This window comes from Culex quinquefasciatus, chromosome 2 (genome assembly GCF_015732765.1).
Source record: "Culex quinquefasciatus strain JHB chromosome 2, VPISU_Cqui_1.0_pri_paternal, whole genome shotgun sequence".
Classification (NCBI taxonomy): Eukaryota; Metazoa; Arthropoda; class Insecta; order Diptera; family Culicidae; genus Culex; species Culex quinquefasciatus.
Genome location: NC_051862.1, coordinates 114,127,770 through 114,271,948, shown reverse-complemented (window position 1 = coordinate 114,271,948; position 144,179 = coordinate 114,127,770). Strand labels below are relative to the sequence as shown.

Sequence of the window (144,179 nt, the reverse complement as noted above, 5' to 3'; positions counted from 1 at the left end):
TTTCGTGATTGCAAGGTTAGTATGAATCGTGAAAATTTGTAAACATGAAGTAAAAATGTTTCGGTTCCAGCTTTCTTCTCCCGGTCACCAAGAACGAGCTCCTGGAGTAACATCCTCGGCAGGACCAAGCAGGCACATCTTATACGTCCCAGGTCGAACTTGTGAATTTGTGACACCCGTCCGGTGTGGTACAAGGATGCACCGGTGACGCGACGCAGTTTCTACTAGACTATTCGGGACACCGCCGAGGCCCTCCTCCTCCTCCTCCTCCTCCTCCTCCTCCTCCTCCTCCTCCTCCTCCTCCTCCTCCTCCTCTTCCTCCTCCTCCTCCTCCTCCTCCTCCTCCTCCTCCTCCTCCTCCTCCTCCTCCTCCTCCTCCTCCTCCTCCACCTCTTCCTCCTCCTCCTCCTCCTCCTCCTCCTCCTCCTCCTCCTCCTCCTCCTCCTCCTCCTCCTCCTCCTCCTCCTCCTCCCTCCTCCTCCTCCTCCTCCTCCTCCTCCTCCTCCTCCTCCTCCTCCTCCTCCTCCTCCTCCTCCTCCTCCTCCTCCTCCTCCTCCTCCTCCTCCTCCTCCTCCTCCTCCTCCTCCTCCTCCTCCTCCTCCTCCTCCTCCTCCTCCTCCTCCTCCTCCTCTCCTGTCACCAAAAAAATACAAAAAATCAAAAATAAAAAAATTCAAAAATACAAAAATACAAAACAAAATAAAAATAAAAAAATAAATCAAAATACAAAAATACAACAATACAAAATACAACCGTACAAAAATACAAAAAACAAAATACAAAAACAAAAACAAAATACAAAAAACAAAATACAAAATCAAAACAAGTACAAAATACAAGTACAAAAATACAAAAAATACAAAAAACAAAAATAATACAAATACAAAAATACAAAATACAAAAATACAAAATACAAAAATACAAAAATACAAAAATACAAAAAAACAAATACAAAAATACAAAAATACAAATATAAAATACAAAATACAAAAATACAAAAATGCAAAAATAAAACTGAAAATACAAAATACAAAAATACTGAAATACAAAAATGAAAATACAAAAAAATACAAAAATAAAAATACAAAATATGAAAATACAAATACAAAAATACAAAAGAAAATACAAAAATATGAAATGCAAATACAAAAATGCAAAAATAAATGCAAAAATACAAATATAAAAATGCAATACAAAAATATAAAAATACAAAAAATAATACAAAAATACAAAATACAAATACAAATACAAAAATAAAAATATGAAATACAAAAATATGAAATACAAATACAAAATACTGAAATACAAAAATACAAAAATACAAATAAATACAAAATAAAAAAATGAAATATAAAATGCAAAAATATGAAACAAAAATGTAAAAATATAAAAAGTATAAAAAAATGCAAAATGCAAAAAATAAATACAAATAAACAAAAATACAAAATAAAAATATAAAATACAAAAAAACAAAAATACAAAAATACCAAAATACCAAAATACAAAAATACAAAAAAAAAAAAAAAACAAAAATACAAAAATACAAAAATACAAAAATACAAAAATACAAAAATACTAAAATACTAAAATACAAAAATACAAAAATACAAAAATACAAAAAATTTTGAATTTTTGAATTTTTGAATTTTTGAATGTTTGAATTTTTGAATTTTTGAATTTTTGAATTTTTGAATTTTTGAATTTTTGAATTTTTGAATTTTTGAATTTTTGAATTTTTGAATTTTTGAATTTTTGAATTTTTGAATTTTTGAATTTTTGAATTTTTGAATTTTGAATTTTTGAATTTTGAATTTTTGAATTTTTGAATTTTAATTTTGAATTTTTGAATTTTTGAATTTTTGAATTTTGAATTTTGAATTTTGAATTTTGAATTTTTGAATTTTTGAATTTTGAATTTTGAATTTTAAATTTTTGAATTTTTGAATTTTTGAATTTTTGAATTTTGAATTTTGAATTTTGAATTTTTGAATTTTGAATTTTGAATTTTTGAATTTTGAATTTTTGAATTTTGAATTTTTGAATTTTGAATTTTGAATTTTGAATTTTTGAATTTTGAATTTTGAATTTTGAATTTTTGAATTTTGAATTTTGAATTTTTGAATTTTGAATTTTGAATTTTGAATTTTTGAATTTTGAATTTTGAATTTTGAATTTTTGAATTTTTGAATTTTGAATTTTGAATTTTGAATTTTGAATTTTGAATTTTTGAATTTTGAATTTTGAATTTTTGAATTTTTGAATTTTGAATTTTGAATTTTGAATTTTTGAATTTTTGAATTTTTGAATTTTGAATTTTTAATTTTGAATTTTTGAATTTTTGAATTTTTGAATTTTTGAATTTTTGAATTTTTGAATTTTTGAATTTTTGAATTTTTGAATTTTTGAATTTTTGAATTTTTGAATTTTTGAATTTTTGAATTTTTGAATTTTTGAATTTTTGAATTTTTGAATTTTTGAATTTTTGAATTTTTGAATTTTTGAATTTTTGAATTTTTGAATTTTGAATTTTTGATTTTGAATTTTGAATTTTGAATTTTGAATTTTTGAATTTTTGAATTTTTGAATTTTGAATTTTGAATTTTTGAATTTTGAATTTTTGAATTTTGAATTTTGAATTTTGAATTTTTGAATTTTTGAATTTTTGAATTTTGAATTTTGAATTTTTGAATTTTGAATTTTTGAATTTTGAATTTTTGAATTTTTGAATTTTGAATTTTGAATTTTGAATTTTTGAATTTTGAATTTTGATTTTTGAATTTTGAATTTTGAATTTTGAATTTTGGAATTTTGAATTTTGAATTTTGAATTTTGAATTTTGAAATTTTGAATTTTTGAATTTTTGAATTTTGAATTTTTGAATTTTTGAATTTTTGAATTTTTGAATTTTGAATTTTTGAATTTTGAATTTTGAATTTTGAATTTTTGAATTTTTGAATTTTTGAATTTTTTTTTGAATTTTGAATTTTGAATTTTGAATTTTGAATTTTTGAATTTTTGAATTTTTGAATTTTTGAATTTTTGAATTTTTGAATTTTTGAATTTTTGAATTTTTGAATTTTTGAATTTTTGAATTTTTGAATTTTTGAATTTTTGAATTTTTGAATTTTTGAATTTTTGAATTTTTGAATTTTTGAATTTTTGAATTTTTGAATTTTTGAATTTTTGAATTTTTGAATTTTTGAATTTTTGAATTTTGAATTTTGAATTTTGAATTTTTGAATTTTGAATTTTGAATTTTGAATTTTGAATTTTGAATTTTGAATTTTGAATTTTTGAATTTTTGAATTTTGAATTTTGAATTTTTGAAATTTTGAATTTTTTTTGAATTTTGAATTTTTGAATTTTTGAATTTTTGAATTTTGAATTTTGAATTTTTGAATTTTTGAATTTTGAATTTTGAATTTTGAATTTTTGAATTTTGAATTTTGAATTTTGAATTTTTGAATTTTTGAATTTTGAATTTTTGAATTTTGAATTTTTGAATTTTTGAATTTTTGAATTTTTGAATTTTTGAATTTTTGAATTTTTGAATTTTTGAATTTTTGAATTTTTGAATTTTTGAATTTTTGAATTTTTGAATTTTTGAATTTTTGAATTTTTGAATTTTTGAATTTTTGAATTTTTGAATTTTTGATTTTTTGAATTTTTGAATTTTTGAATTTTTGAATTTTTGAATTTTTGAATTTTTGAATTTTTGAATTTTTGAATTTTTGAATTTTTGAATTTTGAATTTTGAATTTTGAATTTTGAAATTTGAATTTTGAATTTTGAATTTTTGAATTTTGAATTTTGAATTTTTGAATTTTGAATTTTGAATTTTGAATTTTGAATTTTGAATTTTGAATTTTGAATTTTGAATTTTTGATTTTGAATTTTTGAATTTTGAATTTTTGAATTTTGAATTTTGAATTTTTGAATTTTGAATTTTGAATTTTTGAATTTTGAATTTTGAATTTTTGAATTTTGAATTTTGAATTTTGAATTTTGAATTTTGAATTTTGAATTTTGAATTTTGAATTTTGAATTTTGAATTTTGAAATTTTGAATTTTGAATTTTGAATTTTGAATTTTTGAATTTTGAATTTTTGAATTTTGAATTTTTGAATTTTTGAATTTTGAATTTTTGAATTTTGAATTTTGAATTTTTGAATTTTGAATTTTGAATTTTGAATTTTGAATTTTTGAATTTTGAATTTTGAATTTTGAATTTTGAATTTTGAATTTTGAATTTTTGAATTTTGAATTTTGAATTTTTGAATTTTGAATTTTTGAATTTTTGAATTTTGAATTTTGAATTTTTGAATTTTTGAATTTTGAATTTTGAATTTTGAATTTTGAATTTTGAATTTTGAATTTTGAATTTTGAATTTTGAATTTTGAATTTTTGAATTTTTGAATTTTGAATTTTTGAATTTTGAATTTTTGAATTTTGAATTTTGAATTTTCGAATTTTGGAATTTTGAAATTTTGATTTTTGAATTTTTGAATTTTTGAATTTTTGAATTTTTGAATTTTTGAATTTTTGAATTTTTATAATTTTATCTTGTGTTCTCTTTCACTGCCTCACGATTCTAATGCTGGTGGAGATCGTGCCCGTCATAGGGCGTCCAAAGTGGGGACTCGTGGCAGGCGGACGGTTTCCTCGCGATCAAGTCAACCCTTGAGGTGACCCGCCGCTGACATCACCGAGTAAGCTGCCAACCGGAACTCGCATACCCTGCTGCACAAAATGAAAAACGCCGACATCATCATCAAAACATCCGCGCCTCGATCACGGCGCCAGCCACAAAGACACGCCTCCTGCTACTGCTAGCACCGGAACTCACATCACGGAAGCAACGTGCCAACGACGGCGACGGCGCCCAGCAGTACCCACCTGCACCACGGTCATCGAGGCCGTTTTGTTCTGCCAGATAAGACAAATCGACGTTTGGAACCGTTGCCAGTCAGTGGCGGCCGTTTTTCTACCTAGCTTTCAAAAGCAACACACAACCCAGCGACCACCTCATTATTTTTTTTTATTTGAGATGAATAAATAAATAAAAACATAAAACAAAATAAAAACCTCTTCTTCTTCTTATTTCCATCCAAAACATGAAAAGCAACGGTCAATTCAAAACAGTAAATATTGTAGTGGCTGCGTGCTGCGTGCTTTTGGCAGGCATGCGTTACGGCGTTACGTTTGCGATATTGAAAATCACCGTTTGCGATATTGGAAGCAATGCTTCCTGCTGACGGGTGTAAACGGAGGTTTGCGATTGGTAGAGCAAATCGGAAGCAAAGTTTGCGATTCCGCAAACCGGATTTTGTTCCGTGTAGTCTCGGGGTGGGCCTCCCCCTATTCCTGGATGTAATTTTTGAACGCACCCTTAGCCAGACCAGACCATCAATCCAAAGGTGTGAGTTCGGATCTCACCTGATTCTTTAATGCTTTTTGTCCATATTTCAAGGACCGGGATTTTAATCCCTCAACCTTCTGTTTTCGAGGTAGAAGCCGCAACCATTAAGCTACGAATCCGGTCCATACATTTTGACGAAATTTTCTATATAAACCTTAGAGGCTTACATTTTCTATATAAACCCGTAGTTAGAATGTGTATGTGTGTGTATTTGTGTGTGTGTTTTTTTACATGGTCAAAATCTGCTAACAGACACCTGAGAATTCATTTCTCAGGTAGTGTGGGGTTGGGAAAACAAAAAAAAAATCCCGACCCACTAAACCAGTCCTTGAACGCCGTGCCCTTTTCCCCCCGGGACCACCTTTCGGTATAACTTCGGGGGGGGAGGCGTTGCATTTTCTGCTCTAGTCTACTTACAGTATCCATGCCGGGTACTAGAACCATTTCCTGTGCTACATACATATGAGTCCATGCGAGGGTTTAACCGCGCCCAAGAATCGCGTTGCTTTTGATCGGCTAGTCATATGCAGCCCTCTCCTTGGACCATCGAGACGTGTAGCGATTTGGTAGAGCCAACCGTCAAAACGTGCTCTCCTTCACAGCCACACTCGTGGGTTCTCGACTCCTGTGACCATCGGGACGTGTTCTGATTTGATAGAGCCGACCATCATAACTTGCTCTCCTTCACTGCCACACTCGTGGGTTTTCGACTAGGCTCCTAGTCGTTCCTCCTCTGATCGTCTCTCCATTCCACTTGGCGATGTCGCTGCACATTCTTCGCACCACATTATCCAGGCTGGTGTCTGCTCCGATAATGGCCAGCATTTCGCTTCGCGCTGCCTCGAAGCGAGGGCAGCCGAACACCACGTGCTCCGGTGTTTCCTCGCAATCGACGCAGTCCGGACAGAGAGGAGACTCTGCATGTCCGAACCTGTGCAGGTACTTCCTGAAGCAGCCATGGCCCGACAGGAACTGTGTGAGGTGGAAGGTGACCTCTTCGTGCCTTCTGTTCACCCACGCGGATGCAGACAGGATCAGCCGATGCGTCCATCTGCCTTTCTCCGTAGTGTCCCACTCGCGTTTCCACCTTGTCAGCGATTCGGCTCTCGCGTCTTCCGGGATACCTCTCGTGCCTCTTCGGGTATAGCACACGGTGTCCTTCTTCAGTGTGATTCCGATGGAGATCATTCCGACTATGAAACCAACTGCTTCCGACAGGATGGTCCTGTACGCGCTTGCCACCCGCATGGCCATCAGTCTCTGCGTTCTGTCACGGGTATGAATGTTCAAGCAATTTCAATATGCCGACTTGTATCAGAAGAAAGTGTGGCATTTTCGCTCGTTCTCACTGTTCTGTGTTCTGCGTGCACGTCCGCAAATATCGACCACACACATACTAACACAAAGCGCCACCAAGAGGCAAAAGGTTGTTACGAATATTTTTGGCACTTTTGTTAAAAAAACATGCGGTTTTGCAAAAACAAATAACAAAAACAACTTTTAAGTGTAGTTCGACTCTCAAACTTGTAATTCGTTGCTGATTTGTTGGGATTTTTTTTTTTAAATAAAAAGTTTTTTTGCAGCACCCCTTTTGGGCGGACATTTCTGTTGTCACCTTTTGGTTCCTTGGATTTTCCATGGATAATTTCACAGTGTAATAAACAGGGCAGCTACCACCACGCGGCGCCACCGTTTTGATTGAGAAAATGATATAGGTTTTTCAGACGAGTTTCAATCCCGTGGTTCTGTTGAGCAGCGCCCGATTTCGCTTCGTCCCCAGCGCCGTCCACCATACCGGTCCGCCGTACCTAAGTATGGACGTCGCGACACTTGCCCAGAGACGGCACCTACTGCTTCTGGGTCCAGCGTTGTTCGGCATAATCCTCGATACACTCAACCCCCGGTGGTTGGTCACTTTTTCGTTTGACACTTTATTAGTTTGTACCCCGTTGGTTGGTCAAAGTCAAACTAAAAAGTGACGAACTGTCACTTTTTACACGGCGCTCACGCACACTATTGAAACAAACGTTTAGTAATGTGTGTGAACTCCGTGTAAGAAGGGTGTCAAACTAAAAAGTGACCCCGTTCGTTTGACAACAGTTGGTGTCAAACCAACGGGGTTTGAGTGTAGTACCATGATCGCCTTCGCCGCCTTCATACATACCATACATACCAAACAGCTTAGAACACCATAGGTGGTGCCCGTGCTGTATCAAGAAGGTTGTTCCATGTTGCTCGGTTCTGGGCTGCAGCTCGCCAGTCTCCTAGGTTGCAGATCTTTCTTAGGTCCGCCTCGATCTGATTACCCCATCGTGCACGCTGCGCTCTTGCTCTTCGGCCAGTGCCGCCATCCGGTCGCGCGCGGTCAAAGAGCATCCTGACAGGATGGTCTTCGTCCATCCTCGCGACATGGCCGGCCCACCTGAGCCTCCCGATTCTCGCCAGGGTGACTATGGTCGGTTCTCCCAGCAGCGCGTGCAGTTCGTGGTTCATGCGCCTTCGCCACTCGTTCTGAGCTGTACGTACTCCACCGTAGATCGTTCGCAGCACCTTCCGTTCGAAAACTCCAAGGGCTCTTGCCGCAGCGTCCAGGTCTCGTGGCCATAGAGGGCAACCGGTCTAATCAGTGTCTTGTACAGGGTCAGCTTCGTGGCGCGTTGCACTCGATCAGATGTCAAGGTTTTCCGTAATCCAAAGTAGGCGCGATTCGCGGAGTGGATACGAGTCCGGATCTCTAAGCTGGTGTCGTTGTCGGCCGTTACCAGCGATCCCAAGTACACGAATTCGCTCACCTCCTCCAGCACATCGCCATCCACAGCTAGAGGGGTGAGTCTTGGGGGGTCAACGTCCTTTGAGCCCCTCCCTTTCATGTACTTTGTTTTTGTCGTATTCATGGCCAATCCAATTCGTCCTGCTTGCGTCTTTAAGGCGGTGTAAACCCTTTTCACCGTCTCTAGGTCTCTCGCTATAATATCAATGTCGTCCGCATAAGCAAGAAGTTGGACTGTCCTGTTGCAAATCGTGCCTCTCGTGTCTATACCCGCTCTTCGCACAACTCCCTCAAGTCCGATGTTGAACAGCGCATTGGATAAGCCGTCACCTTGTCGTAACCCTTGATGCGATTGGTAGGGGTCCGCTAGCTCCCCTGCCACTCGCACGTGACACATCACACGATCCAAGGTAGCCTTGATCAGCCGAGTCAGTTTGTCCGGAAATCCGTTCGCGTGCATGATCTGCCATAGCTGTTCGCGGTCGACTGTATCGTACGCTGCCTTGAAATCGATGAAGATGTGATGTGTGGGCACGTTGTACTCACGGCATTTCTCGAGGATCTGCCGGAGCGAGAAAATTTGGTCCGTGGTGGCCCGAGCGTCAGTAAACCCCGCTTGATAGGGGCCCACGAACCTCCGTGAGTACAGTGTCAGCAGACGGCAGAGGATCTGGGAGAGGATTTTATAGGCCGCGTTGATAAGCGTGATGCCGCGGTAGTTGCCGCAGTCCAGCTTATCGCCCTTTTTGTAGATGAGGAACACGACACCATCCATCCATTCTGCTGGTAGTTTCTCCTCCCTCCAGATCTTAGAAATCACCAAGTGGATCGCCCTCGCCAACTGCTCTCCTCCATATTTGAAGAGCTCACCGGGTAACCGATCTTTTCCGGCGGCCCTGTTGTTCTTCAGCTGCCTGATCTCCTTCTTCACCGTCTCCAGATCAGGTGCCGGGAACTGTTGGTCAGCAGCGGGGGGTCCAAGTTGGGCTTCAAAGCCGTCTCCATGCGCTACATCGCCGTTGAGGTGCTCGTTGAAGAACTGCTGCCACCTGTTCAACACCTCGCCTTTGTGTTGGCTTGCGGCGCATAGCCTTTGCGGGACCGGTTAACTTTCTCGTAGAACTTACGCGTCTCGTTCTGCCGGAACAGCTGCTCCATTTCGGCGCGATCGCGATCTTCCAGCTGGCGCTTCTTGAGCTTGAAGACCGTTCTCTGCCGTTTCAGCGCTTGTTTGTATCTGGCCACGTTCTCATCAGTTGCAGCTCTCAGCTTCACCGCATAAGCTGCTTTCTTCTCGTCAGTAGCCGCTGGCACTCCTCGTCGAACCAGCGCTGCTTTCCAACTCGGACCGTACTACCTAGCGCGGCTTCAGCGGCACTGCCGATGGCCGAGCATATTCTGCTCCATCCATCGTTGAGCGAGGCAGCGCCGAGTTCCTCCTCCGTTGGCAGGCTCGCTTCCAGCTGCTGCACGTAGTGCTGAGCCGCAGCCGTGTCCTGCAGCCGCTCGGTGTTGAACGGCGGTGGGAGCCGGCTCCGTCGTCGGTGATACGTCGTCGACAGTTTTGAGTGCATGCTTGCACCCACCAGGTAGTGGTCCGAGTGGATGTCCGCACCGCGGTACGTGCGGATGTTCCGTATGTCCGAGAAGAATCGGCCGTCGATGAGGACGTGGTCGATTTGTGTTTTTGTTCGTTGGTTAGGCGATGTCCAGGTGACTTTGTGGATGTCTTTCCGGGGGAAGAATGTGCTCCGTACTACCATACCGCGGGAGGCTGCGAAGTTGATGCACCGCTGGCCGTTGTCGTTCGTGACGGTGTGCAGGCTGTTCGGCCCGATCACCGGCTTGTACATCTCCACCCTTCCTATGCGGGCGTTCATATCTCCGATGACGATCTTGACGTCCCTCTGCGGGCAGCTGTCGAACTTCTGCTCCAGCTTCGCGTAGAACGCTTCCTTCTCGGCATCGGATGATTCCTCGTGTGGGCAATGTACGTTGAAGATGTGATAGTTGAAGAAACGGCCTTTAATCCTCAATCTACACATCCGGTCGTCGATTGGCTCCCAATCTATCACACGACTCCGCATCTTGCCCAACACTATAAAGCTGGTTCCCAGCTTGTTTTCGGCTCCACCGCTCTGGTACATGGTGAGCTCCAAAGCATCATCCTCCCACATCTTCGCTCCCTTCCAGCACATCTCTTGCAGCGCTACAACATCGAAGTTGCGGGGTTTGAGCTCGTTCAACAGAGCGTACTCATACCCATCGAAACGTAGCGATCTGCAGATCCATGTTCCGAGTTTCCAATCGGTGTCCTTTTCGTGCCTAGGTCTATGCCGTTTGTTCCGGATCCTTATTCCTTCTTGATTGTTCGTAATACTTGAATTTTCGGTATGCAGCCGGATTGGGGCTGCGATACCTAGTCTCGGGGTGGGGCTGCCACCTTGAAGCTACCGAGACCCAGCTCGCCGCCTTCTCGCAGGTGTAATCGACGTGGCTGTTGAAGTTCAGTCGGTCATCCACCATCACCCCGAGGTACTTGAGCGCTCTCTTCGAGTGCACTACGTGTCCCCAAACGTTTATCTGGGCCTGCTGCACCTTTTTGTGATTACTAACCAGTATCATCTCCGTCTTGTGGTTAGCGATCCGCAACTTCACCTCGAGCATCCACTTCTCGATCATTGCGATTGCCTCCATAGCCAGCATTTCGACCTCCTCGACATTTAAATATAAAAAAATAAAAAAAAAATAAAATAAATATTTTCCAAATTATAATTGTGGATAGGCCCTTTGGTTTATCAAACCGAGTTTTTGTAAGTGTGCGTGTTGCCGCCGCACGCCGCAATTCGAGTTGTCTAAATTTCAACCAATCAGAGTGTGGGTCCAAAATAGGTTCAGCGATGTCTCCAAAATACATTCAGTAAGTCCAAAAAGCATCCAAAAAATGTTTTACTTGAAATGCCTATTACAAGGAAATGGTTAAATTACTTTCAATTTTCAATAGTACACTTTGGTAAGCATAAATTAAGGCACAAAACAATCCTGAAAAGAGCCAAATTAGTTAGACCGTTCCTGAGAACCATGCAAAATATGTTGACGCTTTGCATAGTAGGTCCAAAATTGGGCCATATACCCTATTTATCCATTTCCAAAGGCTTTCTAAAACTTGTGAAAACATTTGAACATTTGAATTAACAAATCTAGAGTTTTTTTAAAGGTCCTTTAACCTGTTGTGTTACACATGTTATAGAACCTTTTCAATAAAAAAAAACTCTGGAAAAGTCTTCGTGAAAACACTAAGAACGATATTATTCGTAAAAACAAACTTGACATTTTGTAAACTTTAAAACGTTTAACAAAAAACATTGAAGAACATAATTCAATTTCAATTCGGTTTTATTGGTGAATAATCAAGATAGGGTATATGTCCCTATTTTGGGCCTAGCACCTATTTTAGGTCTATCAAACTTAATGCAACGAAATTGTGCCTTTCTCAAATCTGGCAGGAATCTGCCACTTGAGAATGATTCGTGCTGTCATTATCTTCATTTTGGTGGGCAAGAATAATACATGTTTTCCTCGTAAATTAGAAATAATGCAATAAATATATCACTCTTCACTTTTTTCTTGGCAAATTTCTACTTCCCCAGTAGATCCAAAATTTTCACCACTTTTGCTTACCGCTTGTTGACACTCAGCGTCACGGTTTTCATCGCTCAGCACCAGGGATGCCACATTTGAAGATTTTCGAGCACAGGCTCAATGCTCAAACGTATTGTTTTCCATTTTATTCGATGATTTTCAATTAAATGAATGACTCACGAAAAAGATAACAATGTTTTGCCTCTTTTGCCAAAAACAGATTTGTAAAATATTATTTTGCCATCAAGTTAAACTCATTTGCGTTTTTGTGATGTGCCCGAAAATCTTCAAAATCTGGCATGCCTGCTCAGCACATGAATGAGAGCCAGGAATGCCAGATGGTTTTTTAAAATGTCTATAAAAAGTCTGTACATGTCTGTCCACTTGTCTAAAATTCAAATATATCAATTGGCAGTCATTGAAATCCATCAGAAATTGCGTTTTTAAGCATTTGAGAACTAACTAAATAAGTTTCGGTTAAAAAAATTGCAAAATATTAATTTAATTAAGTTTTTCAAAAGTCTGTGTACCTCAAAAAATGTCTGACACAAGCTCAAATGTTTGTGAAACACAGACAAATCTGTGCATCTGGCATCCTTGATGAGAGCCGTCCCCCGAATCTCCAACTACCGGCAATGGGTTTTTATTGGTGGGTTGCACAATCCCATTGCAAAAACAATCACTAAACTGCCACCAAATCAATAAAATAACTGATTAAAGTTGCTTCGTCCATATCGGAAAGAAATGGATATATTTTCGGTACATTTGACAATTCAACAAACAGTGCCAGTGTGTGTGCGCTTCTCGAATGTTACAGTGTTTCTTGCATATTACGGGCTTGTTGTTTGGCTACGCAATAAATGTTTAATAATGTTTAAACTCTTAAATGAATGATAAAAAAGGTGCTCATGCTTATTATGCACGTAATGCAGGTGAAATCAATGATTTTAATGTTGATTTGTGGCTTAAAATATCACAATTATTTAGCATTTTTGTTGACCGAACTTGTGCGGCTGTACTGTACGAGCTGGGGCTGGGCGTACGTCCAAAATTCTCGCCACGTGCTTCGAGATTTCAACCAATCAGAAGGTAGGCCGAAAATATGCACAAAGAAGGTCGTATGTTAGGAGCAATATCCCTTAAATAGGGACAAAAAATGTTTTTGTTTTTTGGGCTTAAACAGCGATAAATGAGATTTGTATCAAATATGTGATTAAGTACGAGCATTAGCATTAACCAACCAACTTATTCATATAGTATAAGCTAGGTTGTCTACAGCAGCCTTTGAGCATACATCAAATTAAAAGTACGCTCTGCTTAGTAGGCCCAAAATAGGGACAAATACCCTACAATCAGTTCTTTTCAAGAATGTGCTGTGTCCTATCCCTCGCCTAGACCAGACCAAAATCCATGATAAAGCTGTCAGACCAAATCTGTCAGACCAAGACTGTGTGTAAGCTTGTGTAAGCTTAGTCTCTAATATCAGTGGGATTTCTTTCATTTTTATTCCTTTAGCACAGAACGACACCATTTTCACTTAAACTCCAAAATATGTATTCTTAGATTTTTCTTAAGCTTATGGCAACATTTCACTATGCTTCTAAGATATGCCCCGTGGCATTTTGGTTGAATCTGTGCATCGTAGCACTTACACCGATTTCTCAACTCCAACTCCCAACTGCAACTCTCAACTCCCACTCTTAACTCTTTCCTAATTTCAACTACCTCGATTCTAAATCTAACTTAGGCTTTTATACTCCGAAGCGTTTTTAGTCAAGACGCATGCGCAATATTCTTCTCTACGGGAGTAGCTCAGCCACGTGCGTTTTGACTACACCGCGTTGATCTTGAAATCTTTCTGCTCGAAAATTCTCAGCAGGGATCCTGGCAGAGTTCATGACCCTTCTATTTTCGTTTTGTGCTTTTCCTTCCATCCTCCTACTGTGTATATTTATGTCTTAACCAGGGATGCCAGATACACAGATTTGTCTGTGTTTCACAGACATTTGAGCTCGTGTCAGACATTTTATGAGGTACACAGACTTTTTAAAAACTTCATTAAATTGTTATTTTGTTAAAATATCAATCGAAACTTATTTCGTTAGTCTTCAAATGCTTAAAAACACAATTTTTGATAGATTTCTATGACTGTAAATTGATTTATTTGAATTTTAGACAAAGGCACAGACATACACAGACTTTTTCACAGACATTTTTAAAAATCATGTGGCATCCCTGGTCTTAACCTACGTGCTCCTAGAAATATAACACTTGACTCGTGTCAACATGTGCTAATGAGTGCATCTGAAGATGTTGCACTTCGTCTGATTGTAAAGACCAATGTACTTCTGACAAATTCTTCCCTGTTGGTCGAACTAAAAATCTAAATTTATATTCTGATTAACTGAGGGTCGCTACAACTGTCAGAACAAAGAGCAAAAAGTAAACAATCTTGGTCTTCGACGTAGGTGCACACAAATCAAAAGAAGAAATTTGAAAAAAAAAAATATTTTTCCAATTCAATAACTGGTTTTGGGCTGAAAAATTGAATGTACGCCAGAAAATGATAAAACAGTGCGGTGTCCTGTACATCGACAATTAAATAAGCAGTTAAAAGCCTTATACTTCCACTTTAATTTTTGATCGCATTTTCGGATCACACCTGAACAATCTTGAAATTATTTATGCGGATTTGTAATTCCTCTTATTCCATCATTCCCTTGGTTCTATTGCAATTCATAACAGAGTTTTGGAGTTCCTTTCAGCTGTATGTTGCATCACAATCCATTTTGGAACAATTATTTCTATAACTAAGGCACTAACAAGAGCAAGAAAAATAAAACAAACTTGCTAAAATTACAAAGGAAAGGGGAAAGAAAGAGAAAAAGCTTATAACTAAATTACAGTATTTTATCCTTTGTAGATGTGCTTAATCATCAGCTCCCCAAGGGCTAGAAATCTGCCTTGTTTTTATTTATATAATTTATATTTATTCAGATTTTTTTTCTTCCATGTACATTCATTCAGTTAAAATATTATTGAGTGTCTAATCACAATTGATGACTTTTCACCTCAATTTTAAATACTAGCAACTTTCATTTATTCATGAAATATTGTAGCTTTCGCTATTCACTGATTTCAAATGTAGGATATCTTACATGTACAAAAGGGAAAAGGGATACCTTAAAACTAACTTATAAACTATATAAAGAGCGGATCAATGCAGCTGAAGGCTGCAATGATTTATGTCGAAAAGCATCAATTATCTTATTGGACATAACATCCAAAGTTTATTGTTTATTCGTCAAGCTTATGTAGACTACTTACAATTTTCTTACATACTAGATATTATTTCTATTGTACAGATTTTTTCGTAGTTCTGGTTTAGACATGTCGAAATGTATATACTGTGAATTTTCATTATAAAAGCGAATCATTTGATTTAATGGCGAATTTTTTAAATAATTTGTCCTGTATGCAGTTATTCTAAAAAGTGGTGAATGTCTAAGAGTACGGCTTGGTTCATGAATTCTATTGAGTATTTCTGAAAACAATGCTGCTGACTGTACTGCCGTTCTACGCATAATTGTCCCATGTTCAAAAAAGTGCAACTGAGAAAAACGCGATTGAAATTTTTCGACCGATTTCTGTGTTTCTACGCATAATTGTCCCGTGGATTCCTATTCACCCTATGTGGCCCTAATCGCCCCAGTTAGCAGTTTATCACCCTTATTTGTGATCCTCTTGCTATACAACAAGTAAACAAGGCATAATGCTTAGTAAAACTAATGATTCCGTGTAAGAAAATTCTTGGTGGGACAATTATGCGTAGAAGCTCAACGATGGGACAAACAGACTTGGTGTTGTTTTTGATGAGTTTCCAAACAAAGTATCAGATTTTATGTGTTTTTCTTAAAGTACACATCAGACTAAACTTAAAAATGGCATAAAGTCAAAATCGTCAAAAACTGACATGGGACAGTTATGCGTAGAACGGCAGTGTATGCGTTGAGAAATAATGTCGTTGATGAAAGAGAGCATGGCAAATTTACGACATTCTTGTAATGATTGTATGTTTATGAGCATGCAGCGTGCTTCATACGATGGGAGAGGAAATGCAGTCCAGTTAAGTTTCGTAGTGCGTACAGTAAGAATTGTTTTTGGACAGATTCAATACGTAATTGGTGTACGGCATAGTATGGATTCCAGACGATACTACAGTATTCCAAGAGTGGCCTGACATACGTTATATAGAATAATTTAATAGTATACGGGTCCTGGAAGTTGAATGCAAAGCGCTTTATAAAGCCTAATGTACTTTTTGCCTTGTTCATTATTGTGTTATAGTTTTCTACAAAAGTTAGTTGTGTGTCTAGGATGGCACCTAGATCACGTACTACTTTGCATTTTCTACTGGTTGGTTTCCTAATAATACACCCAAAGGAAAAATATATCTCAAAATCTGCAACAGTCGATTTGCTGCAGAAAATGTCATATTTTATAACATTTTTTGCAGCAAGCCCCTAGATCATTTTTGCCCGCGTGTAAACATTTCAGCGATCTGCAGTTCTCACCAACACATATAACGCTGGCCCGTCCCCGAGCAACACTCCAAAAAGAAGCATATGTTGGTGCTCTTTCACATACTTTTCATCAAGCGTCCATGGCGCGGTGGTAGCGTGTCGGAGCAATAATCAAGAAGTTGGTGGTTCAATCCTCGTTCTGATAAGCGTTTTTTTTTGTGAAATACAACCAAAAAGCCGTCGGTAATGTCGATAATTGTCGGTAACGGGCAAAAATGTCATACCCCTATATCGCAAAAAATGCATGAGGACAGTTTTCATGCAGATTCTGATATACTTTCATGCCGCCATGCATCAAAATCATGCGACCGCCGTTTGGGTGTACTGTTATGTTTGGTGTTGTATGTTTTCTGCTGAAGGCAATGGAATTACATTTCTTTACATTCAATTGGAGTAGGCTTTTACTACACCATGTGTAGACAAGATTAATTTCGTTTTGGAATACATGACTGTCATTGGCATTTCCTATTTCCATTTACAATTTCATGTCGTCTGCATATACAAGTACGTTAATTGTTTTAAGAATGAAGGAAATGTCGTTTACATACAAGATGGAAAGACGAGGTCCTAAATGGGATCCTTGCGGAACCCCAGAGGTGACGTGAATTGATTCCGATAGTACATTTTGGAAGCGAACAATTTGATCGCGCTTAGTCAAATATGACTTAAGCCATTCCAAAAGATTCGGTTTAATTGGAATTTTCCAATTTTTTGTCCCGGCATGCGCCCGGAATTCCAGCTGCGAGCAGCTTGATCACATCCTGGAGTACAGATTCTCTAGCAATTCTTGATGAGATACTGCGACTTCAGCGCAGCATCCACCATTTTCGACCGACCTCACCCGATCGTGACCTTAGTGTAGTTTTGCAACACCTCCTCCAGTAGTAGTTAAAACTGCTTGAGCGCAGCTTTTATGTTTAATCACTTCCAAAAACACTCCGTTGCACACTACTTTTGTTTTCTTTCGCACTATTTGATTTTTGTTAGAAAAAAAAAAACAGGTTGAATACCACCCTTAGAGCAAGCTAGCTCACATCCCTCTAATCATAGACTAAATATATATAGATACGCCACTCCGCTGTTGGGGCTGGCGACACTACCGCCACGCCAAAATTGCACCTGGTGGCAATTCACAGGTACTAATTTTACCCTTAGGGAATGTTTGAAAAAGTTGACTTCACCAATTTAAGTTCAGCGATCAGTGAAATCAAAGCAACTCGGTGGCAGCTGATTTTTTCACGAAACGTCAAAACACTGGAGTGCCGGTTCGCGAAAAGTTAGAAAATTTCTGAAAATGCTAAAACATGCAGATTCTGGTGCAATGCAACGGAAATTGTGTGCTCTTGTTTAAGAAGCAGGTGAGAAAAAGGTTCAACCGAAAAATCCTTTATAATTCAGCTTGTTTTGTTTTTCACAGTCACGTGAGTTTGCGGAAAACTATGGCCATGCTCTGGTGAAAGCGATGAAACGGAAGTTGACTTTTGTATCCACAGTGAATTGAAAGTCATTGCTTTCAGCATGCCGATGGACAAGATTCAGTTCTACGTTGACGCTACCAAGTAATTTGGCCTCCAGTCACGACCACTTCCACTTTTCCGGCCATCACGACCCCGATTACTGAGCAAGCATCGGCACAAATGCTGACCTCCGCATAAGAATCTTCTCTGATTTGTGGCTCTACACGGAACAAAACATTCCGCACATGCAGTTCCGACCTCGTTTATGCCGGAAAAGCTCATCTTTGGCCTCTGATCATCACACGAGACGTACCTTGGAACCAAATTTTGAAACAGTTTAAAACAAATGCAACGCGGCCTTATATCCCATTACTGAGAAATGTCGTAGATTTAGAACGCATCAAATCTCAACCGAGCAAAAGTCTTTTGTTGTTCCAAGATCCCACCACCCACCACTTAAAACAACACCGCTCGCTTTAACACTAAACACCAGACTCAAGACCTCTCTCCGAATTGCGATGCACGAATCTACTCTCCCGATACCAACGACCCGAAGCGCACAAACACACACAGAACTCTCTCATTACTATCTCACGCGCCGCGCGTCTCCAGCACGACACTCAACAGAATCGCGCCGAATACACACAACCCCATCGACGCACCAATACAGTCGCACCCGCGCTGTTGGTCTATTTCATAGCACACCGACGTCGTCTCCTTCGTGTGCGTCGACGCTCGTTCGAAATTCGACACTAATAATTCAAATGGTCATAAATGGTTTCTCTCAAATACCTCGCACTAATTCCGATATTCCAAGCCATTTCTACGGAATAACATAACGTACACGCTCTATCTGCGACAAGAAACAATCAGTTTTAATGTAGGTATTTTTTTTTTTTGGTATATTTCCCTATATTTTGAAATAAAAGACTCCTTGTTATAAAAAAACGAACTCAATTTATTTTTATTAATCGCGTCGCTCACATTTTTCACATTACCAGAATTAAACTTGATAATAGGTCTAAATGGGTCTGAAGTACTTTGCCAGGGAGGTTTCGTTCAAAAACTACGTCAATGAAAAGGGGAAGGGTTTGGGGGGTACTCTGGAATCTCTGGACGTTATTTGAACAACCCACGGAACAACTGCGAATGGAACTGCATTCAATCAGGTTGTTGACATCACGACAAAGCGGCTGTGGATTTCTGCGAAGGCCTTATCAACCAGCGAATCGCAGGACTCACGTAATCGCCTTCCGGGCCTTTATATCGAGAATCAAATATTCGACGATTGGTCCAACCAGCTGCTGCAGATTGCGGTTATGCATTTTCTGATTTTACTGCTGTTGTCCTGGTCAACCTGAAAAAGGAAAATGAATTAATTGTTTTATCAGAAGAGAAGCGTTTTGGTGCTTGCTTCTATCGATAAGAGATGTTTTTTCTTACACTTGGCGTGACATTTTTTCATACGCTGACAGTCTAATCTTTTCGGTCCATCGGTGCCCTGTAGCATAGATTATTAATCAAGTAGATGTCCCACTTGGAAGTTGCTCCATATACCAAGTTGGCGACACCCCTTTAGCGATCTGCGCGCCGCCATCGTCAATTTACAGGTACTAAATGGGAAAACAAAATCATAGTACTCTGTGCATTTGCCTGTTGAAAAATTGTTTTGTTTTTGACAAAGTGTCACCAAATTGGGTTCAACACGTCCTTGAACAAACTTTTTTTTTGTAATTTACCTTTTTAAATTCCAAAACACGTAAAAAATCGGCCACCAGGTGTGTTCTTCAGCAGGACAAGTAGCAGTGGCAGCAGCAGTAAAGAATCTGACTAGAATAATAGAACCGGAAACGGGAGGAGATGACTCTCTTCAAGCCGAACATGGGCAGTTCCTAACTATGGCGAAACCTCTGCGGATTTGCACCACTCCCCCGGCCAGGTGGAAAAGTCTCGAGTGATGGCACGAAGGTTAGGGGGGCTACAGTCTGCTCTTCAAAGAGATGCTTCTTTGTATATGGTTGTTTAGAATCCTTTACCATGTGTAGATGCTTCATTTTATTATTATTTTTTTCAGACATGAAGAACTGTATGTAAAACTTTTGCCAAAATGCAGCGCAAGAATAGACAAACAAACTCAACGCTGATTCCTCCGTTCATGTGCATCAGATTCAAAGAGGCCACTTATGCTAAACTACCCGGTTGACATTGAACCGCAAGAAGAATCTTCAGTTTTGGGAATAGTTCTGGAGCTGCTCCAAAATCTAAGACCAGTGTTTCCCAAAGTGGGTACTGGGCCCCGCTAGTAGGGTCTGACAAGCTCCTGGAGTGGCCGTGGGGGTGGGGCCTAGGATAATAGTTTGCGAATCAGTGATCTAGAGAAATTAAATTTAATCAGCATGTAGTTGTATGATATTCGTTTTATTGGGTCAACGTTTTATTATCAAATAACAAATAAAACATGAACCAGTTGTAACAAAAATCGAGGCATTTCATCATGGTGCCCAGCATGTGTTTAGATTAGAATTATGTTTCAGCTCGCATCCGCTATTCCGGCAACGATGGATTGTCGCACGCCGTGGTTCTTGTGGAACCGGGCCCGGGAAAAGCTTTGCTTGAGTTCTGTTCACACGAGAAAGCTGTGTCCGCTAGTAGCACCGACAGTTACGGTCAGATTCCAGAACGCTGCGCAGTTTCCATTTGCTGTGGTGGAATGGTTGGCAGCTAGGGGTCGGACAGATCGGTCAATACATTATCAACGCATTAAAATAATTGGTCAGTATATCGACATTTCGTCATTATATTAACGAAATCCCACCATGCCTTTAGGAACCTTGGTGAGTTGAAATGTCATATTCAAATCAAAACAAAACAAATTTCACCGGTTTCGGTTACAGTCCTGACGTCGTTCCAGAAAACCAAACGGAACCCATGAAAAAGTGGCCTGGGCGCCGTTTCGGCGCTGTTCTACATGGAAAGTGACGACCTGCTTTCACCCCAAATCGGTTCGAAATCATAGGACATAGTGTCGTTACGGTGAACCAGATCAACCAACTGCCGGATGCGGATGCGGAGTCGAGCTGATGGACGTGTTTGAACGGGTTCGAGTGAGCGGATGCCAGTGGAAGTTGGACGTGCCGATTTCGGTCCGGTCCGATCGAATTTTGTTGAAGAAGCGGGACAAGAGCGAGGAAGAGTTGAAGTGAAGCGATTGAGGAGGTTAGTATGCTGGATGGTTTAACATAAAAAAATCCAATCGACTTCCTCCCTCAGATTCTTTTCCGGTTCTAAACAACCTCGGCGAGCTTTGCTCGTTCAAACGCATCCGGTACGATCGCCATTACCAGATTCAATCCGGCGGCGGCGGTCGGAAGATTCCGGGAACCAACAACACGATTTACATTGTTTCGGCACTTGTACGGTGGTTGCGGAAGTTCTAAGCGGAACGTGGAGGTGCTAAATCGTTTCGTCCCAGTTGCTGCACTTTTTCAACCAGACCTACAAACGGTTCGCGGGATACATGCCATCGAAGAACTCAAACTCTTTGTTTTTATTTTTTTTTATAATTCTTTAGTTTGCGGGTTTTTTGTTGTAAATATAGTTGTGTTTCCGCTTTTTATTGATAAACCACCGAAAAAGGGAGAGGAGGGCAAGGAGGAGGGTTTCGTTTCGTCCTGTAGCAGGCCCTGGACACCCTATCAAGAACGCTCACGATGAAGGGCCTCAACTCGTCCGCCGTAGTCACGCAGGAAGTCGTGATGGATGAACTTCCCGGGTTTTTGTTTTCTCCAACGATCTTCTTGATGGTATTCTTCTCGATTGTTGACTTAGGAGGGATGACCTTCTACAGATTGTGAGCCTTTTAATGTGTTGTTCTGTGCAACCGCCGTGCTGTGGACGGTTCCGCAGAAGCCACAGAAAAAGTCCTGAGATGCTGAAAAAACACCTTGTGCTCCAACGGCAAATGATGGCCTCCTTCAGAGGAGCAAACGGGCACAAATCATCTGAAAGCTAGTTAGCAAGAAAGTGGGTTTTAGCTTCCGTGGACATTGCCGTGAACGTCCTTGGGCACCACACCGTTCCGGATGGTCCAAGTCCCTGTCCCCGTTTTTCCTAGTCGGGCGGCTCAGGCAGAAGGGTCATACGAAGGAATCGTCGATTCTGGATACGAACCGTGATAAACTCCGTTTTGCGCAAACTTTTTCGAAAATGATGTTGTGATGATGTTTATAAGATGTCAAATTCAACCGAGATTGATAATATACGATGGGAACGCTAGCTCAACTATTCGTTGATCTATTGACAAAAATATCAAAACCGCCGTCAATAGATTAACGAATAATAAAACCATCGACTCTGTCCAGCCCCTAGGTTGGCAGGGTCTTCTTTATCAGGTTTAGAGTGCAGCCAGAGCGCCTGTAAAAATAAATTTTCACATAAGCAATTTTTCTGTTAAACTTTTTTCTACTCACTTGCTAACACGTCTCCAAGATGAACGGATGGCACCCTCGGAAAAATCGGCTCCGTGCGTAGGATTTTCGGTGGTCAGTTGACAGAAAATAAACAAAGTTTGAAAAGCAGCTGTTGCTACGATGCAACCGTACCACTTGAACTGAAACTGGGGAAAAATAATTTTCCCTTTGGAAACATCGAAAAGTAGTACCTGTGAATTTCCACCAGGTGCAATTTTGGCGTGGCGGTAGTGTCGCCAGCCCCAACAGGGGAGTGGCGTATCTATATATATTTAGTCTATGCCTGTAGTGTACACTGGAATTCATTCACAGCCGTCAACATCACCGTTTTTATTCCGTGAAAATTTATTTATCACAAACCAGCAATCAAAACTAAATAAGTGACACTTTTTGATGTCATCCAACTTTTTGATGTCATCCAACTTTTGGTCGAAAGTGCAAGAGTGCTACGATTTTGTTTAAAAATTTAGTACCTGTAACTTGACTATGGTGGCGCTCGGAGCGCTAAAGGGGTGTCGCCAACTGGATGTATGGAAAAATCTCGAAGTGAGACATCTAGGTAATTAATAATCTATGCTCTAATACAACTGCAAGACCGAAGCCACCGCGACGATTTGCTTGAACTGTCAAACTCGTCAAACCAGGCGTCGTAGAAATAAAAATCGCGAAAAACTGTTCAAATTCATAAAACTAAAGGAAATCTTCTCTTTCCACAAGCAAATCCACACATTTTACAAGCTTTTTACTACTTTTCAAGCCCATTACTATAAAACAAACATTAAAATAATTGAAATTCCGCGGACCGCACAGCTTCTGCTCTCGATGGCAGGGCTGCCAACCCCCAGGTGGTCCCGTAGTCAGAATGAGCTCAAATTTGGAATTAAGTCTATAGGGCCAGGGGTGCTCAATGTTTTTAAGGGGCGGGCCAAATTTGAAGCTCACATAAGCTTGTGGGCCAAATGTGAAAAATTGTTCATTTAATACAAAATAACGTTATTTCAAACTATAAAACTGTAAAATACATCATACAGCAATCAAACAGCATTTCTGTAAAAAAAATACATTTCACGGTCTGATGTAGGTTGATCCCGGGCAGGGGTAAATAGTCATTTTAGCGCAAAATTAAGTATCTTGTCAAAGTTGATAATTTTTTTCCCATAGTTTCAGAGGAATTTGAAAAAAAAAACGAACGATGAACGTTTATGAACGTTTCATAACTCATTTCCAAAAAATGTTTGGTGAAGTTTCTGACGAAATTTACTGTTTTCAAGCTCACACAGCTATAAAAGTAGTAATCCAGCTGCGTGTAAATGGCCTGGGTGCAAAATAAATATTGCTTTATTCAATGCAATTTTATGTGATTTTACACCCTGAAATATGTAGCTAATCAGTATGGGAAACCTACTGACCGACTTGCACCTTTTTTGTGTTTGCAAAAAATGTACATGCAGTGTGTAATATTAAATATTAAAAAATATTAAATTTAAAAATTTCAATCAATTTCAATGAAATATCGAAATAAATTAATAAACAAAACTGGCAACACCTTGTTATGCATGTGTTGGTGATAGCCTTGAACCGACGGCAAAGTAGGTCCAAAAACTGATCCAACGCGGCTGATTTGAAAAAATATTTTGAAATGTGTTTTTTTCGATAATCGAATAGTTATTTCAATGGTTTAGTGACGGAAAACAAGAAAGAATTAAATAAACAACAGTTACATTGCTCGGAAACCAGACGAAATTGCTTGGTGTCAGTGCAAAACAGAAAAAATCATCAAGGTGTCGCGAGCCAAATCTGATAAGCAACGAGGCCGGAATATTTGGACCTAATCGATGTGCTAGAAAAATGAAAGGAAGTTCGAATGGCGTTGGAAAAAGTGGCTGAAAAAGCGGAAATAATAAAAAATGTTAACATTTTTGGAAGAGGTAAGATACAAAACGATCCTGCCTACACTTTCTGTTGGTTGAATTCAGTGAATTCGTACTTTAAAAGCCTGAAATACCTCGATTAATAAAAATAGGTCCAAAATAGGTAGTAGGTCCAAAATAGGGTCATATACCCTATTAAGTGTTTATTTTGACAAAGGTGATGTGCACGTTTTTGCATGCGATTTTACCAACGGATTTTTTGCTGCGTGGTAAAATATTTTCTGCAACTTGAACGTCAATAAAAACAATGTGTACAATTAAAAAACGGACATGACGAAGAGTAAAGAAAAGCAAACATGACGGACAGTTATTGAATCATTTGAGAAAATGTTTTAACAAGTATTCAGAAACACACATTGAAAATATGTTGATTGAAAAAACACACAATCTCGAGAAGGTAACTGGAATTCCGATTGTTATCCGAGCATTCGTTGGTGAAGGTTGTCTGAATCAACATGACTCGTTGCGTCCCGGCGCAAAACGCCGGCAATATTGCCCTACCTGCGGCTCAAGCAGGCAAAAAAGTGGGAATTTCCAAAAGGAAGGTTGAGGCCTCAACTGATGGCCAAAAACCAGGAATTTCCAAAAGGAAGGTGCTTTTGGAAGTGACATCGAACAGCAAAAAGACGAAAAAGAGCGACGGTACTGTACCGATGGATGAGGAGGAGGAGAACTCTTCGTCGCACGAGGAGCAGCTTTTGAAGAACAACAAGTTCGCTGGACTGCCTGACGAGGACCAGGTAGCGGAAGCAAAGGAGAATGAAGTGAAACAGCGAAAGGAGAAACTGCCTCCTTTTTATGTGCGGCAATCAGCAGCAACGATCGACTTTCGAGCGGGGCTGGTTGAACTCATCAAGTCTGGGAAAGTCCAAGGCAACATTCGTCTGTGTCAGGACGGATTTAAGGTGCTGGTGCAATCCAGGCAGCACTATCAACTGGTCAAGGATTACTTGACCGAAAACGAGGCGGAGTACTTTACCCATGATGTCGTCATGGATAAGCCGTTCAAAATCGTCGTCAGAGGTCTGTACGACATGCCAGTGGAGGAATTAGCTGCCGAGCTAAAAGTTTTGAAACTGGATGTGTTGGCCGTGCACAAAATGAGCCGACGCAACAAAGACATCAAGTACCGTGACCAGCTCTACCTGCTGCATTTGGCTAAGGGATCGACGACGCTTCCTGAGCTGAAGGCAATCCGAGCGGTTTTCAACATTATCGTGTCGTGGGAGCGATACCGACCAGTGCATCGTGACGTCACACAATGCTTCAACTGCCTGGGCTTCGGGCACGGAGGTAAGAACTGCCACCTAAAGCGTCGTTGCGCCAAATGTGGTACCGATGCGCACATCACATCCCAGTGCATCCAAGATTCGCTGGTGAAGTGCCTCAACTGCAACGGTGAGCACTCGTCAACCGACCGAAAGTGCCCCAAGAGAGCTGAGTTCGTGAAAATTCGGCAGCAAGCATCGACGAAGAATCAGCCTCAGCGTCGTAGAACTCCTCCAGCCCTGGTGGAGCAAAATTTTCCACCTCTTCAACCGCGACGCCAGGTCCCGAACTTGGCACCGTTGCCGTTGGATCCCAGGAAGAGAGCTGAGATGAATCATCCACGGCCGGGTTCCAGCCAGGAGCCGAGACCGCCACCACCGGGCTTCAGCCAGGAGCCAAGACCAACCCAAGAACCAGCAGTTGAGGAAAATGGTAATGATCTTTACACCTCAACCGAACTCCTCAATATTTTCAAACAGATGTCCGCTGCACTGCGTGGATGCAAAACCAAGACCCAGCAGATTGAAGTGCTGACCTCGTTCGTCATCCAGTATGGATCGTAGGTCCCTCAAGCTGCTGAATTGGAACGCTTGCTCCATTAGGAGGAAGAATTTAGAGCTGGTGGATTTTCTTCGCGAGAAGGAGATCGACGTAGCTGCCATCACGGAAACTCATCTGAAGCCCGGTGAAAAAGTTTATCTGCAAAACTACAAGATCGCGACGCAGCTCGATAGGACCACCTCTGGAGGAGGAGGTGTGCTTGTCGCTGTTCATCGTGATCTCAAGCCACGCCGGCTGCCACACTTCAAGCTGGACATCATCGAGGCCGTTGGAGTGGAAATTCCCACTTCGGTTGGCCCAGTACTCTTCATTGCTGCATACTGCCCACGTCAGGTGAATGCCAGAGATGGTTCAGCAGCAAAACTGAAGAGCGATATCCAGAAGCTGACACGGCGGAGCGCAAAGTACATCATCGCTGGTGACCTCAACGCGAAGCATGAAGTTTGGGGCAACAGCAGGAGGAATCGGAACGGAGTGATTCTGCACAACGATCTGCAAAACGGATACTACAACGTTGTGAGTCCGGATCGTCCAACGAGGGTGGCTCGGTCTGGGAATCACTCAATCATCGACTTCTTCATTACCAATATGGCTGAGAACGTGGCTCATCCTGAGGTGTTTGAAGAGTTGAGTTCTGATCACTATCCGGTGGTTGTGGAGGTTGGAGCTTCCGTTACTCCGCAGCGGCAACCAACCCGGAAAGATTACCACAACGTTGACTGGCAGCAGTTTCAGCAAGTGGTCGACAGCAACATCGACTATGATCAACACCCGGAAACTTCTGCCGATATTGATCGTTCGCTGGAGGTGATCCAGCAGGCTATCAACCAAGCAGAGGCTGCCAACGTTCGGGAGGTTCCTGTTAATTTTAAGGTAACTGATATTGACGTAGATACTAAACACTTGATTAGACTTAGGAATGTTTATAGGAGACAATATCAACGGACTGGGGACTATGACAAAAGATTTCAGTGAACAATTTGAACAAAATCATACAAGACCGACTTGACAATATCAGAAATCAAGAATTTTCAAAACATGTAAGCCAGCTTGGGAATTATTCAAAACCATTTTGGAAACTTTCAAAAGTTCTTAAAAACAAACCAAAGCCTATTCCTCCTCTTATTGTTGAGGATTCTCCTTTGATTACATCCGAGGAAAAGGCAAATGCACTTGGGCTTCATTTTGTTAGTTCACATAATCTTGGCGCTTCCATGACCAGCCGTAAAGAAACATCAGTTGCCAATAGTATTTCAACAATCAATGACTCTACCTTTGAATTTCCTGCAGATTCCCATGTTTCTGGTGAGGAAGTCAAAGTTGCAGTTAAACAAATGAAAAATATGAAAGCTCCAGGCTTTGATAACATTTTAATCTAGTGTTGAAAAAACAGAGTGATCAGTTCTTTCAACATCTAGCCAATATTTTCAATAAATGTTTGCAACTTGGTTACTTCCCCACCAATTGGAAGCTGGGCAAAGTCATACCAATTTTGAAGCCTCAAAAGATCCAACATCGCCAACAAGTTATCGTCCCATTAGTCTTTTGAGTAGTCTGTCCAAACTCTTTGAGAAGGTCATCTATTCAAGGCTTTTGGATTTTACCAACGATAATAATATAATTTTGAATGAGCAGTTTGGCTTCCGAAAGGGACATAATACTGCTCATCAGCTTACGAGAGTAACTAAAATCATCAAGCAGAACAAGCTTGAGTCTAAATCAACTGCTATGGCTTTGTTGGATGTTGAGAAGGCTTTTGACAATGTTTGGCATGATGGTTTGATACATAAACTGTATTTATACGGTTTTCCAATGTATCTTATCAAAATTATCCAGCACTATCTTTCGGAGAGATCGTTCAGGTTTTTCTGAATGGGATTGCTTCTGGATTATTCAACATTGATGCTGGGGTTCCCAAGGAAGTATTCTTGGCCCACTTCTGTACAATATTTTTACATCTGATTTGCCTACTCTTCCTGGTAATGGTGTGTTGTCACTTTTGCTGATGACACTGCCGTTATTTATAAGGGTAAAATAACCAGATATTTAGTTGGCCGTCTTCAGAAGGGTCTTGACGTTCTTTCCGAATACTTTGGCGACTGGAAAATTCGCATAAATGCAGCCAAAACTCAAACCATCATTTTTCCACTTTCCAAATCGGCCAGATTTGTCCCAAAGGATGATGTTTTGATAAAATGAATGATGTTTCGATACCCTGGTCAAAGGAAGTTGTCTATTTAGGTCTCATACTTGACTCGAAACTATTGTTTCGGCAGCATGTAGATAAAATATTGAACAAGTGCAGCATTCTCATCAGGTGTTTGTATCCTTTAATTAACAGAAAATCAAAGCTATCTTTGAAAAATAAGTTAGCAGTTTACAAACAAATAATTTACCCCGTTATTGAGTATGCAGTACCTGTTTGGGAGTGTTGCGCTAGAACTCATAAATTGAAGCTCCAGCGTGTCCAAAACAAGGTACTCAAAATGGTTTTGAATGTTCCTGGCTGGACAAGATCAAGTGAGGTTCATGAATTAGCAGAAGTAAAAATGTTGGATCAGAAGATTCAAGAAAAATGTTTGAAATTCAGGGAAAAATGTGCTATATCTGAATACCCCTTGATTCAAGGATTGGTTTAGTTTATGGTAAGATTAAGTTAGTTTTAGGTTAGGTTATGTTTTCTTAATTTTTTTCCTCATTGTACCTAGTGTTACAAAAATGATAAATCATATACTTTTAAAGTTAAGAAAATGAACAGTGTTTAAATCACGAAAAGCAAACTAAAGCTGAAGAGCCACAGCTGACCACTTATTATGTAAACCAAATGTAATTATTATAAGAAAGATTCAATAAAGTATATTTAATTGAAAAAAAAAAATTAACTTGAATTCCAACAGATCATTTCTTAATACCAGTAAAGAGCGATTTGGGTTCCCCGGACTCTAATATATGTTGGAAAAAGTTATATTCGGCAATTTAAGCGTCAGTGATTTTGCAATCCCATGTCAACATCTGGAATTTCGCTTATCTGAGATGACTACAAGCAATAATGTGTTAGCCCTTGTCTGTAGGCGCTGTGTAGAAAAGTAAAAAAAGACGGTAACAAGTTTGCATTTTATAGCAAAGATTGGTGAAAATAAATGGAATATATGTATAGAGTTTTTGGTTGCATCTTTATTTTAAAATTAGTATAAAAATTAGTCTTTAAAAAAATTGTGGATGAATAATTCTGATCGCTTTGTAAAATTTTCATAAAGTATAAAACAAAAAAATATTTTGTTATAAAAACACAAATATAGTTAATTAATTAAATAACAACATATTTTTTTTAAACTATAATAGCAACCTTAGTAATGGTCCATTTGACGTAAAAATAAAACTTGAACACTTTAAATCTGATTTTTAATAGGAAAACTATGTCATCAAAGTCACTTCAGAATTCAAATAAAAATTTCCAACGCAACTATTTTTTTTCAACACTACTGAAAAAAACTGGATGGACCTTGTGTGGCTTGTTCCAGTACATGTTTTAGGAACAATAATATTGAAACAAACCCTACCAGTTGGAAAACATTCCAAAAATAAATTGAAATCCTGTCAATGTCACTTCGGTTTATTGTACTTTTTCAACAGTTTGAGACAACCTAGAGATGCTAAATTACACCGACCAACAAAATTTCTGCGCAGGCTCAACTCGAGGGAAAGCATACAGTTTGGGGTCCCTAGAAACAAGTACACTTTTAATTATTCAAGGTCCGTTTTGTGATATCTCGTGACGAAGGGGCGTTACGACCCCTTAAATTTTTGAACATGCGAAAAAAGAGGTGTTTTTCAATAATTTGCAGCCTGAAACGGTGATGAGACTTTATGTAAAATTAGACGCCCGATTTGATGGCGTACTCAGAATTCCAGAAAAACGTATTTTTCATCGAAAAAACACTGAAAAGTTTAAAAAACTCTGCCATTTTCCGTTACTCAGCTGTAAAAAAATTTGGAGCATTTCATTTAATGGGAAATTGAATGTACTTTTCGAATCTAGATTGACCCAAAGGGGTCATTTTTTCATTTAGAATAAAAATTTTCACTTTAAAATTTTGTGTTTTTTTCTAACTTTGCAGGGTTATTTTTTAGAGTGTAACTATGTTCTACAAAGTTTTAGAGCTGACAATGACAAAACAACGAAAAAGTGCAAATTTGAAAATTACCCTCTCCGATTCTGCTCAAATTTGGCAGAGCTGTTGATACTATCAAAACATTCAAGAATCCCGAATTTCATCCAAATCGGACCACCCCCTCCATTTTTGTACCTCCCCAAAAAAATCGACTTTTAGGCGATTTTTGAGCAAACCTCCTAGTTTCAAACGACGATAACTCAGGAATCACAAATCTTAGAGGATCGGTCTTAGACTCAATTTTGAAGGAAATTGGGCGTAGAATCCATTTCCGTGATCAAAATGTTGATTAATTTATTGTTTCTACCTGTATTGCGCAATTGAAAACTTTAAACGGCCGTATCTCAAAACACCCCAACTTATTTTTTTTATTTGAACTCACCATCGTGTTTCCCGGCCAATTTTACATAAGAATCACTTATCGACAGAAATTAATATGTCTCGTTCCAGAGATATCGAATTTTAAAGTTTTGTATTTTTGAGATAACCTACATCAGCTTCATTCGCCACATCTGCTAGAATCACACAGGCGGGCTGATCAATAACTGCTACCTGGTGTTCTGGGAGATGATTCATTTAATTTATATTTCTATAATTTTACGCAAATATTTATTCAAATGGCTAATAGGGGAAATTCTCGTATGTTTGGCAGGTTAAGTCCTCGCTCCTAGTTTTGTCCAATTTGCTCATTTTCATTATTTAAACAACAAGTTTTGCAAAACTTTTGAAAGAAACTTGCTTGTTCACTTCTTATTGAGCTATTTATCACTTCATTTCAGTTGAAAACGCTTTTAATCAGCTGTAATTGAATGCCAAAGCGCTGATATGGCAACATTAGAGGAACGCTGGAATAAGATGCTGTTCCCCTACCTTGATCAATCTATTTTTGTGAAAGGAATATTTATTGGGTTATTTTACGTGTTGCTAACCGTTTTAGAGTACCTCCGAGGCCACGACTAGGGCCTTCATCATGGGCGGTAGCAAAATAGTGCCATTCAGCAAAAACCCCAAAACCTGCATTATTATTTTTATTCTTATAGTTAATTATTGACACTTTACCATAATATGGCAAATCCGATTTATGGTTTGAGAGATTGATCATATTAACGGTGCACATCAACCACAGCTTTTGCACCTAGATTTTTGTTACAGTAATTTTAGTATCTTCAAAACTACGGGAACTATCGATATAATTTTGCATTCATCCCCTACAGTACTGTCCACAAAGTAATTTACAACAAAGTTTGAATAATTTTACGAATCTGGTACGTTTCGCCGAATGTCGTTTCGCCGACGGTCATTTCGCCGAATGTCGTTTCGCCGAATGGATGTTTCGCCGAATTGAATAAAAATTAACTTTTTTGTATAATTTATGCTATTTGTTTGAATGCAAAAACTCACAGAAATGATACAAATAATTTGCTTAGAAAATGAAGAATGCAAAAACTATCAGAAATTTTTATAAATGCTATGCTAAAAATCAAAAAAACTTCTCATGTTTAAAAGATTGCAAAACCTAACAAAAATTATAGAAAACTAAATATACATAAACTCACCGAAATAATTGAAAGTATACAAAAATTATGGAATGCAAAAACTAACAGCAATTTTGCCAAATATTGTGCTGAAAACCGAAAGAACTGCTCATGTTTGAAAGAATGCAAAAACTCCTAAAAATTATACAAATAAATTGCAATTTTGGATTTGGTTTTCGGCTTTCAGTCATTTAGCAGTGAAAACAATGTAACTGTCCCGGAAGCCGATTACAAACCATTTTTTGACTCCCAGGACAACTACCACGTCCATAACCTGGCTACCCAATCACACACAACAAAAAAGAAGTTCCACAACATAATTGCTGCTATGGCAGAACAAAACAACAGTATACCTGGACTGAACCAAGCCGCCATTCACAATGGTACAGACAAACAAATACCACACGAAGCAGCCATACTCCTCAGCCTTGGTCCAAAATTCGCCCTCCCACCGCACTTCATTGAGCAAATCCCGTTTTTCCATCTTCTGGCCGATGTTGAAAACATCTTGCACACCAAAGACAAACCAATGCAGATAACGCCCCGCCGCAAAGTTGCTGACCCAGCCACTATTGCCGTGCAAAACACAAACAGGTGCAAGATTACCAACAACATACAGAACTACCTGCACCAGTTTATCAACAACCCGCAGCCACCCACACCATTAGCACAATTTCTCAAAACGAGTGCGAAAGCCACGAGAGAGTTTCTGCGAACGCACAAAGAGCTTGTCGTACTAAAAGCTGACAAGGGCAATAAAACTGTGATTATGAACGGCAACGACTACAAGTCTAAGATGCTAGCTCTACTCTCGGACACCAAAACATACGCCACGGCCAATCGCGACCCAACATCAAGTATCCAGAGCAAGAACAACGAGATTGTTAAGCGTTTGAAACGACTAGATGCCATAAACGATCGGTTAGAGAATGAGCTAATGTCCAGAAAAGCTTTGTGCCCAAGAATCTACGGGCAACCCAAAGCTCACAAAGCTGGATTACCACTACGACCAGTAGTTCCAAACATGACAGCACCCACCTACACTCTCTCAAAGTTCGTTGGACAGATACTGCAGAGCTCACTGCAAAGCACCTACAACATAAGGGACTCCTACAGCTTCTGTGACTACATCAACGGCATCACCCTCCCAGCTGACTATGTGTTGGTATCCCTGGACGTTGTTTCTCTTTCACGTGCATTCCCTTCGAACTTGTTCGACGCGATGTCACGTTCAACTGGAGCGACATACAGAAACACACCAACATAAACCTGGAAATCATGTTGGAAATCATCGAGTTCATCATGAAATCATGCTACTTCACATTCGAGGAAAGTTCTATTCACAAATTTTTGGAACTGCCATGGGTAACCCCCTGTCGTCCCCACTAGCCGATCTCGTCATGGAGAATCTGATGCACGCCGTCGTCAAAAAGCTCGAATTTCAACCACCAGTGCTCAAGAAGTACGTCGACGACCTGATCGTAGCGCTTCCCCTGAACAAGTTGAAACACGTCCAAGACTCATTCAATAGCTACAGCCAACACATCCAATTCACCTACGAGCTAGAAGAAAACAGGAGACTGCCGTATCTGGACATGGTATTGGTCCGCACCGAAGCCCAACAGATCCGGACGGAATGGTACCGAAAGCCAATTTCGAGTGGTCGTTTTCTGGACTTCTTCTCCTGCCACACCACGAGCCAGAAGGTCAATACAGCTATGAACTTCATACAACGTGTAGACAAACTGTCTACCAACTTAAACACTCGGGAAAAAATGAAGATCGTGGACAGGGAGCTAGAAATCAATCATTACCCAAAACCCCTTCGGCGTCGACTCATGAACTGCCAGCTATGTAACCGTTCCAGCAACGGCAACCAACAACAACAACAACAACAACAAACGCAACAAGCCGAACCGAGCCACCAGCAGACAAACATCTACTACCGATCCATACCAAACATCCCAACCTTGTCACAAACTATAGCCAAAACACTCAAGCAGGACTACCCGGAGGTACGGTTAGCTTTCCGCAACACCAACACTGTGGGCTCAAGCTTCTTCAGCAACATGAAGGACAAGGTGCCCACGGAGAACCACACCAACGTCATCTATGCTATCCCATGCAACGAATGTGAGAGTTCGTACATCGGGATGACAACAACGCAGCTGAAAACGAGGATGTCGAGCCACAGATGCGACATAAAACGGTTGGACGAGCTGCTACAGGCGGGACACACCACTGACGACTACAAGATAGCCGAGCTGAGGCAGAAAACAGCTTTGCTCGAGCACAGCATCACAAAACAACATTCTTTCGACACAAAAAAAGTAAGAATCTTAGACCAACACAACCGTGGTACAGCTCTACCAATCCTAGAGATGTGCCATATCACGAACAATAACCATACCGTAAACAAACGTACAGATACAGAGGGCCTGAGTATTATCTACGCAGGATTACTACACACACTTAAAACTAAAAACTATAAACACAGAAAACCCAACACAGTAACACCGAGTGAAACAGAACAAGAATAGTATACCCTCCCTTCTCCCACATTTGACCCACATTTAGTACACAAAATGACCCAAATTCTAGCCATGCCTTTGACGCTTTTTGGTGAACAAACCGCCATTAAGCTCCGTTCGATTGAAATTGACCATTTCGTCACATCCGTGGAACTCTGAACAAATTTCTGCTCAAAAAGTGTGACGAGAAATCAGTTCATGAGTGTTCTACGATAAATTTGTCCTGGATGATTTCTCAGCACACTACGATCTCATAAAAGAAAATGTATACCAGTTAGACTGACATTCGTGGCAACGAATCAAAACAAACAAGCTCATCACGATTTGCACCTTTTTATCAACTGAAAATTGAGTGAAAATGTGTTTCCGTTAAAATGGCCATCACACGCAATGTTAAGCGTTTTGCGTTTTGCGTCTTCCATAAACAACCAGCTTAACAAGAGTACAGATTGAAAGTTGAAAAAAACTTGGCCTGGTGACATCAACTAAGACAACAGAAGTGATCACTTGGAGGCACATTTAAAATTGCTTCATTGAACCATTTGTTTTCAAATAACTACCGTACCTTTCAATGGTAATGTTTATTTCAGTTCAACTTATGTCTTCTTTGTACAAGATTCATAAAAATAATGCTCGTAACAAATCCAACTATCCTTAACTACCGGAAAATAATCCATTCAGATGGCACTTCTCTGGTTCTCGATCAAGTGATGTTCACACTAAACATTTTTCATCAGATTTGTTTTATGGAAATCCGTTTCTTTTAGGACGCAATGGAATATGAACGAAAATGGTTCCTGAAGATGGACGGAAACTTGTAAACATTGGAAAATTGTTTTTTTGCATGGCCAGCTACGATGTTGTTTTCTTTTATGTGTATAACAGTTTATGCCAGTTTCTATCAGTCAAGGGGTTCTAAAGTTGTATTTCGTTATTTGCTCAGGCTGGAGAAAAAATCGTGCTGTTGATCAACCCCTCGGTTAAATCTATTATAAAATCTTTTATAAAAGTTGGAGCTCTCCACCGCTAGAGGCAGCACTGTATAAATCCCTCTTTTTGAATCTCAAGTTCTACCGATGTGGTTTCGTGGATAGTGCAACACAAAAAGTTTTTTCGAAACCGAAACCAGCAGCTACCAGCATAATATGTGCTGCTATGCAGTAAGTGTCCTTAGAACCACTTGAAACGTTGCTCAATTTTAACACCCCCCCCCCCCCCCTTTGTGCAAACCCTTAAAATTACAGCCAACTAAGACTGAGGAACAACAACAAAAGACAGTTATCAATTTACCCAAAACCCCAAAAATAACAAGAAAACAAACCGTTTTTGTAAGTAACCAACAGTATTTTCCCACCTAAAACAAGCACTAATAGTTAAAAACAAACAAATATTTTTTAGAATCCTTGAAAAAGGCAATAAATTTGCCGAAACGTCGGAAATTGGAACAATACATTGTTTTCACTGCTAAATGACTGAAAGCCGAAAACCAAATCCAAAATTGTAGAGTAACAGTCGAGAGCATAACTACTCCAAATAAATTGCTTGAAAAACAAAGAATGCAAAAACAAACAGAAATAATCTAAATAATAAGCAGCCAATTAAAAGAACTGCTCATGTTTGAAAGAATGCAAATACTCACAGAAATAATTTAAAAAATATGCTTAAAAAACTAATAATGCATAAACTCATCGAAATATTTGAAAAGTATGACAAAAATATAGAATGCAAAAACTAACAGCAATTTTGCAAAATGTTGTGCTGAAAACCAAAAGAACTGCTAATGTTTGAAAGAATGCGAAAACTCCCAAAAATTATATGCGAAATCATCGCAACTAAATTTGGGGAATTAGCCGCTTTGCAGCAGATCAAACTTTGTGATTTTCTTACATTTTTCAGTTTTATACTTTCCAGAAATCCTTTTCCTAATCCTTGTGATCGTCCTTCACTAGAGTACAACGTATCAACAAATTTTATTAATTTTAGTTCATATTTTTTACTCAGTAATGTATCGTGCACTTATTGTTCAGTGTTACTAACAAGATTAATTGCATTTTCCTGCTCGCTCTGTCGGAATCCAATTCTGCCCTTTACTGTGTGTCGTTATTGCTCTGTCCTGTGGGTTAGCACAGAAATTCACTTCATTTTTTTTTTAGCAGATAAACATTCGTGAATCAACTCCAGTTTCCTGCAGTGCTATACAGTCAATTTTTGCCCAATTTGATAAAGATTATGTATGATGAAATATTATTTCAATAAATGATCAGGTAGCAGTTATTGATCAGCCCGCCTGTGTGCTTCTAGCAGATGCGGCGAATGAAGCTGATGTAGGTAATCTCGAAAACACAAAAATTTAAAATTCGATATCTCTGGAACGAAACATATTCATTTCTGTCGATAAGTGATTCCTATGTAAAATTGGTCAGGGAACACGATGGTGAAAAAAAGTTGGTCGTCGTTATTCATGCCCTTTCATGGTCACCCGCGACAGACACGGATGACGAACCAAAGAGAAACGCATAAAATAACTTTTTCAAAACTTTTTTTCGTAGAATCGTGATAACTCGTGATGTTTATAAGCAAACCACTTATGTTTTTATATCAAAATGTTTGTAATTGTCTGCTCTACAACTTTGTAGAACATTGTTACGCTCTAAAAAATAACCCTGCAAAGTTAGAAACACACGAAATTTTAAAATGAAGGATTTTGTTCTAAATGAAAAAATTACCCTTCTGGGTCAATTCAATCGTACCGACATGGCAAAATGGGTTTTCTCCGAAGTTTGTTTGGAGAATTACTGCTGCTCGCTACTCCCAAATATTGCCTGCAATTTTTGCTTGTATGCAATAGTGACGAAGCGCCCTAATTCTCTATAGGGTAGAGGACCCAGAAATCGCCCACTTTATAGTGGCAATCTAGGAAATTTGATGAGAATTTGATGACAATTTATGGTTTTTGGTTCTATTTGTTGTAGAACGTTGATAAACTATTTGATTTTAAGTTTCCACAAGGTTTTTATCATTTACCTATTCATTTTTGATAAAATTTTGCGTTTTCATAAAGTGCTCTGAAGAACCTATTTTCGCCCCCCTCAATCCAATTTTCGCCCACCCTTGAAACCGTTTTATCGCCCACGACAAAAATCATGAAATCAAATGAAATTATGACACAAAGCTAAACAAATATGGCCTCCTATTGATACACAATATGTTCCCGAAGCTAAATTTCATTGATGTGCACATATTTTGTCGTACATATTATAAATTGAGGTTCAAAAAATCCTAGGAGTTTTTTTTTCAGATATCCTACTTATTTTGAGATTCTCTGTCTAATATAACTAGAACCAAAACATGTTCTCATTCTCACTAAAAAAATATGACTGAATCAAAATTTGTGATAGAACTCATGTGTCCCTGTTCACCCAGGATAAGGGCACACAGTTACAATTAGTTCCACGTTGTTGTTGATTTTGTTAGGGGAGCTTTAACCCTAGGGGTCATTTGCTCCCGAATTGACTCAATATAAAACATCGAGTACCTCTTAATAAAAATATTAAAGCACATGTGTAACTACTTCTGCATCCTCTGCTTAATTTGTTCTCATATGTACCAGTAAACTTTTAAACATTTGAACCTAAACCCCTTATGAATGAAAGTAATTTAAATGATTATTTAACCTTTAACAATAATCTAGAATGTTCAAAATATATTTTCAAGCACATTTCGCAGCGATTAGGAAAGTTTTTATGGTAAACGAAAACTGGTTCTAGGTAAAATCTTTAAACACAATACTAGATTTCGCCCTGGTCGAAAATTGGATCGAATGTTTTTTTCATGACCCCAGAAATCGCCTTTACTTTATTTTATTGAAATATCCTTTGGAAAACGTTTAAAACAGGTAAATCACTAGATTTTCATGAAATTCAGACATGCAGTGAACTAATGCATTATTCATTCACGTTATTTTCGGACCAAATGAGTTGTTTTCCCTCATTAACATTATTACCCGCTGTGAGCAGGGGTAAATAACACGGGAATACCAAGTTTTGGTATTACTTGGGCAAATAACAGCGACCAAAATGTGCCCTTGGTTGCCCAGTAATAGATGGTAAAATACCATGAAATCATACCAAAATCTTGTATGTGTAAGGGTACAACAATACCAAACCATGTTAGGGTAGGGTAGTCACCAATGAGACACTTTTGGTTTTTAAACTTCAACGATTTTTGTATTTTTTTCATTAGCATGTTTTAAAAAGCTTTTTGTTACATTTTCTTTCTTTTAATGTGTTCTAACATTGACCAAAATATGAGATCGATCCGACCTCTACAGCCAGAGTTATTCAACTGTCTCATTGTAGACGCACTTGGCAGGAACAATGAGACAGCTGGGGAACAATGAGACACTCTACGAAAATCAATACTTTTCTAGTTAAACATCAAGTTTTTGTATTGTTCCATTACAGGTGACTTGCATTGAACATTTTAGAGCAATTTTGACAACATGAAACTTTAATTAACAAAAGTTATATTAAAAAGTATTTAAATGTTGTAATGTCCATATATTTATACCAAATAACTTTGTATATTTGGTTAAATGAAGTTAAAACTTTATAAATATGCCAAAAATCACTTTCAATTCATGTTTTGAAAGATTTACATGTATTTTGAAATGTTTAATGAAGAAAAATCAAAGTGTCTCATTGTTACCCATGGGCTAAAATGAGTGGGGAACAATGAGACAGCCCTGGATTCTGGGTATATTCTAAATTTTGGTCAAACTTAATGAAAGGACATTGTAGCCCAACTCATGCCCTGTGAAATGACGAAAGAAATTTGAAGAAATATTAGTTTTGGTGTAAACGGCAGCCTACGCGCGAAAAAGTATTTTTTTCCCATAATTTACTTTTACACCCCAGAATCAAACATTTATGAATAACTTTTCAAAGGGAGCGTCCATAACCAAAGCCACTATAATGGCAGACGTGTATCCAGTAGATACACCTTTCCCCCAAATATGAGCCTGATTGGTTGAAACTACGACTTGTGAGAGCCATTTTATCATTGTTCCCCGTGTCTCATTGATGACTACTCTACCCTATTCCAAGGGTAAAATAATACCTCAAAATAAAACCATTTCAATACCAAGTTGAGGTCTTCTGGATTTTTGAACATTGCTTGAATACCAAAACTTGGTATTGCCATGGTTTTATTTTTAGGTATTCCCGCGCCCTTGGAAAATCATATTTTGGTGTTTCTGTGGTCTTTCACATACATGATTTTGGTATGATTTCATGGTATTTTACCATCTATTACTGGGTAACCAAGAGCACATTATGGTCGCTGGTATTTGAACAAGTAATACAAAAATTTGGTATTTTCATACCATTTTTAGTGCAGCAGTTGCAGTTAGTGAAAAAACGGAAATTATTCATATGCAACAGCCAAATCTACTCACCTGATGATTCCATGTTGTTATTAGTGATATTCTTCACCACACCGAATGCATTTGTCATTGATGAACGGCCTGTGCTTGAAGTTCTGGAAGCTTCTGAAAAATAACAAGATTGAAAAATAAGTATTATTAAAATGAAACTGAATTGAAATTCACCAAAATTCATTAATCTGTCGATTGACCCGTTTTTCAAAGTATTTGGTTATCCCGACTTAGAGATATTTCAACGTTCTTGAAAAAAATATTAGTGGGTATATCACACTAATTTTCAAAATCATCTTTAACATTTTTGGGTTTCAAGTCATTTTAGCGCAAAATTAATTAACTCGTAAAAATTTTTTAACTAATTTCCCATAGTTTCAGAGAAAATTGATGAAACCTTTCAATATTCAAATAATACCAAAATGTGCCATCCTGACTTAGAAAATTTTCCACAATTTCAAGTCATTTCTGTAGGGGGTATATCAAAAATTGATAGGAAATTACGGTCCTGTTCAGCAACGGAGAAGGACAACCATGGGTGGTCTCTCATGCTCATGCTCATGCTCATGCTCATTTCTGTAGGGGGTATATCAAAAATATTTAAAATCAAGTTTGAAATTTCCGGTTTTGAATGAAAGCATTCGCTTTGAGACATCATTTTAGCGCAAAATTAATTATTTTGTCAAAATTGGTCAAAATTTTCCCATAGTTGCAGAGAAATTTGATAAAATACTGTAATACCAAAATAATACCAAAATGTGCCATCCTGACTTAGAAAATTTTCCACAATTTCAAGTCATTTCTATAGAGGGTAAATCAAAAATGTTTAAAATCAAGTTTGAAATTTCCGGTTTTGAATGAAAGCATTCGCTTTGAGACATCATTTTAGCGCAAAATTAATTATTTTGTCAAAATTGGTCAAAATTTTCCCATAGTTTCAGAAGAATTTGATAAAACACTTTAATACCAAAATAATACCAAAATGTGCCATCCTGACTTAGAATATTTTCCACAATTTTAAGTCATTTCTATAGGGGGTATATCAAAAATGTTTAAAATCAAGTTTGAAATTTCCGGTTTTGAATGAAAGCATTCGCTTTGAGACATCATTATAGCGCAAAATTAATTATTTTGTCAAAATTGGTCAAAATTTTCCCATAGTTGCAGAGGAATTTGATAAAATACTGTAATACCAAAAGAATACCAAAATGTGGTGTTCGATCATTGACAAATTCTGCAATTTTGCAATATCAAAACAATACCTTAAATTGGTATGATACCACATTTTGCTCTTGCATAATGAGCATGAGCATGAGCATGGTTGACTGCCAATGAGCTGCTACTCCGTTATTGACAGATCAGCTGAAGTTAAACAATGAATCAAAAATGATCAGTGGGAGCCAACCATCCGTTCACTGTTTAACCCCTGAAGACCCCGACTTTATTAGTCAATACCGGCGCCCTCCCAAGAAGCCTGCAGTTCAACAAAAGGGAGGAATGTTAGTCCGATAGTTGAAGTTGCAGACTCATCAAGCACATAGTTTTTGCTATATACTTGTTGATACCGCTTGAGACCGTTGAATCCACAGCATCTCCTTCAAGCATCACGTGATTATTTTTTTTTTTGGGTTAGTAGGATAAGGTATTGGGTTTTTGATGCCTCCCGAGCTACGATGCTATGGGGAGGACTTTCATAACAGACCCGTCGGCGAGCCTTCCGAGCAACGATGCTATGGGAAGGTCTTTCTAATTAGCACACCAAAACACTCGCGCACAGGTATTTAAACACTGAATAAATGTAATTTTTCATCACGATTACTCAGACGACATTGATGATATAGGAAGGACTTTTTTACAGTCATTTACAGTAATACTTAAACTTATTTTAATGCAACAATTCACACGACGTCGTGCCTCCCGATCAACGATGATGTAGGAAGGACTTGAGCAAGCCAATCAGGATGAAACACGAAGCAAAATTCTCTTCTTTTCACACACAATGCCACATAATTGACCGCGCGTCACCACCCAACAAATTGAACTGATTTTTTTCTGCTTGTGGGCAAGCCAACCAGGATGAAACACGAAATAAAATTATTTTCTTTTCACACACAATGCCACATAATTGACCGCGCGTCACCACCCAACAAATTGAACTGATTTTTTTCTGCTTGTGGGCAAGCCAACCAGGATGAAACACGAAATAAAATTCTTTTCTTTTCACACACAATGCCACAAAATTGACCGCGCGTCACCACCCAACAAATTGAACTGATTTTCTTCTGCTTGTGGGCAAGCCAACCAGGATGAAACACGAAGTAAAATTCTTTTCTTTTCACACACAATGCCACATAATTGACCGCGCGTCACCACCCAACAAATTGAACTCCACATTTGAAAAGCTTATAAAAACTTAATAAACAATAGAAATTCATTAGGAAAGTTTCAATTAGTACTAGAAATGAATCAATATGTAAACCTGCATAATAAATTCAACCAAAAAACGGTATGAGTTTGCTAAATATAGATTGAATCCAGTAGGTGGGCGAAAACTGGAGCAGGGCGAAAACTGGGTCCTCTACCCTACAAAATTTTCCACAGAATCCGGTTAAAAATTGTAAGGAATTGTTATTATGGAACTCTTGGTATTACATTTTTTTGGAAACTGGTACAGTTAAGTAATTTAATATTTTAATTTTAAACTACTTTTAAACATGCTGGATATAAATAAAACTATCATCATTTCTTATGACACATTTCAGTGTACAACTTAGGAATTTGCTAAATTAACAAAAAAAAGACTAGTTAGGTAGCCCGGGAACGCAATCTTCGAAAAAAAAATAGCTTAGAACAATTATTCAAAAGCAAATCCTTTACTTTTCTTTTGTAATGACCTATCTACCATCACTTTATTTAGAAAATTGCTCTTAGCTTTGAAACTTGAATCAATGGAAATGAATCTGATTTTCTACAATGGAAAAGTATCCAAATTAGAAAATTTACGTATTGTTTGGAAAATTACTAAATCTACGGTTATTTGGCGTTTTCATATCAAAGGTAAACAAACAACTGCATAGCAATATATCATATGTATATCAGCCCAGCAAGCTTTCTAAGGTGATTGTAGATAACGGCCGTAAGTTGCGTATTTTTCAAAATAACTTATCTATTCTACTTTACTTAACTATTCTAAGCTAGAATAGTTAATTGTAGATAGATCATAAGAAAGACAAACATGTTAGTACAAGAATCAGACACTAATTTTAGAGAAAATGTTTAAAAAGTGCAAAGTAATTTGACCATAATATTTACCATTTTTTGATCGGATTACAAGACGAATATAAACCATAGCCTCAAATTTAAGCCAACATTCCAAATGTTAATACAACTGACCTTAAAATATTGCATTACTGAAATCTTTTAGAATAAAACTAATAAATACTCAAAGGGCAGTCGTTGTGTGTGGAGTTGTTTTTATTTCATAATAATATACTCTGAATACACCGTGACACTTTTCAGATCGCGTTCGACATGCGGTCCATCTATATTGGATCTACCCACAATGAATAAAGGCAAGATGAGAGAGATGAGAAAAAAGAGACCTCAGTGCGTCGCTGTGCTTCAAACAGTCCGGTCAGCAAACCTGATTCATCTAGCATAACCGTAATAAGTTGTTGCTCGTAAATTGTTATAGTCTTAAGTGGAATATTGTTAAATGTATCAAAGTAAAAGTTAATCTTTTTTTCAATCAAAGGTTTGTTTTAATAAAGTAAGTACAATCATTTATAGAAACAACCTGTGATTAATAAGAAATGTTACTTTCTACGTAATAAAATCCGAAAACTAAAATATCGTTCAGTATTACACTAAAAAATCGAAAAGTTTTAAAATTTCTAAATCAGGAGCTGTAAAACCTAAAATTGTGGCGAAATGTCTCACAGGTGTTTTAATTCGTTTGCTCGCGATCATGCAAAATATAATGAAGGCAAAGCGGATAACATTATGTCACATAATCTCACTGTTTAGGAAATTTTGCTCTGTGAACCATAGTTTATCTTTCTATTTAGACAATGTGATTTGTGAATTTCTAGAAACTATGCTCTAAGGTTATCAGGTTTCGTAGCTTTTAGTGAACAAAAGCTCATATGTTTGCGTTACTAGTACAGTACATGTCAAAAGATTAAATTTTGCTCGACTATAACTTCCGAGTGCGTTAAACTCTTGCGATTGCGACATTTCATTAAATTTCGTTTGAGATTACCACATATTTGGTTATTAATAAGGAGTCTTACATGACATTATTTAAAAAAACGAATTAAATCCAAATCTTTTACGACAAAACAACGACAGTTAAAACGCTGTTTATAACATTACTTCGCTCAGCATTTCGTCCCGCACTGTAGCTCTCAAGGCGCAAAAGGAGAGTCAAACCAACAACGTTTTCTTCGTGGTTCATGAAAGCGCCCACATAAATAACTTAAGCGCCCACGCGATTCATACCTGGTGTGACTTCTTTTTCAATATTCTGATACTATGTCGGCGCGTGGTTCAGTTTTGGTAGGGTAAAAACGAAGATAAAAGTTTTCTTTTTCTTGAAATTGGGACAAAACTTAGATTCAAACTATGCCTTCAGGGTTATGTTTGAAGAAACACAACATTGGGCAGTGGAACGAACAGAAAACAGAAATGTTTGGACTGGTTGGTGTTCTGAAAATATTTGTCTCATGCTGATGATACTTGAATGAAAAACTCTGTAAATACCGTGCTTGCCTTATTCTTCATAGAATTATTAGATCAAAACTACCCAAATATCTTGATTGTCTGATTTGAAAAACCCAAAGCTACTTTATTCCAAAATTTTAATCATAACTTTTTTTTACTATAGTCAATCATTCATTGCTAAAGGCATTGTAAATTGGAACAACTTACCAACCAATATTAAACTCGTTATATCCAAAATTTGGATTTGGATTTAATATACATTTAAACATGATTTGTTCACCTACCTTACCAACACGAATAATTAATTAGTTTAAGAGAACCTATCACTGCTCAGTGGATCCAGGTGTGACAAAAATTAAAAAATGAAAGTTAAATTACACTAGTGTTAGTATTTTTCTATTTTTTCTCATACCTTCAAAAACACTTTCCCAAATTTTGAGCAAGATTGGATGGAATTTGAATTTTTGGCGGCTTTGAGAGTGCAGACATTTTTGTTATTTCTAGTAGCTGATACTTCAAAATTCGCAAAAAATATTTTTTCTTAAAACTTGCATAACTCAGCCAATTTTAAACCAAATTTGATTCTTTTGACTGCATTTGAAAGATATTTAAAAGTTGTTAATTTTACTGTTCTTGGAATTTTGATTGAACCCTCCCCCCTTTTAAGCTATTCAAACGAAAGAAAGCATTACCTATTTTCAAGATTTTTTCGAATTTCAACTCTTCAGGAACAATTTTGTACGGGTGTGACCAAAGTCTCGTATGCAGTTTCTGTCATGAAATTTGATGTACTTTCAGACTGTGTATAGCAAATTTTGCTCATACTTGCTCGAAAGATCAAAATTTGCATGTTTCTAAAAAAAGTCAAAGTGGATCTACTCTACTCTATTCACGAATCGGATCAAAAAGTCAGATATGGCAATCGCCTTTTGATTTTTCTTCATATTCAAGAATTCAACAAATGTACTAAAATAATACTGGATTTAGGATTTCTTAGTGTACCAAGATCCCCCTCCCCTCCCCCCTCTCCATCGTCTTTTTTATGACTTGGTTAAATATTCCTGTTTGAATGACTAAAAACTTCAACGGCGAAAATACTTTCTATCGGAAAATTTCACATGTGCTTGTGTGCCCGTCTGCTGAAAAAGATAGGACGTGTCACAAGATAGCACACAAGCTGCAATGTGTATCTGCGTGGAGAATTATTGGAACAAAGTGAGCAATTGCAAACATTTTAATGAATACCGTCATCAGGGGTGACATTGGGTCTGGTGGGTGAGATACATTCATACAAAATTGCTAAAATTTGTATGACTAAATCTCACCCCCAGACCTAATGTCACCCCTGATGACGGTACATACTTTTTTTAGTACGATAGATTTCTAAAAGATAGTCTTCCTTAAAGCAGTTTTTACCTTACCTATTTTTATGTGTAGCTTAGTACATAAAAAGCAGAGCAGACCTTGGCTCTAGTCGTGGATGAAGAGAGGAGGAAAGATGGGAAATAAAAAAAATAAAACTGAAAACTTTATTCTCAACTTTATAAATTAAAATGTATCATAAGTTACTCTAATTAATAACTCTACTGAAAAAAAGTTAATGATTTATTTATTTTGTAGGTGACGATCTTTGTTTTGCACCCTAGTATTTGGAGAATATTCGAAAGGGGAAGGAGATAAAAACTTGAAATCGAATTTTCGTTGGCCTCAACCTTTAATTTATATTGTTTCACCTTTATAAAACTCTAGAAATTTCTTCCGATCTTTTTCTACCTAAACTACAGATACTTCTAAAATGTGCACAGTTAAAATGTTATGATAATCCAGCCAAATAACACCTTTCCTCAATTACACAAATTTTGGAACACCCTATTAACTGGATCACCCTAACGTTACTACTGTACTGTCCCTGATCAACTTTTCGGAAGATAACAAAGCTGTTATTTAAAAGTGTGGTATCTACGAATTTTGTTTAACAAAATTTTGGTTATGGATCATTGTGATATGGTATTAAGATTTATACACACACAAAATCAAAATTCCAAGCTACTATTGATATAAAAATACAATTTCAGCAATTAAAATATTTAAGAAATAATAATTTATGAACCACCCTAATGTACATAAATTTTATTTCATGAAAAAATAAATGTATTTTTTGAATTCAGCTGCCCAAAATTACCCTAATATGACATATTTGGTAGAATATCTGACATTTTTTAATTTTGTCACACCTTTGTTCGGAGAGGATCCACTGTGCACTGTGTTGAATAGTTTTATTGAACCAAGCAGGCACACATATCTAGAGTTTTTTTTGAATAGGTCCTATAAACATATGAAAGACAATAGTTTAACACAATAGTAACAATTAAAATGATTTTATCTTATGTTACATCAGCCAGCTGAACCTCGCGGGCCATTTTGGCAACTTTTTGTTGTATCGTGGGCCGCATATGAAAAATAAATAAAAATAGCTTAAATTTGTTAAATAAAAAAAATGAATTTTGGAAAAAAAAACTTGCCTTTGCTAATTTTCATCATCTAATTTTTACCATTTTTTTAATTCGAAAACACGTTCTACACTCCAAAACCATCTTTGATAGTAAAATGTCATGTGTATTAGTGAAATTTTCATTGAATTCAATGATTCGGTATGTTTTGAAAGTAGTTTTGCCAACATATTATGATTAAACTTTCTTTTTAGATTGAAACATACATTCTGAAACGAACATTTTAAATTTTTTTCTTGTCAATAAAGATTTTGAGTTATTTTGAATAATGACTTTCTTAATTTAACTATATTTAACAATATTGTAATACATTGCTTCCTAGATTATAACCTGGGTGCTGAATAGTGGTTCGCAAAACGGCCTCAATTTTGAACTGTCAAAATGGAACCAATTTACAGTTCGCCAAAAGTAAAGAGTATTGTTATCGATCATTACATTTTTCTGCAAGAATGAAAAATTAGTGGCTTTTGAGGACCGGGAGTTGTAGTCAAGAAATCTTAAGAAAGTTGGAGGCGAGATCGTCATTTTTTTATAATTATGAATGGAAGTTGTTTATGAAATAGATGCGGTTGTATCCATCCAGAAGCTGTCTTTATTGATTGATTCCGTTTGAAAACCTACTGGTTAGCCAAAAGTATCAACAAAGCAGCTGAATAAAAAAAAAACAAAATAATTATTGCTCTTTTTGTACGGCCATCGTCCTTTTTCCTACTTTTAGCATTTCGTAGAAATAAATAATTTGTACACTTCCGGAACCACTGCACGGAACAGTTCCGTCCTGCTGTCTTTGGGCCAGTGCAACCGCCAGCAGCCATCCGGCGATGTAGCCACGGGGAAATATCTTATTCAAAGAAACCGCAGCCCATGTCGTCATCGTCCTCGAAATCGGACACCCCCATCTTCTTTTCCTCTTTCTGCTACTCGGCGGCAGCGGCAGAGACAGCACCACCGGGCGGAATCGAGGACAGCTTCTCGCGGCCGAAAGCGATCAGTTACTCGACGGACTTCTCATTCAGCTCGATGACCTCCTTGGTGATGCGGGTTGAGTCAGCTTCAATACCGACCGACCAACGTTTCGAAAACTGCGCAACTGCGGCAAACGATGTACCTTTTGCAGCTACCTACTAGCAATATAAATTTACTAATTCTTTCCAAAAACAAATTTCAAACAAAAAATACTGACCGGCTTCGCCACATTTTTCACCAAGAACAAATTCAACAGCAAAACCAACACAAACTTGACAGGCGGGTGTGCGAAGGAGACGCAAAACAAATCAATGTTTTTGACAAAGCAGGTTGGGCGCTGTCAATTGTTAGTTGACAAGAGGAATTTCTTAGCAGTAGTAAAACGCGTGGTTGCTGTTTGGTAGTTCGGATTGGAATGTTTATTCTGACGTTTGTGTGAGACAAGGTTTTGGAGTGTAAGGTATGGCAGTTCCGGTACACGGTGAATTAGGGTTATGCAAATTGCACTTATATTCTACACTCAACATCCCGCCTCAATTTGCTATTCCTAGCATCTCCCTCAGCTTCCTGAATCGTGGTGCCGCTAATCCCTTTGTCATGAGATCGGCGACTTGCTCCTCCGTTGATAGGTACTGCAGACGCAGCTTACCGTTGTCGATCAGCTCTTTCACGAACCGATACTGGACGTCGATGTGCTTCATCCTCTTCAGCTTGCGTGGATCAGCCGTGACAGAGATGCATGGCTGATTGTCCTCGTATACGGTGATCGGATGGGGCACCTCGTACTCGATGGACGCCAGCAGGTTCAGCATCCACATCACCTCGCAGCTTGCTTGGCAAAGTTACATCAGCTCGGCTTCTGTCGACGACAACGCCACAGAAGTTTGCTTGCGCGTCGACCAGTTTACGGTTTGGCCGTGTAGCTTGAGCACGAACCCGGGCACGGACTTCCTGTCGGTGGGGTCGTTCTCCCAATCAGCGTCCGCAAAAGCTTCGACTCCGACCGCCGAATCCGTTCGCTGGTAGACCAGCTTGTAGTCCAGTGTACCTTGAAGGTACCGCAGTACGCGCTTCAAGTGGACCCAGTGCTCCTCGGTTGCACTGCTTTGGAAACTGGCGAAGTAGTTGACCGCCGGACAGATATCCGGTCGAGACGTCACGGTCAAGTACATCAAGCAAGCGACCAGTTCCTTGTACGGCTTGTCGGTTAGCTCCTTCGGATCACCTCTCTCGAGTTTCAAGCGCGGTTGCAACGGCACTGGAAAAGACTTGCAGTTTTCCATGCCGAATCGCTTGAGACCTCCCAGCGTGTACGCCTTCTGATCGATGGTCATCGATCCCGCCTTCCTGTCACGATCGATCCGCAGTCCGAGAAAGATCTTGGCCTCCTCCATATCCTTCATCTCGAACTCCGTGGACAGCTTACCCTTCAGGGCCCGGATCGCCTTCAGGTCGTTCCCGGCGATCAAAATGTCATCCACGTAGATCAGCATGTATGTGACGACACCATCCGCCTTCCAGTGGTACAAGCACAAATCGTGTTGGCTCCGCTTGAAACCCAACTTCGTCACGTAGTCGTCGAATCGTCGGTTCCAGTTCCTGGAGGATTGCTTCAAGCCATAGATTGATCTGTTCAGTTTGCAAACAAGGTCCTTCCCCCTCTCAAAGCCAGGCGGTTGGCACATGTAGATGTCCTCGTCCAGCGAACCGTTCAGGAAGGCGCACTCGACATTCATTTGGTGGAGATGCCAGCCTTCGTGATTTGCCAGGGCCAAGAGTATCCGCAACGTCGCCATCTTCGCCACCGGTGAGTACGTTTCGGAGAAATCGAAGCCCGCCCGCTGAGTGAACCCACGTGCCACGAGCCTTGCTTTGTACCTCTCCACAGTTCCGTCACCGTTTTTCTTGACTTTGAACACCCATTTGTTGTCGACGATCCTCGCTCCGTCAGGGGGCGCCACCAAGCGCCACGTGTCGTTCTTCGCCAGCGAAGTGAGCTCATCCTGAATGGCTTGCTCCCACTCCGGCCAATCCTGTCGCTTCCGCAACTCACCGACGCTCGAAGGAATCTCGTCGACGTACTCTTCAGCACACAGCGCAAATACGGTCATGTCGAAGTCGGCATGCCATGCCGGGGGCACAATCGTACGCTTTTCTCTTCCTTCAGTGTCACGTTGCGGACTGGGTCCAGCAGGCGTCAGTACCGGGACAGGAACCACTTCATCTTCTTCGGCACTTTCTTCACCAGTGTTGTACTCGGACTCCGTCTCCGAATCTTCAGGCAGCGCTGGTTCCACCGGCCGCGCCGGTTCGACTTGCTGCACTGGTTCCACCTGGCGAACGACACTTTGCTCCACAACGATCCACTCTTCACTTGCACTGTGTTCTTCTTTTTCTTCATCTATTGTAAACACTAGCTCGTTGAACACAACATCTCGCGCAGTGAAGATCTTCTGGCCATTCCACACTCGATATCCAGTTGGCCCGTACCCTATGAACTTCACTTTCTCCGTCTTCGAATCCAGCTTCTTGCGCCGTTGCTTCGGCACGTGCGCGTAGCAGTCGCTGCCGAAAACCCGCAGGATCGACACGTCCGGTTTCTTGCCGTGCCACGCCTCGTAAGGAGTGACGTCACCTTCAACCGCTACGCTGGGACTCCTGTTCAGCACGTAGATCGCCGTGTAAACAGCTTCGCCCCACAGATTCCTCGGAAGTCCGCGAGCATTGCCCGCACCTTCTCCATGACGGTCCGGTTGAGCCGCTCGCTCGATCCGTTTTGTTCCGGCGTGTACGGAACCGTCGTCTCCAACTGGATGCCCTTCGACTTGCAGAATCTCCGCATCGCATGACCAGTGTACTCACCGCCGTTGTCACACCGGAGTCGTGAAATCCGCTTGCCGAAGCACGCCGTGGCCATCGCTTCGTACTCGACGAACTTCTCCAGCACTTCGTCCTTGGTCTTGAGCAGTTAAACAACGGCCAGATTCGTAAAATCGTCAGTTAAACTTACGAAATACGCATTGCCGTCCCACGTCACGGGTGTGACTGGGCCACAGACGCTGTGCACAACGCTGTGCACAACTTCCAGTGGGCGCCGAGCGCGCTTCTCTGCCAGCTTCCGGAACAGTTCTCGTGTCTGCTTCCCGGAGATACAGCACTCGCAGACCACCTTCTCGGCACCGTTCTCAATCTCCGCGATGTCCATGCCGACCATCTGCTTCCGCACGAGCTTCTGTAGATTCTCGTTCCCCAAGTGGCCGAATCTGTGATGCCACAGCTCCAACTTCCGGCACACCCGGCCAGACATCATCGCTTGTCCGTCGGATTCCCGGCGTCGAAAATCCATGGCGTACAGCTTGCCGAACTGTCTTCCGGTGGCAACGACGTCCCCGTCTCGCTCGACGAAGATTTTTCCTTCGTAGAAGATCACCTTCTTGCCGCTGTTTTCGAGGCGTCGCAGCGACAACAGGTTGAGGGTGAGCTCCGGGATAAACAGCACATCCTCTATCGCGATCTCGGTCGTTTCGCCACCAACCGTGGATTGGACATTCACCCGGCCCTTGTGCCGAGCCAGCAGGTTGATTCCAGCCTTCGCAGTTTGTATCACCATTGTATTTTGCGAGAGTATAGTCCTCTCGCGTGTTCATTCGTTCATTGGAACAGTTCATCCCAAGGGGAAAACCACTCTCATCAAAGAGCCCTGGGCACCATCGGGCACGCTCTCGGGCACCTTCAGGCACTTTGAGGCACCTTCAGGTACATGCTCGGGCACCTTTCATTTTGACTTTGACGGTTGAAAAATTCTCAAAATTCTATCCCAAACATTTGAAGTTGTCAGAAGAACTGTTTCTTGTTGCAAGTGCATTTTGTTTAATTAAAATTATTTGTGAGCTAAACAATTATATATTGTCATGAAATCCTTTTGTTGACACTGATAAAAGAAGGAAAGTAATTTTAAATAATGACTTCATGAACAACAAACTCGTTTATTTGTAGATGTTGAAAAATCATTCTTTAGGATATATCGATTGAAGCTAAATTTCAAGAGAACAAATAATACGGCATGCAAGAGCTTCATTTTTATATTTAACAATATTTTGTTATGTATTTCAATAGTTCAGGAATAAAAGCAGTGGCATATGCTTCTGGTGAACTTTCTGGTGGGCGTTCAGATCTTCGATGACAACAAACTCGTGGCCTCTGCTGGTGACTTCGTTCTACAAAAGCTTCACGAGCCACTGGAGCAAGGATTATCCTGCCGATTCTGTTCACGGGCCTGCCCCGGCCGTCGGTGTTGGTGCTCCAGCTCGTGCAGCGGAATCTGGCGGTTGTCGCACAAGATCTGGCGGCCAATTTCCTTGCAGATTGGCGTCGAGCCGTCCAGCTGCTGCAGCATGTTCGCTATGAGTAGGTTCTTGGCGCGGTCAACATCGCTGTCAGTAACCATCGTACACAGCAGCATCCTCGTTCTGCAGGTCGAACAGCGTATTTCGTACTTGAGCGGAGCGGTCATGAAGAAGATGCCCCACAGGCTAACCCACAGGCCGATGTCCTTGGCGTTGTGGCACAGGTTGTCCACGGCGAGCTTGGATGTCCTTGCAAGCAAGCGATCCCACGAGCTGAACAGCGTGTTGGCGACCATCAGCGGAACATTGTCCAGGTCGATCCAGCCGCAATCGTTGATGGCACTGGCGATGCGCCAGCGGTAGCGAATCATCCCAAAGGTGCACTTTTGAACCGGTGAATTGAAGGGGGGTTTCCGTTGAAGGTGTTGCCAACCATTCCGAGGCTAGACTCGGTCAGTAAATGTAAAAAAAACATTTGTGATATTGTGATAGAGTGTTACAAACAAAAAATTATATATCGTTCACGTTCTAGTAATTGATTAGGTTGACCTGCTGCTTGACCGCTCAGCTTTACTTGAACGGCTGATGCAGTGCTATCTGCGGCTCGATCTACACTTTTGGACGACTTTGATTAAAATTGGGAGTATTCTACATCAGAACCGCGGAACAGCAGCGGAGCGGCCGATTTGTTCATCATTATCACGTCTACGCAGCCCGGGAGCATGTTGACAGCTCCCATACAAACTGAGCGTACCCTTTTTTGTGGGCCCAGTGGGCCTAAGATGGCGGCTTTCGATATTATCTAGCCAAATATTTGAGAATGGCGAATAGTTAAAATTAATATATTTTTAGCCTTGTTTCGGTTTAAAACGACGAAATGTCGGTGGATATGCGCAACTCACGAAAAATGTCATGTTAGGGGACGGCTGCGTCTACGAGTCGAACGTCGCACTATGGGGTTTCAGGCGGCCATAAATCGAAAAACCGATATACTCTAATTATTTTTTTGGTATTTTTTTTTCGAAAATAAACATTCTAACTAAGAAAAATCCGGAGTTTGAAAGTTGTAGGTTCAAAATTCACTGAATTGCAAACCTTCAAAGGCGAAAATGGTAAGAAAAAACATGTTTTTTGACAAAAAAATTATTATTTTTCACAAAACAAAATTATTATTTTTCATACTGTGTAGCTGTTTATGTATTTTTTTCCTGCATCATTATATATATTCAGAAAGGTAATTGATTTAACTTTTCAATAACATTTTACAAATCACACTTCTACAGGCTAAAAAAAAATAATAAAAATAAAAAAAGATGGATTTTTATTCAAAATTTAGTTTTTTTCAACTTTGCTAATGGAGTACTTTTTTGTGTGCATTTGTGCGATCTGAAAATTTTGCAGCTTAAAATTTGAACCATGTCCTAACTTGTCTCCAAATTTCAAAGTGCACTTATGTGCACTTTTTGAGTTATGCCATTTTGAACATTTTGATTCATGCAAGGAAATTAATGATTTCGCGTATACGCTTAGTTAAAATCACATTATTTACCTGCGGAGGCAGAAATGACGTACCTGTTATGTATGTTTTGAAATTGATTTGATATTCATGACTTTGTTGGTACTTAGGTATGTTTAATAAAATTAGAAATTCCTATTCTAAGTATTTTACAGAAACGATTCGTCGAATATCCATATCAGTTCGTTGTTGTGTTCTTTTGAAAGTATGGATAATAATACCGTAGTGTCCCTGTACGATATAACGAAGCACTATTCTGAAAACGTGAGAACTGCTTTCGAGTATATTTGTAAGAATTACAACATTGCAGAACCATCACATGATCAACTCAGGGAAAAACCACAGAGGAAAAACTACGCACGTTGTTCTGTAGCTTCAAAACGAGGTATACAAAAGCCCATAGAAGAAGTTCATATTTCAAGTAATCTAACGACAATCGGTTACATAGTGATTTTGATTTAGAAGAATTTATCGTGGAAAACGTGAATTTTGCAAGTGGATCAACCAAAAACGTGGACGAGAATCCATACAATGTTCCATAAAATAAACCGTCTAAAATTCTAAAACAGCGCAAAAATCAAATTTTAATTGGAGGAGGGGGTGGGTCTTCAAAGAGAGGTGGATTTTAACTCAAGAAAAAGGGGAGGGAGATTGAACGTAAATCAGAAACTTTAACATAGCATAAACCGCCATTCCGTGCATCAAATAGACAGAGCAAGAATATTAAAATTCACCACTTTAATGCATGTGGCCTCAAATATATGAAAAAAAAACGAAAATTAAACTTTTTTTTGGAAAAATATCAAATTTTATTTGTTTTCATTATACTAAGTACAAACAACACAAAAAAGTCACAGAAAAGCAAAAAAAAATTTTTGGCCGCTGGCTTATATGGAAATACCCCATAGTGGCGTCGTCAGCTGGCAAGTCTGTCTGCCTGACGGAAGCCACACTGCTTGACTTCATCCAGGTTACCAACCGCGTCGTCCTCGATTGGTTACAACTTACAGAACGTCACCAGCTGGTTCTGGTTGCCGGTCCAGAGATTCTGGCAGAGTTCATACCGATTAGGTTCGCGTACGCGTCAATGTCATGACAGCTGACCGCCATTTCCTGAAGATTTTTAAAGAACCGTTAGATTAACAAGATTATGTCGGTGCAGTCGTTGAGCGCGTCGATACACTCGACCCACTCGTAGTTGTTGATGGTAACCCGTGAGCTGTCCGCCAACACCACCAAGCCTTCTTCGGTTTGAACGTCTCGAGCGACTTTTTCAGGTAGGGTAGATTCCGCCGACGCACACGGTTGCGTTCTCCATGTCTTCAATATTGAACGTCTGCAGATGCTTGTCCGAGCCGTCCTCTATGTCCTGCGCTCCAGCCTTGTGCTGAATGATATTGGACATCTGCTGGTGCACCTGGACAAACTCGGGCGTGGGCAGTAGGTTCAGCCGAAAGTTGTGCATGACGACGTAGAAAATTCCCGGCAGATTGGCCGATCTGAAAAGTGTGCAAACAAGAAGAAGTATGACAATGTTAGTTACGGCTGGCGAGGGGCGACGGAGCACACGTTAGTTCTCACTTTCGGGAAGTCCTTTACGGTGGCAACGACGGTCCGTCCGGATTGGTGGTCGAGCAGCTGAGCGGTGGCGTATCTGGCGGGGCTTGTGCGGGTCTACCATGAACCGTTGCGCGAACCGCTGCAGGACATTTTGGTTGCAAAGCTTGTTCAGGACCAGCTGGTTGAGCTCAGAATCCTGCTCAAAACTGCTGCTGATATCTCCACCAGCCGTGGCCACCGTTATAGCTGCTTAAATTGGTACTGCAGGACCACTTTTGTTGTTTCTACTGGTTGTTGTGGTGCTGTCTGCACCTCCGCCACTCGAGGTCGAGTTTGAGCTGCTTCTGACCGAGATGCTACTTGCGGCTCTGGCTCCTCGCGGCACTGCTTGTACCCGTACTCGTTGCGGTCGTGGCCGTGGCTGGAGAACTACCGATTCAACCGGCCAGCTCGAGCGAATGTGCGGCCAGCTCACTGATAAGTTTGTTCGTAGTCTAGATGACGTTCGCCGTCACCAATGTGATGACCGTCGGCGGGTTGGACGAAGACGACGTAGGAACCATTTTGTTGACCTTGTTGTTGACCGTAGACTTAAGCGCCGCGAACGTAAAACATTTTCCAGTATAACAATGTTGTTGGAGGAGTTTCCGACTTGATTCCCTCCTGCCAAGCTAAGATTTGAGATCCACTGCTGCAGAACCTGCACGTTCTGTTTGGACGTTGGAATCACAGCCTGGAAAAAAATACCAAAATCAGCGCACTGAACCAAACTCATCCGAAGACCATCAAACTTACCAAGCGTTTATCCACCACCGGATACATCATTCGGCGAAGAATTCTCTTTCAGCTCGGGATCATTTAAAGGTTACCACTACTGTAAATAGGCGCCCGAATCGTCGGATTTAGGATCTACTCTGGGGGTCGATTCGGGCTAATCCTTTGGTACGGTTGGCTCTTCCGCAACCGGAATCAGCGGCACGGCCTCAAACTGGACCAACTCCTCAATCTTGTCCAGGTTCTCGTCCACCACCTCGGTGACAATTATCTTAAGCTACGGAGTGCCCGTAACGGCCTGCACAGACTCATGTGGTTCAATATCTTCCTCCTAATCTTCAATAGAGTCCCTAACCTCAACAATTAACCCCAACAATTGGAGCCGGAGCTTCAACCGGCTTCTCCTCAATCTGTTCAACGACCGCTTCTTCTACAACTCGTTTGAAATCCTCCACAATTTGTGGCTCCGGGATCGAATTGAGAGAGTCGAGCTCGGGTTTGGTACTGGTCTGGGACATGGAAGCTTCTGCAAGCACCATTATCTGGAAGGAAGGGGGCAAGGATCGGATTTGATTTGGGCTCAACGGCAGCGCGTTCCGCGACGACTTCTGGCACAACCTGCGCCGCAGCCACTGTCTCTTCGATATTTTTGTTTCCCTAAACCTCAGCGACCCGGGCAGGGACCTCATTCTGCTTATCCTCCTCAACGAGCGCAGCAACCACTTTCTCTTTCTAGTGATCTGGGACCTTCTTTCGGCCTATTCAACTTCAGCCACGGAAACTGTGGCGTTGACAGGGATTGGCGAATCGACAGCGGCGACTTCCGCACAGCTTTCTCGCCTTTTCCAGGGGTCACTCCGGTATTAATGGTCGCCTTCGGCGGCGGTCGTCGTGGCGGCAGCATAGTCGGTAAAAAATTCGTCCTCCAATTCCAATTCCCACGTGTTTATTTTGATTTATTTTGCTCTTCCACTGCTCGAATAAAATTTCAGCAGGACCTGTCATTTGGTTGCTGTCAAACTCATTCGAGCAGTCCACAGCTGAAATCGCGCGATTTGTCTACATCGCGATTAAATCGTGCCAGATCGCGCTGAATCTCGGCAATCGTGGCAGATCGCGTGCATTGAAGTTCATCGCAGTTGAATCGCGAGCTCATCTCGGGAGTGTCATCCCCCTCGCAATGCATAGTTCTGGGTGTAATTGAGGGAGCGGCCGTGGCTGACTGGTTACGGTGTTCGCTTTGTAAGCGAATGGTTCTGGGTCCGATTCCCATCTGCTCCCAACGAGAAAGTTAAGAACATAGAAATTTGAAATAATAAATATGAACGAAAAATCAAAGTCCCTCGAAGCGGGTTTCGATCCCCCGTCCTTTAGATTGGAAAGCAAAAATGCTAACCACTTGGCCATGACGGCTAGGTGAGCATGGACTGCAATTAGGAATACTATTACAGAGAGCGAGTTGTGACGCTAAACCACGGCAAAATAGTGTCCAGGGCATTCCAGGGGAAATACAATGCCCCATCCCAGAGGGTCCCGGAGTATAACCAAAACCAATACAACAACCAAAAATCTCGGAGCGTGTAACCTATGGTATTTGCATCCCAAGATTAGTGCGATCATTTGTTCCGCGTCACGTTACGGAGGGAGCACTTGCGAAGGCTTGCGGGCAGAACGACGTACTAGCGTAGCTGTCAAGCCCCTACGGACGCTGCCAACGCTGCACCGCTAGTTCCGCTAGTCACCGCCAGGAGTGCACGAGATCATCGCAAACGCCCGCCTTGGGTAGCGGTGATGATCAGGACGATCCAGAAGGGGGAGGTTGAGGATCGCTGGGAAAACCCCACCATTGCAACGGTCACTTTGCCAGGTATTTTGAAGAGGACGGTCGATACCCACGAAAATCACCGTTCCGTGCGAGAAGTTTGTGGAAGTAAAGAGGAAGATCCGGTAGACGCCATCCTGGAGGAAAGCCGTCCGACAATCGGGAGATCCGGACGCAAGCAGGAGGAGCCTGCGTTGATTTGTGGACATCCAGGTAAATACCGTTGCTTCCCCGATCTATCGCCGTACAACCTCCCTTTGCCATCGCTAATTTCCGTCCCATTGTGCCCACAGAACCCCTCGGTGTTCGTACGCTTCGAGTACAGGCCGACGCAGACGCATCCGTTCGCCGTAAGCCACCCGATACCCGCGGTATTCCCCGCGCGGTACATCGTACCGCCGTGCACGATCGCTCACGCACGAGGATCGCCCGCGACACCGTTCCGGTGTGGGAACCGCCCTCGCGACGCCGCCATTTTGGTCTGTGGACCAACCGTCGCGAGATAAGACGCCAACCTCACCAGCCGTTACATCAACCGATGCCGGAAACCAGGCAGACCGGTAGATTCATCTACCGAGGTCCCAGAGTCCATCAACATACTCGGGAGCGTCGAGGTAGGTGGCGCAGTTGAGGGACCGTGACTACGAGAGCAGTAGCAGCTGACCGCCCGAAGCAGGTCATAACAGGGATTTGACACGCATGCAGTTTCCTGAAGTCCCCACCAGAGGCGCTGTCAATATTGTTTACGTATGGTTTTTGAAAAGGTCGTATGAAACAAATACAATTTTTTTCTCAAATTATGTTTTTTGTTAGTTTCTACCTCGGTTTTAACTTTTTTGCATATATATGCGAGATAGTTACAAGTATTACGTTATTTTTACATTTAACATTTATTAGATCAATAAAACAAAGTTCTACTTGGCCATGCAAGAAAAACTACACAACACACTGAACTGAACTAAAAACTGAATAGCTTCAGTTTCCTTGAAACAAAATAAAATTTGTTTGATATTTTCGTTGTGTTAAAATCCTGTCCGTTGTGTTAAAATGAATTACGCTTTCAGAATACTAACTAAATTTCTGTCGAAAATGCTTTAAACTAGCTGTAACTGAACACCAAAGTGCTGATAAGCCAACGATGGAATTATATGCTATTCCCCTAGTTCAAATTTGAGAAAAAACATAAATCTTTCTAAAGACAAAAAACCGGAAAAAAGTTTTTATTTATGTAATTTATGTCCGATGCGCATACGACCTTTTCAAATGCCACGCGCTAAAAACTTGGTTCGATCTTGGTTCGATTTTGACTTCACTCGCTTTGTATGTGGATGACAGTCGTGTCGTAACCGTGGTCATAAGACGACCAAGTACGAGAGAGGAAAACGTGTTCCACCCCGGTTGACCGAATTTCAGAGGTCAGTGGAGGCGTGTAGCCGTGGTTCGAGGAACGCAATCTAGAAACGAGTGGAGTGAAGCGGTAGCAGCAACAGTTCCGGAAAGGGGCCCCGAAACCAGAGGAAGAAGGAAGAAGGACGTGTGAGGAAGGATTAGTTAGTAAGGAAGTGGGATAAGAGGAACTAAGTACGCGCAGCTTTAGTCTGCAGAATAAAACACGAGTTTCCGGAATAAAATGGGTTTGTTTTGTCCGTAGGTCTAATCGAGTATTTCCCTTCCGATTCCGGATTAACATGCCGACCCTGAGGCAATAGGGGGGTCTCACTAATGCTAGGATAGCCCTCCATTTGTTACAAGCGTAGCGTGTGTCCCCACGCTTCTTCCTCCCCTGTCGATTCAGAATTGTGTTGTTGTTCGAAAACTCAGTGCTCAAACTCAACCCAATTACGAATCATCTGTGCGATACGGCTTTACGCAGTAGGCCTGGCCACTTTAACGCTTGTGATGTGTCAATGCATTTCGATGCAATGGAGCAATACAAATGTTAATAAATGACAAGAAGAGTGCTAGGCGTCATCTAACCTAAGGCACTCTCCAGGATCCCTTCGAAAGATTGGCTGTGCTAGGGTCTGATTAGATTAGATTAGAGCTAAACGTTAGGCCGTCCCAAAAAAATGAAAAGTTGTCAAATCTTCGGTGCTCACCCCTAGAATGATAGATTAGGATGCCAGGAACAATGTTTTCATACAACAAAATATTCCCAAAAATGGTTTACAACGCTCGCGCGGAGCTTGAATGAAAAAAGTGCATTTTCCGAGTATTTTTCAAAAATGCTCGTAACAATCATACTAAAGTCATTCAAATTTGGTCGCCTTGGGCTTCAAGTGATAGTTTAATGTCCCCTGAACAAATTCCTGTACAGACATAGTCCATAAAAGCTTGTGTTTGGGCATGGCAGGGCGTTTTAGGGAGAGAAATTTGTATTTTTTAGACAAAAAATTTCAAAAATCACTCCCCAAAACTAGCCAAAAAATTTTGCAGCCAAAACCCATGCATTCAGCTTAAAGGAAATTTTACGGAGATCATTTTGCTTTTTTTAACATTCAATTTATCTCCACGCAAAGCCGAGATATTTGCATTTTAGTGAAATAAAAAAGTGAAGAATTTTCAAAATTCTTGGTATATAAGCGTTTTTAGCATAAAACATTGGCTTCTATGATTACAAACGAGAAGGCATATTTTGGATGAATCTATGACAACGGGCATACCCGCCTGACCGGGTTCGGGGAAGTGGCGATCAATGAAGTATCATGTCCACAACTGAACATTCAAAAAATTCCGAGTTTTTTTACGAACGTTACGAATTCCAGCTTCACTTAAATTTTGAATATTTTCCTGGTTTGTGAAGTTAAAGGATTCGAATTCCGGATTCTGAGATTTAGTTACTCCAACTGCTTTTCAAAAAGAACTGACTCCACCGAATCCAACAAAAACTCCGACTATGACAAACGATGTAGAGAAGGAGAACATCTTGAGCCGAGTACATATTTCTAATGAACAAATCTAAATAGCTGCGTGATGCTTAATCCAAGTTTTTAGCGAAGATGGCGTTGGAAATGGTGAACGTCCGAAATGTCAAAATCGCGCAGTAGCACCAACATTAGAAAAAAAATGTTGCTGTCATGCCATGGTACTCTTTTTTTGTAATGTTGGTATCACCGCGTGATTTTGACATTTCGGGCGTTCGTCATTTGAACGCCATTTTCGATTAAAAACCTGGATACATTTGCCTATTTTTCTCATTTCGTCGCAGTCGAGTTAACTTGTCGTACGTTGATTTTGGGCCAAATTGAATTAAGAAAGCCATTTTGTGCAGCTCACAATGCCTCATCTTTTGACCTACATAGATACCCAAAATTCGATTTCAATTCTGAGATATTCAATAAAAACCGAAAAATGTCGTCTCGTGCTAACTTGACACACTCTGAAAATTGCTGTAAGTGCGACAACAGGCCAAAGAGGTTTCAGATCAGAATGCGTTTGACACACGTACATGCCCGACTACCGTGAACGTTCGTAATTATTACTCGGGACCTCAACAACCAAATTCAAACAAATTTCAGGACAATGCACAGAATGGTCAACCAAATAAAACGTGTTTATTATTGTTTACATAGCGTGCTCCATTTTTCGTTTATTCAAGGTCACTTTTCTCGGAACGTCAAAAAGCGATAAACGAAAATATAGCACGACAGCGTCAATTTGATACATTGATAATTTTGCTTTGTTTTTAAGTTTAGTTGAAAATCAAAATACAGTCCAGAATCGGTTATCCAAAAGCCTTGTCAAATGTTCACTTCGGGTAATAACCCCTTAACTACTTTAAAGTGATTTAGTAATTTTAAACCCAAAATGGCGGTGATGAGCAATTCTCTACCAAAACCGGAAATGGATTTTATTTGTATTTTTTTTTTTTGGCTCAAACTTTGTGGGGGCCTTCCCTGTGACCAAATAAGCTATTTTGTGTCATTGGTTCATCCATACAAGTCTCCATACAATTTTGGCTGCTGTCCATACAAAAATGGTATGTAAATATTCAAACAGCTGTAACTTTTGAGTGAATTTTCTGATCAATTTGGCGTCTTCGGCAAAGTTGTAGGTATTGTTGAGGACTTTTGAGAAAAAAATAGGTACACGGAAAAAAAATTGCAGATTTTTTTATCAACTATTATTTTACTAAAACTCAATTTCCCAAAAAACGTATTTTCGAGATTTTTTTATATGTTTTAGGGGACTAAAATCCGCAACTTTTGAGCTACAGAAAAACATGGTCAAAAAATCTGCCGCCATGTTATGAATTTTTGAAAAATAGTGATTTTTGGAAAAAAATCCAAATTTCATGCAAAAACAAATTTGAAGTTATTTTTTAATGCAAAATTGAATTTGCAATCGAAAACTACTTTACAATTTTTTTTGATAAAGGGCTTCGTTTTCAAGATATAGCCACCGAAAGTTTGATTTTAGCAAAATATTTGCAGTTTTTCGATTTTTAAAAAAAGAGACCATGAGCGACCATTCCTCCATTCATTATTTTTTTTGAAAAGTTCAGAAAATTTGCTATAAAATTGTCTAAGAGACATTGAAGATTGGACTTCGGGTTGCTGAGATACAGCCGCTTTAAGAAAAAGAAACACGAAAATTGAAGTTTTCTAAGTCTCACCAAAACAACCCACCATTTTCTAATGTCGATATCTCAGCAACTAATGGTCCGATTTTCAATGATAATACATAAAACATTCGTGAAATTTTTCGATCTTTTCGAAAAAAGTATTTTGAAAAAAAAATAAATCAAGACTAACATTTTAAAAGGGCCAAACATTGTTTATTACGCCCTCAAATTTGTTTTTGCATGAAATTTGGATTTTTTTCCAAAAATCACTATTTTTTCAAAAATTTATAACATGGCGGCAGATTTTTTGACCATGATTCTCTATAGCTCAAAAGTTGCGGATTTTTGTCCCCTAAATTATATCAAAAAATCTCGAAAATCAAAAATATACGTATTTTGGGAAATTGAGTTTTAGTGAAAAAAAAGTTAATAAAAAAATCTGCAAATTTTTTTTTCCGTGTACCTATTTTTTTCTCAATTGTCCTCAACAATACCTACAACTTTGCCGAAGACACCAAATTGATCGGAAAATTCACTCAAAAGTTACAGCTGTTTGAATATTTGCATACCATTTTTGTATGGACAGCAGCCAAAATTGTATGGATACTTGTATGGGTGAACCAATGACACAAAATAGCTTTTTTGGTCATAGGGAAGGCCCCCATAAAGTTTGAGTCAAATCAAAAAATACAAAAAATAAAAATGGTCGAAATCGGCCGATTTCGTAGAGAGTTGCTCTGATGAAATATTAAAAAAAATGCATTTTGTAATTCAATAATCAACTACCGTAAAACGGGGTGACTTTGATAGGTTTGCGATTTTTCCGCAAAATGAAGAGTACATTTAAAATACGTAAGGAATGGTTCAGAAACATATTGACCGTGGTAGAGAAGTGTTCAAAGTACCTCAAGAAGAACTTTTCATAAAATTTTGAAAAGTTTAAAAAGTTAGTTAACTATAGTTAAGAAAATGTTGATGGAAGTCATTATTTTAAACTTCTCGAAGTGTCATGATTTTCTCAATGATCATGATTTTTAATCGGAAAACGGAATGCATTTTCGTATTCTTTGGACAATTTTCCACTAGGAGAAGGTTAAATAAGTTTGTAAATAATAAATAATATGTGTGTTTGAAACACAGTTTAAAAAAAAACTCAAAATTTATAGGCATTTTCAGTTGAACAAATTTCATGTAAAATGTGAAAACTTGTGATTCGTGCTTCGAATTCAGTATAAAATGCAATATAAATCGATTATTATATAAACAAAACTAGTTTTAACAAATTTCAGGAAAAATTCCGACTTTTTAACAATTTTACCTAAAATTTATATGTATTTTGTTAAAAAGCTTATAAACTTAGTTAACTTAACATAAACATTGATTTTTTTCTTACAAACTATATCAGCTACTTTAGTGATGGTACATTTAACGTACAAATAAAGTTTGAACATCTTAAATATGATTTTAACAAGAAAAACTATGACTATCAAAGTCACCCCGGAATTAAAACTAAAATTTTTTAACGTAACTATTTTTCTAAACACTATTGAAAAAACTTTTTTTTCCAAAATAGTGCATGGACTTTGTGTGGCCTACCCCAGTACATGTTTTAAAAATAATAATCTTGAGAAAAACCTTACTTGTTGGAAAATATTCCAAAAACAAATTGAAATCCTATCAAAGTCACCCCGGTTTACGGTATTTAGATTAGCTAAAAAGTTAAACTGAAACTAGAACAAACTGATTCTAGCGCTTCGCTTAAAGATATCGTTGCTGTGCAATCCTTACCACGTGGATACCGTTTTGGAAAATTGTGCTTTACTGAAACTTGCCCATACAAAAAAAAATCTTTTTTATTGAACGAGGATGATCTCAAAACCCCGCTTTCTTGAAGTTTCCGCGTGGTTTATGACTAGCCTTCTACGGTAATTTGTTTTGTAAAAATATCCCTAAAAACAATTTAGTTTATATCTAAGTTAATATCATTCGGGAAAATGGAACTTTCGAGGAAATAACCATTCGGATATGTGTAAATTCGGGAAAACGACAGTTCGGTAAAATGGCCATTCAGGTAAATGACATTCGGGGATATGGAATTTTCGGGAAAATGATTTTCGGGGATGTGGAAATTTCTGGAAAATGATTTTCGGGGAAATGGCACTTTCGAGGAAATGATTTTCGGGAATGTGGAATTTTCGGGGAAATGATTTTCGGGGATATGGGATTCGGGAATAAGGGATAAAACCATTTTGGATATATTTATTTTGTTCGCTCAAAAACGATATTTGTTAATAAAATTTCATGAAAAAACATGAGATTTTCTCACAATGTGACGTAAACGACGCATAATCGTAAATCAAAATTAATTTTATTAAAGTTCATATCTCCAAGCTGTGAACGTGATTTGTTTATGTATGTACATTCGAATGAAACAAATTCATTTATAAAAAAAATATTTTTTCAAAAAAAGTTACCCATTAGAGCTTTATTTGTTCATATCGAGAAGAGCACATAGCAGTACTTTTAAATATGTCGTTTACGTCACATTGTGAGAAACGTGACAGTCGGGGCAAATGAAACACCGTTTTTTCAAAATTACTCGACGTTTCGACTCTCTGGTTTGAGTCTTCTTCAGGAGGATTTTGTGTCAGACAGTGTCCCAAGTCCGAAATGCTTACACGTTGTGTAGTGAAGTGTTGATGGCGCAATTCCCCCTGGCAAAATCGAGCGAACTCCAGATTTCACGGTGGCCTCACTACTATTTTGGGGTCTGGACGAAAGGATCTCCAAAACCCCACCCCGACCAAGCTTTGTGTAAGCATTTCGGACTTGGGACACTGTCTGACACAAAATCCTCCTGAAGAAGACTCAAACCAGAGAGTCGAAACGTCGAGTAATTTTGAAAAAAACGGTGTTTCATTTGCCCCGACTGTCACAGCCAACAAAAAGCAGAACCAGTATCTACAGTCGTTAAACTTGTCATTGTGAGAAAATCTAATGTTTTTCATGAAATTTTATTTACAAATATCGTTTTTGAGCGAACAAAATAAATATATCCAAAATATATGCCTTCTCGTTTGTAATCATAGCAGCCAATGTTTTATGCTAAAAACTCTTATATACCAAGAATTTTGAAAATTCGTCACTTTTTTTTCACTAAAATGCTAATATCTCGGTTTTGCGTGGACATAAATTGAATGTTAAAAAAAGCAAAATGATCTCCGTAAAATTTCCTTTAAGCTGAATGCATTAGTTTCGGCTGCAAAATTTTTTGGCTGGTTTTGGGGAGTGATTTTTGAAATTTTTTGTCTAAAAAATACAAATTTGTCTCCCTAAAACGCCCTGCCATGCCCAAACACAAGCTTTTATGGGCTATGTATACACAGGAATTTTCTCAGGGGACATTAAACTTTCACTCGAAGCTCAAGGCGACCAAAGTTGAATGACTTTAGTATGATTGTTACGAGCATTTTTGAAAAATACTCGGAAAATGCACTTTTTTCATTCAAGCTCCGCGTGCGAGTTGTAAACCATTTTTGGGAATATTTTGTTGTATGAAAACATTGTTTCTGACATCCTAATCTATCATTCTAAGGGTGAGCACCGGAGATTTGACAACTTTTCATTTTTTTGGAACGGCCTACTAAACATGTTTACCCAATTGCAATTTCTAGTCTCAAGAATCTTGAAATGAAATGTTCATGAACCTACAAATATTTACAAAAATGACTTCGCCTGGTGCCCAGAATATGGGACTTTTTTCATAACCTCGCTCCACAAGCTGGATATTGTTCCTTGAGCAATTTTAGGACTCGCGGAAGGTGACTTGAGGAAATACGGACAGAAAGCGTTGGGCGTGCTTCCCGGGGTGGATTCGAGTGGCAGTGTTTTCACGGGGTGTTCCACAGTTCGTTGCGAGATGGGCAAAGGCGTTGCACAGTGGATCCTCTCCGAACAAAGGTGTGACAAAATTAAAAAATGTCAGATATTCTACCAAATATGTCATATTAGGGTAATTTTGGGCAGCTGAATTCAAAAAATACATTTATTTTTTCATGAAATAAAATTTATGTACATTAGGGTGGTTCATAAATTATTATTTTTAAATATTTTTTTTAATTGCTGAAATTGTATTTTTTTATATCAATAGTAGCTTGGAATTTTGATTTTGTGTGTGTATAAATCTTAATACCATATCACAATGATCCATAACCAAAATTTTGTTAAACAAAATTCGTAGATACCACACTTTTAAATAACAGCTTTGTTATCTTCCGAAAAGTTGATCAGGGACAGTACAGTAGTAACGTTAGGGTGATCCAGTTAATAGGGTGTTCCAAAATTTGTGTAATTGAGGAAAGGTGTTATTTGGCTGGATTATCATAACATTTTAACTGTGCACATTTTAAAAGTATCTGTAGTTTAGGTAGAAAAAGATCGGAAGAAATTTCTAGAGTTTTATAAAGGTGAAACAATATAAATTAAAGGTTGAGGCCAACGAAAATTCGATTTCAAGTTTTTATCTCCTTCCCCTTTCGAATATTCTCCAAATACTAGGGTGCAAAACAAAGATCGTCACCTACAAAATAAATAAATCATTAACTTTTTTTCAGTAGAGTTATTAATTAGAGTAACTTATGATACATTTTAATTTATAAAGTTGAGAATAAAGTTTTCGGTTTTATTTTTTTATTTCCCATCTTTCCTCCTCTCTTCATCCACGACTAGAGCCAAGGTCTGCTCTGCTTTTTATGTACTAAGCTACACATAAAAATAGGTAAGGTAAAAACTGCTTTTAGGAAGACTATCTTTTAGAAATCTATCGTACTAAAAAAAGTATGTACCGTCATCAGGGGTGACATTAGGTCTGGGGGTGAGATTTAGTCATACAAATTTTAGCAATTTTGTATGAATGTATCTCACCCACCAGACCCAATGTCACCCCTGATGACGGTATTCATTAAAATGTTTGCAATTGCTCATTAGGTAATATGTTTATCACTGCTCGCATCACTTTGTTCCAATAATTCTCCACGCAGATACACATTGCAGCTTGTGTGCTATCTTGTGACACGTCCTATCTTTTTCAGCAGACGGGCACACAAGCACATGTGAAATTTTCCGATAGAAAGTATTTTCGCCGTTGAAGTTTTCAGTCATTCAAACAGGAATATTTAACCAAGTCATAAAAAAGACGATGGAGAGGGGGGAGGGGAGGGGGATCTTGGTACACTAAGAAATCCTAAATCCAGTATTATTTTAGTACATTTGTTGAATTCTTGAATATGAAGAAAAATCAAAAGGCGATTGCCATATCTGACTTTTTGATCCGATTCGTGAATAGAGTAGAGTAGATCCACTTTGACTTTTTTTAGAAACATGCAAATTTTGATCTTTCGAGCAAGTATGAGCAAAATTTGCTATACACAGTCTGAAAGTACATCAAATTTCATGACAGAAACTGCATACGAGACTTTGGTCACACCCGTACAAAATTGTTCCTGAAGAGTTGAAATTGAAAAATCTTGAAAATAGGTAATGCTTTCTTTCGTTTGAATAGCTTAAAAGGGGGGAGGGTTCAATCAAAATTCCAAGAACAGTAAAATTAACAACTTTTAAATATCTTTCAAATGCAGTCAAAAGAATCAAATTTGGTTTAAAATTGGCTGAGTTATGCAAGTTTTAAGAAAAAATATTTTTTGCGAATTTTGAAGTATCAGCTACTAGAAATAACAAAAATGTCTGCACGCAAAACGGACATTAGGTATAAATTCCTAATTTTTAGTATTTTTTGAACTTATGTTCTAGCTTGTCAAATTATACCTAAAAATTAGTATTTTTTTCTTCCTAAAATTAAGGATTTTTTTAGAACACTGAAGTACTTCTTAAAAATTCCTGAATTTTAGTATTTTTTTTTAGTTCAAAAATTGCGATTCACGTTTTGACAAGTCAAAACAAAATAATTTCGTGGCTGTGAGTTGGTGTTCCGCAGTGCTGCTGAAAACTTAGGAACTTTGGCAAGGTAAGTTTTGTGCAGGAAGAAAAGAGGTTCTCCGGTTCTGCACGGAGAACGGAACCCGGAGCATACTTATTAGAGGAAGTGTGACTCGCGTGCTTGTGGAAGAGGAAGAGTAGGAGGAAGGAACCTTCAACTCCCGGCGGAATTAAAAAAGCCGCCTCTTCCCTCTCGTGCTCTGGAGGACGGATATTTGCGGAAGAGCTGGAAAGGGGAAGTATAAACGGACCCCAACCGTGGGGATTGTGCGACCGTGGCGATTGTGTGAATGAAAAATTGTATTGAGTTTGAGTTTGACGAACCAATTTTTATCATTTTGTGATTTGGTTGGACGTTGCGGGTGTGTGTGTGTGTGTGTGTGTGTGTGTGTGTGTGTGTGTGTGTGTGTGTGTGTGTGTGTGTGTGTGTGTGTGTGTGTGTGTGTGTGTGTGTGTGTGTGTGTGTGTGTGTGTGTGTGTGTGTGTGTGTGTGTGTGTGTGTGTGTGTGTGTGTGTGTGTGTGTGTGTGTGTGTGTGCTCGTGTGTGTATGAGAGACTCAAAGTGAGAGGGTGGGGGTAGAGGAAGAGAAAGAAAGAGAAAGTGGGAGGGAGAAGAGAAAAAGTGGGAGAGAAGAGGGAGTGAAAGAGAGCGAAAATGAGAAAGGGAGAGAGAAAGTAGAAAAGGAAGAGAAAGGGGGAGTTTGTGAGAGAAGGCTGGAAGGGAAGAGCGAAAGAAAATGTGGGAGAGAGATAGGGAGAGGGTAGAGGAAGAGAGAGATAGAAAGTAAGAGAGAGAGAAAGTGGGAGTGAGTGGGGCAAAGATGAAGAAAGAGAGAGATAAGAGATAAAGTTGGAGAGAGAGTAGGAGATGGAGAGAAAGTAGGAGAGGGAGAGATAGTAGGAGAGGGAGAGAGAGAGTAGGAGAGGTAGAGAGAAAGTTGGAAAGAGAGAGGTGAGAAAATATGGGAGAGAAAAAAAAAGGAGAGAGGGTAGGAGAGAAAGAGAAAAATTTGAATTGAGAGGGAGGAAAGAAAGAGGTAGCAGGCAACAAGAAGAGCGAGAAAATAGAAAGAGAGGGGAGAGAGAAAATTTTAAAAATCTCTTGTTAAGAAAGAGAAAGTTGGAGGGAGAAGAGAAAAAGTGGGAGAGAAGAGGGAGTGAAAGAGAGCGAAAATGAGAAAGGGAGAGAGAAAGTAGAAAAGGGAGAGAAAGGGGGAGTTTGTGAGAGAAGGCTGGAAGGGAAGAGCGAAAGAAAATGTGGGAGAGAGATAGGGAGAGGGTAGAGGAAGAGAGAGATAGAAAGTAAGAGAGAGAGAAAGTGGGAGTGAGAGGGGCAAAGATGAAGAAAGAGAGAGATAAGAGATAAAGTTGGAGAGAGAGTGGAGATGGAGAGAAAGTAGGAGAGGGAGAGATAGTAGGAGAGGGAGAGAGATAGTAGGAGAGGGAGAGAGAGTAGGAGAGGGAGAGAGAAAGTTGGAAAGAGAGAGGTGAGAAAATATGGGAGAGAAAAAAAGGGAGAGAGGATAGGAGAGAAAGAGAAAAAGTTAAATTGAGAGGGAGGAAAGAAAGAGGTAGCAGGTAACAAGAAGAGCGAGAAAATAGAAAGAGAGGGGAGAGAGAAAATTTTAAAAATCTCTTATTCCAAACATTATAAAACTTCAAAAAATCTTATATTCTACATTTCCAAATATTTAAAGATTAAAATGTTGAAGTTGTAAAAATATTAAAATCAAAAAAAAAATCAAAAGATATTTAAAATAAATAAATATTAAAATATTAAAGAACTAACATATTATATAATATTATACAAAATTATAATGTTAAAATATTCAAATCATTAAATATTTATTTTGGGTAAGTACATTTATGAAAAAGTTGTTTTATGTAAATAAAAATATTAATAACATTTTATTTTTTTTTCTTCTGCCTGCATAGCTCTTGGAAAATACCTAATTTAAAAATTAAAATATTGAAATATCATGATGTTGAAATAATAAAATAATAAAATATTAATATATTAATATATTAAAATATTAAAATATTAAAATATTAAAATATTAAAATATTAAAATATTAAAATATTAAAATATTAAAATATTAAAATATTAAAATATTAAAATATTAAAATATTAAAATATTAAAATATTAAAATATTAAAATATTAAAATATTAAAATATTAAAATATTAAAATATTAAAATATTAAAATTTTAAAATATTAAAATATTAAAATATTAAAATATTAAAATATTAAAATATTAAAATATTAAAATATTAAAATATTAAAATATTAAAATATTAAAATATTAAAATATTAAAATATTAAAATATTAAAATATTAAAATATTAAAATATTAAAATATTAAAATATTAAAATATTAAAATATTAAAATATTAAAATATTAAAATATTAAAATATTAAAATATTAAAATATTAAAATATTAAAATATTAAAATATTAAAATATTAAAATATTAAAATATTAAAACATTAAAATATTAAAATATTAAAATACTAAAATATTTAACTATTACAAAATTAAAACATAAAAAAAAACAAAATAAATATATAGATAAATTTAATATTAAAAATATAGATAAATTTAATATTAAAAATATAGATACATTAAAAAATTAAAATATAATTTTAATTTTTAAATTGATTTTTAGGTGAGAACATTTACGAAATAGTTGTGTTTGATGTAAATAAAAATATTAATATCATATAAACCATTGTTTTCTTCTGCCTGCATATCTCTTGGATAATACCTAATTTGATCTTTGATTATTCTTAAGTATAAGTAATTTTCGATCCCTCACTTTTCTAGAAAATACCTCAAATTAAGGTATTTATGCCTAGAAACAAGGAATAATCATGGTCCGCCATCTTTGATTATACCTAAATATTAGTAATTTTGGATCCCTCACTTTTTCTGAAAATACCTCAAATTTAGGTATTTATACCTAAAAATTAGGAATGATAATGGTCCGCCATCTTGGATTATACCTAAATATTAGTAATTTTGGATCCCTCATTTTTCCAGAAAATACCTCAAATTTAGGTATTTATGCCTAGAAATAAGGAATAATCATGGTCCGCCATCTTGGATTATACCGAAATATTAGTAATTTTGTATCGGTCAATTTTTCTGAAAATACCTCAAATTTAGATATTTATTCCTAAAAATTAGGAATAATTATGGTCCGCCATCTTGGATTATCCCTGAATATCAGTAATTTTGGATCCCTCACTTTTCCAGAAAATACCTCAAATTTAGGTTTTTATTCCTAAAAACTAGGAATAATAATGGTCCGCCATCTTGGATTATACCTGAATATCAGTAATTTTGGATCCCTCACTTTTCCAGAAAATACCTCAAATTTAGGTTTTTATTCCTAAAAATTAGGAATAATAATGGTCCACCATCTTGGATTATACCTAAATATTAGTAATTTTGGATCCCTCACTTTTCCAGAAAATACCTCAAATTTAGGTATTTATACCTAGAAATAAGGAATAATCATGGTCCGCCATCTTGGATTATACCTAAATATTAGTAATTTTGGATCCCTCACTTTTCCAGAAAATACCTCAAATTTAGGTATTTATGCCTAGAAATAAGGAATAATCATGGTCCGGCATCTTGGATTATACCTAAATATTAGTAATTTTGGATCCCTGAATTTTTCTGAAAATACCTCAAATTTAGGTATTTATACCTAAAAATTAGGAATGATAATGGTCCGCCATCTTGGATTATACCTACATATTAGTAATGTTGGTTCCCTCACTTTTCCAGAAAATACCTAAAATTAAGGTATTTTGGTTCTACAATTATACCTAAAATATAGGAATTCTCGTACTAAAACGCTATTAGTAATTTTATTACTAATAGCCGATTAGTAATAAAATACCTTATTGCAGTCAGGTTCGATTATACCTAAAAATTAGGAATTTATACCTAATGTCCGTTTTGCGTGTGCACTCTCAAAGCCGCCAAAAATTCAAATTCCATCCAATCTTGCTCAAAATTTGGGAAAGTGTTTTTGAAGGTATGAGAAAAAATAGAAAAATACTAACACTAGTGTAATTTAACTTTCATTTTTTAATTTTTGTCACACCTGGATCCACTGTGCGTTGGCGTGGCATGCACGCAAAACGGACATTAGGTATAAATTCCTAATTTTTAGGTATAATCGAACCTGACTGCAATAAGGTATTTTATTACTAATCGGCTATTAGTAATAAAATTACTAATAGCGTTTTAGTACGAGAATTCCTATATTTTAGGTATAATTGTAGAACCAAAATACCTTAATTTTAGGTATTTTCTGGAAAAGTGAGGGAACCAACATTACTAATATTTAGGTATAATCCAAGATGGCGGACCATTATTATTCCTAATTTTTAGGAATAAATACCTAAATTTGAGGTATTTTCAGAAAAAGTGAGGGATCCAAAATTACTAATATTTAGGTATAATCCAAGATTGCGGACCATGATTATTCCTTATTTCTAGGTATAAATACCTGAATTTGAGGTTTTTTCTGGAAAAGTGAGGGATCCAAAATCACTGATATTCAGGTATAATCCAAGATGGCGGACCATGATTATTCCTAATTTTTAGTAATAAAAACCTAAATTTGAGGTATTTTCTGGAAAAGTGAGGGATCCAAAATTACTGATATTCAGGTATAATTCAAGATGGCGGACAATGATTATTCCTAATTTTTAGGAATAAATATCTAAATTTGAGGTATTTTCAGAAAAAGTGAAGGATACAAAATTACTAATATTTCGGTATAATCCAAGATGGCGGACCATGATTATTCCTTATTTCTAGGCATAAATACCTAAATTTGAGGTATTTTCTGGAAAAGTGAGGGAACCAACATTACTAATATTTAGGTATAATCCAAGATGGCGGACCATTATCATTCCTAATTTTTAGGTATAAATACCTAAATTTGAGGTATTTTCAGAAAAAGTGAGGGATCCAAAATTACTAATATTTAGGTATAATCAAAGATGGCGGACCATGATTATTCCTTATTTCTAGGCATAAATACCTAAATTTGAGGTATTTTCTAGAAAAGCGATGGATCGAAAATTACTTATACTTAAGAATAATCAAAGATCAAATTAGGTATTATCCAAGAGATATGCAGGCAGAAGAAAACAATGGTTTATATGATATTAATATTTTTATTTACATCAAACACAACTATTTCATAAATGTTCTCACCTAAAAATAAATATAAAAATTTAAATTAGCATTAGCATTAGCATTTGGAGGACGCCCCACCACCGGAAGGCTCCACAACGCTTATCCCACTGTTTGGTCTGGTTGTGTTAGACCCTCATCCGGAACAATACTCCAACACGGGAGATACCATGTCTTCATCTTTTGATGAGTGTGTAATACAGCCCAGGGCATAAGGGGGTCCACGCCGGGTCCAAGCTATCCTCGGGGAAATGAAGGAATGTTAGTAAACACCTATCTAAAGTGCGCAGGGACCCCTACGTCACCTTAGTGGTATAGATGTTTGTAGGGAGGTTTTGGACTCAATGTTAGTAGGAGAGGTAGAACCCTAGGATATACCCCGAAAGGTATTGCGGGCGAATCAAGTAGAGTTAGTTTTTTTATTATTTAACGTATACTTTTGACTGTATAGCGTAAAAGATGCATGATTTATATGTTTCATATTTTAAACCACGGCAGAAACAACGCGACGAAGCCGTGCATGATTAAATCGACTGTAGTATTACTAAACCAACAATTTTCTCTGGTGAAAGCAATGCTGATTAAACACAGTTTTAACAAGTCAGCTATTAAACTCATGCTACCGACTGTAAGAGTACAAAAAATATATTTTTCTTTAAATAATTATGTGTTTTAGCGAAATTCGAGGTTATAAATGATTTAACGCTTAATTGAACTTGTGATTTTAAACTCTTACAGCGATGCGGAGTGAACATTTATTATTTATATATTTGTTTTATTGGAATGTAAGAGTTAGAAGTTGAATTAAAACGACCGATTGAAAAAACATACTTAGTTAATATTAAAACTTTTTTTGTAATGGGATTAATCAGCATATTTAAAATTATTAAAAAAAAAAAACAAAATAATGGAAAGTCCTCATGAAGTTTCCAGCTTCGGCACCCGTGGTAATCGACTAGTGTAATATGCAGCAGTTATGAAAATTTATGATTATTTAAAAATCGATTCAGTCTTAGACAGCCGGCTGTGGAAAGTCTGAATCAAAGTTGCAACTTGTTCGAAAATTAATTTTTGTTTGGTCTCATTTCAATTTCTAAATTTGCGCTATTTCGAGCTCATTTTTACATAAACCGGAATGACTTATACCACAAGCAATAAACCTCCGTTTTATAAATGCTAGAAAAAAAAATATTATTAGATACAAAATTGCGCTGTCCCTGTACCCCGCGCACTGTCATCTGTGAGTGCCGTGAGTGCCGTGAGTGCCGTTGCGCATTCTGTGGATGGTAGAATGAGTGACACACGTCGACCAAGGCGGTCGAACTGTCAATCTCTCGCGTGGTAAACTCACAGCAGCTCAACAAGGAGCGAACTCACCGCGAATTTGTGCACACCAACACACCAACCAGTCACGTCATCAGCTTCTCACTCACACGTCCGTCTCGTGTGGCCGTCATCGTTGTACCAAAAACACGAACACACGTTAACTCACTCTCTCTCCCTTCAGTCTGGGAGAGAAAAAAGGCGAATAGCGATGACTTTTTGCACAGGACGGCAAAATTGAATCGCTCTAAGACACCATAAATCACCCAACTTCACAAAAACTTCACTTTTCCCTAGTAGCCTTTACAACTATATTCAAGTTCCACTACTTATTCGACCCAAAAACTCCCGAAAACAACGCAAAATCGTCAAACTAGTTCCCGGCGAAACAAAACGCGACCGATGCCAACATGGCTGCCGAACTCTCTCAAATATAAAAATTTAAATTATATTTAAATTTTTTAATGTATCTATATTTTTAATATTAAATTTATCTATATATTTAAAATTTGTTTTTTTTTTCATGTTTTAATTTTGTAATAGTTAAATATTTTAGTATTTTAATATTTTAATATTTTAATATTTTAATATTTTAATATTTTAATATTTTAATATTTTAATATTTTAATATTTTAATATTTTAATATTTTAATATTTTAATATTTTAATATTTTAATATTTTAATATTTTAATATTTTAATATTTTAATATTTTAATATTTTAATATTTTAATATTTTAATATTTTAATATTTTAATATTTTAATATTTTAATATTTTTATATTTTAATATTTTAATATTTTTATATTTTAATATTTTAATATTATAATATTTTAATATTTTAATATTTTAATATTTTAATATTTTAATATTTCAATATTTTAATATTTTAATATTTTAATATTTTGATATTTTAATATTTTAATATTTTAAAATTTTAATATTTTAATATTTTAATATTTTAATATTTTAATATTTTAATATTTTAATATTTTAATATTTTAATATTTTAATATTTTAATATTTTAATATTTTAATATTTTAATATTTTAATATTTCAATATTTTAATATTTTAATATTTTAATATTTTAATATTTTAATATTTTAATATTTTAATATTTTAATATTTTAATATTTTAATATTTTAATATTTTAATATTTTAATATTTTAATATTTTAATATTTTAATATTTTAATATTTTAATATTTTAATATTTTAATATTTTAATATTTTAATATTTTAATATTTTAATATTTTAATATTTTAATATTTTAATATTTTAATATTTTAATATTTTAATATTTAAATATTTAAATATTTTAAATAATATTATATGCCTAATATTAAAAATATAGATACATATTTAAATATTTAAATATTTAAATATTTAAATATTTAAATATTTAAATATTTAAATATTTAAATATTTAAATATTTAAATATTTAAATATTTAAATATTTAAATATTTAAATATTTAAATATTTAAATATTTAAATATTTTAATATTAAAATATTAAAATATTTAAATATTTAAATATTTAAATATTTAAATATTTAAATATTTAAATATTTAAATATTTTAATATATAAATATTTAAATATTTAAATATTTATATATTTAAATATTTAAATATTTAAATATTTAAATATTTAAATATTTAAATATTTCAATATTTTAATATTTAAATATTTAAATATTTAAATATTTAAATATTTTAATATTTTAATTTTTAAATATTTAAATATTTTAATATTTTAATATTTTAATATTTAAATATTTAAATATTTTAATATTTTAATATTTTAATATTTTAATATTTTAATATTTTAATATTTTAATATTTTAATATTTTAATATTCTAATATTTTAATATTTTAATATTTTAATATTTTAATATTTTAATATTTTAATATTTTAATATTTTAATATTTTAATATTTTAATATTTTAATATTTTAATATTTTAATATTTTAATATTTTAATATTTAAATATTTAAATATTTAAATATTTAATATTTAAATATTTAAATATTTTAATATTTTAATATTTTTATATTTTAATATTTTAATATTTTAATATTTTAATATTTTAATATTTTAATATTTTAATATTTTAATATTTTAATATTTTAATATTTTAATATTTTAATATTTTAATATTTTAATATTTTAATATTTTAATATTTTAATTTTTTAATATTTTAATATTTTAATATTTTAATATTTTAATATTTTAATATTTTAATATTTTAATATTTTAATATTTTAATATTTTAATATTTTAATATTTTAATATTTTAATATTTTAATATTTTAATATTTTAATATTTTAATATTTTAATATTTTAATATTTTATATTTTAATATTTTAATATTTTAATATTTTAATATTTTAATATTTTAATATTTTAATATTTTAATATTTTAATATTTTAATATTTTAATATTTTAATATTTTAATATTTTAATATTTTAATATTTTAATATTTTAATATTTTAATATTTTAATATTTTAATATTTTAATATTTTAATATTTTAATATTTTAATATTTAAATATTTTAATATTTTAATATTTTAATATTTTTAATATTTTAATATTTTAATATTTTAATATTTTAATATTTTAATATTTTGATATTTTAATATTTTAATATTTTAAAATTTTAATATTTTAATATTTTAATATTTTAATATTTTAATATTTTAATATTTTAATATTTTAATATTTTAATATTTCAATATTTTAATATTTTAATATTTCAATATTTTAATATTTTAATATTTTAATATTTTGATATTTTAATATTTTAATATTTTAATATTTTAATATTTTAATATTATAATATTTTAATATTTTAATATTTTAATATTTTAATATTTTAATATTTTAATATTTTAATATTTTAATATTTTAATATTTTAATATTTTAATATTTTAATATTTTAATATATTAATATTTTAATATTTTAATATTTTAATATTTTAATATTTTAATATTTTAATATTTTAATATTTTAATATTTTAATATTTTAATATTTTAATATTTTAATATTTTAATATTTTAATATTTTAATATTTTAATATTTTAATATTTTAATATTTTAATATTTTAATATTTTGATATTTTAATATTTTAATATTTTAATATTTTAATATTTTAATATTTTAATATTTTAATATTTTAATATTTTAATATTTTAATATTTTAATATTTTAATATTTTAATATTTTAATATTTTAATATTTTAATATTTTAATATTTTAATATTTTAATATTTTAATATTTTAATATTTTGATATTTTAATATTTTAATATTTTAAAATTTTAATATTTTAATATTTTAATATTTTAATATTATGATATTATGATATTTCAATACTTAAATTTTTTAATTAGGTATTTTCCAAGAGCTATGCAGGCAGAAGAAAAAAAAATAAATGTTATTAATATTTTTGTAACGGATTGTTTTGTTCCTCGACTATCAACAGTTTTGACACCGAAGGTGTCGCGCCACTCCCGGGGATCGAGAGACTGCTGAAGCTGTTTTTAGAGACCCGGCAAAGACTCTAAGGGCGGGTTAATAGAGGCTCAAACACCAGAACACAGATACCTCCCGAGGGACCAATTAATTTGCACTAGATGTTAACGTAATAATACCAGAAATAATCAGAAACTAAACTCAAATTTGTGTGCGATAATTCATGTATTTGACCCGCTTAACCCACGTTGTCCACGCAAATCGGCCACCCAATTCAGTTACCAAACACGCTGGATGGTTTGACGGACCAGCATTTAGGCTTATATTGCGTTTTAGCTTAACAATATGGGTTGTGACGTCACGCCTAATCTTACCAACTAACAAGTTTGTTTGAGCTCAGGGTAAAAAAAATAACTTTTCAGATCTGACCTTAATCCTTGGGCGAAGGGACCGGAACACTCCGACGGCAATCTCCAACGGCAATCTCGATCGCGATGCCCCGCGCCAGGTATGGCACAGGTAGGCACGCGCGTGTGCACGCGCTGCGCAAACCGGTTTCCGATTTTAACTACCAGATGGCAGTACGCTTCCTCGAGCGTGCGACGTTTCCGCGCGCGACCCAGCTCCTGGTCTCCGCTGCGACAGCACCGGTTACTCCCGACGGGTAGTCCACCCGCAGTCCTCAGACGTTTGAGGAGTAGAATTTCACGTGAAAAGTTTCTAATTTCCACTGAGCGACCGGAAGGGGTTGCAAAGCCGGAAAATGAGCGTATCGGCTGGTCGCTCGCAGTCAGTGGTCGTCAAGCACTCGAAATCACCGCGTGTTCACACTTTTGTACGATGGCGAGCACGTGTTTCGATGGTTTTGTTGCCTCCAAACGACAATTGGACAACAATATTCGCAAGATGGCCGACCGGGCCTACAATTTGAGCGTCCTAGGTTGCGTTGCGGTGCTCAAATGGGCCAAATCTCCTCCACGAGGCCAATCCGCGTGCCTCACCGGCAATGCTCGTCCGCGAACGGGCCAATCGTGATGTTCAGCTGGCAATCGGTCGTGCCCCAACTCGCACCCACGCTGGGAGGTGGGCAAATTCACCTGTCCAACGTTAATTCACACGTTTTAGTCGCAAAATCTTCACAATTGATGCCGCCAGGGCTTCTTACCTTCGGAAAGTCGCAAAGAACACACCCGCGAAGGTCAGAGGAGATGCCGGAGATTAACTAATGGGCCTAAAGAGCAAACATTCTAAGTTTTCTTAACATTTACACCAGGAATTCACAATCTTACGGTTTTGTAACAGGTTTTAAGCTTCGGTAGGCTTTTCTACCGGGTTTGCCCTAGTCAATCCTTGGCTAATGACACTATAAACTAACTTAGTGCCACAGAGGTCGGTCTAGCAACTTTACTGGTTGACGGTCTTCACGTGAAAAGATAGAAAAGTCCCGCGAGGATCTAAAGGCCTCGACAAGATCGCTCTCACACAGAAATGGAGCAAATTGGAGGCTAGTTCCATCTCATTCTGGCATCAGGGAAAACGGGGCCTTTGTGAGGAGTTTTTTCGGGCTCTTTTATAAAGGTCGAGTCCCGCTCCCGTTTCCTTTTAAATCGTATTTCTTTATTTCTTTAGGCAAATTTGGTAGGTCACTCGACAGTTAAATGAGATCTCGTGGAACGTATAGTAGAGATCTCACGCGAAGCTTTTCAGTAATCTCCCTACCTCCCACCAAGAGATGGCGCTCTAATGAGGGAAACTTTTTCAAGAAAAGTAAAAGAGTTATTGTTAAAGAAGGTAGGGTCACAATTTGGCATTACATTCTCGCCAATACTAATTTAATAAAAATTTTGAAATCAGAAATTTCAAAATTTTTATTGTTCAAGGTGAAGAAATCATTAAAAAGTTGCCATCTGAATATGTTCAAAGTAATCTTCATAAAAATGCAGTTTTAATTGCCGATTCCCAAGACTGCTCTAATATTAAAAAAAATCCATTGAATCCAAATATTCTGTTCCAACTCTAATTATCATTCCTATTCATCTGGGTCTCTACACAATCATACTCGCAGTCAAATCTTAACCTTAACTAAACCGAATGACGTCAGAGATATCTGACAAATTTCCATGTACCAAATATCCAACAAACCTCAGAAAGATCTGAGAAAACTTATTAAAAACCAATTAACTTCAATAACTATTGAAAAATATGTTTTGCTAAGCCTAACGCAAACGTACCGAAACGCGTTCAGAAATATTTCACACCGAATCATCCCTCAGAATATTTTGGAAACAAATATCGCATCAGACGTTTCATTTCTAACGTCACCTAACTTCGACCCTGCGAGTTCGATCTCGGCCGTGAACTGTCATTTCTGTCAAACAAAACAAATGAATCAAAATCTCACTGAAGGTAAGAAAATGTGGTTTTCTAACAAAGTTGGTCTATTTTCGCTAATTATGAAGTTTTAACGTAACGATGGAGCGATGAGATGAACTTTTATACGAAAATGTTGAGAAATATGATTGAATGGATGCACGGAAACGCCAAGTGAATCGAATATCGCGATTAAAATCTAAACAATGGAATCAAAACAACTTCTCTAACTAAATTGATGTGAGGAAACAGGTTAATGACATCTCGAACATCGTTTTGGTGTACTCAATGAGTGTTTGTGGTGCTTAATCAGCAGTGGTTGTTGCGCAGCTCTCGCTGCACCTGACATAGCTAATGGATCTCGTTGTTTATGCTCGCTTAAGGAACGAACCGTGGTAGCTTCCAGGTATCCTTTTACCCTCGAAATCTTCCAGAACATAACAGTTCGTTCCCAAAACTTGTCGAACTCGAACCTTCGTGTACTTTGCTCCAAACTTTCCAACAAAATCTCGTGATTTATCAGACAGCAGGACGTTCTTCTTGTAGACGACATCGCCCTCCTGGAACTGATGTTTCCGATTAACTCGGAGGTTGTACGGCGCGGAATACTTCCGGTAGGCTTTCAGCAAGTTCTCCTGACCAGCTTGTGCAGACTCTTCATTTCTTCGTTGAGCTTGACCGGGTCCTGCGCCAAATTATCGTCCACTTCCTTAGGTGTTCGTACTCAGCCCCGGAACTCACCATGTTGCGGCCAAAATTGACGAAATACGGCGTGAATCCCGTGCTATCATGAACGTGCGTGCGAATCGCCCTGGCGATTAGATGTACCGAATCGTCCCAATCACGATGATCCGCTTTTTGGTTTAGGGCACACCGAATCGCGGTTACAATAACTCGATTTACCCGTTCCGTCGGGTTTGGACCAGGGTGGTAGACAGCTAACGGCCAATGGGTAACCTCGTACCGCTTGAGCAGCTTGAGGAAAAGATCGGACTTGAAGACTTGCGCGTTGTCGGTAATACACACTTCTGGAACGCCAAACAAATTGAAAACAAAGTTTTCAACAAACTGGCACACCGCAGGAGCAGTCGCTGAACGCAGACATTGAACCATCACGAACTTCGAGAAAAGTCACACACCACCAGGATCCACAGGTTCCCTTTCTTTGACCTGGGGTAGGGCCCAAGGAAATCCATGGAAATCATTTCCCACGGACGACTGCACTGCTTGGGTTTTCCGTGGACCGGCGTAGTATTAGTACTCGGTACTTTGGACTCCTTGCACACCAAACAGCTGCAACAAAAGCGCTTAATTTCCGTGGCCATTCGTGGCCAATAAAAGCGTTCGCGGACTTTGGCCAGCGTTTTCAGAGGTCCTAAATGGGCCGCTTCGTGAATTTCTTTCACGATAGACCTTCTTTCAGCCAACGGAACGACGAACTTCCAGCGAAAACCAAGATCTTCCAGACCCGTGCTATTCGAGATGAATTTGTAGAGTTTTCCACCTGCGATTTTAAAATCGGGAAATCGCTCAGGAAACTTTTCCACCTGGTTCATGAGTTGAGTGATGTACGGGTCGGGGAGGTCCACCTTGACCTGATTGATGGACCGGGACAGGGCGTCGGCGGGAATGTTTTCGCTGCCTTTTTTGTATTGCAGGTCAAGCTCGTACTTTGAGAGCTTGAGAGCCCAGCGAGCGATTCTCGGCGATTTGGATTCGATGGACATCGATTTGAGGAACGTGAGACTCATGGCGTCGGTCTGCACTACAAAACGGGAACCTTCGATGAAATGCTTAAAATTCTCGATACTCAGCAGGACAGCCAGGCACTCTCGCTCAGTGGCACTGTACCGGCGCTGAGTACTGGACAGTTTCTTAGAAAAATAAGCAATACACTTCCGCTCTCCTTGGTGCATCTGCACAAGGACCGCACCAATCGCCAGGTCCGAACTATCGGTCTCGACGATAAACGGCAAATTAAAGTCTGGATTAGCCAGTATCGGGGCGGTCACCAGCGCAGTCTTCAGTTTGGACAGGGCCACTTCCGCTTCTTCGGTCCAGCTAAACTTATTTCGATTCTTCTTGAGGAGGTTGCTGATGGGGTCGTAATTTCAGAATAATTTTGGATAAATTTCTGGTAAAACCCGGCGAGTCCGAGAAGGCGTCGGATGTCCTTCACTGTTTTAGGCGTAGGATAGTCTAAAACGGGCTGGATTTTGCTAACGTCCATGGACAGTCCGTCCTCACTCAGCACGTAACCCAAGTATCGAATACTCGTCTGACAAAATTTACTTTTGACAGGTTGATGGTGAGACCCGCCTTCTGAAGACGATCAGCGACAATCCGGATCCGGTCCAGGTGGTCCTCGAAGGTGTTCGACAGGATAATGATGTCATCGAGGTACACATACACCCAGGGTGCCAGGTCGTGTCCTATGACTTTCGTCATCAGTCTCGCCATGGTCGCCGGAGCATTGGTCAACCCGAACGGCATGACAACAAATCGGAACAGACCTTTGTTCGTGCGGAACGCCGTTTTGTCTTTCGCGGCCTCGTCGAGTGGAACCTGGTAGTACGACTCCGACAGATCAATGACGGAAAAATACTTCGACTTCTGGATGCGCTGAAGAATTCCCATCATATTAGGAAAGGGAAAATCGTCCTTTTGGTGCATTGATTTAACCGCCTAGAGTCAAGACAGATTCTCCACTTTCCACTGGCCTTCTTAATCGGCAACAACGGATTTAAAAGTCGACCGCCGTAGGGCACTCTTCTATGACCCCGAGGCGCTTCATTCGCTCGATTTCCGCGTCGATAACTTCCTCTACGGATGGAGACCAACGATACGGAGGAACCTTCTTCGGCTTTGCGCCCGGGAGAAGGTCGATCGAATGGGACATGATCGGAGTTCGACCTAGATTCCCGTCTCGCGTGGCCGGAAGTTGTTGTACTACTTCAAAAAGTGCTCCTCGCTGGCTATCCGACAAGACATGTTCCGTGACCAGGTCACTAGGCTCGCAGATGTGTTTTTCCGGTACTTCGATGGTTGGCATCTCCAAGCTGTCATCGGTTGAACTCTCGAGGTCTTTCGCAGATTCCGCTGGGCTGATAGGATGGATTTCAAAGCATATATTGTCATTTGTGTCACCAAAATAGTCCTCAACTCGCTGAAATTCGATCATATTGACCGTTTCTTCACCAACCGGGGAAAAACGGGGACCCACCAGACGGAATCCAAACTTGTTCAGGAAATCTACGCCTAGAATTAGGTCCTTCTTCATCTCAGGCACGACGATCGTGGGAAGGACGTGGGTGGTAGACTCGTAGGACAGGGAAGATTCACGTAACCGAGACATCGATACGGCGTACCATCAGCTGTCGTAATCTGGAGGCGAAGAGGTTGAATCTGTAAGCCCAACTTATTCAGCAAACCCAGCGAGCTGATCACCGACAAACTGGCACCGGTGTCGGCTAGCGCTTCAATCTCCTCAGATAGAACTCGAACTTTGAGGTGTGGGCAACGGTGAGGGGTCGTGTTAATTCGATGCGCAGTGTTGAAGACAGAAAACGGACGGTTGGGAATCTCCGGAGTATCAGATGGGGTAGATCGATTCCCTGGATCCATCCCATTTACTCGTTTTTTTCCTCCTCATCCGACCGAGTTCGGAGTGGATGTCCATTTGGGCACTGGAACGCGGTCGTACCCGTGTGTCCACACACATGGCAAAAGTACACTTTTTTCTGGTCACACTCCTCCACATGTGTCCTGCCTGGCGACAGTTCCAGCACATCGGCTTCCTGTTCTCACCTGTAGAGTCCGCAAGCTTCTTGAAACGACCATGAACCGCGCACACATCGGCATTCAACAACTCCTCATCAATCTCTGCAGCTCGTTCGTCCATGTCCACTTGGTGAACGGAAGCTTTTGTAGACCTCCGAGGCCGTCGAGCGCATCGAGCTTGTAACACAGCTGGGACAGGTGATCAAGCGACTGAATGGTGGCCAACACCAGACTGCGCTTGTAACTCATCTTCATGTTTTTGGTGACCAGGTAGTACAACTCCGCATGAGACATTTTACGAGTGAGGCGTTGCGCTAATCTCTCAATCTCTTCGAGATATTCACCGAACGGTTCATTGGGACGTTGTTTACGTTTGTCCAACAGGTCACGAGTAATGAGATCCCGGTTTGGATTGTCGTAGCGCAACCGGAGGTATGTTTCAAAGTCTCCCAACTGTCGAATCTGTCATGGTAGGTGGTATACCACACCGCCGCACCCTCGCGGAACAACAAATGGGCGTGCATTCGTAGATCTTGTTTACTGATGTGGTAGGACTCGCACATAATATTGATCTGGCGCAAAAATCCACCACGGGAACAGAATTCGTACCGCCGGTGAATTTCGGCCATTTTTCAATTATGTTGCACTGCTGGTGCGGTAGTCGTCGATATCTCTCACCTTGCAGCGTTTGGACATCCGGAAACCTTCGGTTCACATCCCAAGACGGTCCTGGGGCGGGATTAGACTCCTGACGGCGCCGTGACTCTCCATGAACTTGGCTTTCCTCTGGCAGTTCAAATAATCCTTCTCCACGTGACATGCTTCTCATTTCAGACTTCCCTGAAGTTTCTCGAGCGGATAACTGGAAAGGAGGAGAGGGTACACGCCTCGCTGGAGGTTGATCCTGCGAAATCCGTAACATCTCCGAATCCCGACGCAAATCAACCTTGGCCACTTGTTCGGCCAAATCATCTACGGCTTCTGGAAGGACCGATGCGCCGTTGGCTTGCTGCCTCATCATATGTTCTAGACACGCGCGAATGTAATTTTGAACGTCGGAAGCATGAATGAACTCATTCATATCCCTTTCATCGGCAGGTTCATTCTGAATCGTCGGCGTTGGAGACGATGTAGCTGCTGAACGGCCCATGTTCCCTGGTTGAGGCTGCTGCTGCGGCGGGAGTGGATGCGCACTCCCAGAGGTCGGTTCAAACAAGGTTCGCGCAAAGCCACCGAGGGTGGCGCATTTCGCCTTGGATCCTCCGATATGGCAAGCGTCGAGTTGTCCACGCCAGCGGCGGCCGATTGCTCCCATCGCTGTGGATTCGACATCGGTCTTCCCAACTCGGACTGCCTTGTTGCCGCTGGGGAGAATCCGGACAGCCATTGGTTATAGCTCGATTGACCTCTAGGGGCCGGTACTGGGGCAGCCAACAGATCACGAGATGCTTTCGGTTTGGTCCCAGTATACGGATTAAGCGAAGGCTGCAGCGTCCTTTGAGTCGTTGTGGACGACACGAACGACGCGCGCGGAAGACGATCTTCAAGAATTCCGCCAACTGCTCCTTCCTCGAAATCCGTCGTCAGATCCACTAACTCCTGGGCCAACTGTCCCGGAGTCGCGGTGGCCAAATTCGAATGCACCGTATGGATTCGCATCAGGGGAACCTGTCGGCAGACATGGGCTAAATCAATGTTGTAGTACCTTCTTGAGAGTCGCTCGATGCTGTCCAACAACGCCTTCCGCTGCTGCCGATGTTCTTCCGTTCCCGGCGAGTATCGTCGAAGTCGCTTGTGATAGTGAACCAGTCGAGAGTAGCAATCATCATCAAGATTAGCATCCAGACAACGCTCCATTTCCTTCAGCTGTCTCGGGATCTTCACCAAGTCCTCCGCTAGCGAATACGTCGAAAAATGTACTTCTACCGGATCCTCGGGTTTTTGCAGCAATGCACGCAAATTCTGCTGGCGCTCGCGTAATCCACCACGAACAGGTGTGGCACGAAGGCAAAATTCATACTCCATTTCATCCTCTTTGAGGCTGCATGGGTCACTTATGTAAACGTGATCCATTGTTTTGATTCCAACTAACACTTTTGAAATAACTCCTCAACAATGATCGAAAATATATTAAAACAAAATCCAACGAAATCTCAAATTAATAGTAATCAAACCGAAATAGGGTGACTGCGAATCAAATTTAGGTCTATTACGGTGGTGGAACAAAATATTTGAATTGTATTTGGTATATTGCAAACGAAATGATGGAATATGATTGTCTTGAAATAAACTATGCTCAATAATAGTTCAGAAAACCCAACAAACTTCTAACTGAGTACCCAAACTAAACCCAACTTTGAGACATAGTAGAACTATTGCCACTATTGCTCGGCCCCACGTTGGGCGCCAAAATGTAACGGATTGTTTTGTTCCTCGACTATCAACAGTTTTGACACCGAAGGTGTCGCGCCACTCCCGGGGATCGAGAGACTGCTGAAGCTGTTTTTAGAGACCCGGCAAAGACTCTAAGGGCGGGTTAATAGAGGCTCAAACACCAGAACACAGATACCTCCCGAGGGACCAATTAATTTGCACTAGATGTTAACGTAATAATACCAGAAATAATCAGAAACTAAACTCAAATTTGTGTGCGATAATTCATGTATTTGACCCGCTTAACCCACGTTGTCCACGCAAATCGGCCACCCAATTCAGTTACCAAACACGCTGGATGGTTTGACGGACCAGCATTTAGGCTTATATTGCGTTTTAGCTTAACAATATGGGTTGTGACGTCACGCCTAATCTTACCAACTAACAAGTTTGTTTGAGCTCAGGGTAAAAAAAATAACTTTTCAGATCTGACCTTAATCCTTGGGCGAAGGGACCGGAACACTCCGACGGCAATCTCCAACGGCAATCTCGATCGCGATGCCCCGCGCCAGGTATGGCACAGGTAGGCACGCGCGTGTGCACGCGCTGCGCAAACCGGTTTCCGATTTTAACTACCAGATGGCAGTACGCTTCCTCGAGCGTGCGACGTTTCCGCGCGCGACCCAGCTCCTGGTCTCCGCTGCGACAGCACCGGTTACTCCCGACGGGTAGTCCACCCGCAGTCCTCAGACGTTTGAGGAGTAGAATTTCACGTGAAAAGTTTCCTAATTTCCACTGAGCGACCGGAAGGGGGTTGCAAAGCCGGAAAATGAGCGTATCGGCTGGTCGCTCGCAGTCAGTGGTCGTCAAGCACTCGAAATCACCGCGTGTTCACACTTTTGTACGATGGCGAGCACGTGTTTCGATGGTTTTGTTGCCTCCAAACGACAATTGGACAACAATATTCGCAAGATGGCCGACCGGGCCTACAATTTGAGCGTCCTAGGTTGCGTTGCGGTGCTCAAATGGGCCAAATCTCCTCCACGAGGCCAATCCGCGTGCCTCACCGGCAATGCTCGTCCGCGAACGGGCCAATCGTGATGTTCAGCTGGCAATCGGTCGTGCCCCAACTCGCACCCACGCTGGGAGGTGGGCAAATTCACCTGTCCAACGTTAATTCACACGTTTTAGTCGCAAAATCTTCACAATTGATGCCGCCAGGGCTTCTTACCTTCGGAAAGTCGCAAAGAACACACCCGCGAAGGTCAGAGGAGATGCCGGAGATTAACTAATGGGCCTAAAGAGCAAACATTCTAAGTTTTCTTAACATTTACACCAGGAATTCACAATCTTACGGTTTTGTAACAGGTTTTAAGCTTCGGTAGGCTTTTCTACCGGGTTTGCCCTAGTCAATCCTTGGCTAATGACACTATAAACTAACTTAGTGCCACAGAGGTCGGTCTAGCAACTTTACTGGTTGACGGTCTTCACGTGAAAAGATAGAAAAAGTCCCGCGAGGATCTAAAGGCCTCGACAAGATCGCTCTCACACAGAAATGGAGCAAATTGGAGGCTAGTTCCATCTCATTCTGGCATCAGGGAAAACGGGGCCTTTGTGAGGAGTTTTTTCGGGCTCTTTTATAAAGGTCGAGTCCCGCTCCCGTTTCCTTTTAAATCGTATTTCTTTATTTCTTTAGGCAAATTTGGTAGGTCACTCGACAGTTAAATGAGATCTCGTGGAACGTATAGTAGAGATCTCACGCGAAGCTTTTCAGTAATCTCCCTACCTCCCACCAAGAGATGGCGCTCTAATGAGGGAAACTTTTTCAAGAAAAGTAAAAGAGTTATTGTTAAAGAAGGTAGGGTCACAATTTGGCATTACATTTTTATTTACATAAAACAACTTTTTCATAAATGTACTTACCCAAAATAAATATTTAATGATTTGAATATTTTAACATTATAATTTTGTATAATATTATATAATATGTTAGTTCTTTAATAGTTCAATATTTATTTATTTTAAGTATCTTTTTTCATTTTAATATTTTAATATTTTTACAACTTCAACATTTTAATCTTTAAATATTTGGAATTGTAGAATATAAGATTTTTTGAAGTTTTATAATGTTTGGAATAAGAGATTTTTAAAATTTTCTCTCTCCCCTCTCTTTCTATTTTCTCGCTCTTCTTGTTGCCTGCTACTTCTTTCTTTCCTTCCTCTCATTTCAACTTTTTCTCTTTCTCTCCTACCCTCTCTCCCTTTTTTTCTCTCCCATATTTTCTCACCTCTCTCTTTCCATCTTTCTCTCTACCTCTCCTACTATCTCTCTCCCTCTCCTACTATCTCTCCCTCTCCTACTTTCTCTCCATCTCCTACTCTCTCTCCAACTTTATCTCTTATCTCTCTCTTTCTTCATCTTTGCCCCTCTCACTCCCACTTTCTCTCTCTCTTACTTTCTATCTCTCTCTTCCTCTACCCTCACCCTATCTCTCTCCCACATTTTCTTTCGCTCTTCCCTTCCAGCCTTCTCTCACAAACTCCCCCTTTCTCTCCCTTTTCTACTTTCTCTCTCTCTCTTCCTCTACCCTCACCCTATCTCTCTCCCACATTTTCTTTCGCTCTTCCCTTCCAGCCTTCTCTCACAAACTCCCCCTTTCTCTCCCTTTTCTACTTTCTCTCTCCCTTTCTCATTTTCGCTCTCTTTCACTCCCTCTTCTCTCCCACTTTTTCTCTCCCTCTCCACACACACACACACACACACACACACACACACACACACACACACACACTTTCACAAACGCATACATACCCACACCCGCAACGTCCAATCAAATCACAAAATGATAAAAATTGGTTCGTTAAACTCAAACTCGATACAATTTTTCATTCACACAATCGCCACGGTCGCACAATCCCCACGGTTGGGGTCCGTTTATACTTCCCCTTTCCAGCTCTTCCGCAAATATCCGTCCCGAGATCCGTCCTCCGGAGCACGAGAGGGAAGAGGCGGCTTTTTTAATTCCGCCGGGAGTTGAAGGTTCCGTCCTCCTCCTCCTCCTCTTCCACAAGCACGCGAGCCACACTTCCTTTAATAAGGATGCTCCGGGTTCCGTTCTCCGTGCAGAACCGGAGAACCACTTTTCTTCCTGCACAAAACTTACCTTGCCAAAGTTCCTAAGTTTTCAGCAGCACTGCGGAACACCAACTCACAGCCACGAAATTATTTTGTTTTGACTTGTCAAAACGTGAATCGCAATTTTGAACTAAAATAATACTAAAATTTAGGAATTTTTAAGAAATACTTCAGTGTTCTAAAAAAATCCTAAATTTTAGGAAGAAAAAAATACTAATTTTTAGGTATAATTTGACAAGCTAGAACATAAGTTCAAAAAATACTAAAAATTAGGAATTTATACCTAATGTCCGTTTTGCGTGTGGGTTCGGTGGTTGACTGACGGCAGGGCTTGTATCGTCCGTTGACGACACACGAGCAGGAATGTTGTCGATCCTTCCGATCTCGAGCGGTAATCCGTAACCAATCGACAGATAGTTACCAGCTTGACTGCTTCTAGCGTCATGGGCGTTGTTCGTACTATGCGGTACACCATCGGATGGTTTGACCTTTCGACGCGCAGGCTTGCTCGTCGCGGCTCCATCGTGTTCCCTGAGGAGCTTCTCAGCGGAAACTTCGGAATTTGCGGGTGCACTTTCCGGCTTGCCACCGTCTCTTGGTGTGACGTGGCGGACTTCTTCTTCGTCTTCGGCTGGATTTGTAACTTCTTTGCGACAGGTAGCGTGCGCCACCTTCGGAGTAGTTGGATATCCGGGATTGGAGGTGCGTTCGGGTTCGATTGTGGGATCTGCTTCTTCGAGTTGAACGACTGGACCGTTCCAGGACTTTGCGGCAGCTGGGTGTGCCACCTTCACCGGGTGCAGCGTGGGAGGGGTGTAGACTTCTTCGGAGTGGTTCTCCTTCTCGTACAGGTCGCCAATGGGTGGTTGAACCTTTTCCCCTTGGACCGGAATTGCCTCCGTTTGGACGGACGACCTGGGTTCCGTTGGATGCGCTGATCCGGATGTCCCCACGTGCGCTGACGTGGACGGGATTGATTTGTTGGAGGTGTTCGACCTGACGATAGGACCGGGTGCTTCTCGATCAAAAGCTTCTTCTTCGGGCGGACGGGATTTCTGACTACAGGAACGTATTTCCTGTACATGCCGATCTGGGAGGATGGGATCGCAATACACGCTCCGTGCGTGAGCCAACTCTTGGGCAGATTGGTCGACGGACTGCTTTGCGCATGCTGAACATCGGGACGGTGAATGTCTTCTTCGGCTAACATCAACTTCTGGAGCGTTCGGTTCGGCCTTGGGAGTAGCTGCGCGTGCTGCAGAATTCTGGGACGTGCCGGCCACCATGAACTTGGCAGCTTCTTCTACTTGCGGGATTCTTGGTTGGGCTGGAACGGTTCCTTGGATAGGTTGCTTCTGGTGGGAGGGAGGTACGTGTGACTGGTGCTTCTGGCTGGACTTCGCGAGCAGGGATCCTTTCAGCATACAGAAGTTGTCAAAGAACTCGCGTCGCAACTTCAGATGCGAGTCCAAGCAATCTAGGCTGTCCGCCAGCTCGATCCTCGACTGAATTGCGTCGAACTCCTCGGTGATCCGGTTGAGGTTGTCCAGGTGGACGGCGATTCTGTGCTGTCCCGACTGTGGTTGTAGTCCTCCACGAACCCTTTCACCACATCGCGTTTAGCCAACAGCCGGTTCCGGACGAGAAGATCACGCTCCAACTTCCGCTCTGCCTCGCTAGCCATCACTCACCACTCGAATCACACACAAAAACGACCGAAAACGTGACACGCGCGCGAAGTCACTTCCACGCGTATCAGATGGGACAACACCACGTGGTGCGTCTACGCGACCGCAAACGACGTAACGCGAGTCCGCTAGAACGCCACCATGCAATCGTATGACTATCGGGTACGATTGCGGTTCACTTATAAAAAGTGACAAAAACTTCTTAAACTTTTCCCACAGTTCAACCGTTCCCACTTTCGCGCGGCACACTGTACGTGCTCGCTCTGAGATCAATCGATCAATGAATCGAAACGATCTTTGTCTTTCTCCGTGTGCCTTCTACACGGAGTCCGGCAGCTGTGTTCGCTGTGCGCTTTGCGGTGTCGATTCTACACGGTACGAACTTGTTCGTAACTTTGGAGTAGTGCACGGTTTGGAAACGCACTTTCAAAACTTTGGGTTCAATTTGGGGGGCTAATCGGTGCCACTTTCCTCGTCGTTAGACCTGCTGCCTTCCAAACTTAAGTTGGCGCGCAGTCTCGACGGTAGTCATCGCATTGGCTCATGCACAAAGGGATAGTTGAATGCCCTACCTTTTGTGGTCTCCAGGTTGGGGGGATCCTCAGATCCGGTTCGAAGGACCAAATGTTGGCACCTTTCAGCACCGAATACCGGCGACCTGAGGTGTTTCTTCCCGCGACGCCGCGGGTACCTGGATAGCTCACCTCCGGCAGACGTCACCACCTGGCACTCACACTGATCACCACCTTTCTCACCAAAGGCTGGTAGATCACCACAAAACTTGCCCAATTAGACCACTAATTGCGGTTTAGGATGGACTTGGCACTATTTCGGATCGCGCAAAAGAACTTCACTTGGGGGAAACAAAAGAATACGCGCGCAGCTCTTCACAACACGAACGCTCTTGGGGTACTATTTATTGCTCTCCAATTCTTCTTCTCCACGGTCTGGCTGACCGCTGGTCAGTTCTCTCTCGCAGTGAGTATTTTCTTCTACCGTACTGTAGCGTAAATTATAAATAGGGTTAGGGATAACATTCACTCTTAGAGTTAGGTTAGAATTAGGACTAGAACTAGATATTTACAAATCTAAACTAAGGGAAAATATGATCAGCAGCGTGATCAGCATCCATAATCCTTCGCCGTGCAAGGAATCCTGCTGGTTGAAACACGTACGAGGAACGTTGTCGTGTCTTGCTAGAGACTCTCGAGCGAAGTACTGGCCGGTGAAGTTGACACTCCTTGGATTCCGCGCAAATTCAAATCTACACACCTGCTCGACCACTTCATCAACGCCAATATCTACAACTTGCTCACCGCAACACCAACTATGGACAGCACGAACCAATTCGTTTCATGTGTAGCCGATTCAACGTATTTTCTCACCTGTACGATCCCAACATCTCCACCCCGCAGTTTCAACAACGAGCCCGACTATGGTACTCCCATCAGCTTTAATCTATTTTTGTGTTTCGTATTGTTAGCATTTGTCTTTAATTAAGTTAAGTTTTATCATTAATACCACAAGTTGTCGGATCATTCAAATAAACAAATAAACAAATTCATCCAAATATTCTCAAAACTGAGCTTTTTATTGGACATATAATGTTCTAAAACTTTGTCAAACTCGCCAAAGCTGTAAAACTCGAACCTTGAAAAGATAGTACACTAAAACCCCCGATTACGCTCAGGCGTTACGCTTTGTATTTCGTCGATTTCTCTGAAACGACGCAACATTTTTGCAATCTTTTTAAAGCAATTTATACGTCTTGTGCAGATCTACAAATTGATTTTAAAAGATTGTAGAAACATTACACTGTTTTCGAGAAATCAACCTAACAAAAAGCGTAACGCCTGAGCGTAATCGGGGGTTTTAGTGTAGCGATTTAAATATGTAATTTTTGCATGAAAATGAGTTATTATTAACCGGTTTCGTGGAAAACCCCGTTTTCCACTTGTGGAGTAGGGGGTCATTTTTTCTGGGCATCCTACTGCGCAGACTACACTCGAGGGGATGCATGAAATTTGGTGTTCCCATACGTGCACACTGCACACACGAATGATTTTTCTCCAAAGCATGTATGGGACGATTCGTCATTGTTGCATACAAGCAAAAATTGCATGCAATATGTGGGAATAGCGAACAGCACTAATTCTCCATACAAACATTGGAGAAAAACCATTCGGTCCTGTCTAAATTTGTTTGAAAATTTCAAAGTACATGTGTTTCTGAAGACCCCAAAATTCATGCTTTCCCTCGAGTTGAGCCTGCGCAGAAATTATGTAGGTCGGTGTAATTATTGTTTGCTTTCAAAATATTTTTTTTAGTGAGCGGGCCACAATGAAAATCTTACCTGTATTACTATGCCTCGCATGGTATGCGAATACTGGAATGTCCTTGTCGTTGGACCCAGGTAAGTTGCTAGTCTCAAATATATATATACATTAGCCTGTCCCATTTTGAGGTCATGTCGAGGAATTTCAGGTGCTCACTTCTTAAATGATAGATTATGATGTTAGGAACAATGTTTTCTTAGACAAGAAAAAATAATAAAATACTTTCTCGCACCCCCTAGGCGATTTACTGAAAAAAGTCACTTTTTTTAACAAATTTTCTAAAATCGCTTGGAATCAATACAAAAACTGTTTCGATCAGGTGTGTATTATCTTTAAACGATAGGTTTTTGTCCATAGATTGAGATGCACTATCAATATTGGACCAAAATTTAAGTTTTTGGACTCTCCCAGGCGGATTTGTGTCGAAAAAATCGCATTTTTTCGAAACTTTTTTCAGAAATGTTCATTTAATTTAGGGTAGCCTATTTTTCCCAGTAAAACCAATACATGCAGCTTGTAGGAAATTTCATGGCGAACATTTTTCCCTCTGAGAAAATGCAATTTCGACACTCAAGAGCCGAGATATTTGAGTTTTAGTGAGGAAAAAAGTGCCAATTTTCAAAATTTCTCAGAATTCAGAAGCAAGGCCTACTAATTACACGATGTAGCAAGCATATGTCTCAAAGGTACGGGTATGCTTTTTTATAGTAATTTTGGCCGCTGAATCCGAATCTGAAATCAAATTTCGTGTAAATAGTGATGTTTTGGAGCTACACCCTTTTGGAATGTTATTTGCGTGTTTAAGAGGCAGTTTTTGTAAATATTGCTCGGTTTGTTCTAGAGGTCGTATCGAGGTGCTCCGATTTGGATGAAACTTTCAGCGTTTGTTTGTCTATACATGAGATGAACTCATGTCAAAAAAAGCGGGCATTGAAGTTTAAATTTTCCGAGGATTTCGGATATGACAAAAGTGAGACTAAAAAGTGCCGCTATGGATGCCTACAGGACAATAACTAACGTTGTAAAATGTTTGTTATAGAAAAATCGAAAAACTATGAGAAAAACTGCGATTGGCCAAAAAGTTATTACCGTAGGCTTATAGTCCATGAAATTCTCTAACTTTTGAACTAAAAGAGTATGGGTATTGGAGGCTGTTGCAAAAAAATATTGAGGCTTAAAAAAAATTTTTAACAGTAATTTGCAAAAGCTATGGAAAAAAGTTAAAACCAATCCTGGATGTCTATGGTTCATTTTGAAGTGCTTCAAAAGACCTTTCGAATGCATCTAAGAAAGTTGGAATTGATGAAGTTTTACTAAAATGCGAGCAATTTTAAGATTTTTTATTTTTTTTGGACCTTAAACTTCAATGCCCGTTTTACCCACTTCCCTTTGCCGTAGAGGGCTCATATTTGGCATGAGTTCATCTCATGTATAGACAAACAAACGCTGATAGTTTCATCCAAATCGGAGCACCTCGATACGACCTCTAAAACAAACCGTGCAATATTTACAAAAACTGCCTCTTAAACACGCAAATAACATTCCAAAAGGGTGTAGCTCCAAAACATCACTATTTACACGAAATTTGATTTCAGATTCGGATTCAGCGGCCAAAATTACTATAAAAAAGCATACCCGTACCTTTGAGACATATGCTTGCTACATCGTGTAATTAGTAGGCCTTGCTTCTGAATTCTGAGAAATTTTGAAAATTGGCACTTTTTTCCTCACTAATACTCAAATATCTCGGCTCTTGAGTGTCAAAATTGCATTTTCTCAGAGAGAAAAATGTTCGCCATGAAATTTCCTACAAGCTGCATGTATTGGTTTTACTGGGAAAAATAGGCTACCTTAAATTAAATGAACATTTCTGAAAAAAGTTTCGAAAAAATGCGATTTTTTCGACACAAATCCGCCTGGGAGAGTCCAAAAACTTAAATTTTGGTCCAATATTGATAGTGCATCTTAATCTATGGACAAAAACCTATCGTTTGAAGATAATACACACCTGATCGAAACAGTTTTTGTATTGATTCCATGCGATTTTAGAAAATTTGTTAAAAAAAGTGACTTTTTTCAGTAAATCGCCTAGGGGGTGCGAGAAAGTATTTTATTATTTTTTCTTGTCTAAGAAAACATTGTTCCTAACATCATAATCTATCATTTAAGAAGTGAGCACCTGAAATTCCTCGACATGACCTCAAAATGGGACAGGCTAATATACATATATACAGTAGTTCCCCACGAAAAAAGCATGGAAAAAAAAACAAAAGTGTTCGGATCGGACTCAAAATTTTTCTGGGGTTTCCCTGGCCGAAATAATTAGACCCTTTTTATTTTTTGTTTGGCCATTAGGCTTCATCCATAAAGAACGTCACGAGAAAATCTGCCAAAATTTACCCCCCCCCCCCCTTTGTCACGCTTTTCTTATACTTATAACATGCAATGTCACACTTACTCAGACCCCCCTCCCCCCCTAGAGCGTGACACACTTTATGGATGACGCCTTAGGGTGAACTACGCCGTGTTAAGATGGTCTGAAAAATTGCCAGTCGATTTTCGCAAAAACCACTATTTTCAAAAAAATCATAACTTCGCTCCATTTCAACCGATTTTAGCTGTCTACGGCACAAATGAAAGATGATAAGTTTGACTTCCAAGAAAAAATAATGTGGAGTTTCAAAAAATTGCAAAAGTACTATATTTTCAGATATAGGCTCTTTGGTCCAGACACCGTCAAAACGGCATTTGATGTTTTCATAAGACTTTTGCAATTGTGTTTTTATTAGAATATAACAATTGTGTTTTTATTAGAATATAACAGTTCTGCTCCAGGATGTTACATTTGCAATTCAGAGATTTGGAGAACCTTTCAACTGAGATCAATTTATAAGCCTTTGCAGGGAGGATACATATTTCTACTTTTAGATTTTGCTAACTGGGTGTTCTTTTGTAAATGTTAGGCTAGATTTTTGAAACTCCACATTATTTTTTCTTGGAAGTCAAACTTATCATCTTTCATTTGCGCTCTAGACAGCTCAAAAATCGGTTGAAATGGAGCGAAGTTATGATTTTTTGAAAAAAAGTGGTTTTGTGAAAATCGACTAAAATGACGGCGTAGGCCACCCTAATGGCCAAACAAAAAAATACGGGTCTAATTATTTTGGCCAAGGAACCCCCTGAAAATTTTTGAGCCAAATCGAAGCACTTTTATTTTTTTCTTTAACTTTCATATATGGAACTGCTGTACAGCGTGCGTTACAGACTGAAACAACTATTAAACTGCCACTTGAAGCAAGTATTTCCCATATGCGTTCAAATATACTATAATTATACATGATGTACCGTCATCTGGGACGAATCGGGACTACAGTCTGATTAGGAACAGCACGTTTTAGTGCTGTTAAGTGCTTCAAATTTAGACATGGATGTACTCATTTTGTTGCTCTGAATGTGGTCTACCCGAAACCACTCAAAAATATCAGAATATTAGGCTAAAACATTGTTAAACAGCTGTCTCGATGCGTCCCAGATGACGGTATCATTTGTGTTACATGGATTTCTAATGGAAATCATAACTGGTTGGCCACTTTGATCAAGTTTTTCTCAAAATGCCGTTTTTACATTTGAGAAAGATTTGCTTTGAGCGGCAATAAATTAGTTTATATATTAGAGTGTAACAAAAATGACCTTTTGGCGGTTATTCAGCATTATATTGAGTCCAAATCCCAAATATGAGCTTGATTAGACGTAACAGGAGCTGGCGCTTTGCATTTGAATTTTGAATGGGATTTAACCCGTAAAAAAGTTTTTTTTTTCAAAAATCTGTACTTTTGAGGCACTTTGGTCACTAAAGCGTTTATTTTCAACATCACTGGCGTGTAAGCCAGCTCCTTGCACATCTTTTAGTAGAGCTTTTAGTGGAGCTCGGTACAGACCTTCAAAGTTTGGTATTTTTTTTCGAAAAATCGGTCCCGGCAAAAAAGATATGCGTCGCACCTTGCGACGCCATTTGATTTTGCTGGGCCAATTTTTCGAAAAAATGCCAAACTTTGAAGGTCTGTACCGAGCTCCAGCGTGCTCCAAACTTAAATGTTATATATACTAAAAGATGTGCAAGGATCTGGCCTACACGCCAGTTATTTTAAAAATAAGACACATTCCGCCGTGACGTTGCAACGCTTTGACTTTTCTTTTTTCAGTATTTCGGCTGTAACTCAAAAATTACATTGAAAGGTACATATGTAATTACAGATTCGGAAAGTACTTTAAATTTCCTATAAGAAACAATGTTGAAACATTATTTTAAGCGAATATTCTATTTTTGAGAGGGGGATATGTAGCGTGACGTTGCAACGCGTGACTTTTTCTCAATCCTGACCCAATTCAGGTTTCGCCATTAACTCTGCTCTGTTAAACGGCAAATTTGGAGTTCTTCTTTCATTTTTAGTGTAAGATTGGCCAACAAATTGAATTCAATCATTAGTTTTTAGAAAAAATTAAACCTCGATTTTTGAAGACCGTTTACATTTCGTGACGTTGCAACGCTCTGTTTTTGAAAACAGGGTTTTTCGTTGCGTTGCAACGTCACGAAATTATAGTTTCAAAATAAATCATAGTTTTTGTTAGGCTGAACAACTGTAGGTTAAGATTTGATTATAAGACATTAATAGACAGTACAAGGACATGTGAATTGATTGGCCTGCCCATGTTAGACCCCCCCCCCCCTCCCCTATTCTGCTTTCAGAGTTGCAGTACGATTTACGAAGTTTTCCAAAGGGTTTTCAAAATATTTTTTTTTGTATTATTTCATTAACACGAAGGAAACCCCCCCCCCTTTCCCGTCCTCTATCCATGTAACGGGACGTCCATGCATTACGTAACGGCGTAATATCAAGGGGGAGGGAGGAGGGTTCGAGGATTTATACAAAAAAAGTGTATCGGAAATGTATTTCCAGGGGGTGGAGGGGGTCTAAAAATATAAATGTTTTGTTACGTAATGCAAGAACGCTCCCTTAATATTTTAATGGTTTTGGGCAACTTACAAAACACGTGGAAGTTTTAGAAGGGAGGTGAGGAGCTTCAAGTTTTCAGGAGGACTTATTTTGAATTTATAAATAAAGTGCCCATATCGTTTGTTCATGGCCCCTAAGGGGTGATCTGCAAACAACGTAACTTATTTTGTTGACTTTTGTGCTTTTTAAATTAAATTTGAGGAAATAATATAACTGTTTAACTGCGCAACATAACATTTTTTATTGTGACCAACAGAACGTTGCATACAACTTATTTAAATAATGGTTCGTCCAACAACAGAGTGACAAAAGTTTTTGAAAAAAAAAATCGAATCACGTGATTTTTATTGTTTAATGAATTTCACTGTAATTTGTCTTACATAAGGGTGTGGGATAAAAAAAATCATTGCGTTGTATTAGAATGAACCCTCACGTAAATCAGTTTATCATAAAGGGCCATCCAGTAACCACGTGATTACTTTTTTGAAAGTTTTAGAATTTTTCCCCCTTGTGAACATCAGTCTATTTTGATTTGTTCAACAAGTTTAATAAAATACTTTTTTTTCGAGTTGCATCAAACTTAAATGACGGAATTTGTGAATGACCCATGTACAATTCTTCTGTAAATATGCTCGAAAACATTATATAACAAATCAACAACCAACTAGGCATAGACCTTTCTTGCCATGTGACCAATATGATTTAAAATTTCGTGACGTTGCAACGCAAACTTAAACCTGTTGTAACTTTGGATCTAGACAACCAATTAAGTCGCTCTAGATTGCATTTGGAAGCTCTTTCCAAGTGCAAAGAGCATCCGAAATATAAAAATGATTGAATGTTTAGTTTTTTGTTGACATAAACAAATGTCCCTTTTTCGTGACGTTGCAACGCAATAAAATGGTAAACTTACACTAGTTTGAAAAAATACTTAACTTAAGATAAACTGCAAACCCATGACATTTCCGTTTAGTACAACTAAAAACCTACAAAATGCAATCAAAAGAATATTTTTTGGATTTTATTTCGCTGAAAACCAGGAGCTTTTAGAAAAATGTTTTAAAACGATGATTTTATCACGAATTGATGCATAACCTAACCAACTTGTACAATATGACATTCAAATGATCAATTAATGAAAACCATGATTTTTGAAGCTTCAAGTAGTCTAGAATCGAGGAAAAATATCCAAATAGCTCATACACGCTTTTCAAAATTTCATCCTGAGGTGTACATTGCCGGAGAATGTGTCATAAACACTTAAGTGGCCAAAGTGCCTCAAAATTGAGATTTTTGAAAATATTTTTTACGGGTTAAATCCCATTTAAAATTAAAATGCAAAGCGCCAGCTCCTGTTAGGCTGGATTTTCATGGATTATGCAACGACATCGAGAGCACGAGCATCCCCACATTAACTCAGTGCGGACGTTACGCATCGGCGGCCGTTACTGATCGTGTGGTCCGCCCTAGAACCGCCCTGGCGGACCAAGGGCGGCACCATGGGGTATTTCCATATAAGCGAGCGGCCAAAAATATTTTTTTGCTTTTTTGTGACTTTTTTGTGTTGTTTGTACTTAGTATAATGAAAACAAATGAATTTTGATATTTTTCCAAAAAAAGTTTAATTTTCGATTTTTTCATATATTTGAGGCCACATGCATTAAAGTGGTGAATTTTAATATTCTTGCTCTGTCTATTTGATGCACGGAATGGCGGTTTATGCTATGTTAAAGTTTCTGATTTACGTTCAATCTCCCTCCCCTTCTTCTTGAGTTAAAATCCACCTCTCTTTGAATGAATTTCTAATTTTAATAAACGTACCTAAGTACCAACAAAGTCATGAATATCAAATCAATTTCAAAACATGCATAGTAGGTACATTATTTCTTCCTCTGCAGGTAAAATAATATGCTTTTAACCAAGCGTATACGCAAAATCATTAATTTTCCTGCATGAATCAAAATATTCAAAATGGCATAACTCAAAAAGTGCACATAAGTGCACTTTGAAATTTAGAGACAAGTTAGGACATGGTTCAAATTTTAGGCTGCAAAATTTTCAGATCGCACAAATGCACACAAAAAAAGTACTCCATTAACAAAGTTGAAAAAAACTAAATTTTGAATAATAATCCATCTTTTTTGATTTTTATTTTTTTTTTTAGCGTGTAAAAGTGTGTTTTGAAAAATGTTATTGAAAAGTTGAATCAATTACCTTTCTGAATATATATAATGATGCAGGAAAAAATACATAAACAGCTACACAGTACAACTATGAAAAATAATCATTTTTTTGTCAAAAAAACATGTTTTTTCTTACCATTTTCGCCTTTGAAGGTCTGCAATTGATTTTTCTTAGTTAGAATGTTTATTTTCGAAAAAAAATACCAAAAAAATAATTAGAGTATGTCGGTTTTTTGATTTATGGCCGCCTGAAACCCCATAGTGGGCCGTCTGGGCGGTTGAAATTTGCCATTTGAAATTTTTCAATTTCGTCCGCCCTCCATCCGCCTTGGCGTGCTATGGGCGCATCGCCTGGGCGGTTCAAACTGATCGCTGAAATGTTTCAATATCGTTCGCCCCTCGATCGCTGCGGCGAGCCAAAGGCTGGTTGCCGTGGCGGTTTGCATCTGAAGGAATTTATTTCGAATTTGACATTTCAGTCAGTTTTCAACGAGCTTCGGTGGGTGTTGTTATTTAATCGGCGGCTGCTGATTTTCGTTGTAAAGTTTGTGTTGGGAGAAGTGTTGTGTTGTTTAGATTGTTTACTTATGAAAGTGCGTTTGAAATAGTGATTGAAGGTTGTTTTGCAAGAATCGTTATTGTTGGTGTAATTTATGTGACACCCCTTATAAATATTGTTGGCAGATGTGCAATCATTTGGAATACTTAGAATTTGATATGTTTCATTGTTGTTATGATTTGATTTGTTCTTTTTTGTATGTTTGTATGGAAATTTGGTGTACATTTTGGTAAAAAGTATATCTTTCCCAGGGAAACCTCTTGAAGGGTATCGAGGTGGCATTTACAAAGCGGATTTTGTGCCAATGTTTACTCAATTAATGTTAATGTTTTTTTGTGTGAATGTTAACACTCCAAAGGTTGCGGGTTCAGTGCCAGCAGTGGAGACAATTAGTGGCGCAGCAGCGATTTTTGTCTTTCTTTTGTTTGACGTTTTTTAGGTGTGCATGATGCAGGACGTGGGTAGGAAGTAATTTCAATTATTTGAAAAAATTGAAAAAAATTGAAGAAATTTAAGAAATTTAAGAACTTTAAAAAATTTAAGAAATTTAAGAAATTTAAGATATTTAGGAAATTATAAATATTGAAAAATTAAAGGAATTGAAGAAATTAAAGACATTTATTATATTTTTTATATTTTAGAAATTAAAAAATCCACAGGTGGACGGATTCCTCCGGCAAAACAATGCCCCGAAATCCATCCACCGGTGACCAGTTACTCTTGTCAACTTGGCCAAGCAATCCGTCCATCGGTGCACGGAATCTTCCTGCAAAACAATGCCCAGAAATCCCTTCCTCCTGCAAAACAAAGTCCTGAAATCCGTCCACCGGTGGACGAATTTCTCCGGCAAAACAATGCCCCGAATTCCAACCACCAGCGGACCGGTTCCGCTTGTCAACTTGGTCAGGCAAGCCGGCCACCGGTGGACCGATTCCTCCTGCAAAACAATTTCCAGAAATCCGGCCACCGATGGATCAGTTCCTCTTGCTAACCTAGGCAAGCAATCCGTCCACCGGTGGACGGATTCCGCCTGCAAAACAATGGCCAGAAGATTAACTCCATTTCACCATGCAACATCAGCTGTTTTGATTTTTGACAAGGTCTGGTTTGACAGATAGAATTTGTTTCGTCAAGTTTCGTTCTCATCCCGTACCAAGCGTTTCAAAGCGTTATTTAGGTTTGTGTCTAGGGTACCGCTGTGGTAGCAAAAAGGCACTGGACGAGCATCGAGTTTCAATGCACGGACATTTTAGCAAAGCATGGTCGCATACTCACGGTCGTCTGAAGATGCTCGTGGGTAGGTGTTTGTTTGCGCTTATACTACCATAAAATATCAATCCAAACCATTTTGCGATTTAACCTGATTGATAAAAATGAGTTTTCGGCAAAATATGACCACGAGCATCGAAAGCCGCTTACGATGTCGGCCATCGAAAAATCCATGAAAATCCACCTTTACGTCCAATCAAGTTCATATTTGGGATTTGAGCTCAGTATGCCCACCGGAACAAACCCCTGAAGTCCGCAAAAAGTAATTTCTGTTACACTCTATTATATATGCTAAGTTTCGATTAAAATGTTTACTGATATTGTTTTTTTTAGTCGCATCAAACGAACTGGAACAATACATGAAAAATGATTTTATAATCTCACTCAGACACATTCGGTACGTATTTGAAAAAAAAAAAAAATTCACAACCGTTTCTGAGAAATATAATGAACAATCTGATAAGTTTTCAACCACCACACTATGTTCGCCCCTACGACGCTCAAGCCCAATGGGCACACGCGGGCTGCTGCTGTTTGACAGCTGCACTTCCGCTACCAGTCTGTAACCAAACAACAACGAGAATACACGTTTTAAATTTTCTTCCGCGTGTTTTATTCCGGCCTCCCCGAAACCTCTTTAGGTTGTGGGCCCAAGTCGCGTTTTTCGGTCAAACGGGAAAAGTGCGCGGAATCGTCGGGCGCCATGACGGACGCAAAACCCGCTCCGGTGCAGGTGCCGATGTTGGACGAGTCCAACTTCAATCCGTGGCGTCTCCGCATGTTATCGTTCCTGGAGGAGCACGAGCTCTTGGAATCCTCCTGGCCGGAACGTCGTTGAAAGTGTTGGAGGCGGTCAAGCAGAAGCTAACCGAGGAGTTCGAGATGACGGACGAAGGTGAGATCAGTCAGCGCGACTGCTTCGATGGCCTCCTCAAGCGTTTCCGGATGAACGACTGCAAGCCGATCTCGACACCGATACAGCACCGGCTGAGGCTGGTGAAAGGAGAAGAGAAGCAGAGAACGTCGAAGCCCTACCGTGAGCTGGTCGGTTGCCTGATGTAAGCGTCCCTCACAACAAGACCGGAGTCGTGTCCGACGGATGAACACTGGGTCCATCTGAAGCGGATGATGCGGTACATCAAGGGGACACTGGACGTCGGTCTGGTGTACAAAGCCGTGGAGAACTCTCCACTGCTGGAAATTTACAGCGACGCGGACTGGGTGAACGACACTACCGATCGTCGTTCGATCACGGGCTGCGTGGTGAAGCTGTTCGGCTGTTCCCCTAAGACTCTCAAGCCCACTGGGCACACGCGGGCAGCTGCAGTTCCGCTACAAGTCTGTAACCAAACAACAACGAGAATACACGCTTTAAATTTTCTTTTCGCTTAAGTTAAACCGCGTGTTTTATTCCGGCTAATGGCACCCCTGATGATGGTAATTTTCTTTTTTTTAAATGCGGATTCCATAAATTGAAAATTGATTCTAGGGATTATATACCGTCACAGGGTCCAGTTTGTTTTATGTGCATAACTTTAGTTACGCAAGATTTGCAGCAAAACCTAACTTATTTTAAATATTCTAGACCACGAAGAAAGTTTCGGCTTGCCATCGAAGCGCTATTCATGATCAATTTTCCAACTGAGAATAATAAATTTTCCTTTTATCTCGATCGGAAAGCAAAGAGAGGTATGATTTACAAATGCATGATACGTGCAGTTTATAACAAGTTATATATTTTATTTATAGTTACTGTCGATATAAACTCGAATAGTAAATTGTACTCCAAGTATTTGGATATACCTGAAATGAATGAAACCACGACTATTCGGTCTTTGGCAATTTTGTTCAAACACAACTCATTGGTATTGTATATAGATTGCAAAGAAGGTTCAAAATTTAACCTGGACACTGATATTTCAAAACTATTTAGAAATCTGGATGAGCCAACCGTAAAATTGGTAAGTTTTGAAATGTTATGCCTCATAACAAACAGTTTAGATACGAAGAATGTGTGGTATCTTTTCAGTTTAGGGAACGTAAGTATCCGCTACATTTGGACTCGTCAGTTGAGAGTGCATTCTCCAGAACAAGTTGCCAAAACTTGTTGAAAAGAAAGCATTCGAAAAAATCAGGATCTGCAGAAAAACTACTGAAGAATAAAAAATCTGCATTTGAACAAGGTAAAACTGTAAAACTTATTTTACAAGTAATGCTAGTAGACAACAGAATCATTAACTAGGGTGACTAGGGAAATTAAGGGTTAGTAGCTTGTAGTTAGTTAGTATTAGTTAGTAGGGTGCCCAGGAAAAATGACCCCCTGCTCCACAAGCGGAAAACAGTTCTCTAGGTTGTTTTAAGCATCTGTGCCAGTTTTAGCGGAATTGGTCAAGATTAACCCATTGATACATTGATACCCGAGCCTAAAGATGGTGAAAACAAGTTTTTCATACAAAACATTTTTTTTAAATCTTTAATAACTTTTCAGGATCGAGTTTTACAGCTTTGGTATGTTCTATAAAGTTGTAGAACATTAAATTGCTAATGAGATTCTCACTTTTGGAAATATTTGGATGGTAGTAGCACACCCTGCAGACAAAACCGTTAGAAAGTTGGGTTTTTCATACATTTTTCCGATTTCACCATACAAACTTCATTTTCGAGTATTAAGGCCGATGCAAATATTTAAAAAAGTTTTTGTCAAGGGGGAAAAAAAAAAAATATAAAAATTTAAATAACAAGCCATAGTCTTCACATTTAAATGAAAAAAGTGTTTTAAAATGCATTTTACACTAGTTCAGTTGTTTTGCAATCATTAGTTTTCAAAAAATCTAAGATCTGACAAAAACAAAAATTGTATCGAAAAAAAGATTTTGCATCGAAAATTTTCAAAAAATCTTAAGATTTTTTAATAAACCCAAACATGCTAAAAATGATTTTAAACGCAGAAGAATGTATTTTAATTTGATTTCAGCTGGTTGCACTTGAATTTTCATTGAAATTTTGAAGTTTATTGTAAAAATATTTTTTTTGCCGCCTGATTTTTCGGGCCAATTTTGAAGGGGGGGTGACAAAAACTTTTAAAAATATTTGTACCAGCCTAATGGGTACATTTTGACCGATTTTGCTCATATTTGGCCCAGAGTCCTAAAACAGCTCAGAGATCAATGTTCAAATTGTGGAGCGAGGTTTTGACAAAAAGTCCCATCTTTAATGCTTAATCTGTGTCATAAAAGCTAGCATGAATTTGTACAATTTTCTGATAAATTACCTTGAACCATTATTTTTAGTTGAGGATGGTGTTGGATTTGAAAAAAATAAAAAACGCGATGTTCGCAACTGGTACCGAGGCAATGAAAAATACCGTGAAGAACGATTTGAAGTGAGAAATTCCAATACAAGAGGGGATATTCCAATTCTCCATGGTGACTGTGACGGTTAGTATTGAGTGCAGGGCAAATAAGAATATTGAAAAAAAAGATTCATCTAATGAATTTCCAGAAAATTTGGCCAAGTCACTCAATGAGCTTATTGCGATGGTGCGAGAGCTGCGAGAAGAGGTTAAAAGACAACGAGAGGAAATTCAGCATCTCCGAAGTTTGATTGAAAACTGTGCTGGTTGCCAAAAGTCGCCAGAACCACTTCGTGACAGTTGCCAGCAACACAACCCTTGTTTCCCTGGTAAGAACACCGTTGGATGAGTATAGTCATTTTATGGAACAAATTGTATTTTTTAGGTGTGCACTGTTATGACACACAGACTGGAGTTAGGTGTGGTCATTGTCCACGAGGTTACGTCGGAGATGGAATAAATTGCAAGCCTGGAGTCACGTGTGCCGAGAGACCATGTTTTTCGTAATTATTCATTAGCTGTCTAATTTTCTCTTCTTGAAATATTTATTCAAACTTACCTTCCCTTATGCATGATGTTTCTTGCAAAAATAATCACCTTGTAAAGAAGATCTTCCTTCTACAAATGGATTTAAAGCTTAAGAATGCATGGCGCTGAATTAACAACAAGCTTAATAATAGGGGAGAACCAAACTATAGGAAAGAAATTACCGTGGTTATTATCTCTCATGGTATTGCGGCAATAAACATAGGTCCAGTAAATCAAATCGTTTAAAGGGTGTGCAATCAATAATATTTTATGATGATTTACACAAAACTACTTAGCAAATAAAATTCCCGCAATCAATCAATCAATAAACAGTATTTCAGTGTAGTTCTAATGTGTACTTGATATTTTTAGTGAAATAAAATCTCTTTTGAAATTATGATATTTTCTACAAGTCATTTCGATTTCGAAAACTTTGCTCTTCCTTTTTCAGTTCAGTAATAAATTTGTAAATGTTTGACTTTTCTCTTTGTTATATGGCGTTTCAAGAATCATTTTTTTTAATTCTTGAATACAAATAGTTGTTGAAATTCTTTAAAACTGAACAAGGGAGCGAAACAAAAAGAAGCCTTTAAAAGTCAGCCATACAGATAATTCTACCGATATAAATCTCATCTTCGTATTTATAGTTGTGTGTAAACATTGTGTTAGCCTGAATCAAAATTATTTAAATTGCTTTGCACATTATTCAAATTGAATAATTTACAAGAAGCGTCCTGTGTTAGGCCAAAACTTACAATAGGCGAAAATTCATAAGGAGACATATTCCAAACGACGAAAATCACATGTGTATGTGTGGTCCAATCGAATACCCGCTAACTGATAGCAAAATTATGGGAAAGTATAATTTATATCAGACTTTTGCATATGTCGAATCCTGATACAGCTTAACTAAGTCCAGAGTATTAGGTGGTGATAGCCCTCGCGCTGCTTCCAACGACCCATTTCAGAATGGCAGAGATCCTAACGGACAAATTCCGAGGTCTTTGGGCGTTGTCCGGCCCCGACTTAACATAGAAGCAAGCACCAGATGGATCCTTAATCTAATCCAGAGGTCGTGTGTTTGCCGCCATCATCGGGAATTATATTTCAAAATAGAAAACCAACAATCATCAATACTAGCGTGCGCAAGGTGGAGCAACATGGGGCAACTGCCCCACCATCCATGACAACTTGTTTGAAATTTTGACAGCGAATGGATTTAAAAGCCGTAATGGAGCACCGAATTCGAGTGGTAGAAATGATAGTTCTCCCATTAGGAATAGATACATTGAAGAAAAAAGCAAAAACTTCTCGAATGGAAATGCTCCATTCCGAAAACACTCACATTGTTGCCCCACCATTTTTGACGACCTTGGCACTCTAGTGATCATCACTCAATAAAACTACAGATCAAGCTAAGCTATATACAGTCATCCCACATATTCGGAACGCCCACAAATTCGGAACACTTAAGTGATAATTTGTCAATAGCATGCCAAATGCATCTTTTCTGGCGACCTTACTATTTTTAGGACCTTTATTTGGACTTTTGCTATTTCACTAGTAAAAATAGTACTTCTAAAACAAAAAACTGCTTCTCAAGGTTATTTCATGCAAAGCAGTAAAACACTTGCTTCAAATGGCCTGTTCCATAATTGTGGGATGTTATTGTGCCTCCCACAATTGTGGAACACCTGAATTTAACTGATATTTTTACAAAAAAAGTTAACAGACCATTCATAAAACATAACTATGCTTGAGTTTCGATGATTTCAGTGCGTGAAGTCATTATTTTGTAAAAAAAAATGTACTCATGGAGAGAACCAAAGTTTGTTTACATCCGTAAGAAAAAGTGTTCCGAATTTGTGGATTTCAAGGGTCAAAGTTTTTCTTCAAAAACTTGTTATAAAAGTTAAAATTTGCAGTTGTTCGATACAGCATTCGAAAGATCGCAAGAAAAGCTTTCAAATGAAGGTAAAAGCGAATCATCAAGTTCAATTATCGATTTTCTATGATTTTTTGAACATTGGCCGATCTGTAAACAGTTTCGAATATGATGGATGACAGTAACAGGTCCAAATACAAAGTAATCAGCTGTTTGGTCTATCGTGGTGGGTCGCCTTTTGAGATACCGCTTTTTGTCGCAATCCCAAATTTTCTGAGTGTTTTTTTCTATTGTAATCTCTAAATAAATGGTTTGAGGGGGTGGGTTTTTTGCTGATTTGTTATTTCTTTTTTATTGTAATTTTACTTATATTTATGTGGGAAACGTGCGATTATACATCAAAAGATAGATTGTTTTTTTTTGTTTAGATAATTATATACCTACTTTTTTTCTAAAACAAAATCTTTCCAAATGTCTAGAAGTAAAATAATCATGAATTTTTAAATTGGTGGAACATGCAACGAAGCACTAAAATAAAACATCTAGTTGATACCTATAAACACTCAGGGAATGCATCTTATCGAGTGCTTTAAAAGAAAATAACGTTTGTTACTAACAACTATTGTCGAAAATTTATTAGCATCTGCTTCTTATGACTTTAAGAATTACTATAGCAGAATTAACCACAACAACCATAAACCGCATTATTATTGAGCTATAACACGTTTAAAAGCAATTTGTGTTCGTGACAAAACATTGTAAAATCTCGAAAAAATACAAAAGAAAGATATCATTAAAAGCATCATAGTTTTGACAGTTAAATTAAGTAAATAATTAATAAATTTACCCTACCAGATATGTAAATTTCGAAAAATACATAATAGAAACAACATCAAGCACTACAGAGTGTCTAGTTCAAACAGACTGGCCGATGCAAAATGCAAACAGACGATGCCGATGAAATTGGCACTGGAAACGTATGTTTTGAGCATGCAACACTGCCAGTTGTGCTTGGCGCAAATGGCGTTTAGTGTCCAGCGCGTTTGATGTCCAACGATATTGGCCAATCTGTAAAACTATGCAGTTTGTATAGAACACTGGTTTGCACTAGGGACCCTAAATAGGGAGACTGGTCGAAGTGAATTTGACGTACCCAAACAGACACGAGTTTGACGTATCCAAATGAGCATTTGCCTTTACGCCCAGCAAAACTTGGCAGTGTTGGCAAGCTCAAAACATATGTTGCCAGACCGATTTAGCAATTTTCGACCAGTCTCCCTATTTAGGGTCTCTAGTTTGCACCTGACCAATTTAGCATTAAGCAGATTTTTTTTTTAATATTGTAAGTCATAGTTTTCAGTAAAAAAATATAGCTTATCATAATATTGAAACCCATATTTTTTTACGAAAAATGAAACACTATGTACAAAGTTTACAAAACCTGATTATTTTTTTCCTCACAATCACATAACCAATCATGGCGAGGCATAAGTTACAAAGTTCAACTAACTAAACTTATCACTCAACAGAGACGTAGCTTGTCACGATACCGCTGAAGGCGCACAGTGCGGACCATGCCCCGAAAGATACGAAGGTGATGGCAAAACCTGCCACTTCAAGAACTTGTGCAATGAACATCTTTGTGCAGCAGGTAAGTGTTTTTCGAAGTACTAGTGTATTTTTGCACCCGCTTTACATTTAGTGACGATACAAGGCAGACATTTACAAAGACCCTGCACCCTAAATACCGGCAGTGTCGTCAGCAAAAAGTGACCACCCATCATTACCAGGAAGAAAATGCAAATCAGATGTAAAAACATTGCATGAAGTGAGCCAAGAATACTTCCTTGGAGATCACCAACATCAATGATGAATAATCCAGAAGCAATCCAATTCAGAAAAATCTTGAACGATCTCACCGATAGATAGTGTTGTGAAATTTTGATAAGATACATTAGAAACCCGTACAAATACATATTATGTATCAAACCATCAAAATTGTGTCCCTAAGGAAAGCCAAACTGCTCATTATTAAATTATATTATTATCATTGGAAATATCCAAAAGCCTTGAATTTCTTTCTCAAAGTGTTTGGACAAACTACTCAAAAGATTAATGGGACGATAACTTGTTGGCGATGTTGGATCTATTGGAGGCTTCAAATTGGTATGACTGGGGAAGTAACCAAGTTGCAAACATTCATTAAAAATATTGGCTAGATGTTGAATGATTTTCAACACTAGATTAAAAATGTTATCAAAGGAGCTTTCATATTTTTTTTGTTTAACCGCAACTTTAATCTCTTCACCAGAAACATGAGAATCAGCAGGAAATTCAAAGGTAGAGTTATTATTTGTTGAAATACTATTGACAACTGATGTTTCTTTACGACTGGTCATGGAAGCGCCTAGATTATAAGAACCGACAAAATGAAGCCCAAGTGGATTTGCCATTTCCTCCGACCGAGTGTTTAATATTTGATTTTAATAATTTTCCCAACAAAACCAACACGACACAATGTAATTTCCGAAAAAAGATATTGTGGAGTCTTACGCCTGACAAGTGCAACAAAGTTGTCATAAAATCAATATCGTACATTCGTTTTGCCTTCCTCACTGAGGTAAGGCTATAATCCTGCCCTAAAAATGAACTTTTTATTAAAAGCTCGATGACCCACCTTTATGTATACATATCGACTCAGAATCGAAAACTGAACAAATGTCTGTGTGTGTGTATGTGTGTGTGTATATATGTATGTGACCAAAATTCTCACTGAGTTTTCTCAGCACTGGATGAACCGATTTTGACCAAACCAGTTGCAATCGACTTGGTATAGGGTCCCATACATCGCTATTGAATTGTTTGAAGTTTCGATAACTAGTTCAAAAGTTATGTATAAACATGTGTTTTCACATATATCCGTATCTCATTTATATGCATGTAAACGATGTCCGGATCCATCATCCGACCCATTGTTGGTTCGGTAATCGAGAGACCATTCCAACGAGTCCACAACATTGAAGATCTGGCAACCCTGTCTCGAGTTATGACCACTTAAGTGATATTTATGTACTTTTTTGAAGCCGGATCTCAATTAAATGTATGCAAACGATGTCCGGATCCATCAACCGACCCATCGTTAGTTAGGTAATTGAAAGACCTTTCCAACGAAACCACAACATTGAAGATCTGGCAACCCTGTCTCGAGTTATGACCACTTAAGTGATATTTATGTACTTTTTTGAAGCCGGATCTCAATTAAATGTATGCAAACGATGTCCGGATCCACCATCCGACCTATAGTTGGTTAGGTAATCAAGAGACCTTTCCAACGAGTCCACAACATTGAAGATCTGGCAACCCTGTCTGGAGTTATGACCACTTAAGTGATATTTATGTACTTTTTTGAAGCCGGATCTCAATTAAATGTATGCAAACGATGTCCGGATCCATCAACCGACCCATCGTTAGTTAGGTAATTGAAAGACCTTTCCAACGAAACCACAACATTGAAGATCTGGCAACCCTGTCTCGAGTTATGACCACTTAAGTGATATTTATGTACTTTTTTGAAGCCGGATCTCAATTAAATGTATGCAAACGATGTCCGGATCCACCATCCGACCTATCGTTGGTTAGGTAATCGAGTAACCTTTCCAACGAGTCTACAACATTGAAGATCTGGCAACCATGTCTCGAGTTATGACCACTTAAGTGAAATTTATATACTTTTTTGAAGCCAGATCCCAATTAAATGTATGCAAACCATGTCCGGATCCATCAACCGACCCATCGTAAGTTAGGTAATTGAAAGACCTTTCCAACGAGTCTACAACATTGAAGATCTGGCAACCCTGCCTCGAGTTATGACCACTTAAGTGATATTTATGTACTTTATTGAAGCCGGATCTCAATTAAATGTATGCAAACAATGTCCAGATCCACCATCCGACCCATCGTTGGTTAGGTAATCGAGAGACCTTTTCAACGAATCCTCAACATTGAAGATCTGGCAATCCTGTCTCGAGTTATGACCACTTAAGTGATATTTATGTACTTTTTTGAAGCCGGATCTCAATTAAATATTTGCAAACGATGTCCGGATCCATCAACCGACCCATCGTAAGTTAAGTAATTGAAAGACCTTTCCAACGAGTATACAACATTAAAGATCTGGCAACCCTGTCTCGAGTTATGACCACTTAAGTGATATTTATATACTTTTTTGAAGCCAGATCCCAATTAAATGTATGCAAACGATGTCCGGATTCATCAACCGACCTATCGTAAGTTAGGTAATTGAAAGACCTTTCCAACGAGTATACAACATTGAAGATCTGGCAACCCTGTCTCGAGTTATGACCACTTAAGTGATATTTATGTACTTTTTTGAAGCCGGATCTCAATTAAATGTATGCAAACGATGTCCGGATCCACCATCCGACCTATCGTTGGTTAGGTAATCAAGGGACCTTTCCAACGAGTCCACAACATTGAAGATCTGGCAACCCTGTCTGGAGTTATGACCACTTAAGTGATATTTATGTACTTTTTTGAAGCCGGATCTCAATTAAATGTATGCAAACGATGTCCGGATCCATCAACCGACCCATCGTTAGTTAGGTAATTGAAAGACCTTTCCAACGAAACCACAACATTGAAGATCTGGCAACCCTGTCTCGAGTTATGACCACTTAAGTGATATTTATGTACTTTTTTGAAGCCGGATCTCAATTAAATGTATGCAAACGATGTCCGGATCCATCAACCGACCCATCGTAAGTTAAGTAATTGAAAGACCTTTCCAACGAGTCTACAACATTGAAGATCTGGCAACCCTGCCTCGAGTTATGACCACTTAAGTGATATTTATGTACTTTTTGAAGCCGGATCTCAATTAAATGTATGCAAACGATGTCCAGATCCACCATCCGACCCATCATTGGTTAGGTAATCGAGAGACCTTTTCAACGAATCCACAACATTGAAGATCTGGCAATCCTGTCTCGAGTTATGACCACTTAAGTGATATTTATGTACTTTTTTGAAGCCGGATCTCAATTAAATGTATGCAAACGATGTCCGGATCTTTCATCCGACCCATCGTTGGTTAAGTAATCGAAAACCCTTTCCAACGAGTCCACAACATTGATTGGTAAAAAGTGAGGAAGGCATCAACCACATAGGTGGATTAAGTTAGTTTTAGCCAAGATTTCGATATTTAAAATTTATCCTGTTGATTTCGGTGAGAGTGGACTCAGAACAAAAAACGTTACTAAATCCACCCTTAGATAGATACAAAAAGGCGGACTTTTCAGTGTTCTATCAACTTGATTCATTATTCATACCATCAGATTGAGTTGTCAGTCATAATTCAGCCTTTCAAACGCACTACACCCAAAGTTGAAGAACGAGGGGATAGTCCTCACGAAAAGAAACGTGAGGAAAGTTCTATTTTGCGAGAGAATAATCCTCTCGCGTGTTCATTCGTTCATTGGAACAGTTCATTCGATTGAGTGGCTTATATAGACAAATGACCGCCACTTTCTCACCGAACCATGACGGCCCATACAGCAAAGGCGCGGTTCAATATGCCGAAGGTCTTGGGTTCGAGTCTCGGTACCGGTACTTTTTTTTTGATGGATGAACTTTTTTTGAAGATGAACTCATGAGTAAAGTACTCTCGGTAATTTCGGGATTTATTCTCTCAGTCCGTACACAGTACCATTTTACTACAGAATTGTGCTCTTTATCCTCTCGTATGCCGATGTCCAGTTCTGGGTGTAGAATGGCCAAATTTTAAAACATCAATGTTTGCCAATCTGACCGTTTTACCCCCAATTCCCCTTGTAGAACAAAAGAAAAGTTCATCCGCGGTCTGTCAGCAGCGCGCTGTTTTGTTTGCTGGATCAACATTTGGAAATGTCGAACGTTGAAGGAAATCGCTCAAAAAATGGAAATTAACCGATTTCAAATGTTATGGCCGCAAATGAAAGGTTCTGGCGAGTTATGTTATGTTATGGCCGAAAACTAGTTCTGGCGAGGGTTCTGGGCACTGCGGCAATGGATTTTACAGGCGGGTTGCTTCCGGTTGCATTTGATTTGAGGAGAAGGTTTTTCAATCCACCAGGGGCTTATTCGGGGGCAACAGTTTCGGTAATCCGGAACTTCCGGTAAGTTTCATATTTGCAGTGTTTAGCATGAAAAACAAACTTAGACCAATCTTTCAAGTGTGCGCTCTTTTTGAGGAGGGGGCGCAAACCGAAGAAGAGCGAAACTCGGGGGAGCGTTATTTTGGGGTTTGAGCGCAAATCGAAGGAGCGTTATTGCAGGGTTTTGGCGTAAAATGGGATTTTCTGTTTTAATATTATTTACAATTAAACGAAACATTTATATAAGGGGTCATCCACAAAACACTGATAATGGGCCATCCTCAAATCTGGGTATCCAAGAACTCCCGGATGCCATGGCCTAGATAGCTACCTGATCAACGGAGGTCTATATGGGTGAATTAACCATCGGTATAGCTTCAGATAGCTTTAGTGAACCACGATGGATACCCTTCGCCATGTTGGATTATTATGGGTCCTCCAGGAACTCCCGGGAGTTATGACCTGATGATTTATCTGCCTTCCGAGAGTTCCTGGGAAACCCATAACAATCAAGCATGGTGCAAAGTGTCTATCATGGTCCACTGAAGCTTCTTGAAGCGATACCGATGGTTGATATACCCATATAGTTTCGCGTTGATCAGGTAGATCATCAGGTCATCACTTCCTGGAATTCTTGGATTATCGATAACAACGTACCCCAGAGTTTCTATTGTTGTTCACTGAAGCTACCTGAAGCCACACCGATGATCAATTCACCCATATAGACAATAGGGTCCTAAAGTCCTGAGTCAATTGTTATGTTCAACGGTAAAGAACAGATTAAAACCCATTTTTGATCATTTTTTTTTCTTCATTTAAATGCAAAAAATAGGACAGGACAACATTTTTTTGATGAATCAACTAAGGTCTAACGAGCTGTGATTTTTTTAAATTGATTTAAAATCGATTTTAAATCCTTCTCGGTCGTACGAAGTGTTATTGTACTCAGAAAAATAAGCTTTATCGTTGTTAACAATAATATCACAAATGTAAGCTTCACCTTTGGGCCCAATTGAAACATCACTAGCGTGCACAGGGTGGGGCAACTGCCCCACCATCCTCAGAAATTTGTTCTAAATTTGGTCAGGGGGTTTCCACAAATGACGTATTTTTCAAAACGTCCATATTATTGCCCCACCTTCCTCAAAGAGCTGGGCACGCTAGTGTGAAACATATCAAACGAAATATTTGAAACCAAACCTGCACAACAACAAACAAACAGAAAAATGTGGCGTTAATTTGGATTCAACAAAGTATTTAATTGCTTTCGTAATTGCAAATCGACTTTTGATTGCATTTTCAGATTTGTATGAAACCTTGTCCATTGATGTTTTTTATGATCAAAATAGTTATTGTGCACTATTGCCTCATATTCTTCATACAAAATGGTGTCTGTCTATACACAAGTGCTGTGAATGTTTTCGCAAATCTGTATCTTGAGATAAGATTTTCTGAATACCAACCATTGGCAATGTTTTAAGTTATGTCCAGGTTTGAACTAAAAACTTTTTTTAGTCTAAAAAAGATTATAGTTACAATGGTTAATACACCCATATAGACCCCCGTTGATTAGGTAGATCATCAGCTTGGCTTTCTACCTAAGGTACTCGCGAGTGTGTAGTAGTGCGGTTGTCAAAATCGTTATCTCTGACTCTCTCACTCCACTGTCACTGACATTGTTTATGTTTGCTTTTCCTGGCATGATCCATTGTTCGTTTGTTATTGTTTTGGTTTTAGTGGCACGGAGTCATGCACTCACACTAATGCAAAGCAAGATCGTGAGTACCTATGATATACAGCCTTGGATCATCAGGTCATAACTCCCGGGAGTTCCTGGAGGACCCATAATAATCCAACATGGTGAAGGGTATCCATCGTGGTTCACTGAAGCAACCTGAAGCTATACCGATGGTTAATTCACCCATATAGACCTCCGTTGATGTAGCAGTGCGTGGCCGAATGGTTACGCTGTCCGCTTTGTATGCGGATGATTCTGGGTTCGATTCCCATCTGCTGCAACCTTCCATCGGATGAGGAAGTAAAATGTCGGTCCCGGCCTTGGTTGTTAGGCCGTTAAGTCATTCTAGGTGTAGGAGTTGTCTCCATGCCATAAGTACAAACAACACACCAAACCAAGCCTACTCCGGTGGAATCGCTGGCGGCGGTTGGACTCGCAATCCAAAGGTCGTCAGTTCAAACACTGGGGTGGAAGGTTCCTTGGAGTAAAAGAGGTTTGGGTGCTCTCCCCATTCAAGCCTTCGGACTCCTAGCATGAGCATGAGCATGAGCATGAGAGATCACCCATGGTTGCCCCTCCGTTGCTGAACAGAACCGTAATATCCTTTCAGCACTACTGATTATAGGCTTCGACGATCTAGTGGTGTTTCCCTTATCAACAGCATGTATGAATGCGCTGAAAAGATAAAACACCATGATTGCTAAAGCTAGATCAGTTGCGAATAGGTAACAGTCATTGGCCACCAACGGCGCCCGCCATGTCAGTTTGTAGACCTCGATTTTAAGGGACGGGAATGTTAGTTAGCGCAGGTTGCTACTAGGGCAGCTGATTTACTCTGTGCTTACACCCCACGAGCGCCAGGAACCTGAAAACTTGTTAGTAGGATAGGGTGTTTGGTCAGGATTCATCATAGAAGATGATGATGCGACCCAAAATCATAGTGTTTGTTGAAAGGTGTTATATATTATTCTCAAGGCAAACACTCGGATGCTGCGGATGAGACATTTCCCGTTTATCGGTTGTTAAATTTTAAATGAAATGGTTTAGTCTTAGACAGCCGGCTGTGGAAAGATAGAACCAAAATCATTTGTAATTAATAAATGAAGGATTAAAAAGTGTAATTTTTAGCTTGATATGATTTTACGAGTTTTAAATGATTGATGTTTAGTGAGGTACTGATTAACGGTGCGAACGACGAGTTACGATGTTTATCGAGCTGAAATGGTACGACGACGATCACGAAAATTCTAGCGACCCGACGGAGAGGCATCGCAAATCGAACTAACTCAGCTGTCATCAGGCAGCCTTACCTTCAAACACAGATACGCACGCGAAAAAAAATAAACGAAAAACAAACCGCGAAAAATCTTGCGACCCGACGGAAAGGCATCGCAATTCGGACTCACCAATAGCATTTACCGCAAATCATGACAAAAAATATTTTCTATCCCGACCGGCGCGTTACTCAAATTAACTTCTCTTGGCTTTGCGTATTTGTAATGATATTAACGTGTTATAAAAACTCAAAAACCTAGACGAACTCAACCGGCGTCGTGCCTTCCGATCCACGATGATAAAGGAAAGACTGATAGCTAGCGAGTAAAAGGACAAAAAAAAAAAAAATCACGAGCAATTGTTCAAAGTGACCGCGAGGCATCACTGGCAGCAAACGACATGATATTTATAATTTACGCTATTATTTACATATTAGAAAATGAACGGAATATAGCAGTACGATTTCATTCACCCTAACGTAAACACACACACACACACACACACACACACACACACACACACACACACACAAACTCACTCTTTGAATCAATAGAATAGATTATATTTGTGTTTGCAAAAAACAATTTATGTTTTCCATTTCCTACTCATTGTTGGGTTCGACCCCCAGAAACAATGAGGAGTTAGTAATTCTAGTCAAGCGTGTCAATTGACTTGATATCACGGTTCTCACTCTCTCAAATGACTCTCGCAAATCAAAACACATTCATTCACTACAGTCACTCTCACTTTCATACATCAAACAACATAGAACGTACTCACCCGAGGCCAGCACCAGATTGTCCGGTGTCACCAAGCGCAGCATCGGTGTCATCGAACAGTTCTCCTTCTTTCTTGCTGGGGCAAATCTTAAATCGAATTTGTTCCACTTTCGATGCAGTTTTAACACATGCAAAACAACACACACAAGCACCCGGGAAATACTTTTTCCATCAAAGTAGACCGGGGGGATCTACGCGATTCGGATGAAGCCACCGACAAGCCTTCGGACTCCTAGGTTCGAGCAGAAACTTGCAATAGAGACCACAAAAGACCCGGGGGTCGTTAATGTGGATGGTTTGATTTTTTTTTAGACCTCCGTTGATCTGGTTGATATCCAGGTCATAACTTCAAGGAGTTCTTAGAAGACTTTAAACAATCCAACGTACCCCAGTGTGTCCATCGTTGTTCACTGAAGCTACACTCAAACCCCGATGGTTTGATACCAACTGTTGTCAGACGAACGGGGTCACTTTTTAGTTTGACACCCCTTTTACACGGAGTTCACGCACACTACCAAACGTGTGTTTTGATAGTGTGCGTGATCGCCGTGTAAAAAGTGACAGTTCGTCACTTTTTAGTTTGACTTTGACCAGCCAACGGGGTACAAACTAAAAAAGTGTCAAACGAAAAAGTGACCAACCATCGGGGGTTGAGTGTATACCGATGGTTAATTCACCCATATGAGCAGTTCTCTACGGAATCGGTCTTTTTCTTTAATTTTAATTTTTGTATTTTTTAATCCGGCTGAAAGTTTTTTGGTGCCTTCGGTATGCCCAAAGAAGCCATTTTGCATCATTAGTTTGTCCATATAATTTTCCATACAAATTTGGCAGCTGTCCATACAAAAATGATATGTGAAAATTCAAAAATCTGTATCTTTTGAAGGAATTTCTTGATCGATTTGGTGTCTTGGGCAAAGTTGTAGGTATGGATATGGACTACACTGAAAAAAATGATACACGGTAAAAAAATGGTGATTTTTAATTTAACTTTTTGTCACTAAAACTTGATTTGCAAAAAAACACTATTTTTGATATTTTTTTTTTTTATATGTTTTAGAGGACATAAAATGCCAACTTTTCAGAAATTTCCAGAATGGGCAAAAAATCTTTGACCGAGTTATGATTTTTTGAATCAACACAGATTTTTCAAAAAAACGAAATATTGGTCTCAAAAATTTTTCAACTTCATTTTTCGATGTAAAATTGAATTTGCAATCAAAAAATACTCTAGTGAAATTTTGATAAAGTGCACCGTTCTCAAGTTATAATCATTTTTAGGTAACTTTTTTGAAAATAGTCGCAGTTTTTTATTTTTTAAAATTAGTGCCCATGTTTGCCCACCTTTGAAAAAAATATTTTTGAAAAGCTGAGAAAATTCTCTTTATTTTGTTTTTCCGGACTTTGTTGATACGACCTTTAGTTGCTGAGATATTGCCATGCGAAGGTTTAAAAACAGGAAAATTGATGTTTTCTTAGTCTCACCCAAACAACCCACCATTTTCTAATGTCGATTTCTCAGCAACTAAAGGTCTGATTTACAATGTTAAAACATGAAACATTCGAGAAATTTTTCGATCTTTTCGAAATAAATATTTTCAAAAATTTAAAATCAAGACTAACATTTCAAATGGCCGTGATATTGAATGTTTGGCCCGTTTGTAATGTTAGTCTTGATTTTAAATTTTTGAAATTATTTTATTAAGTTCAATAAAGCAAAATATAGAGAATTTTCTCAGCTTTTCAAAAATATTTTTTTCAAAGGTGGGCAAAAATGGGCACTAATTTTAAAAAATGAAAAACTGCGACTTTTTTCAAAAAAGTTACCTAAAAATGGTTATAACTTGAAAACGGTGCACTTTATCAAAATTTTACTAAAGTACTTTTTGATTGCAAATTCGATTTTACATCGAAAAATGAAGTTGAAAAATTTTTGAGACCAATATTTCGATTTTTTGAAAAAAATCTGTATTGATTCAAAAAATCATAACTAGGTCAATGATTTTTTGCCCATTCTGGAAATTTCTGAAAAGTTGGCATTTTATGTCCTCTAAAACATATAAAAAAATAAAAAAAATTAAAAATAGTGTTTTTTTTGCAAATCAAGTTTTAGTGACAAAAAGTTAAATTAAAAATCACCAAATTTTTTTTACCGTGTATCATTTTTTTCAGTGTAGTCCATATCCATACCTACAACTTTGCCGAAAAATTCCTTCAAAAGAAACAGATTTTTGAATTTTCACATATCATTTTTGTATGGACAGCTGCCAAATTTGTATGGAAAATTATATGGACAAACTAATGATGCATAATGGCTTCTTTGGGCATACCGAAGGCACCAAAAAAGTTTCAGCCGGACTAAAAAATACAAAAAAAAAATCGAATGACCGAAATCTCAGAGAATTGCTCATATAGACCTCCGTCGAGACCTCCGTTGATCAGGTAGCTATCTAGGCCATGACATCCGGGAGTTCTTGGATACCCAGATTTGAGGATGGTCCATTATCAGTGTTTTGTGGATGACACCTTATATAAATGTTTCGTTTAATTGTAAATAATATTAAAACAGAAAATCCCATTTTACGCCAAAACCCTGCAATAACGCTCCTTCGATTTGCGCTCAAACCCCGAAATAACGCTCCCCCGAGTTTCGCTCTTCTTCGGTTTGCGCCCCCTCCTCAAAAAGAGCGCACACTTGAAAGATTGGTCTAAGTTTGTTTTTCATGCTAAACACTGCAAATATGAAACTTACCGGAAGTTCCGGATTACCGAAACTGTTGCCCCCGAATAAGCCCCTGGTGGATTGAAAAACCTTCTCCTCAAATCAAATGCAACCGGAAGCAACCCGCTTGTAAAATCCATTGCCGCAGTGCCCAGAACCCTCGCCAGAACTAGTTTTCGGCCATAACATAGCATAACTCGCCAGAACCTTTCATTTGCGGCCATAACATTTGAAATCGGTTAATTTCCATTTTTTGAGCGATTTTCTTCAACGTTCGACATTTCCAAATGTTGATCCAGCAAACAAAACAGCGCGCTGCTGCAAAAAAACATTCACGTTGATGTTACGTGAAAAGCTATGTGGTATTTTTCCACTAAAGTTTTCACGTAACTTCTACAAGATGACTCTAGTAGAAACGGAATTTATTTGGCCAGATCAGTTCACATCGATTTTACGTGTTTCACACGTAAAAGCTAAATGAATCAATTGACGATTTCTACGTGTTTGTTTTAGTAAACGTTATATGGTTTTTGTAGTAGTAGATTTCAGTTTTGCCTCACTTTATTTTATTTTTTCGAATAGAAATAAAAATGATTTCAGTTCAATTTGCACAAACTTGGTATATTTTTCAATAATTTACAAACATTATAAAGATTAGATTTTTTCGGAAACACCGATGAGACCATTTTACCAGTGGTTTAGTTAGCCGATTCTGCCGGCCTGCATGCACACGGGAACCCGTTTCAAGGCCAGGACGACGTTCGCAACGCATCCGGCCTAGACAATCTGACCACCAGCTGGATGCTCAAGAACGAGTTGTGCAATCTAGACTCGAAATCCTCCGGAGAACACTCAGCTAAACCCGTTGGTCTTGTCCATGCAATTTTCGGTGGCATTGAGCACCACGGCACCACCGGCCGCTAAGGTTGGAACGGGCCAGAATTCCTGTGGCCGCTGGGAATGAAGATGATTACTTCCAGAGGTCAGATTCTGCAAAAAAGGAAAAAATAGCTGTAATTATTAAAAATTTATCAAACTTAACTTAACTTACCGTCTGTTCCATTTTAAAATAAATTTGGCGAGAACAACTCCAGCTGCAGACCTTTGCCGTTCGCTATCAATTTTCATACTAAAATAATCACGTAGAAATTTCACAGAATAGCGCACTCGAGTCTCGTTGAAGTTACATTTCAAAACACATAAAAGCTACATGAATAAACCTAGTGGAAAAATACTATAAGGGGTTCCACGTAACTTCAAAGTGAACATATTTTTTTTGCCAGAACACATTCACATTATTTTTACGTGCGTCACGTAAAACGGGCCTAGTGAGGGTAAAATCGAGGTTACGTGATTTTTCACGTAGCATCAACGTGTGGAGTTTTTTGAGTGTGACAGACCGCGGATGAACTTTTCTTTTGTTCTACAAGGGGAATTGGGGGTAAAACGGTCAAATTGGCAAACATTGATGTTTTAAAATTTGGCCATTCTAGTGCGTTTGAAAGGTCAAATTTGATGTAACAATGCCTAATTTACTGTAAAAATGATTAACATCGCATCAAAGTAGCGATATTTACGAAAAAATAATTATTTTTTAACACTCCTCCGTCCAAGGCATATTTCACTTACACGGACGACCAAGCCTCCGAAACAGTTGCTTCGCTAAATTCAACTCACTCGCATTTGACTCCATTTCAACCAATCTTGATCGTTCTTGCAGAATTTGAACCGGTAGGATTTCAAGATTCATCTAAAACAAGAACGAACCTGATCCGACTTACCTGCTAGTAACACCGACTAAATTCGTCGAAGCAACTCTTTTAGGCGCTCGTTTTAGGAACACACCATGGCCAAATCAACAAGAAAGCATTAAAATTTGAAATTAACCATTCAAATTTAACTAATTTGGGGTCGCTGAACACGAATATGACACTCAGAATATTCCAAAGTATTCAGAAATCCAGAAATCAAAGATGGCGACCAATATGGCGCCTGTACTATATTGGGAACATATATTTGAGGGTGTAATAGTGATTCAACCACTCAAATCTAACTAATTTGAGGTCGCTGAACAAGAATATGACACTTAGAAAATCCCAAAGTATTCAGAAATTCAGAAATCCAAGATGGCGGCCAATATGGCCCCTGTAAAATATTGGGAACATATATTTGAGGGTGTAATAGTGATTCAACCACTCAAATCCAACTAATTTGAGGTCGCTGAACAAGAATATGACACTTAGAAAATCCCAAAGTATTCAGAAATCCAGAAATCCAAGATGGCGGCCAATATGGCGCCTGTAGTATATTGGGAATATTTTTTTGAGGTTGTAATAGTGATTCAACCACTCAAATGTAACTAATTTGGGGTCGCTGAACACGAATATGACACTTAGAATATTCCAAAGTATTCAGAAATCCAGAAATCAAAGATGGCGACCAATATGGCACCTGTACTATATTGGGAACATATATTTGAGGGTGTAATAGTGATTCAACCACTCAAATCTAACTAATTTGAGGTCGCTGAACAAGAATATGACACTTAGAAAGTTCCAAAGTATTCAGAAATCCAGAAATCCAAGATGGCGGCCAATATGGCGCCTGTAGTATATTGGGAGTATTTATTTGAGATTGTAAAAGCCATTCAACCACTCAAATCCAACTGATTTGGGGTCGCTGAACACGAATATGACACTTTGTATATTCCAAAGTGTTCAGAAATTCAGAAATCCAAGATGGCGGCCAATATGGCGCCTGTAAAATATTGGGAACATATATTTGAGGTTGTAATAGTGATTCAACCACTCAAATCCAACTAATTTGAGGTCGCTGAACAAGAATATGACACTTAGAAAATCCCAAAGTATTCAGAAATCCAGAAATCCAAGATGGCGGCCAATATGGCGCCTGTAGTATATTGGGAATATTTATATGAGGGTGTAATAGCCATTTAACCACTCAAATTTAACTAATTTGGGGTCGCTGAACACGAATATGACACTTAGAATATTCCAAAGGATTCAGAAATCTAGAAATCCAAGATGGCGGCCAATATGGCGCCTGAAGTATATTGGGAATATTTATTTGAAGTTGTAATAGTGATTCAACCACTCAAATCTAACTGATTTGAGGTCGCTGAACACGAATATGACACTTAGAATATTCCAAAGTATTCAGAAATCTAGAAATCCAAGATGGTTGCCAATATGACGCCTGTAGAATTTTGGGAATATTTATTTGAGAGTGTAAAAGCCATTCAACCACTCAAATCTTACTTATTTGAACATGAATATGACACTTGGTATATTCCAAAGTATTATGAAATTCAGAAATCCAATATGGCGGCCTATATGGCACCTGTAGTATATTGGGAATATTTTATTGAGGTTGTAATAGTGATTCAACCACTCAAATGTAACTAATTTGGTGTCGCTGAACACGAATATGACACTAAGAATATCCCAAAGTATTCAGAAATCTAGAAATCCAAGATGGTTGCCAATATGGCGCCTGTAGTATATTGGGAATATTTATTTGAGGTTGTAATAGTGATTCAACCACTCAAATCTAACTGATTTGAGGTCGCTGAACACGAATATGACACTAAGAATATTCCAAAGTATTCAGAAATCCAGAAATTCAAGATGGCGGCTAATATGACGCCTGTAGAATATTGGGAGTATTTATTTGAGGTTGTAATAGTGATTCAACCACTCAAATCTTACTAATTTGAGTTCGCTGAACACGAATATGGCACTAAGCATATCCCAAAGTATTCAGAAATCCAGAAATCCTAGATGGTTGCCAATATGGCGCCTGTAGTATATTGGGAATATTTATTTGAGGTTGTAAAAGCCATTCAACCACTCAAATCCAACCAATATGCCGGGACCGTGGTGTAGGGGTAAGCGTGGTTAACTCTCACCCAGTCGGCCTGGGTTCGATCCCAGACGGTCCCGATGGCATTTTTCGAGACGAGATTTGTCTGATCACGCCTTCCGTCGGACGGGAAGTAAATGTTGGCCCCGGACTAACCTAAAAAGGTTAGGTCGTTAGCTCAGTCCAGGTGTAGGAATCGTCTCCCTGGGTCCTGTCTCGGTGGAGTCGCTGGTAGGCAGTTGGACTAACAATCCAAAGGTCGTCAGTTCGAATCCCGGGTGGATGGAAGCTAAGGTGTAAAAAGAAGTTTGCAATTGCCTCAACAATCAAGCCTTCGAACACCTAGTTTCGAGTAGGAATCTCGCAATCGAGAACGCCACGGCAATGCTGTAGAGCGAATAATTTGATTTGATTTGATTGATCCAACCAATTTGGGGTATGAATATGAGGAATATTCTAACATTCCAAAGTATTCAGAAATCCAGAAATCCATGACGCCTGTAGAATATTGGGAACATATATTTGAGGGTGTAATAGTGATTCAACCACTCAAATCTATCTAATTTGAGGTCGCTGAACACGAATATGACACTAAGACTATTCCAAAGTATTCCGAAATCCAGAAATCCATGGTGGCGGCCAATATGGCGCCTGTAGTATATTGGGAATATTTATTTGAGGTTGTAATAGTGATTCAACCACTCAAATCTAACTGATTTGAGGTCGCTGAACACGAATATGACACTTAGAATATCCCAAAGTATTCCGATATCAAGAATTTCAATATGGCGACCAATATGGCACCTGTAGAATATTGGGAAAATTTATTTGAGGTTGTAAAAGCCATTCAACCACTCAAATCTTACTTATTTGGGGTCGCTGAACATGAATATGACACTTGGTATATTCCAAAGTATTCTGAAATTCAGAAATCCAAGATGGCGGCCAATATGGCACCTGTAGTATATTGGGAATATTGATTTGAGGTTGTAATAGTAATTCAACATCTTAAATCTAAATATTTTGAAGTCACTGAACACGAATATGACACTAAGAATATCCCAAAGTACTCAGAAATCCAGAAATCTAAGATGGCTGCCAAAATGGCGCCTGTAGTATGTTGGGAATAATTTTTATTTTTTTTCTGGATTTCTGAATACTTTGGGATATTCTTAGTGTCATATTCGTGTTCAGCGACACCAAATTAGTTACATTTGAGTGGTTGAATCACTATTACAACCTCAAATAAATATTCCCAATATACTACAGGTGCCATATTGGCCGCCATCTTGAATTTCTGAATTTCTGAAAACTTTGGAACATACCAAGTGTCATATTCATGTTCAGCGATCCCAAATTAGTTAGATTTGAGGGGTTGAATGGCTGCTACACCCTCATATAAATATTCCCAATATACTACAGGCTCCATATTGGCCGCCATCTTGGATTTCTGAATTGCAGAATACTTTGGAATTTACAAAGTGACATATTCGTGTTCAGCGACCCCAAATTAGTTAGATTTGAGGGTTGAATGGCTATTACACCCTCATATAAATATTCCCAATATACTACAGGCTCCATATTGGCCGCCATCTTGGATTTCTGAATTTCAGAATACTTTGGAATTTACAAAGTGTCATATTCGTGTTCAGCGACCCCAAATTAGTTGGATTTGAGTGGTTGAATGGCTATTACACCCTCAAATAAATATTCCCAATATTTTACAGGCGCCATATTGGCCGCCATATTGAAATTCTTGACATCGGAATACTTTGGTATATTCTTAGCGTCATATTCGTGTTCAGCGACCTCAAATTAGTTACATTTGAGTGGTTGAATCACTATTACAACCTCAAAAAAATATTCCCAATATACTACAGGCGCCATATTGGCCGCAATCTTGGATTTCTGAATTTCATAATACGTTGGAATATACCAAGTGTCATATTCGTGTTCAGCGACCCCAAATTAGTTAGATTTGAGGGGTTGAATGGCTGTTACACCCTCATATAAATATTCCCAATATACTACAGGGTCCCATATTGGCCGCCATCTTGGATTTCTGAATTGCAGAATACTTTGGAATTTACAAAGTGACATATTCGTGTTCAGCGACCCCAAATTAGTTGGATTTGAGTGGTTGAATGGCTATTACTCCCTCAAATAAATATTCCCAATATTTTACAGGCGCCATATTGGCCGCCATATTGAAATTCTTGACATCGGAATACTTTGGGATATTCTTAGTGTCATATTCGTGTTCAGCGACCTCAAATTAGTTAGATTTGAGTGGTTGAATCACTATTACACCTTCAAATATATGTTCCCAATATACTACAGGCGCCATATTGGTCGCCATCTTGGATTTATGGATTTCTGAATACTTTGGAATATTCTAAGTTCCATATTCGTGTTCAGCGACCCCAAATTAGTTACATTTGAGTGGTTGAATCACTATTACAACCTCAACAAAATATTCCCAATATACTACAGACGCCATATTGGCCGCCATCTTGGATTTCTGGATTTCTGAATACTTTGGGATTTTCTAAGTGTCATATTCTTGTTCAGCGACCTCAAATTAGTTAGATTTGAGTGGTTGAATCACTATTACACCCTCAAATATATGTTCCCAATGTACTACAGGCGCCATATTGGCCGCCATCTTGGATTTCTGGATTTCTGAATACTTTGGAATATTCTAAGTGTCATATTCGTGTTCAGCGACCCCAAATTAGTTAAATTTGGATGGTTGAATTCAAATTTTAATGCTTTCTTGTTGATTTGGCCATGACGTGTTCCCTAAAACGAGCGCCTAAAAGAGTTGCTTCGACGAATTTAGTCGGTGTGACTAGCAGGTTAGTCGGATCAAGTTCGTTCTTATTTCAGATGAATCTTGAAATCCTACCGGTTCGAATGCTGCAAGAACGATCAAGATTGGTTGAAATGGGGCCAAATGCGAGCGAGTTGAAATTAGCGAAGCAACGGTTTCGGAGGCTTGGACGGAGGAGTGTTAACGAAATGAATGACGAAATGATCATTTAACCCCAATGAACCCCTGAATCTTTTTTCGCGGTGTTCATTCACTCGCGCCAACTCGCGATCTCCGGGCGGTGAACTTTTCGCCCAATTTTGTCGCCGGCACTTTTCAATGAGAAGATTAATACATGAAGGTGGGTCTAGGTCAAATTAAGAATTTTGTTTTTCGAGTGATTTTATACTTTCCTCAGTAAGGTGAGGAAGGCAAAAAAATGATGTTATTTCCAGCAAGCTTCTATTGCACTATTGGGTAATTTTTTTTGGGTTTTGAAACCCAAAAACCACTAAGCCTTTGACATCGAATTTAGTTTTGTTAAGGGATTTGATCTTGTTTGCGAAAAATATGCAACTGTAAAGATTGCATGATAATATTTCGTATAGTGTGACAACTCTCGCTGTTCATGCTTTCAGGTGTCCAGTGTTCAATGATAGAACAACCTCCTTATTACAAGTGTGGTGCTTGTCCGGTTGGGTTCGGTGGAAACGGAACTGTTTGTCACGATATAGACGAGGTAATAATTTTATAATGAATTCACTTAAATAACTTAATGCTCATCAATCAATATTTTTTAAATTGTAAAAAAATGTATCATACTTTCCAAATTCAGTAACTGCATGGGTATTTTTTTGTTTTTCATCCTTGAATATAGTGTGATCTCATTGAACCCTGTGATGTAAGGGTGCGTTGTACAAATCTATCGCCCGGATTCCGATGTGAGCCTTGTCCACCAGGATTTACTGGCCTGCATAGCGGTGGGTTATATGCGGCTACATTTGACTACGCTTTGCAGCGTCAAAGGTGTAACGATGTTGACGAGTGCGCAGATGGATCCGCTCGATGCGGTCCTAATTCGATCTGTATCAACTTGGAGGGCTCATACGAGTGTCAGTGTAGCAGGGGATTTATCCGGAATTCAACATACGGCTGCATAGCGGTAGAGGGAATGTGCTTGGATGGCACTATTTGTGACAAAAATGCAATTTGTAAGCATGCAGGTGGAAATACTTACAAGTGAGTGAACGTCAAAAAATCACTTTTTAGAACCTTTTGTTTTGAACAAATTTTGTATGAATTTTATTCTATTTTTCTAGATGCAAGTGTAAAGTAGGATGGGCTGGAAATGGTTTCCACTGCGGTTTAGATAGAGACTTAGATGGTTGGGCAGATTTCGATTTAGGCTGTACGGACAGTAGATGTCGCCAGGATAACTGCGTGTATGTGCCAAACTCTGGACAGGAAGATGCTGACAAAGATGGTGTTGGTGACGCCTGCGATCCAGATGCCGACAACGATGGTGTGCTTAACAGTCCTGTATGTGAGTTCTGGTTAGTAGGATTGATTTAGACTGACATTTTTATATCTACATAGGACAACTGCCCTTTGGTACACAATCCTGATCAATTAGACACCGATAAGGAGGGTGGTGATAAGCAGGGAGATGCATGTGATAACTGTCCCACGGTCGCGAATATTGATCAACATGACGTCGACAGGGACGGCATTGGCGATGCCTGCGATCCGGATATCGACAATGATGGCATTTTGAATGAGAGAGATAATTGTCCAAGGAAGGCTAACACCAATCAGCTCGATACTGATGGAGACGGAATTGGTGATGTCTGTGACAACTGCCCAGCTGTTGCCAACGTCAACCAGGCAAGTCTATTATTGCCTTTCAAAACTAACCCAGTGAGATGCATGGCATGTCTAAATGAATTTCAAATTTAGCACACAGAAAAAAATGATGGTAATATTCATCAGGAAATGGTGCCAGATTTTGTGTCAAAAAAATCATTAGTTTTACCTCAGATAATGATGAATTTTCATCAGTTTTTGATGAATATTCATCAGATTTACACATTTTTTTATGTATTATTACTCAAAAAAAGGTAATATTCAACCTACCAAATTTTCAACATTCAAAAATTCAACTTTTTTTTCTGTGCAATCAATGAGGGTTCTCGTGTCTACATTATTTACCATCTTTCAATGGGGTGTTATGCGGCCAAACATTTACCTTTCTTATTTTAATAATATATGTAACTTGTTCCAGATGGATTCCGATAATGATTTGATCGGTGACGCATGCGATAGCGATATCGATAGGGATCGGGACGGAATACAAGACAGCCAAGACAATTGTCCTAAACTGGCAAACTCCGATCAGCTGGACACCGATGGAGACGGTAGAGGAGACTTGTGCGATCCTGACGCGGATAACGATGGAATTCTGAATGCCGATGACAATTGCCCGATCGTACCAAACCCGGATCAAACTGATGCCAACAGTGATGAACTTTTGTATTTTTTATAACTTCTTATTTGAAACTTATTCAATCTTATTTTTAGACGATGGTGTTGGAGATATTTGTGAAGAGGACTTTGATTTAGATCTTATTCCAAACTACTTGGACAACTGTCCCAACAATTCAAAAATATTCTCAACTGACTTCCGGACATATCAGACTGTTGTGTTGGATCCTGAAGGAGATTCACAGATCGATCCAAATTGGGTTATTTATAACAAGGGAGCAGAAATAGTACAAACACAAAACAGCGATCCAGGGCTGGCCGTTGGGTAAGATCATCAGCGTTATTTGCTTTAGTTTGGCAAAAATGATGGTGCAAGCTCGATTCGAGGGGATCATGAATTTGAAGGTCCCCCGAAAACACGTGCACTTTGAATTTTTCAAAATTATTTAAAGAGGGTTGGATGGTTTTTCTCCAACGTTTGTATGAAGAATTAGGGCGGTTCGTCACTTTAGCAAACAATCCAGAAATTGCATGCCATATTAGTGTGACAATAAAAAAAACGACATCAGAGATACCCTCTAATTTGATTCCTTAGGCAAAAACAAGTATTTAAGCCAATTTTGAGCCAAATCGTTTAAGGTTAAGGGGTCACTTTTTATCGTTGAAGTTTATATGGGGAAAATCGAAAAAATGTATGCAGAAAAACATCGTTTCAGTATTTTTTTTGCCAGGTGGCGCGGGTCTCGTCCAAAATAATTTACCTATGAGATTCTTGTAGGAAATTAATTTCCTACAACTTTGTCGAAAGGTGCGATCTGAGTTGATCCTGATTTTTGGTGATTTTTTTTAGTAAAAAGTATTTTCATATTTATTTCCTATATACCCCTTATATACACAGCAACTTTCTTTCACTGAATTTCAGTAAAAATTTACTGAAATCTGCACGACTGAATCTTCAGCAAGTTTTTCCGTAAATAGTTAATTGCTGAAACTTCAGTTTCCTGAAACCAATCAGGATGACAGATTATTATTATTCTTTGTTCTCTATCTTAACCTATACCCTAACTGGCTCAATCGGCCTTGCCATCACGGAGCCGTGCGTCTATTTATAGATCCGAGATCTATTGTTCTTCGTCTTGATGGATGTTGATGATCTTCCGGGAGATCTTGTTGGAAGAGTCTTCCTTCCTTCCTTCACGCGTTGCGGTGTGGTTGGTTGGTCATCTTCCCGTCCATTCCCCACTCACCCACCGCTAGTTGTTGTAGTGGAGGGAGCGGCATGTGTGTGTGTGTGGTAATTAATTACCGTGGATCTGGTGCTCCCAGAGGGAGCAGGGGGTTCAAGTTGCCACCGAAAAATCGGTGGCGAGGTGACCGGGCGGGATTCGATCCCTGATCGTCTGCTTGAAAGGCAGATCGCTTAACCATTCGGCTAAGTACCCGGACCAGGATGACAGATGGTAAACTGGTTTTTCAGTAAGTTTGAAAATGTCAAAATGACGTAAGAAAAGCTGAATTTTCAGCAATCGAAGATCTGTCAAATAAAACTGAATTTTCAGTAATTATAAGTTGTCAAAGTGAACTGAATTTTCAGTAAGCACGAATTGTCAAACAATACTGAAGTAATTCTTTACTGTCAAACTGAACTGTGTCTTCAGTTAATCCGTATAAGCCTGGGTGAAACTGGAATCACTAAAATGGCCATAGCTCAGCGAAAACTCAACCAATTGGCATACTTCTTTATTAGTTGAACTCGTTAGAATGTCCTTTTTTCCGAAAATGACCCGCAAAACCCGGAAATGTTCCGGTGGCCGGAGATATTCCGGTGGGTCTCTGGGTCAAAGTGGGTCAAAAATTGCCATTTTTGGGTCCCGCATAATTTTGTTACAGAACTCTTGGGAAAAATAAAAAAAAATATCTTTGTTCTACCCGCAGACAGTGCTGACCGTGGATTTTTAACCACCGGGGATTTACCGGATTGAACGGGCAGGTTTCCTACCCCGGGGACGCGGATAAAATCTCAACTTACAACGGCACGCTTCGAGAACAAACTAAAATGGCGACCAAATAGACTGGCAGAGCAAATGTCAGAAACATAAATAGACTGGCAGCAATGTTACTGATTTTCAGTAAATTTGATACGGTTTACTGATTTTCAGTAATTCCAAAAAACTTATGCTGAATTTCAGTAAAAATAGGATTACTGAAAATTTTCAGTAAACTTATGTGTGTGTGTGGTGTGTGTGCAACCAACCAAACGGGTGCAAATTTTCAGTAAACTTATTTACTGAAAACGAACAACAGAATTTGGTGTGATACTTTCAAGTATATAAGCTGATCAACTCGGATCTTCTTGTACCCTTATCTATCTTGTGACATATACCATTTTGGTCGAAATGAGTTGATGATGATGTTTTGCTATACTTAACAAACACTACCAGATGCTTTGCACACTTGTGACAAATAGTACAATTTTACTTTCGAAACACACTTATGACACGTGCTATTCAGATTTTTGTTTACATAGTTTACTGTATCTTTTAACTGGTGTAGCCAAATTAGTTGAGACTTGGAGCGTTTGTTAAGCGATAGTATACGGACCGATTGCTTCAACAAGTTTGAATCTATCATTCAAAGTTTTAAAAATATTTATAATCAAACTTTAAAAATCGATTTTCTCGAATAGTACTAAATGGTCGTTGTCACAAGATAGCACAAACAGACGAAATATTAATTGAAACGAATCTCAGAATTTGCTGTATAGACAAAGTTCCTACAAGAATCTCACACTTGGCCAATTTTGGGCGAGCTATTTGCTGCCAAAATCCTGAAACGATGTTTTTCCTCATACATTTTAGCGATTTTCCCCATATAAACTTCAACGACAACCTTAACCTTAACCGATTTGGCTTAAAATTGGCACAGTTGTTCAAAAAAAAATCAAACCATCCACATTAACGACCCCCGGGTCTTTTGTGGTCTCTATTGCAAGTTTCTGCTCGAACCTAGGAGTCCGAAGGTTTGAATGGGGAGAGCACCCAAACCTCTTTTACTCCAAGGAACCTTCCACCCCAGTGTTTGAACTGACGACCTTTGGATTGCGAGTCCAACCGCCGCCAGCGATTCCACCGGAGTAGGCTTGGTTTGGTGTGTTATTTGTACTTATGGCATGGAGACGACTCCTACACCTGGAATGACTTAACGGCCTAACAACCAAGGCCGGGACCGACATTTTACTTCCTCATCCGATGGAAGGTTGCAGCAGATGGGAATCGAACCCAGAATCATCCGCTTACAAAGCGGACAGCGTAACCATTCGGCCACGCACTGCACAGTTGTTATTATTGCCTAAAGAATCGAGCCAAGGGTTATCTTTTCAGATTTTCCAAAACTTTCAATTTTTTGTCACCTTAATGCAATATGGAGGAGCAAACCGCACTAAAACTCAATACAAACTTTGGAGAAAAACCGTTCACCCCTCTCTAAACATTTAAAAAAATTCAAAGTGTACGTGATTTCGGGGGACCTTAAAATTCTTGATTCCCGTCGAATTGAGCTTGCACCATCATTTTAGTCAATTTTTGTAGGCCAGTGTCAAAATGCAAGCGTTTCTGAGGACTGCAAAATTTATGCTTCCCTGCCTGCGCAGACATTTTGTTAGTCGGTGTGATTAAAAAAGTTTTTTATAGGTACGATGCATTCGGTGGAGTTGATTTCGAAGGAACATTCTTCGTTGACACTGAGATTGATGACGACTACGTTGGGTTCGTGTTCAGTTACCAGGATAATCACAAATTCTACGCTGTTATGTGGAAGAAGAACATCCAGACATACTGGCAGGCAACACCATTCCGAGCTTCAGCTGAACCGGGAATTCAAATCAAGCTTATCGATAGTAGCACGGGGCCAGGCCAGATGCTCCGTAACAGCTTATGGCATACCGGGGATACGAAGGATCAAGTCAAACTGTTATGGAAAGACCCAAGGAATGTAGGATGGAAAGAACGTACTGCGTATCGTTGGTTACTCCTGCATCGTCCTAAAGTTGGATTGATAAGACTTAGAATCTTTGACGGTGAAAAAATGGTGGCTGACTCTGGAAACATTTATGATTCAACACTGAAAGGTGGCCGCCTGGGCGTATTTTGTTTCTCTCAAGAAATGATCATATGGTCTGATTTGGTTTATCGTTGTAATGGTGAGTATCTAAGCATAAACATTTCGGAAGCCTAATTCATGACTTCCTGATATAATAATTTCAGACAATGTACCAGAGGCAATATACAAGGAGTTACCACCTCGCTTGCAAAAAGATGTCCAGGTTGACTACAAAACTTAATTTTCCTTAATATATGAAAAATAGTTCAATCACATTATTCAAAACTAATTAGTGTACATCTTTGACTTGATTATTTTAAGTCAAGATTCAAACCAAATCTAATTTAGCATTCTTACAAATATATGTTTAATACATTAAAATCAAAGCTGAATTAGAAAAAAAACGTTTTTTCTAAAGAATCCAACACATTGATGACAACAAAGAAAAATGTTTCGTTATGTTAAGGTTAATGTATCCCAATGCCGCCATTTTTCCACCATCTTAGATTACACACAAGTACGGGCTGTATTGAACACTGACGATCGTCAGTGTTATCAATCACTCCCCGGCTATCAATGTCACCCCTGTGTAGCCGGAAATCTACTCTAATCTATTTTACTCCGTTCAGACCGGAGCGGCAAGCGAGCAGAGAAATGATGATCGGGATTTTGGTTCGTGAACCGGTCAAACCCGCCGCTCTGAGCGTTCAATAAGCGCTCACCCGATAGGTTCGTCGATTGAGTGGTTATGATACGCTCATAAGCGAACCGTGACACCACTGGTCAACCCACACGTCGCCCTTCCTTTCTCAAGAAAAAACACAAAAAAAGTTCTAGTCATATTTTATTCTCGTTTACTCAACAGCCTGTTGCTTTCCGTCTTGGCCATCAAAACTCATCCTCAACCGAACGGATATAATCCAAGAGGTGTGAGGGGGTCTTCACTGTTCTTCTCGGCCGCTGTTGATCAATCTCCTTAACTTCCTGATCATGACGCCCCAGTCGGAACGTTGTGCCTCTTGAATGATCGGTCGGAGTTCTCGCCACTTCTGAACCTTTTTGGTTTAGAGTTTCTCCCTTTGCCTTGGACTGGCGCTCGATCAAGACCGCATCCCCTGGTTTGACTGTACTCCGTTTAGCTCCACGGTGTGTGTCTTCCCGTGCCTTGGATTTTATCTTCGCCTCGGGATCCCTGGCGTCGAACACCAAATCATCATGTTCCGTCCTACCGCGGAGAAGTAACGGTAGGCCGCGCTTAATTTTGCGATCACTGAAGACCTCTTCGGGTGGTACTTTGGTGACTGTGTGGTCCGCGGCGTTGTATGCGTGTACCGTTGCTTGAAGCTCCTTCCGGTAATCGCTACCCATAAAAAGTGCAGTTGACATGGCTTTGTTCACGTTCTTCATGAAGCAAGGCTACAAGGCTGTTGTGGGAAAAAAGGTACCTTTTGCAGGGTGTCATCTTTTGCAGTACATTTCTTGATCTCGTCCTCAGTCAGGAATCCCACTCTGTTCAGCTCGAGTTGGCACACCTCCCAAGAGTTCGCCCTCTCATCAAATTCGTCGTCCTCTCCCTGGTACAGCCTCGACGAGGAGTCCGCAATATTGTCACGTCCCTTAACATTCCAACGCCCAAGGCTCCAAAAAAGTTGGAACGGTAACTTCAACTCAATGGCTCTCGGGCAAAACTAAACCAATCAAGATAATTCTTCTTTCCAGTGATTTGTAAGGATGCCTAGATGATTCTAGAACTTTGCAGAACTTAATTTGATCTAATCTGTAATTTTTGCGATCAAAAACATCGTTCCAACTTTTTTTTCGCGTGTAAAAAAAAAATCGCCAAAAAATCCGCGGAGGCAGCCGTTTAAAAAAGGTGGAACGATGTTTTCGGTCGCAGAAATTACAGATTTGTTCAAATCAAGTTCTGCAAAATTTTAGGATCATCTAGGCATGTCGCTCCATATCTTCAAGTCTCTGTCGTGCTTTGTCACGATACGCAGCTGGGATGTTGTAATAGGTTTTTTTTTTTTTTTGTTGGGTTGAGACCACTGCGACCATGACTTTGATCTATCGAGAAATTAAAAGTGAGAGTGTGTGCGTGCAACATGGAGTTAAACTTTTCAAAGTGTCATGGTAACCTTCACAGCAACTTCATAGAAAGTTTAACTCCATGTTGCACACACTCTCACTTTTAATTTCTCGATTGCGGTATACCCATTTTATTATCGCAGACTTCAGGATGACACGTTACCATGTAGGAGCAATTCCAGCTCAAATCAGGAATTTTTCTGGTACTTTTGTACCCGACCCTCTCCGATTTCAATGAAACTTTGTAGACATGTTATCCTAGGCCTGTATAAGCCAATAGTACTCGAAAATAACATTTGGGAAGGGCGTAAGGTATTTAAATTTTTTTGTATTTTGTAATTTAAAAACTACACTGAAAAAAATCAATTCTCGAAATCGTGAATTAAATTCACGAATGCTAGAACCACGTAGGAATATATTTACGTTTATAGTGCAAACGCACCATACTCATGAATAAATTCCTTCGTGGTTCTCACATTCGTGAATTTAATTCACGATTACGAGAATTGATTTTTTTCTGTGTACTGTACCTCGAAGCCGTTGCGTCGTATCAAAAAGTGGTCAAAGACAAACTTGTAGGAAATTGAGCGGGCTTTCTGAAAAAAATACACTGAAACAGAAATACACGCCACATCTATGAGATTTTTTGATTTTTAAGTCTAAAACTTAAATTTAAAGGTGATGTCACGATTTTTTTCGTTCAAAATTTTTGAGGAAATAGCCTAAAATGTTACCAAAAGACTGACGAAAAATGCAGGATGGTATGTCTCTCCTAAAAAATACAAAAATCATTTACTAAAACTGTGTTTTTGAAAAGTGGTCTAAACGTCAAAATTTTTAAAAACCGGTAGAGGAAATCGATTCATAAAAGTCTCCATATTGACCATTGTCCTATGTCCAGCTGTTGGGAAGATACAGCGGTTTTAAAAATAAAAACTAACTTAATCCACCTATGTGGTTGTTGCCTTCCTCACTTTTTACCAACATTTGGTGATGTGATGGGTTAGGACACAAATTCTATCTATCTTCTATATATATACAAAATTTCGACGGTTTTGTTCGAACGCAAATCAATTCAACACGGAACGTCCGATCGAGGTGCTCTTTGTTGCGTTGGGTTCGTATGGTAAGTTCGTGAATCCAAGGAAGGTTCTTACGCCAAAAAGTTACAACTTTGGCCACTCTGGAACCGATTCCGGAAAATTTGCAGATTGTATGGGAAAGGTTAAAATCAAGTTTTGATCACAGGAGGCTGAATAAGCAAAAAAGTCAAAAACGTCAACAAACGAAAAAAGGCAGAACGAAGTTTGTAAGGTAAGGCTTGTTTCGCAATAAAGAAATCAGGAGTATTTTTTTTGAAAAGGTCCAATAAACCAAATTTTCAGTTTTTCCTTTTTGGGTGGTTTTTTAATACCCCTGACTCAAGGAGGTTTTGAAAACACCCAACAAGCAAAAACTGGAAATTTGGTTTATTGGACCTTTTCAAAAAAAAACTCCAGAAATACACAAATGTCACTTAAGCGGTCATAACTTGAGACTGAGCGTTGTCAGATCTTCAATGTTTTGGACTCATTGGAAAGGTCTTTCGATTACCTACCCAACGATGGGTTGGATAATGGATCCGGACATAGCTTACATACATTTAAGTGAGATCCGGCATCAAAAAAGTACATAAATTTCACTTAAGTGGTCATAACTTGAGACAGGGTTGCCAGATCTTCAATGTTTTGGACTCATTGGAAAGGTCTTTCAATTACCTATCCAACGATGGGTTGAATGATGAATCCGGACACAGTTTACATACATTTAAGTGAGATCCGGCTGCAAAAAAGTACATAAATATCACTTAAGTGGTCATAACTTGAGACAGGGTTGCCAGATCTTAAATGTTTTAGACTCATTGGAAAGGTCTTCCGATTATCTATCCAACGATGGGTTGAATGATGGATCCGGACATAGTTTACATACATTTAAGTGAGATCCGGCTTCAAAAAAGTACATAAATATCACTTAAGTGGTTATAACTCGAGATAGGGTTGCCAGATCTTCAATGTATTGGACTCATTGGAAAGGTCTTTTGATGACCTATCCGACGATGGGTTGGATAATGGATTCGGACATAGTTTACATACATTTAAGTGAGATCCGGCATCAAAAAAGTACATAAATATCACTTAAGTGGTCATAACTTGAGACAGGGTTGCCAGAACTTCAATGTTTTGGACTTGTTGGAAAGGTCTTTTGATAACCTATCCAACGATGAGTCGGGTGATGGGTCTGGACATAGTTTACATGCATTTATGTGAGATCCGATTCGCAACTCTGACAGTTTTTTATACTTAACTTTTGAACTATTTATCGGATCTTCAAACAATTCAATAGTGCAGTATGGGGCATCAAACCGGATCGAATGCAACTTATTTGACTCAAATCGGATCAGCCAGTGCCGAGAAAACTTGGCAAGAATTTTGAGCACCAAGGGGAATACGCACACACATACACACACACACACAGACATTTGTTCAGTTTTCGATTCTGAGTCGATAGGTATACATGAATATAGGTCCACGAGTTGTTTTTCAAAAGTTCATTTTTCGAGCAGGATTATAGCCTTACCTCAGTGAGGAAGGCAAAATGTTGAAAAAACGGGTTTTTGGCAATTTCTATATGACAGACTTGGTTTTTCAGTCTCGCAAATATTTTTTACCGGAAAGCTCGTCCAATTTCCCATAAGTTTGCCTTTGACAGCTTTTTGATTTATACCGTTTTTATATTTACGTAAGCAAATTTACTATCCTGGTTTCTACCACACTGATTTTTTTTTTATTTTCAGTTATTAGCAACGTAATTAAACTAACAGTATGTAAAAAAAGTATTTACACCCCTAGGGCACTATGCACATTTTGTGATGAAACATGTAAAAAAATTGAAGTTTGACAGGAACCTAGTACTACGTTTTGTTCAAAAACTCATGCCAAACATTTTGCTACAAAAAGCTCATGAAAAGATGATTTCTATAAAAAGTTATATAACAAACACTATTACGAAAATAAAAAAGGCGCTAAAAAAGTATGTACACCTTTCAAAAAATTAACATAAATAATGTTATTTGTTGACAAACCTCCATAAATCCAGTCTCCCAACTCCAAATAGGCATCCTTGACTGATTAAAAAAAGAATTTGGATTGAATATAAAGTTTACTAACTACTTAGTATAAAAGTTTATATAACTCTGGAAATTCTATATAAAACTTATCTAAACTTAATTTTGCAAACTTTTAATTCAACTAAATGTCAATATATGACCATATAATTGCTAAATAAACGTTTTGGAGTGGGTATAACACCGTTTTGGGGGTATTTGTATCGATAGAATAGATTTTTCGTTGGAATTTCGTACCAACCCGGAATTACGTCGTCGGAAAATCCGCCGGCATCCAAACCGGTCCACGATTCACAAGTCAACCTATGTGGAATCGGAAAGGGCATAAAATTTCCGATCTTTTGATACCCAAACATCTACGTTTTCTTTAAAACCTACGTTTTTAAATACCTGGGCAAAAAGTAAGTTTGATCCACGAGAACAAAAATCACGAAATTCCATAGATTTTTGGCAGGTTGCTCAAACGAAACCATAACAACGTTTTTGCTTAGGTATTTAAAAACGTAGGTTTTAAAGAAAACCTAGATGTTTGGGTATCAAAAGATCGGAAATTTTATGCCCTTTCCGATTCCACATAGGTTAACTTGTGAATCGTGGACCGGTTCGGATGCCGGCGGATTTTCCTACGACGTAATTCCGGGTTGGTACGAAATTCCAACGAAAAATCTATTCTATCGATACAAATACCACTCCAAAATGTTTATTTAGCAATTCTATGGTAATATATTGACATTTAGTTGAATTAAAAGTTTGCATAATTAAGTTTAGATAAGTTTTATATAGAATTTCCAGAGTTATATAAACTTTTATACTAAGTAGTTAGTAAACTTTATATTCAATCCAAATTCTTTTTTTAATCAGTCAAGGATGCCTATTTGGAGCTGGGAGACTGGATTTATGGTGATTTGTCAACAAATAACATTATTTATGTTAATTTTTCGAAAGGTGTACAAACTTTTTTTGCACCTTTTTTATTTTCGTAATAGTATTTGTTATATAACTTTTTATAGAAAACATCTTTTCATGAGTTTTTGTAGCAAAATGTTTGGCATGAGTTTCTGAACAAAACGTAGTACTAGGTTCCAGTCAAACTTTAAATTTTTTACATGTTTCATCACAAAATGTGCATAGTGCCCAAGGGGTGTAAATACTTTTTTTACATACTGTAAGCCCTTACATCCAATGTCATGTCTTGGACAGCATTTCAGTCCAAGACAAAATTATGGGAAATTGGACGAGCTTTCCGGTAAAAATATTTACGAGACTGAAAAACCAAGTCTGTCATATAGAAATTGCCCAAAACCACAAAAAAACTGTTTTTCAACATTTTTATTTTTAAAATCACTGTATCTTCCCAAGGATTGGACATAGGACAATGGTCTATATGGAGACTTTTATGTAAAATTGTCTGGAGAATCGATTCCCACTACCGGTTTTTAAAAATTTTGACGTTTGGACCACTTTTCAAAAAAAAAAAACAGTTTTAGTAAATGATTTTTGTTTTTTTTAGAAGAGTCATACCATCCTGCATTTTTCGTCAGCCTTTGGTAACATTTTAGGCTATTTCCTCAAAAATTTTGAACGAAAAAAAAATCGTGACATCACCTTTAAATTTAAGTTTTAGACTTAAAAATCAAAAAATCTCATAGATGTGGCGTGTATTTTTGTTTCAGTGTATTTTTTTCACAAAGCCCGCCCAATTTCCTACAAGTTTGTCTTTGACCACTTTTTGCTACGACGCAACGGCTTCGTGATACAGTAGTTTTTAAATTACAAAATACAAAAATATTTAAATACCTTACGCCCTTCTCAAATGTTATTTTCGAGTACTATTGGCTCCATATACACCAAAATGGCTTATATAGGCCTAGGATAACATGTCTACAAAGTTTCATTGAAATCGGAGAGGGTCGGGTACAAAAGTACCAGAAAAATTCCTGATTTGAGCTGGAATTGCTCGTAGGGTACCGGTCATTGGCTGACGTTGCGATATGCCCCATTCAGGTATGATTTCTAAAATGAAACTAACTTCCTTATTGGGTTTTTCTTGCAAGATCTCTTTAGGGCTTAAAATAGGGCTGTTAAGAATCTGCCTTCGCCTTGCAGATAGAGCGCTGCAGTCGCATATTTGATGTTTCGGTTTCACAGTCACAGAACCGACAGATATCTATTTGACTAAGACCTAGCCTTTAAATGATATCTAGACGGACAGTGTCCTGTTATAAGCCCGATATAGATATTAAGATTTTTCTTGTTCAGATTGAGTATTTTTTTATTTTTGAGTAGGGGGAGTGATGAAATCCCTAGATTGTCTCAGTAATTGTGTTTTCGTCCAGTTCAACTGAATCGTCTTTTCCTCATATTTTACAAACTCCATTTTTAATACGCTTTTTGAGACCCCGCAGAAGGGTTCTGGGCCAATGAAGTGCCCTTCTAACCCATTTCTAGCAAGAAAGTCGGCTTTTTCGTTTCCATCTATTTCCCGGTTGCCCGGAACCCAACCAGATGTACTTGATTTTTAGATGCTAATTGTTTTAAAAGTTTTCGGCATTCCCATACAAGCTTAGACTGGCATGTTGGTGATTTTAGAGCATTGAAAGCAGCTTGACTGTCTGAGAAAATACACATTTTCGCAAGTCTGTAATTCCTTCTAAGACAAATGGATGCACATTCTAAGATAGCATAAATTTCTGCCAAAAATACTGTTGTCCACTGACCCATTGGAATCGATACACTAACTCCTGGACCCGTAATCCCTACACCTGTCTTATTTCCCATTTGTAAAATATGACAGATCCTGGTAAAACGCGAGGCCCTCCTGACTCCCACTCATTGCGATTTGTTTCAATCACCTTGAATGGTTCGTCTAAGTTCTACGTGCTCACCATCCAGTCACTAGTCATAAATACATTTTTGTTATTTTTGCCTTCCTCACTTTACTGAGGAAAGGCTATAAAATCAATCGAAAAACGAACTTTTTAGTTAGGCCTCCTAGACCTGCCTTCATTTGTACATATCGACTTAGAATCACAAGCTGAGCAAATGTCTGTGTGTTTGGCTGTATGTAGACATGTGTACCAAATCAATGTCACTGGAATAATTTGTCACAGGCTAAACCGATTTTGGCCGGAATGGTTTCAATCGATCCGTCTTAACGTCCCCTATGTTGCTATTTAAATTCATGCAGTTTTATCATGTATTTAAAAAGCTATGTTAAAAAACTGTTTCATATTGAATTAAAATTATGGTAAAAACATTACTTAATCCACCCTTAGGTGGTTGGTGCCTTCCTCACATTTAAAAGGTAATGCTATCCAAAATAGGGCGGACCTTTAAGTGTTCTATCAATTTGAATAATTATTCATCTCATTATTATTTCAGGGCACTTATGTGCTTACAACTTATGATAGCGTAGTCAAATCTGCAATTCAATTTGTGCCCATTGGAAAGGCTTATTAATTATCTATCCAAAGATAGGTCGCATGATATATTTGGACAACGTTTTCATCAAAATACCTGAGATCTGGCCTCCAAAAAGTGTATAAATAACACTTAAGTGCTTATAACTTTTGATAGGGTTGGCAGATCTTTTATGTTTTGAATGCATTGGAAAGGTCTTTCGATTACCTATCCAACGACAGGTCGCATGATAAATCCGGACATCGTTTTCATCAAAATATCTGAGAATCGCCCTCCAAAAAGTGCATAAATATCACTTAAGTGCTTATAACTTTTGATAGGGTTGTCAGATTTTCAATGTTTTGGACGCGTTGGAAAGGTCTTTTGATTACCTGTTCAACGATAGGTCGCATGATAGATCCGGACAACGTTTTCATCATGATATCTGAGATCCGGCTTCCAAAAAGTACATAAATAACACTTAAGTGGTAATAACTTTTGATAGGGTTGTCAGATCTTCAATGTCTTGAACGCGT

General features: G+C 38.6%; 3 protein-coding genes and 5 long non-coding RNA genes across 9 annotated transcripts; 4 read left to right on the top strand and 4 right to left on the bottom strand.

The window, feature by feature from the left end:
• The first annotated feature begins 17,460 nt into the window (after positions 1 to 17,460).
• LOC119767069 lies at positions 17,461 to 18,306 on the top strand. Its single transcript, XR_005277312.1, has 3 exons — positions 17,461 to 17,551; positions 17,606 to 17,773; positions 17,833 to 18,306. It is a non-coding gene; the product is annotated as an uncharacterized LOC119767069 (long non-coding RNA).
• A 14,864-nt stretch (positions 18,307 to 33,170) lies between these two features.
• On the top strand, positions 33,171 to 34,251 carry LOC119766268. Its single transcript, XM_038250712.1, has 2 exons — positions 33,171 to 34,139; positions 34,237 to 34,251. The coding sequence occupies exons 1-2, from the start codon at positions 33,171 to 33,173 to the stop codon at positions 34,249 to 34,251; spliced, it is 984 nt and encodes a 327-aa protein (XP_038106640.1).
• A 674-nt stretch (positions 34,252 to 34,925) lies between these two features.
• On the top strand, positions 34,926 to 35,795 carry LOC119767065. Of its 2 annotated transcripts, XR_005277308.1 has the most exons (3): positions 34,926 to 35,500; positions 35,585 to 35,668; positions 35,739 to 35,795. It is a non-coding gene; the product is annotated as an uncharacterized LOC119767065 (long non-coding RNA). The 2 variants fall into 2 exon arrangements; XR_005277307.1 differs by lacking the exon at positions 35,739 to 35,795 and having other exon boundaries at positions 34,929 to 35,500; positions 35,585 to 35,724.
• Positions 35,796 to 43,385: 7,590 nt separating this feature from the next.
• On the top strand, positions 43,386 to 135,375 carry LOC6043753 (cartilage oligomeric matrix protein). The gene is made up of 18 exons (XM_038254476.1): positions 43,386 to 43,543; positions 94,255 to 94,340; positions 103,623 to 103,686; positions 104,875 to 104,978; positions 105,039 to 105,250; positions 105,319 to 105,472; positions 106,580 to 106,726; positions 106,791 to 106,970; positions 107,027 to 107,144; positions 110,584 to 110,705; positions 129,053 to 129,153; positions 129,292 to 129,653; positions 129,734 to 129,953; positions 130,011 to 130,298; positions 130,696 to 130,930; positions 130,992 to 131,220; positions 134,585 to 135,093; positions 135,158 to 135,375. Exons 2-18 carry the CDS (start codon positions 94,268 to 94,270, stop codon positions 135,232 to 135,234), a joined length of 3,195 nt encoding a protein of 1,064 aa, XP_038110404.1. The 5' UTR covers positions 43,386 to 43,543; positions 94,255 to 94,267; the 3' UTR covers positions 135,235 to 135,375.
• LOC119767064 lies at positions 46,612 to 46,955 on the bottom strand. The gene is made up of 2 exons (XR_005277306.1): positions 46,890 to 46,955; positions 46,612 to 46,821 (listed from the first exon to the last, which is right to left on the bottom strand). It is a non-coding gene; the product is annotated as an uncharacterized LOC119767064 (long non-coding RNA).
• LOC119767068 lies at positions 79,331 to 79,936 on the bottom strand. The gene is made up of 3 exons (XR_005277311.1): positions 79,870 to 79,936; positions 79,746 to 79,811; positions 79,331 to 79,677 (listed from the first exon to the last, which is right to left on the bottom strand). It is a non-coding gene; the product is annotated as an uncharacterized LOC119767068 (long non-coding RNA).
• On the bottom strand, positions 87,747 to 88,525 carry LOC119767067. The gene is made up of 3 exons (XR_005277310.1): positions 88,459 to 88,525; positions 88,335 to 88,400; positions 87,747 to 88,266 (listed from the first exon to the last, which is right to left on the bottom strand). It is a non-coding gene; the product is annotated as an uncharacterized LOC119767067 (long non-coding RNA).
• A 449-nt stretch (positions 135,376 to 135,824) lies between the features above and the next one.
• On the bottom strand, positions 135,825 to 136,765 carry LOC6043750. The gene is made up of 2 exons (XM_038254490.1): positions 136,439 to 136,765; positions 135,825 to 136,353 (listed from the first exon to the last, which is right to left on the bottom strand). Exons 1-2 carry the CDS (start codon positions 136,453 to 136,455, stop codon positions 135,882 to 135,884), a joined length of 489 nt encoding a protein of 162 aa, XP_038110418.1. The 5' UTR covers positions 136,456 to 136,765; the 3' UTR covers positions 135,825 to 135,881.
• Positions 136,766 to 144,179: the final 7,414 nt, after the last annotated feature.

Bases quoted from the DNA above. Each gene is read 5' to 3' on its own strand.
- LOC119766268 (XM_038250712.1), top strand. From the start codon at position 33,171: ATGGGTAACCCCCTGTCGTCCCCACTAGCCGATCTCGTCATGGAGAAT.
- LOC6043753 (XM_038254476.1), top strand. From the start codon at position 94,268: ATGAAAATCTTACCTGTATTACTATGCCTCGCATGGTATGCGAATACT. The intron at 105,251-105,318 runs GTAAGTTTTGAA...GTATCTTTTCAG, and splicing joins ATGAGCCAACCGTAAAATTG to TTTAGGGAACGTAAGTATCC. The intron at 129,654-129,733 runs GTGAGTGAACGT...CTATTTTTCTAG, and splicing joins GCAGGTGGAAATACTTACAA to ATGCAAGTGTAAAGTAGGAT.